At 36.5% G+C, this 144,179-nt stretch overlaps 1 protein-coding gene across 3 annotated transcripts; it reads right to left on the reverse strand.

Moving 5' to 3' along the window:
• Positions 1 to 10,261: 10,261 nt before the first annotated feature.
• On the reverse strand, positions 10,262 to 87,596 carry ofcc1 (orofacial cleft 1 candidate 1). 3 transcript variants are annotated; one of them, XM_059524090.1, is made up of 21 exons: positions 87,091 to 87,596; positions 86,598 to 86,741; positions 83,615 to 83,719; positions 82,816 to 82,905; positions 80,251 to 80,429; positions 77,791 to 77,877; positions 76,721 to 76,782; positions 75,858 to 75,984; positions 74,200 to 74,232; positions 73,993 to 74,124; positions 64,631 to 64,894; positions 63,100 to 63,241; positions 56,898 to 56,992; positions 52,805 to 52,896; positions 41,849 to 42,085; positions 38,593 to 38,845; positions 37,528 to 37,691; positions 30,544 to 30,703; positions 15,623 to 15,805; positions 10,453 to 10,567; positions 10,262 to 10,344 (listed from the first exon to the last, which is right to left on the reverse strand). In XM_059524090.1, the coding sequence occupies exons 1-21, from the start codon at positions 87,092 to 87,094 to the stop codon at positions 10,271 to 10,273; spliced, it is 2,742 nt and encodes a 913-aa protein (XP_059380073.1). In that variant the 5' UTR covers positions 87,095 to 87,596; the 3' UTR covers positions 10,262 to 10,270. The 3 variants fall into 3 exon arrangements, with proteins under 3 accessions (XP_059380073.1, XP_059380072.1, XP_059380074.1); XM_059524089.1 differs by having other exon boundaries at positions 73,993 to 74,232; XM_059524091.1 differs by lacking the exon at positions 83,615 to 83,719 and having other exon boundaries at positions 73,993 to 74,232.
• Between the last annotated feature and the right edge of the window lie 56,583 nt (positions 87,597 to 144,179).

Here is a 144,179-nt window from a genome sequence, read left to right on the forward strand (position 1 = left end):
GGAGTTTAAAAGTATGGCATAACTTCAGTTAATTTGTTGGACGTATATAATAGCTTTATAACAAATAAATAGTGTTAACAATGCCAATAAGAGCATTATTGAATTCATTAATTTATCCACTTTATTATCTAGCGTGATGCATTTTAGCAAGTGCATTGAAATTTAACTTAAACTTTTAAAATAAAAATTTTCATAAGATACACACACATTTGAGATAACATGCTTACTGTAAGTGAAAACTAAATATTATGTATTAGGACAGGACACTATTATTAACAATTAAATCAACATGTATTGTATGTATAAATAGACATTAAATCAATTTACGTGTTAAATAAACGTGTTACGTATAACTTAAATGACCCATTTGGTGCATCTATACATGTAATTTCATAATTACTTCTACTGTTTTTGAAATATGGCTAAAATGTTTTGCCGACTGCACTAACAAGCATTCATGGTAAACTAAAATATACCCTAATATAGTTCTATTAAAAATTGCTTGTCATGTATTTAGATAAATATATGTAATTACAAATTTGTATTGATTAAGTTGCAATATATTACATTTAAAATATATTAACTTAAAATGTAACACACTACAGTTAAATTAGAACAGAGTTTTTTTATTTTTTTTATTATTATTACAAAGTGCAATTTTAAATTTACTTAAGTGTGGTAAGAAACAGTCATGAAAGTGTACACTCTTTTAACATTTTATTCCATTAATTTATTATATGCATTATATATGAATATATATATATATATCCACAAAATGTGATTAGGTGTTAGTATTAGGTGTAGGTTAAGGTTATTGTGTAGGAAATTAAGGTTCGACCAGGGTTAGCTTTTTGGTGTGGGTGTTGGTTTGGGTTTGGTCTTCATATTCAAATGTAGTTTTTAGTAAAATGTTACCATATTTTAAAATACATTGCCTTGTTACGTTTTGGGGTTAAAGTGAATCTGTAAACTTAACAGATAATGGCCTGGTTAGGAAAAAAAAATACCAGTGCCTTTTCCATTTTTTTATGATTTTTGTCTTATAGTGCCAAGCCACTCGGTCACACAATGTGGAGATGTTGGCCACAGCAGAATGCTTCTTGTTCTGAAAGGATGCACTAAGGCACGTAGTTATTGAGTCCCTCTTTTCATTCTCTTTATCTAAAGCTCGGAAGTATATAAAAGGTCCTAAAAAGGTTATTTTGATGAAGGAATGGACATGTCCTTCTCATTCTGTCTATTTAGGAGCAGAGGAACAAAGTGACGCTGACATCACACACATATCTGCAGCATTAAACCACGACAGCATCCATTAAGACACAAGCTTGACTTAGTTTACACAATGTGATGAGGCCTGGCCCATTTTCATGATGCTTTTATACAGCTGCATGCTCCAACATCCACAAAGTAGATGGATTAAATGATTTTTTGTGTATTTGTGTGTCTTGTGCATCCATTGTACGCCAACACACTTCGACATATTCATTGCAATCCCAGAAGCCCCGTCTGTCCCTGTCGCCCCTTCAGTGCTCCTGCTCAATCCAATATCAGCGATGGCTCTATTTTTGGAGTGCATTGTTTTAATGCAAATTATAACCATAAAACCCAGTACCCCATTCTGTTAAATTAATAGAATTACGAAAAAATGTAATGATAGCAATTAAGTCTTGAAAATGCAAATTTTATAGTCAAGGACGATTACCTCATTTATAGGATGTGTTGGAGAGATGCCAGCGCCGAGGAATACAGATCCCGGTTGCTCTATGTTACATCATGACGGATGTTTACCGCGAGATTGTGCACCTACAGACGCAGCTAACAAGCACAACACGCAACTCTCACAATCATTCCTTACTGCATCTGCTTGAATTAATACTAATTGACAACTCAGTCATTTTATCAAAAGAAATGTATGACAAAACTATTCGTAGACTGTGATGACCCAAGGGGGCATAAAACAAAACAAAATGAGCAAAGGGAAATATTTAAACCCAGCAGAATTAAGCCATAATGCCACAGAGAAATACAAATAATGCCACAAATCCCACAACAGAAAAAAGCCAGAAATAATTACAACGATGTGCAATCTCTCTACATTTTAGTCGTTGGTGTCAAAGTCTAGTGTTAACCCTCTCTGTGTTATAAATAAAACATTTATTTCAACCTAACTGTGGAAATGACATTCAAACGCTGCAGTGACAGAGAGCCAACAACGTTTACGTGGGTGAAATACTCACAGAAGTTAATTATCGGAGAAAGGGAGAGGCATAATGAAATGAATCTTTAATGACTCTGCGTAGCTGTAACCTTTTCTGAGCTCTCTGCCTCGCTAGCAATGTTAAATCACCCAGCATGCAACACTCTGAAACAGCCACAGCTGCAGATCAGCAGAAAAATAACTTGTTTGCCTAATTTGATTTTATTTTGTTTTAGACTGTGTTCTTTGAGATTTCCAAACACTGACATTGAAAAATGTCATATTTATCAAGCTTTGATAATAATTATATTCAGCCATACAAGGGCTGCAATGACTTCACCTTCATTAGTGCCATCTTTTTCGGACTAAAAATCCCGGTTTCTCCATCACTAACCGATTAATGCATGCTATGAGTTATCATCTGAATACTGACCTCAGTGGCCTCTGGTGCTATTAACTGCAGATATAAGTCTTGTACATATCTAAAGCTCTAAATATATGGTTTAAGCTTTAGATAAAGGAAATATGTTGAAGTTGTACGTTGTCACATCATATAAATGTATTATTATTCCAGCCAAAATTCCCAGTCACGTTTGCTGTTGGAAAGGCATCTTCTTTACCAAACAATCAAGACTGGGTCTATCACCCCAGTCCCAGCACAAACACAACAATACAGACTGCCAGGAGATGATATAAGGACGCTATTACAGTGAAGTTGTAAACCTCCACACGCTTAACACACTATCATAATAGAATATTGATTATATAAGGAGCCGACCCTGCTACCCTGGACTACAAAGCATGAAAGGTCATTTGGTGGGGGAGAGTAATAGTGCAGGAGAAATATACTCCACTGGCTTTTCATTAGATTTTTGTCAGATATTGTGTTGTGTGAGCCTGCAACAAGAGAATAATTCTCAGCACGCTGTGAATCAGAAAACATCCAGACAAAACTCTCTCTATACAGTATATATTGTCTTTCTCTGCCTTTACGGTAATCGAAAGCTAATGTCATGGGAACCGGGCTGTATTTCTTAAGCTGTGATTCAATAGGTTTAGCGAGTGAGAGAGCCACAGTTTACCTAATTAATTTTGATCATCGTACTGTGTTGCACGTGGCATATGCTTTCTTCTGCTCTGTTTTTAGTCATTAATTTAGCTCTACAAATGCACATGCTGTACTATAGTGCAAATCCACATCTGTCCACATCACCATTAGTAACAGAGCGGCAATTTAGAGTATTAAAGGCTGATTGTACCATTTGGGAAATGTGCTACAGGAAAACAATGACAAATAACCGCACCACATGCAAACGGAGCTACAAATTACACTACGCGCAGGAGACAGCCCTGCTTGATTGAAGCAATTTAATTTTTTTTTTTTTAAGAAATACAGAAGAAGAACAGAAAAAGGTCCTAGGAGGACAGTTTACAAAATGACTTTTTAATCATTTGAATGGCTGAATTCATCTGATGAGTCTGGGGAAATTGGTGGCCATTAAGGATAGCTAGTCTTTAAGTTAAGGAAATCTCACACATATTCAGCATATTTTGAGTTCTGTAAAAACAGACTCATTTAATAAAGTGTAAAAAATAATATATATATATATAAATATATATATATATATATATAAATATATATATATATATATATATATATATATATATATATATATATATATATATATATATATATATATATATATATATATATATATATTGTCACCGTCACATCTGACCTTTTAATATATATATACATTTTTTTTTACACTGGCCATGAAACGTAGTGTATGTGTATGATAAAAAAAAATTTAACACATGCAATACTTGCACATTACAAAGTGACTAATCCCTATTGTGTCATTGCTGGCCACAAACTCCATGATGAATTATTTTTTTTTTCCCAAAGCCTTTGGAAATATATTCATGACATTTCAATATTCAATAGAAACAAGTCATCTTTTAAGCAGAGTGCAACGATGACATTTCATTCCTTATGTCTGTTTAAGGCAACAAATTATTTCAGCCAAATAAATAGCCATTTGTCTTATTTGCAACCCTGCTGTCTTGGAACAGCGGTTACCACAGTGGCTTTTTGTTCCACAGCAAATGAAACTGCCAGTTTAGCATCAAAAATAATCAGTTTGATGAGTATTGTATATACTGACAGCTCTATGTAATGCAGTATTGATCGCAGCTGTAACACTAGTCACAGAAAGAGAGAGAGAGAAATAGAGAAATGGAAAGAGAGACTGATTATTGGCTGTTGATGGATTCCGCTGTGCTTTGGTACTGTACGTCTTTCTGCTTGCACACAATCTCTACTCTACTAAACACATTTTTACAGTTCTAAAATTATGGAATTACAGCAAATAGGTCTGAAGACCAAGTAACAACTGAATTATCATATGTGTATATTTATTGTAATGCAAATGTTTTCTCCCAATGGACTAACGTGCACTGATGAATCATGCACAGCTCAACCAGGAACATGCATGTATTAAGATTGTATTAGGATGGTATTTATTTATTCATTAATTTTCATGAATGTAATGAACTTTGTTATTTTTCAAAACTCTAGATACAAAACTTACAACCAATGACTAAAGAGAAATAGCAATTGCTTGAATAAAATACACAGAAACTGAAGATACTCAACTTGACATGAAACATTAACATTTAAAAAAAATCAATTTAAACATCTTGGTTAACTGGACTACGTTATCTACAGATTTAAGATTTAATCATTATTCTTTATCAGACACTGTTTTTATAGTCCCATGTACTAATTTTCCAGACCATGTTTTTAAAGTTTACACCTCAACACAAAGTTGACATCTCAACCCAAAACTGTTCTATATGTACATGTGTGAATGATATTTGAGAGTTTGGAAGGAGAGGATGGTTTCCCGTGAATGACAACTTCAGTTTGGGATTATTTCCTTCAAAAAAGTCATGTGGACTACTTTAACCATATTTGTATTTTAGTTTTCTCCTCGTGTTTTACAGAGAATAAATAAAGTCGTACAGGTTTGGAGCAATGTGAGAGTGAGTAAATGATAACAAAATTTACATTTTCAGGCTGAACCCACAATTTTACTGTCATGAATCAATTTGGCATGCACAAAGAGAAGGTGCCATGATGGAAGCCATGATGATACATCACTTGACTGGATCATGACTCTCATATTGATCACTGTAATAAACACTAAAGAGCACTGGGGTTACAAAAAACACCTCTATCCACAAGTAAATCTGTGTGAAGTGAAGCGAATGTAAAGAAGCGCCCGGTGCATTCAGCATGTTTCTGAATTAAAAAGCATGTGTTCATACGTTAGGTCTCATGGACCTGTACATGTGAGATCTAAAAACCGGCTAAATATGCCGATGTGTGCATTTTGCAAGGGTCTGCGCCGACGGGTGTCTGCAAGCATAAATAAATGAGTGTGTGCTGCAGGCTGCGTTTCCTCTGTGGTGTCCACATGAAAACACCTCTCTCTCTCTCACATAGGGCTCTGCACATGGAAAAATCAATAGAATGGTGATAGAAATACGCAACACTCGTTCCCCAGGTAAAAGATTGATCGGAGCTCCACTGAGGATCTGCCCAAGCTCCAAATAATGGTTAGAGGCCACCGACCTCCAAATCTCAGAAGAAAACACACACACACACACACACACTCACCAGTGCTTCAATAATTATAGCATCACATCATTGAACAATGCTTTATTTAGACAACACAAGTGCCTTGGAAGCAATTTTCGAATTTTTTTCTTCTTCTTCTTTTCATTAGAATTTATTTAAATAATAATAAATAAATATTGCTTTTGTTCAATGTCAAAATGTCAGCTATATTTGAACATCCAATCCCAATTTGAACTGCATGCATCAAAAGTATGTGTATATATTTATAATATATTTGTTTTATTTACATGATATATATATATAATTATATATATATATATATATATATATATATATATATATATATATATATATAATTACTTTGAATATATGTATAATTAAATCAAGTCACATCAACGTTTTAATTAACGAAATGTCCAAATTAATTAGAAAATATTTGAATGTATTAATCAGGTGTCATGCCCTGGTATGTCATTCCATTTATTCTCATTTTGAACCATTCAGGCTGATTAGAGACCATCTGCAGATGTTATAAATATTTATCAGGTTAGACAATATATTGAATTTAACACAGATGAAAACAAGGCTGTAAGGTGGAGACATACAGTAAATATTTCTTAGTCTTTACAGTAAATATGGTGCTGACAAAGATATACAGGCACACTTTTTTTCATTGACTGGGGTTTTTCAGCCAATTATAGACCTATGGATGCACTTACATGATTAATTTGGTGCCACCCAAACACATTCATGCCATTCTACAGTTAGAGCACGGTGCTAGCACCACCAAGGTCAAGGGTTTGAATCCCAAGGAATACATGAACTTATTAAGTGTGCATCTTGAATGCAGTACTAGTTTTGGATAAAAATTTCTGCCAAATGCATAAGTGTACAGGACCTCAGTGAGAACAAAATTCATAAGAAGGTAAAAGAGATGTTGCCTGCCTTTGAATTTTTATGTTGCTCTTGGACAGTGTTAGTTTAGAAAAATGTGTGTGTATGTGTGTGTTTTATATGTGTATATTCAAACACCCTGTATATACTGTTATACGTTTATGCTATACTTTTCTCACCAATTTATTTCTTATTTAATTTTGAGGAAACAGAGGCCCTCTGACCCTTTATTTTAGACAGATCCTGTGGATTCTTTTGAAAGATAGCTATGTCTCTGTGGTGTCTTTTGTTTTTAATGCTGGTATTAGCGTTAATGAAAGTATGGTAATAAATGTGTGCTGCAGAGGATGCGCTAGCAGCACCTCTAGTCCATCAGTAAAGCGTGCACACTTTGAGTGATGACTTTCCTACAGGAACCAACAGCTGTATGTGCAAATCATGCATATAAATCAATTACCAGAGCCTATGTACTTTAAATGCACCCATTAATTAAGCAATGTCAGATACAATGGAGCGTGAAGTTCATTACATTTTTAGCATTCACGCACAGGATTATTTGAAGAGAAGAGGGTTTTACCTAATGATCAGTGCCACAAAGACACGTTGCTGCCAGAGAGAGAGAGCGTTTTGAAGGGACAAGTAAAACAGCAGTAGGACAAGCATTGAGTTTTTTTTTTTTAAGCCTGCGAGGGATGGATGCACCTCCATCAGGTTTATTCTGATGCACTGGTGCATTTGCTCTTACTTGAGCTCTGTTATGTGTGTGTGTTGTGGTTCTCTGGCTTCACTATTCCACACAGCAATTTTGTTTTAATGGTAGGAAAGTAGTTGTAAGAGAGTGGCCTACATTAGGCATTGACCTCTGCTTAATGAATACGACAGAACGTTCCTCATCACTACAAGTTCCATGTTGTGACAGGATTTGCATATTTTTTTTTTCTTCCTCTCCTTTGCAAATATACATATTTTCTTTCTCAGTGAACAGGACATCTGCCTCTGCCACTCCAGAAATAAATAAATAAAACAGGAAATAAATGAGCAAAATCCACATGATATATCCAGATGCTGTTTGTGCAGCAGACTTCCCTGAGAGCACGATATTCAGTATACACTTCACCACACTACCTTACTGGTCAAACATTATTATTTTCTTGATATGAGAAAAGGTTCTCTTAAGAATGGTTGTCAACTCACTTCTATAAATCCTATCACACTTGTTTTAATGCTCTTAAGCTGACATATCTTAAAGAGAAAGTGTAAAGAATTCCTGAAGTCAAATCTCTCTCTTTTTTTAAAATCCTTTGTGTAGTTTAATTCGATTGAGCAGAGCAAGCCTGCAGAATGGCCTGTCACACACACTGCACCCATCACCATCTCTCTCTATGTTCAATACCAGCAGGGCTACTTGAATGTGAAATTAAACAAAGTGTTTTCTTTTCATGTTTCTCTCTAACTAGCAGCAGGACTGTGTAGATAACTTCAAAAAGTTACAGTTCCCATATCATAGTTTGACTTTTCTTTTCACTGAAATCAGCAAATACACAGCAGAGAGAACCCGCTGGCATCTTTCACAGAAATAACTGCTGCTAGGGATCTATTTGAATTTTAAATCAATGTGAAATAGTATTTGTCATTAGCGATCAAATATTTGCAGTGCTGGTATATTTTCTATCTAGTTTCACCTTCAGTAATACAGCTGAATACGGATAAGATAAAACACAAATACAACCTACTAAACCTTTCTTTCTTTCTTTCTTTTTTTTTTTTTTGGTCAGTAATATTTTTCAAATGTAAGATTCTTATGTATTCATCATTTATTTCATGTATTTCTTTGATCAAAAATGCAGTCACAAATAACATTGCAATTCATTGATTCCTGTGATGCCAGGTTATAAGTATACTTAGAATATACTGATTTGAAAAAAAAAAAAAAATATTATTATACACAGTTGTGTATAATTGTATAATTGCTGTGCTTAATGCAGTATGCAATCCATACTACGTTTTTGCTTTTTATTAAGGCTACAATAATTAATCGAATATGTTAAATCTGATTAATTTCTATAGTCATAAAAAAATAATGAACACTTGAACAGCAAATAAAATACATGCCTTGAGAACATTTGTATATTTACTATGTATATTATATTTGTATATTTATATTTGTATATAAATAAATGTGATCCTATTCAAACAGTCTTGTAGTATGGCATTTATATATATATATATATATATATATATATATATATATATATATATATATATATAGAGAGAGAGAGAGAGAGAGAGAGAGAGAGAGAGAGAGAGAGAGAGAGACACACACACACGCACATGTGGTTCAGTATATTGTACTTATGCCATCTACTATCAGTTCTAATAAAATCCAAGAAAGCATGATGGATATGAATGCGTATGATGGGTTGGATGTGTTTTTCTGATGCTGGTCAGGGAAGAAGCTCTCTTGAACTCTACACTGAGAGAAACAGATGAAGGCTCATCTCAGCTGGGCTGTTCTGAGCTAAAAGCCCTCTGGTCACTACTCACTGATGCTCTCTCGTCGCATAAAAGACAGAAAGTTCAATGAGCACACGAGAGTCATAAGCGCTGAGGTGCAGAGAGTCCCAAACAGCTTTTCCCCAAACAGCCGCAACTTTGGGCCATAATGGCCTCCCATAAAGAAAATCATCATCAATGAAAATGACAGGTTATTAAGATCTGATATTAAGCAATGGGGTTTAATAATGATAGGTTATCCATAAAACCTTTACAACCTGGCACTGTACGAACAGATTCAATCTCACCCGGCCGCCACCGCTGACACATGTTAATAAGCCCACAACCTTTAATTAAGCAGTATATATAAGTAGGGCCCCATTAAGGCCTGATTTGTGGGCGAGTTCATTACGTCAAGCACCGGGCAGCAGACACATACTCAATACAAATCAAGGCAGACAGAATATTATCCTGCTTAATGTGGCCCCAATATTGATATTTTATCACTGTGTCTTGATAAGTGACTTTTAGAATCGTCATGTTTCATGGTGTTGAAGCAGCAGTGAAGACCAAACGACCCGCATTCATGTCTTCAAAGAACTGTTACTTTACATTGTTTCCTGAGTGATGAAAAGCTTTGCATTTATGTATTGTACTTTTCTTTGACATTCTGGTATTAGTTTCTACTTCTGTGCAAGGAGATCTGACACCAAAAACTGGAAACCATGAAAGTCAAAATCTGATTTTATGTTTCTTTTGATTAATGTAATTAAAGCTGCATTTAAACTTTCATTCAAATCCATGATAGTGCAAGTTTGACTGGAGTCCTTTATGAGTTATGCTACCATGTTTTTGTACACAAGTATACAGTTTTATCAAAAAGTATTTGGATACATGAGTCACACTTAAAAGATCTAAAATATCAAGCCTAGTAGCATCTGAAAACAAATGCTGTGAGAGCTCTTTCTCTGACTTTTGAAAATTACTTTGAATCTGCTGTTTAGTAGATTTTTAGACATTATATATATCATATATCATGGTTATGGGCTGGGCTCTTTTATTCCATTGCTTGATTCACAGGCACTTCCTCCAAGAGGCTCAACCCTGTGTGATCCTGTAACACAGATTTACATAAACAAAGACAATCTTACGAACAAATAACAGCTTGTTGCATCATGATCATTTAACAGTTCATCTTAGTATACATCCATCCGCAACTCACGCCAGGCAGGTTTTCTCCTCTTCCTCTCTCTGAGATGCATTGCATTCTTCATCCTCCCATGTTCCTCGTGCACCTCTGATCTCTGAAACTCTTTATTGTCAGAATCATGCATCACCTGTAATTAATACACCATACAAATATTCAAACTAATGCATTCATTTCATAATGTAAGAAGATGATCAAAACTATTAAAATTATTATTATTATTTTTTTCATTAATTTTTTGTATACAAGTGGGCATTAACATTGGTAACTTGAATGTGTGAGTAATGGGCCACAAATAACATAAAGATGGTCAAATAAATTATTAATTTAATGATTGCATTGACCAATTATTTAATTTAACTTTAATTTATTTATGTTATAAAAATATATTTGTTGACTGAAAAGAAAAATGTTCAGTCACGGCCAATAAGAACATTTTGCAAATAAACTGTTGTGGAATTCTGACCCATGAATTTCACAGTGGGAGAGTAGAGAATAGAAAAATGTCCTGTTTAAAATGTGTTTATCACTTTTTCAAGTCACACCTGGTTAGGACACAGTACACAGTAAGATAACTGTAAAATTCCCATCATTAAGGTTACTTTGTAAAAAAGGACATTTATATGCATGCCACAGATTTGAATGATCTAGCCCTGTTAAACAAGAAAAATAAAAAGTTAATTATAACAAATTTTTTCTTTCTTTCTGTTTTCAATTGACCTCATGGCATATGAGACATAGGCAGTCAAACATACAGAACAGTGATTACAAGCAGTCACGAGAAGAAGAACCGAGGTCGTTTGTCAATGATTCTAGCTGCAGGATTATTTTAAAGGTTAAATATTTCACATCCAGATGCTAATCTGGGTCAATGTGGCTTCAGTCAGCTGTCATGAGCTCTGACTCATAAATGTGAGCTGAACAGAAAGAATTTAATGGAGGATCTAATACACTATAATCCAAATGAAGATATGATACATAAAATGTCATGATTTTTACCTCATTGCCCACACTGACTGGGGGCAAATGATCACCGTAGGTTAGAAAAGAGGTCTTTGAAAAGGCTTTGGTTCAATTTTACATTTTGTGATTTTATATAATTCATTAATTACACTTTCTGTTGGGCAAAATTATATTTTAATATTTTGTATGATTGTGTGTTGTGTATTACTTTTTCCATTTTTGCTGTTTCATAAACCGTTATCCTGAGGAATTAAATGTTTGCTGAGCAGCTAATAATGCCAGCCAATAATTTAAATACAAAATGATCCGTAAGCAACTTCAGTTGTTTATTAATGTTGCATAACATGCTCAATGAGTGAATTTCATTTTATTGTTTTTTAAAAATGTTCAATTGATCCTCTGTAGTCAATTTAGAAGTTTACTTGAAAAGAAAAGTACCCTGAAAGTATTCACGGGAGTCCCAACTTGCCCTTGCCTCCACTATTCAAGACTTCCCTAACCGTGCAGTAGATAAAAACCTGCATCACTGTGTCACTCAAAACTAGTATCTTTGTTTTTAGGCTAAAGTCACTAGCAGTCAATCGTTAGCACCTTTCAATACCAGATGACTGTCACACAGCGTCTATTTAAAGAGTTTGCTGCATTCAAGGACAAACAAAGGACACACAGAAACACAAACAGCGCCGCATGCTCTGAAACCTCAAAAGCCACATGATAAAAACAGGATGGCGTAAGTGAGTGTGTTTAATGCGTGCTGGGTGCTCATCAGCGGTTTTGCCGAGCATTAATAATTTGTGTGGAGGTAATACTCAAGCTGTTGGAGCTGTAGTTGTGCATTTTTAATGGAAGTTTTACAGAAGTGGCGGCAGGCTTCACATATGCTGCAGACGGCATATGGGAACGAGAGATGATGCAGCACAGTTGGTCAGAGCGCTGCTTTCTTAGGCCGCAAACACTTAAACGCTAGCCCGAGAGGAAAGACGCGATCACGCACATAAACCTACTGCCGTTTTAGCACGCACCCTAATGAATTCACACACGTTTATGTCTATCGCCATCTTGTTTCCACATATGAGGCGGATGTTGGCCAAATCGGAAATGAAAAAGTTATTGGTGCTGCATTCAAATCTGAGCTATTATCTGCCCCAATTTGTAGTTACTCAGAGAGCGGTAAACATCTGCTTAAGTAATGTTTGCTTTTAAAGCATCTATAACTTTAATAGAAGCATCATGGGAGCGTCATAAAGTTTCTGCAGAATTGCAACTGATTAAACTGCAATCTTTTCTGTTGCATGCTGACAAAGCTTTCTTCAGTGAAACCTAAATCCCCTGTAGTGATGGGTTTGTGCACAGAAATATATTTCGATCTAATCAACTTAGTAAAAGCGTTTTACTCCTAAATAAATGATAAGATGACTCCAGTCATATGAGTGTTTTAGGTAAAGCTGTTTATTTCAATTCAGCAGCAGATATTTTTATACAGTAATTGTTTGACAGCTGAGTAAACACAGTTCTTTACAGACTGATTGAAAACTCACTTTCAACTTTCCAGCTCATATACTTTTCATATCCCAGTGTCCAAACAGCTTGAGATATTCTGTGCCCCAGTATATTTGCATGTGTGTATTTTTCTCTCTGTGTAAGCTGTAATTGTAAATCTTCTGGTCACTTTGTGTTCTAAACCTTTAGTTACTTCTATATGGATTTCCCAAACATTAAATTAAAATGTATTTATTTGTTAGATGTTACATTATATACAATGAGAATGAGTTGGGGTGGAGTTATAGGTTTGCAGTGCTGTCTGGGAGCTGGCATGGCTGTCGCCTGTGCCCTGGGGTGGGCGGCACTGATGTTATCAGCGTCTTTCGTGTGTCAGCCTGCCCATCGCCACACCCATCACACACTCCAGATATGGCCTGACACTTCCCTCTGCTGAGCCAGCCACAAACACAACACACAACCCCCTCCTTAAATAACCATTGTCACTCAGTGCTGAAGTACACATGATATCAAAAATTACTTTCTTATTACAGATTCATTTTGTCCATGATTTATTGGTGCATGTTATTCAAATACTACTACTACTACTACTACTATTAATAATAATAATAATAATAATAATAATAATAATAATAATAATGCGTTTATAAATGACTATAATTACATTTGTGACCCTGGTCTTAAGGATCTTTATTATTTTTTTTTTTTTATTAAGATGTATGCATCAGCTAAAAGTTGCATAAATAAGCCTTCCACTGATGCATGGCTACAGTAGGACAATATTTGAGTGACGACGTGCGATTCAGCCAAGTATGGTGAACCATACTCAGAATTCATGCTCTGCATTTAACCCATCCAAAGTGCACACACACAGCAGTGAACACACACCCGGAGCAGTGGGCAGCCAGGGAGCAGTTGGGGGTTCGATGCCTTGCTCAAGGGCACCTAAGTCGTGGTATTGCCAGCCCGAGATTTGAACCCACAACCTTAGGGTTAGGAGTCAAACTCTCTAACCACTAGGCCACAACTCCCCACGACTCCCCATCTATTTGGCTGAGATACAGCTATGTGGAAATCTGGAATCTGAGGGTGCCAAAAAACTAAATATCAAGAAAATTGCCTTTAAAGTCCAAATTAAATTCTTAGCAATGCATATTGCTAATCAAAAATTAATCGATATATTTATGGTAGGAAATTTAACAAATATCTTAATGGAACATGATCTTTACTTAATACAATAATGCTTTTTGGCATAAAATAAAAAAAACAATAATGTTGACCGATACATTGTATTGTTAGCTATTGCTTATGAGTCACTTATAATAAATAAATAAATATAGATAGATAGATAGATATATAGAAAGAAAGAAAGAAAGAAAGAAAGAAAGAAAGAAAGAAAGAAAGATATTTTGTGTGTATACACTTCATCTATTACATTGACTGCCTTCAAAAACAAAATCCAAAATGAAAATAACTCTGAATTCTGCTGATTTTGAGCCAATTTGCTAATTTATGGTAGGTCATTTAGATGTTTATAGGTAACTGAAAAAAGCACAAATGTCAGGGCATGACAAAACTTCTCCAGGCCCCAAAAATACCCTTAGACCTCAGAGGTTTAATCACAGAATCTTTGCAAAAGGGAAACGTAAAGTACTGCCATATATGGAACCTGTATCTGTGATGTGTGATTTATTGCATTTGAATGGTTGGTATACAGACTTTTGTCTTCCGAACATGGACAAAGTTCAGAAATTCTTGACAGCTTTTCAAGCCATTTGTTGTTTAGTATCATCACTGATGTGTTTGTGGCTCTTCAGGGCCGCCCCTCAGACTGATAAATATGCGCCACATTCTATGGTACTCTCATCAGTCACAAAACAACTCAGGACGCCATTAACCGACCGCACTGCCTGCGAGCGAACCGTTGACGTGCATGCAGCATAAATCTGCTGTTTTTGACACAGAAGTTCTGAAATATTAATTTTGTTAGGATGATCCAGGTTGTTCTCAGGGGGGATGGGAGTTAATTCATGTGCTTGCAGTTGTTACCAAGCAGAATCAGTGGTACATTTAATTAGACAGCAATCTGGACGGCAGTCTGCGCCCTGCTGTTCTTCTGCGTTTAATAACGTGTGAAGCCATGGGTGGAGGTTAGCGAATATATCCCACTTTAGATTCTTAGATTAACCAGAGGAAGAAAGAATTAGCACCTAGTCCAGGTGTGAGGGATACAATCATGAGCGAAATGCACTGATTGCCTGTGGTGAAGGTGACAATGCTCGCTTCTTTACACACTTTAGCTCTGTTCCAAAACCTAGGGAGCAGTTTTAGGCATCATTAGGCTTGCTGTTTCACAAGGTAAAAAGCAACATTTAAAGATCTAACATTTGACTAAAACATATGGCAGCATGTATGTATTCATACAGGTAAGGCAACACCAGAATGTATCGTGATTAAAAAGTCAAAATTATGTACACTTATATTTCTTCTTACATTACCTATATATTTTATTTATTTATAATATTTTTATTTATTTATTTATTTATTTATTTATTTATTCTGTATTGTGTTGTTAGCTTCACAACTTGCTAATGTCAGGTTCTATTGAAATAAGTTGTGAGTGGATTTTTATGTGAACTTCTCTTGAGGAGCCCCATTTTGCATATAAAGTATTCGGAGTCATTTTTTTTTAAGTTTAGGATTCTACATAGAAGATGCCCACCTCTATAATGGCTCCATCAGGTTGTCTCAGGAAGTGTCTGTGATGTTGGCGCAGGCCGCTCAAGTGCAGTGTGTAGATGGATACATGGGTGCTGGTCTCACATCCGGTATTAGGCGTGCCCGAAGGTTGTGCCAATTCTACCACAGGCTCCTCCTCCGTCCAGATGTAGTCATACACTGCCACCTATTGAGACACATACACCCCCGCCCCGTCACATATACACACCTTGTTAGAGTATTTAAACAGTATTGCAATACTAAGTACTAACAAAATATGCTACATGAGTGACTGTGTGCAGTACATGCTCTACAGAGAGTGCATATTAATCATTTGGGCCAAAAATAACACTGGACCCCATAAACTTTCACTGTAGAGCATTTTTCTAAATATCATTTTTCTTCTTTTGCCTTCCATTGAAGAAAGAAAATGATTCTAATTATTGTAATGCCATGAGAGTAAGTAAATGTTCAGTTCCACATTTTTTTTTTTTTTTTTCTGCACACTAATTACACACAGGTGGATTCCAAAACGTTTCCATTTCAGTAGTTTTCTGACAGACGTAGATCAAAAAAAGAAGGAAAAAAAGAGTAAGGAGAAAGTAACTGTTTTATTAATTTAACTGAAACTACTTCTAAAAATATATATTTTTAGACTGCTTTGCATCCTAAAGTAATAAAAAATGTGTTTTTGTAATTCATTACATTTTACTGTTATGCTAAAGCAAAGAAATTAAACTAGGCACTATGACCACACATTCATGTAGCTGCATGTGTTTATGTGTGTGTTCAGATCAAGGGTGTATCTGAGTGCAACTGCCTGCTTGCACGAATGCTTAGCCTAACGCAATTACCTGCCCTACCTGCGGCCACAGTTCAGCACTCACTGAGATGAATGCAAACCCGGATAGTTGACAGTAATGGTCTGTAATTTACAGCTGTGCTTGTGAGGTGATGAGCTCTGGCTGAGAGACGCAAGAATGCAGCGTGTCAGGTTTCTGCATGACTCATGCAGCCTCTGACCCTGACACGACACTAACACACATCAGCCTACAATAACCTGCTCCAGCCTAATCCTTAAACGACTGAAAGGAAAAACAAAGAAACTAGTGGCCCGTATCACTCATTAATACTAGTGTTAAGGGCTATGCTTGGAATAGCATGCTATTTGTTCTATTTTTGCACAGTATGTAAATTTCCTTTATGCATGGAATACTCAGAAGACCTACTACTTTACTACAGTCTGCTTAACTTGACCTTGCATTTACAGCTGGATGAATGAAACCAGAAATGTTTATCAACCTCAACATGGATTCTGCTCACTTGTTCCATGCTTCAGATCTTATTGTGCACAAAAGAAGATGAAATGATAAAAAATTATACAAATTTGTTCATATATTGTTTATCACTGCATACAACATTCTGTTTCACATACTGTCCTTTTTTTAACAAACTGCTGTCAGTAGACAATGTATATTACACACTATGCAGTAAACAGTATGCTAGTGTTTCATTCAGAACATAGGCAGAGCTTTGAACATCAAAGACTCATAGCAGATTGCAACAGAGATAAATATACAAATGCAAAAAAACAAAAACAAAAGGGAAATACAAGAAAAAAATCAGTTGTGATTAAATCATATCTTAAGTGTCTCAGCAGGTTTGATGTCATGAGGGATGGCTCTGATCCGAGTATACGGGTCCCTTGTGTGTGTTGTACCTGTAATGCACTGCCCTGCTCTATTAGAGGAACACAGGAGACAAGCAGAGCGTGTAACATGCTATATAGGTCATGGATCTCAGATGCATTGGTGTGTGAAGATCACAGCGCCTCTCACCCTACTGGGCAAGCTTCACACTAGTGTCAGCACTGCTACACATACCCCTTCTGACCTCAAACACACACATGCACCCTATACATATACTCATCATTTCTCAAACATATGTGTGAATGCGCTGTCACAGCATGTTATGTGCAAAGACTCACCATTCATTTTAGGTCTGAATGTATTACCACGATGTTGTGGACATGTACATTGGAGTATCATGAAAATACTGTGGTACATGAATATTATTTAGAACTGCATGATATATCAAAAAGCTACAATATTACATTCTAATTCTCTCTCTATATATAAAAAAGGCAGACATTACAGCATTGTTGAAAGAGTCTTGAATAACTCTAAAATGAACTATTTACATGCAATTTTATATTTTGTATATTCACATGCAAGCTGTGACTATGTGAGGAAAAATAAAGTGATATGGGAGGGATGACATATTTTTGTTGACCATGTCAACAAGATAAGCCCCCGAGACAGATCCCCTCTGAAGACCTCATAACCTAGACGATTATCGGGTCGACCACATTAACAAGATGAGTCCTCTGCACAATCTGACTTTGTTGCAACCTAGAATTAAACTGCTGTTTGTTTGTTTTTTTTTTCTGGCCAGAGGAGAACGGCACACTATTTCCCTGTTTAATACTGTAAAGCTGCTTTGACAAAATTTGCATTGTAAAAAAATTGACACTGGACCACAAAATCAGTCTTAAGTCACTGGGGTATATTTGTAGCAATTGCCAAAAATACATTGTATGTGTAAAAATTATTGATTTTTATTTTATGCCAAAACTCTTTAGGATACTAAGTAAAGATCATGTTCCATGAAAATATTTTGTAAATTTCATACTGTAAATATATTAAAACTTAATTTTTTATTAGTAATATGCATTGCTAAGAACTTAATTTGGACAACTTCTCAGCACCCTCAGATTCCAGATTTTCAAATAGTTGTATCTCCAGCAAATATTGTCATATCCTCACAAACCATACATCAATGGAAAGCAATTTTTATTCAGCTTTCATATGATATATACATCTTAATTTCAAATAATTGACCATTATGACTGGTTTTGTGGTCCATTATCACATATAAATAATGGCTTGACTTTCATATGGGTATTTTGGCATGAGTTTTTGTATTTCTAATTGAATAGGTTTGTGGTTAAATTCCTGTAATAAGGTCTGTGGATAACACAAGCTCAAGATATGTTCACATATTATTCTACGATATAAAATACATCAGTATTACCCCATTGTGATTTTTTTAAGCTTTTACTTTTCTTGAAAAATGCAGTTTCTAACAAGTGGCTAAATGAGACTATACAGAGGCTGCTGGGGACATTAAACATCATCATGTCTTTTCCCGCTTTCATAGCCTCACTGTTTAGAATTACACTTTTGCAAACTATTCTAAACTATTTAGCTATTTTTATCTTCTGGTGATTGCATGTAGGCTTCAAAATTCATAAAAGTTGTGTTCATTTGCGAAGATTAACATGATGAATAAAACATGTAGGAATCATAATCTTTTCTTGGCCGTGTGAGCTTATTTCCTGCAATAATCCAAAATGGAAAAACCCTACTGGGTTTTTGTCGAGGAAACCAGGGTCCAGCACTCTATAGTAGACTTTTTTGGGCTAATAAAGGACAATGAAAACTCAGTCCAGCAGGTCTGGATGACCAACAAAATGAATGCAGAGAAGAAAACAGGATCTCATCCTCTGAGACTGGAAACACTTTGAGGGGCGTTTGGAAGAAGTCAGCAGGCTCAGACAGGCCTGAATTCAGATTACCACATGACTCACTTTCTCTCTGTTTCCCTTTTCCCCTCTTTTAGCAGGAAGTTTTTCAGGCCACAGCCGAGTTTATAAACTCAAGGTGACCCCTTAATTGGCTCTGTAATTACGACTCCTCTGGAAAAACATAGGTCTTGTCAGGCAGGGTCAGAGCGAAGGAGAACTTTAATTTCACTGTGTACCCATGTCTTGATTTTCCAACTACTTAAGACTGTTGGCTAAACACAGGTCATGCTGGTAGGTCGGAAATTGAGAGTCATTACTGCACGTAATTAGACACTTCTTAAATACAGAGTGCCTGGAGAGAAGGTCCACACTGAGCATTGTCACAGGACACATCAAACGTCATCGGAAAAACATGAGCGAGCAAATTGCAAACACTCAAAGCCTGTTCTCTGAACGATTCATGTGTGGCCTGGACAGATACTGAAGACTCTGTTGTTTAGCGCTTCGTATGCCGTGACATTTCAAGTGTCTCCACGGCTCTTTGTCGCTTTAGCAACATCTCATCTTGGTTGTTCACACTCAGTGTGGTTAATCTGCATGTGTAATTCCACTGTCAGAAATCACAAAGTCTGTATTCTGAGTGTTTCACGCATTGCATCATGGTTATTCCTTTGAACCTTTTCTTAAACGCGAGAATACTTGGCGAACGCTTCTCTCCAGCGCCGTCTTCGTGCAGGCAGTAAGTGCTTGACTCACACTCAATGCCTGGCTGTTCTCAGGGAACCCATCTGTGGGTTAAGCAGATAGCATTCAAGTGAGCTAACCTAATTCTAACCAATCAAGCTTCGATTTATTGTGGCCGTCTGTATTTAGAAATCTGATAGAGTCCATATCAGTCTCTTTATTTGAATCTGGAGAGACAGCCATTGCTTCTTTGAGGACTATAAACATTAAACCATGTCTCCCAGTCGCAACATAAATTCAGATTTTGCAGGCGTTACGGCAAACGGACAGACAGGCGGGGGTCCAGGAAGTGAAAATACAGACTGGTGCTCCATTCCACTCCAAATGAGCCTGTGCCTGTGCCCAAGCAAATGAGATTACACATCTCCATATTTGTAAAAATGGATATCCGAAATTTGATAAGTGCATTATTTAAGTGCGGTTGCCTTCTCGCGACAACCCCAATACGCTGGCCAGCACGTACGAAAGCTGCTGTTTAATGGAGTAATAACTGCAGTGCCTAGTCACAGTCAGATGAGAGCAGCTTTTAAATACTGACATAAAAGGGCCAAATTTATTCAGTGATTTCAAATGGACCCAAATGTTCTTGTGTAAAACAAAATGCAACTGCTAATTATACAGTAAAAAGTACCTATCTTAACATATCTAAAGGGTGAATAAAATGTCTAAAAATAAAATAAAAAGCAACAGATAAAACCCACAGGTTATAAACATGTAAGTATGCAAAGGGACTGCTCTATGTTGCAGTCTTCCACATCTTTCTTTATTTTTTGAGCAATATATATATATATATATATATATATATATATATATATATATATATATATATATATATAATTATTATTATTATTTTTATTTTTTGGCTTGATAAATGCCCAAATTTGCATCTGCAGACTCTTAAGTTCAGACTGAGCATTTGATGGATATCTTGAGCATTTATTTATTTATTTAGCATGATGGAGCATATTCCTTTACCCCATTTTGACTTTACTGTATATTGTTCTTTGACAGCGTAAACCCTAGTGTGTGAAATGCATTGCAACATTTATTATAATTCATTTAATACCAAATACAATCAATAAATAGTTTTATTTTGCCAAAAACTTTAGTGTGCTGTATATCTTAGAAGTTGAATAGAATAAGCATTTGTTAGCTTAGCAATATGCTAATGTGTAACTTCATCAATTCTCTACTGTTTTCCTCTTCCCTAGTTTGCTTCCTAACCTATTTGTGTAATTAACCTGGCATTGTGTATTATACATATTGTTACCTCTTTGACAAATTGCTTTGTTCCTCCTCTTTTAAAAGTTGCTTAACATAAAAACTAAATTTAATCAATTTATAATTTAAATATTGTTTAGTGGTATTAACTTATTTTTTTTTTATTTAATTTTTTTAAGCTGACACTCCAGTTGAGAACATCACTGTTTTGGGGCTTTAAAAATACTGCTCTCATTACAAACAGTGAATTTCTTTAAATAGCTTGTAACTAGCTTGCAACTTGGCAAACTTACAGGTTCACAAATAAATTCCCCAGCACAGATTTTTAGCTTTCTCCACCAAAAGTACCTCTGCTGTTTTCTTCTTGTATTTTCAAGAAAAAACACCACTGACCTTCCTCTCGCGCTCTACCCACCCTTCTCCCTAAGAGCGGTTTATATATAGTGCCGCTCCACCGCTGGAATCTGCAGCTTCTCAGTTCTGTCCCACTTGGCTTTAATTTACAGTGGGAAAATAATTAGAATCTCACTTTTGCGAAGAGTGGAGTGAAAATGTAAACAATGCTTCCCTGCGGGCGAGTGCTTCATCAAGTTGACAGGTGCATTTGAATGAGCCTGTGCGTGCATGTGTGTGTGTGGCGGACAGCCTGGGTTATTTATGTGGCAGTTGCACATGGCAGGCCTGGTACAGTATGATGTGATGGGCAGATTACAGCAGAAGATCTTGGGAGAGAGTAAAGCGGAGCTGCAGCTGGGGTTTAAACAGTAGGGTGAATGTGGGACCAGTGAGGGCATCCAGGGGCCAAGATACTGATATACTGGGTTAAGCTTTTCTACAAAAATACACAACTATACATACAAAAAAAAAAAAAAAAAAAAATTTGAGCTGTATAGTTCTTTTACACAAACTAGTGAGCTGCCCACTTAGTCAGATTTTTTGTTATCTTAGGTACACACAGATGTGAAGCCTGGAGTTGTAGGCAACAATATGCTATGTTCTAAGATTTTATAAAAAACTAACTTTGGCCCAAATTTCACAAAGTGTGTGTATCCTTTGGAGAGAAAGCAATCCCAGCACGCATTGTAATGAGCTCAGTAAAAAATACCACAATTACTACTACTACTGATTCATGACTGAAATAGTACAACATTGCTAAAATTTTAATAAACTAGCTACATCGAATTAACAATTAACTATTTGCCCAATTGTTGTTTTCTATCCCATATTTGTTGCTAAATTATCAAATTTGTAGTTTTGCAACATGTGATAACTAATCTTACGAAATGATCCCTTGGCCACTGTGCCTATGCAGAATCAGGCATACATACATATCTATCTATCTATCTATCTATCTATCTATCTATCTATCTATCTATCTATCTATCTATCTATCTATCTATCTATCTATCTATCTATCTATCTATCTATCTATCTATCTATCTATCTATCTATGTGTGCATTTTAAATTTATATGCACAGAGTGTGTGTGTATAAAGATAGGGATACAGAGATTCAAAAACAGCATATACCATCAATTAATTATGGAAGTCAATGTATGCCACTGGATTAAAAATAATACTAATACTACTACTACTACTAATAATAATAATAATAAATTAAAATGTTTTTATCTCACTTTTTTTTTTTTTACTTTTTTTCTCACAATTGCCAGATGAAATGTCAAAATTACCATATATAAACTCAGAATTCTGCATTTTTTTTCCTCTCACAATTTGGAAGTTCTCATGTCACAACTCTCATGTCACAAGTCTGATTTTTTTTTTTTTTCTTTCAGAATTCTCTGAATTCTGATCTATCTATGTGTGCATTTTAAATTTATATGCACAGAGTGTGTGTGTATAAAGATAGGGATACAGAGATTCAAAAACAGCATATACCATCAATTAATTATGGAAGTCAATGTATGCCACTGGATTAAAAATAATACTAATAATACTACTACTACTACTACTACTACTAATAATAATAATAATAATAATAATAATAATAATAATAATAATAATAATAATAATAATAATAAATTAAAATGTTTTTATCTCACTTTTTTTTTACTTTTTTTCTCACAATTGCCAGATGAAATGTCAGAATGACCATATATAAACTCAGAATTCTGCATTTTTTTTCCCTCTCACAATTTGGAAGTTCTCATGTCACAACTCTCATGTCACAAGTCTGATTTTTTTTTTTTTTTTTTTTTTTAGAATTCTCAGTTAATGTCTCACAAATCTAAGTTATAAAGTCAGAATTGCGAGTCAAAAACATGGAATTCTTAAAAAATAAAATAAAAAAAAACTCAGATTTAGTAGGTCTATAAGTTATTAGATATGGGAATACTTCCAAACCCTGAATGCTTCTTTCTATGCAGAACTATAATATTGATTCATTGAGATTTCTCTGAATGGGTTTCTCTGGCTGCATGTTCTATGCATTATTACCGCACGCATGGTAGAGCATGCTGTTTGTGTAATTAGGGCAACATGAATCTGCAGTGCTCGAGTATTATATGGCTGTGGAATGGTTTTATATCTGCCCTACTGCTCCCACAGACTTGACAAACAACTGCTGAACATCAGAACGTACAAAATGAGTCATCTCAAGATCATTTGTATTGTTTATTTATTGCTTGTTAGCAGTGGACAGAGTGAGCGCTCTTCTGACAGCACAACTCATTTACCTCAATGAACCCATGCTAATGTAATGCCAATCTACTGTGACGTGTGCTTGACTGAAACTGCGCTGGTAGAGAGATTTATAAACTAAACAGGCATGAATATTTAACTTCAGACTCCAAGCAGAGACAGATAAAGAGGAGATAGTATCTGAGCTCAGGATAATCTGCTTCATGCATCTGCATAATTCACTGTTACTAATCTGCTTTTATAAATGCTTAAAAAGCCCATTTAATCCATAAACAACTCCGGAAAGGAAACAGCGACTTGCATGAAGCACTAATGCCTGGAAGTGAAACTTTTTTCGAGGTTTGTTTGGAGGGGAGAGAGTCAGGGATATTTAGATTCATATTAAAAATGGTTTTGCATGCACCAATCTGCTCATAGATTTACTTGAGGATCAGCAACTACACTGGCTAAAAACTAAAAACCAATCAGAGTGATTCATTTGGGTTTTAATTAAAAGATTGGATCTTCAACAGAACAAAAGATATCATGAGAAAATAACTATATTACAAGGTGGTGTAATGTTTATGTTTAGTTTAGCTGATATTTCATTCCTTTCATTCTGTTTCCTATGTAGGGTTAGAGTTAGACCCTAATCCTATGTATCATTTCAGTTTAGTTATTGATTACCCCTTGTTAGTTACTAGTTTCTAATTAGTTTCACGTGTGTCTACTTAGGTATTTACCTAAGGTATTTAGGTAAATACTAAGGTATTTACTTTTGTTTGTTTCCTGAATATAGTTTTTGGTTATTCTCCTGCATATTTTGACTCATTGATTAAACACTGTGTCTATAGTGATCCTTTGTTGTCTTTGTTGACTACCAAAAAATACCCTGACGGCTGACTCGTACAGAAAAGTGTGATTTAAAAAAAAAAAAAAATGTCAGCACTAATGCCCACCCCTAACCTCGCTTCTAACCCTAAGCATAAGTGGGGTGTAAGTAGATCATATAATAACATAGAAATGAGAATTAATGACCAATTCACTAAAACATAAAATAGATACAAATTTCAAGAGAGTGTTGAAAATTCTCCTCACAAATGAAAAAAATGTAACACCTTAACACTTTGTTAAAGCAATAAGAACTCACGACTGGGCTTTACAGTGATTTTACTATAGCTACGGGGTGTTTTTAGACAACACAAACCAGACCCTGTTAAATTGTTAAAGTTAATTAAATAATTGTGAAGTTAATTTATTATGAATACTACTTTAAATAAACAATTATCCTGTACCGTATTTAAAGAAGGGTTATCATAGCTAACTAAAACTAAAATTAAAACAATTAGATAGATAGATAGATAGATAGATAGATAGATAGATAGATAGATAGATAGATAGATAGATAGATAGATAGATAGATAGATAGATAGTAAATTAATAAAAAAATATATAAACATATATTAAATGTGTAAAACATACATTTGATATTACTGTTTCATATAAACAATAGTGAACTGATCTGAATAAGAATCAGTTCTTTTTTGGTTCTGAATCCTAGCTGCAATTGTGCTTTGTGCAATGTGTGTTTCTTCTTGCATTACTTTGCTGTAGAGGCATAAAAATAACTTCAAAAGACCATAAGTACCTAAGTGTCAGTCTAAAATAAATAAATAAATTAATTAATTAATTAATTAATAATTGTTCTTCTGTATTGATTCCAGCTTGTTTTTGAATGCCAAGAAACATAGCATCGGGTGGTTCTTGGCCTCTTGGTAATGCATTAAAATTGTTTGATGCATAACTAGCCATGCATTATCCCATATATGTGCCTAATTCTAATTGACTGTTGTTTTAGCAATACACTACATCTGTTTTCAGGCTCTGTTGCATGGTAGATACAATCAGTTGATGTTTTTGCCTAAAAACAATTTAATAAAAAAAAAAAAAAAAAATCCCTGTTGTGCTGCAACTTTAAACTATGTTCACAGACTTACTGACCATCCAAGTTATTCCTTCTTTTTTACATTATGAGAGAGAGAGAGAGAGAGAGAGAGAGAGAGATTACAGGATCTATATGAGTTTTAACATGTGGACTCAATTTCAAACTCCCAGCTGCAATTGTTTTGACAGCTGACCGTGTGCAATATGTTCGGATAAAATTAAAAGAAACGTCCATCTCTGGTACAACCAACGACCAAACTGGTATGTGGAAAACAAGCGCTGTATAAAAACAATCATAGTGCTGCCATGTTTTCAGAGCGTGTGAGTGAACTAACTCTTGCTCACTTGCTAAGATTCTGTTTTTACTGATTACCCATCCATAGTAGAATCCAGACTTAACCGTGACCATAAAAAAAGTGACTGAAGATATTGAATAAGATACGAGCTTTATAAACACACCAAAGCAATAAATTAGCCAAGAACAATCTCAGGGGCTTCCACGCAAATCCAGACTGGTGTCTCTCTCTTCCCAAACCATTGTGTGACTGCAACACTTTCACACATTGCTGCCCACCGAAAGCCGTTGACCTTTTCTGCATGGCAGGCGTGTCCCCTCTGCAGTCATGTCGTATTGAGCTCTGTTGTGTGGCTGTGCCGCTGTAGCCTGGGGCCCTGCAGCCTCTGTGCACTGTCCACTAATAGCCTCCTGTAATTGAAGAAGCGGCTTTCAGAACTAATGCAAGCAAACAGGCCGACGGAGTGGAGGGGGTAGGGCTGCAGGTGCCTTCCTGTGACCCTTCCTATATCGGGGCAGATTCTGGGCAGCTTCCCCCTTCGTTTCAGTGTTTATGTTCCTGTTTTGGGTATGTTTCCAAGGCTTTTTCAGGCCCATTGTTGCCTGACAGTGTCTCCGGAGCTTGCCGGTCATGGGCCACTAGTCAGCTTTTGTAGGTGAGAACTAAAGCTGATAATTTTGGAAAAAGCCATAAATTGTATGTGGGACTAAAAAAATAAATAGTAATAATAATAAAAAAATAAAATCCAGAATTTTGAAAGGTGACAGTGTAGCACTCAAAATAATCCTAGAAATTCTGCTTATTATAATGCAGATCAATATTTAAATATTTAGTAAATGAACTGTATTAAATTTGTGGTTATTTAGTAATGCCGTGCCTTTTAATTGTAATATTGTAATATATATTTCAAAGTGTAAAAGTTTAGGGTCAGTAAGTTATTTTTTTTGTAATAGTCTCGTACGCTTCACAAGGCTGCATTTATTTGTTTCTGCTTTATCAAAAATACAGCACAGTTTACCAGTTCAACATTTTAAATAATGAAAATGTATTTTATTCCTTTAATGCAAAGCAGCATAATTCCATTTTGGTAAAATACATAATTACAAATAAATCACTCGTACTGTCCCCAAACATTTTTACAGTATATCATAAAGGTAGGGGGATTTTAACTGTGAAAGCAATATTTGTTTTCCGACTTTTAAATATTACATATAGGTGACAGTATTTAATCATTTGAACAAAGGTAACTGTAGAGAGAGAAAGTTTGGAGTGAGTTATTTGATGTCACAGAATTGGACTAAAGCAACAGCATGAAGAGGTCCCACGTAACTCTGTCTTAATAATTACAGACGGAGAGACAGAGAAATGAGTGGTGGGGGGTGCACAGGAAGACAGCGGCAGTCTGCTCGTCATTAGATCTTCAATGTGTGTGTTCTCCTTCCTGCGACAGGTTGGGCCCCCTGTCAGTTGTTTTGCAAAGCACCTAGGGTGTTCCTTAAATTCAGCCTGTGGAAAGACATTACTGAGACATGTGGAGACAAATAGCACGACAGAGTGCAAATCTCGATGCGATTCAGTAGCGAAAACATCTCCAGGGCTATCAGCAGCCATTAGCGTAACGTTCTGGTGAATTACGGAGAAGATTACGGCGACGCCGGACTCCTTTGTCACTGTCACACAGACGGTGACAAAACAGTTTGCGTTACCTGCTTAAGCACGGCAGACATTAGCACCTCCCTTCCAGGTACAGTAATCAAGAAGGTGACGGCATACAATTAATGAGGTCCATCTGCAGCAGTGCCTATACATAATTAATGAGCTCATTATCCACACACTTTGACTTTAGGCCCCTTCGCTAGACATAGGCTACACACTATAGGAGTGCAGTTAGAACATAAAGTCTATTTGGTTGCAATCACCACCATAGAAATGTTTCTCAGCAAAAGACCCACGACCTACAGTGTGGCCATCCATACTGTGTGTGCAAGTGTTTATTTTTATTCAGTGGCCTCTGAATGCTAGTATGACAATGTGTTACTAATGTAATAATGCTGATCACATGGCCTAGAAGGAAATAAGCTGTAATAGGAAGTTACTTAAAGAGTAAAAAATCAGATTAGTGTTTTTTTTTTTCATTGAAACATACAGAATTTGATAATAATAAAGCCAGGCCACGTGCAAAATTATTTATTGTGGATTGTTGTATTGTTATAGTGCTCGGAAAAAGAAACTTACATTAATGATAAATTACCCATAACTGTTTTAGTGTCAGAACGGTTTCTTTACTCTATAAAGAAAAATAAAATGTGCTTCATATCAGGAATCAAGTTACTTAAAATTAGCAAATGATTGGCTTTAATAACCTAATATAGGCTATAGATGACAAATTACATGGAATCTCATTTATGTAAAAAATTTATTTTGAATGTTTATTTTTGGTCAGTGTCAGAGTAAATCCCAAGTATTTCTACTAGTGACATTTTTTCTGTTTCATCCATTAATATGATGACATGGTCTGAAAAAAATAAAAGAAGTATTCCATCTCAATTATTATGATCATAAAATGTTCATGTACAGTAACAATTGTACAGACATTAGAAAAATATATAGGATAGCAGTTTTAAATAAATTGTACCAGGACACTGTAGTCACTTTTGTAATGTTTTAAATCCTATTATATATGCAAAATGCATGAAACAAAGGAGAAGATAAATCTTTTTTTTTTCAAGACAAATTATATTTGTTGTAATGATGATATTTATTTGGTATTTGATGTGCTGAGGCCAAGACAAAGTATGTCAGTTACTGCAAAATTGTAATATTCATTTGAAATGATCAGCACATATACAGTATTGGCCACAGCCCAATGAGCTGCTAAAACTTTTAAAGTTTCCAAGCGTCCTGTGGCTCTGTCTGTACCTGTAAATGTTTTCTATGCTCTCTCCACCCCCATTCTCTGCTAATGAAGGCCTCGTGGCCTCTTGTTATTAAAATCATGCCTCTTTCAGCGATATTAATTGGGTCCATAATAAGGAATGTGCTGGATTCATTATTTAATTGTGAGAGAACCTTTGGAATACAGTTTCTGAAATCTATTTTTAATGAAAACTACTACATCCTGGCCTAATCATATCAAGCATGTTCTATCTAATTAAGGATGCAAAAAATCATTAGAGTTGCAAAATATTAGTTTCAGCACTGTCTGGCTGCTCCCTCCCCTCCAACATATATTTTTTCTACTGTGTTGATAAATAGTTAATGAGGGAAAAATGACAAAAATTTGCATGTAGGCAAATTAGTTTAATAGGGATATGTCTTTGCTGAGTTGGGAAAGTGACCCTTTTTGCATAGAGAAATTGCCACAATAATTATGAAATAATAGCCTAGCCCGTCTTATTTAAATGAAAAATCGTCAGCCTGAATAATGTAAAAATTGTGAAATGCAATAACCCTAAATTTTCATCATGCTGGCGAATGTGTTTAATGTGTTAGCATTTTATCAGTTCAATAACGGCAAATTAGGGCCAATATGAGAGAGGAGGTTATGACTGCAGTTCTGGGATGGAGACCGCTCTAGCTTGAAAAAGATTCTGCAAGTGTGTTGGCTAAACGATGCTGTTTCTTAATTACAATCTAAACAACTGCATCCAATTAGTAGCACCTTCATTACTAATATTTCCACAGCTGTAGCAGTACTTTTTGAATCTAAAACATAAACAGGGTCATTGCAAAGGGCTGCAAAAATAACATGATTTGCAAAAGTCTACGATTTGAGCTAGGAATTGCAGAATTCCTTTTTAATGACTTGTTTGAAAACCAATAACATTTCTTCATCAAGAGCACTAAAGAGGAGTTGCCACCCAAGTTGTGAACTCAGTGTATGTGTGTTGAGTGTGTGTCCTCATGCGTGCCACTGTTGATTGAGCAGTCTTTTTTCTTAATGAAATATTGCTGGAAATTGATTTCCGTGGATTAATCAAGCCGAATTCCTTTTTGGATAATTAGCCCAAACTAATTAGACTAGCTAAAAACCTCTGTGACAAATTTTTTGGCATTCACAAATGTAACTAAAGAAAACAGAATGATTTGAAATAATAATGTTATATCCTTTGAATCCATTTTATGTTAATTATAATGCATATTAGAAAGCTCAGTGAACAGTTCAGTGTGACAGTCCATTTCTGAAAACCATCACAAAGGCTTTCTGACTCACAAATGCTAGCGGGCATCTATGAGCCATCAAACAGACAGAAATCTTTTGCAGAGGCAATCTGATGGATTAGTATCAACTACCATTTTGCCCATCTCCTTTAAAACAGCCATTAATCCAATTAAGCACTTAAGACTTGAGCAGGGCTTTGCAACATTCAGACGTTGTATGGCAATGCAGCCCATGACAGCTGGATCGCCTTGATGCAAAAAGATATTCTCTCTCAACCAGTGTTCAGTGCTGGTTGTTACCACCGTAAACAGGTAAGAACTTCCTCAGACTTACCTTACGTCTCTCTCCATTGAAGCCTCTCCATTGCTCTGCCTTCTTTACAATGTAATTGAGCTCTTGGTTGGAAACCTCCATGTCATGTGGAACAAAGAATGCTCCCTCAGTGCTGTGGAGCCGCTGGTAGATATCTAATAGTCTCCCATCATTGTGAAGTCTGTTAAAAGAAGTAGAAGGTTAGGAAAGGTTTGGTAAAATTATGAATTTATAGCACCAAACTCCAAAAAAAAAAAAAAAATGACACTATATTTTAAATCTATATTGGTCATGTAAAACGAAGGAACCAGTGGCATTTGGTGTTGGTGATGTTAATCTTGGTCTTCTGCTCCTATGACTTATTTTTTACCAAACACAAGTACGAATTATATTTGAAAGACCCTAAAGAATATTAACACATTTTTCCATCCGTTTCTCACATATTATTAGAATTTAGCGACTATTAAAGGGTTTCAATGGCATGGACGGCATGTAAAGATGACCTGATGATCAGCAAACTATTTCTTGGTTTGACACAAAGTTGCAGGATAGAGGTTCAGAGTTAAAATGTGTTTTATGCCACCTTGTCACATCCTGGTCATTTTGCTGTCAAGGCTGTTAACGTCTGACGAACAGCTCATCTGACCTTTCCAACAGAGTGAAATTCTGATGAGCTTCAGCTCGGCAGAAAAGCAGGCCTGACCCATCAATGTCAACCGGCAAAACAGAAGTGACTCTAGTCTAGGTTTGACACCTTTGTTAAAGGGATAGTTCACCCAAAAATGAAAATTCTGTCATCATTTACTAACTCTCATGTCGTTCCAAACCTGTATGAGTTGCTTTCTTATGTTGAACATAAAATAAGATAATTTGAAGATTGCTGGTAATCAAACAGTTGGTGGTTCTCATTGATTCAATAGTATTTGTTTTCAGACTATGAAAGTCAAATGGAAACGACAACTGTTTGGCTATCAGCAATCTTCAAAATATTTTCATTTATGTTTAACATAAGAAAGCAACTCATACAGGTTTGGTGTTTGGCATTAGGGTGAGTAAATGATGACAGAATTTTCATTTTTGGGTGACCTATCCCTTTAACTAATTCTGGTATTTTCTTCTTCCCTACATTCTACTCAAGTAAAAGCCGGAATGAATAGATGTCTTGGACCTCTAGTGGGTCTTAAGCTTCTGAATAATATCAAATAAAGCCTCCTCTCTCACTCATCACAGAGAAGGTGCATTGAATGTTGGATTCTAAAGGCAGTGTAGGAGGCTTGTTTACTTGTGTTTTTGTGGGGAGGCTGTCTCTTCAGATCATATCTAGATCCTAACGTTCTTCAAAGAAGCTGAGCTTATAGAGGTATCTGAATCTATGTCTGGTGAGGAAGTTGTGATTCATATGACCACTACAGAATGGTTATTGATATTTAGTCTTAAGGTGGCACCCAGTCAGGCATCACTCTTAGTCAGTGCAGGAATCATCAGCCGTGAAAACACACAGCTTGGCTTCTCTTCAAAATGTCTTGACCCTCCACTGCGGAAAAGAGATTATTCTCGCTCAAAAGGGTAATGAGCACTCCAGAAAATGAAACATCTACCATGCAAAGTTTAAAGGATGAAAAGCAGTATGGCTTTGTGAAATGTAACGATCCATCATTCTACCAAGGGAAAAAAAGCGTGTGATGATTGCTTTTCTATGGCACGTACACATGACCTAAGTATACATGAATGATGATAACCCATTCATTTAAGATCAAAATGAAAGATATATAAATAATAATATTGCCAGAGTACACATATTCTATTATATATTTAGTAAATGTCTTAATGTGAATCAATATGTATTCAAAATCATATTTCTTACTGTATGTCAGGAATTTATAATAAACAATGCAGAATCATGATGAAATTTAGTATTTTTGAAATAAAGATATAAATCAATAATTGGCTTAAGATGACTAAGGGCTCATCCACACAAAGACCTATTTTCCTATTTTATCTTTTTTTTCCTCGTTCTTCTGTGAGCATGGCATTGTCTCAAGAAATATCTGTGTACACATGAAACCACTGAAACCGGCTCAAAACGATGTAGTGTACTTGCCAGCCCATTATGTGGTGCTGTAATTCTGCCACAGAGATACACCAAAAATGGAAAAGAAGACTTGGACCATGCACATAAACATCGTACTCTGTATACAAACTCAACACAACAACAAGAAAAGCTAGTAAATTGGGTAAAGCTAATAGGCTCAGTAGCTTCTGCAGCATGAACACGAGCATGTAGTCCGCCATTGTTGTTGTTGTTGGTGTTATGTGACATAGCGGTGTCTGACTATGGTTGAAACGTGGGGTGATGACATCATCGTTTCTCAAAATATACAGATTGGCTGTAAACACGAAAACATAAAGTTGTCGTTTTCAGATGTATCCGAGACCCGGTTTCACAAAATAGCAGTTTTATGCTCCCATAATGAAGGATCCGTCTGGGTGAAATGCTGATACGATATAAATTTCTCTGTGAAAAATCTCTGTCTGTACAGGACCTAGGACAAGAAGAAAGCAGATTATTATTATTAAAAAAAAATTCTCCTTGATTAGCTTTTCAAAGTCAGGCTATGCAGTTGGTCCATGGTAGTGGGGTCAGGTGATCATTGTGTTGATTGTGGCCCTGATATGTTTCAAGGGGACCTTGGCACCAGTGCAAGGTCACCAGGTCTTCTGAAACTAATTGGCAACTACTTTCAATGGAGCTATAGGCTGCACAAAATGTTAATAAATGTCACTAAAAGGCACCATAGACTAATTAGAACTTTCATGTGATTGTTACTTTGTATTTACATTCTGCCTACTGTCAGCACTTTATATTTGTTTGAATTTGTCAACCGAATATATTGTTCCTCTCAGCCACTCACTGAACCATCCTTGGGCTTGTGGGGCTATACCAACAAGTCTAAGAAATTAAAAAATGTTGTCCAAGAAGGTCCTGGACTTGTTTCAGTTATTTCCTCTCACATCAATAGTTAGTTAGCCATTAGCTGTAGGTTTTGCAGGGTGCTCAAGAACAACCGTTATACCTAGCCATCTGCCACAGTCAACACAGTTGGCTTCTTTGGTGGGGAAAGTCACTAAAGATGCCAGAAATTTTATAAATCTTGCATTAAACTTACAAAGTTAAAGTTGACAATACTGATGAGGAGGCAAATAGTCCAATGTATATTCACGTTTAATTTCATGTTTACACTAATTCCAGGCTAAGGAAATTTAGAACACCATATTCACTTGCTTTAGCAATGAGACTTTAGTATGTTTGTATGTTTTAGTAACATTACATTTATTGGACATTATAACTTTATATTCATTATATCACAACATCTCTTTCATGGAAGTGATGGTAACATGAAGGCTGAGAGTGATCTATCTGACTGGCTACCTCATGATTCAACATGTTCAATCAGCCAGAAATCTGATTTGAATGGAGGTCAGCTTGGTGTGTCATGCCTTAATATCCTTCGTGTAATAATAACTGGAAGTTCTTTATTTGCTAACAGTGTGAAACTGAGATGATCATAGGAGGCCCATAATGATGACCCTTCTCCTCAGTTTCAGAACCAGAGATGTCTCCAACTTGGTGATTCCCTGAAATGTTCTTCCAGTAAACTCTATCATCACTCTATAAGCATGTTCATTGCCTTGCAGAAAAAAAAGGTCAGTTTGATGGCCTCAACCGAATAGACTCCAAAGGTTATGATAGCTTGTGTGCTGTTTTGTAGTCTTTATGAGTATGGAAGGCTGTCCTAAACATTCACTGTGAATGTTCCATTGCCACTCTCAGGCCCAAATCTGGACCCTAAGTAAATTAAAGTGAGAAATGTCCATTGCTATTTATCAAACATTTCCATATGTGCTGTCTGGACATAGCTTCAGGTGCACCTCATCATATGGTTTCAGTAGAACTCTGCAGCCCTGCTCTTAGCCACCTGCTCAAAACATCAGCCTGGGCCCAAGATGACAACACTAGGTCAAACAACCCAGAACTAGGCACATCCTAAAACACATTTATTAGAATGTGTATGAGAGTGACTGTGTTTAGTCAATTTGATCCTAATAGCACTGGACCATTATCAGAAAAGCCCGCTCATGCAGCAATAACAGCTATACTGTAAGTACATTTCATGTGTACATTTCTATTATAACTTAAGACATTCAAATACATCTTAAGTAGTCCCAGAGAATGTGGGTTTTTCGGTTGTTTTGTCTAGCCAACAGTTAAAGGACTTTTTCGATGTTATATAAAGCTATGAATAAAAAACAAGACATCCCATAAACCATCAGGTTTTAGTGTTTGAAGTGTTTTAGATACCGAACTCTGAAGATGGATACAGCACTGAACAATAATGTCATTCACCATTTAAAATTGTCTGTAACAAAATATCCCTGACAAAATTTCAACACAAAGAAATTTAAGGATCAGGAAACAAACAAAGAACCAGGAAAACTAGCACATGCTAGTATCTGCCTCTCAACCAATGAGACTGTCAGCCTGAAAGCCTCTCAACTGACCAGATGTTGAAGAGGAGAATCATTCAGTCACTGTTCACTGCTTTAAAACAGACACTTTAGTTGTGCCACTAATCACCTCTTATTTCAAAATAACAAGTTCACCTGTGGTCCCACATCAAATGTCTGATTTTGTTTATATATTTTCTGACAAACGAAAAAAAAACATGCTTTTTTTCCTGCTTTGCAGAGAGTGAATCAGGGCTTGCTAAAATGTAATTAAAAACGGATAACAGTTCATTCTATCTATACGTGTAGCCTCAGGCGTTATTTTAGAAATAGGTCAGGCACTGTGTCAGTGCTTCTCTCCACACAGTGAATAGAAGCAGATAACCCATAAAAACGCGCAAGCCTACTCACAATCAGACTGCTGGCCTACATTCACACAGCACAACCACCCTTCAGCTTTTACCCATGTTAGACGCGCCAACCCTGCCATCCTAGAGCCGTGCACTGGCATGAGACATCACCCGCCTCTACAGCTGACACCTAATGTCGTCCATCCAGTGTGGGATAAAAGCCCAGCCATTGAGATGAAAAGCTAGATGAAAGCTCTTTCTCTGAGACCATTCTACACTGATTAGTGAAAAATCAGGTTGTTACAGTTTTGGGCCCTTTGTTTTAATTCCAGTCCTTAAAGCTACAGTCTGTGTGATTAAAGACCTAAATATTCAAAATAGGGATGGTACATGAAAAGAAATCCATGAACAGTCGATTTCATATCTATATCTGACACATGCATTTCTTGACTTCTTGGTCCAAATTTAGCCTTAAAATCAAAGGTTTTCCATGTTTGGTTAATATGATTTTGTGCAGTATGATCTTGCCCAGTAACAGCAATTTGAACAAAGAAAGAAAAAAAAATAATATAAAAAATATATATATACTTTATTGTACATGATCCTTAGTGGACATTATTTCTAAACACATCACAATTTGGTTCCTGGTAATATAATCATAAACCCCAATGTTCATTACGTCTGTCATGCATATTAACAAACCCTGTGGTGATTTCAGCTCATCTTCATGTCATTTCTCTGATTATTTATTCTTTAATTTCATGGGAGTATTAAATCAAACTGCATTACATCAACACTTGGCTGTCAGATGACGGTAATGAGCAGAAAGCTCTTGATAGGGCCTGTTTATGATGCTTATGTGCTGGTGGACAGGACTTCATTGGCTGGATGTCCCTCAGGGGTTCCCTGTCCAAAAATACACTGCCATAATCTCAGACTCTGAATCGTGTGGACTGCAGTGTTGTGACACTTTTGACACTTCCACCAGGAAGGTCACACACAAACTCTCAAGTTGACAGGAAAAATAACGGCAAAGTGAAAACTGCATTTTGGTTCCTATTGTGAAATTCCTTTTCTGAAGATAGACATAATTTATTACTTGGATGCTAAAAAAAAAAAAAAAAAAAAAAAAAAAGACAATTTATTACTTGGATGCTTAAAAAAAAAAAAAAAAAAAAAATATATATATATATATATATATATATTGTGTCAAAATAATTTAATCCTCTCATCTTGCATCCCTTTTTTTATATTTTCTCTCAACATCGCCACCTTTCCCTTCCATTTACAAACTCAAAACTGCTGTTACCTAAATGTCAAGTCATTTACATTTATGACACAAGGTTTGTTGCTTTCTGTTAAATATAAATGTGTGGTATATATGTTGTATGTTAATATATCCCTCTGCTGACATGCTTGGCTGCCCTGCAAGCAGCCTTCTGTTTTCTCTCTCCCTCTTGTACAATTAAAACTGGCAAATGAAGAATGCCTCGTCAAGGTCAGGTGAGTTCTCCTATAAAATAAATGCCCTGAATTAAGTCTGTTCAGAGGAAAGGATCTTCTCACGGCCACTTATTGCACTCATTTCATCAGGTGCTTTTTCTCTCCCACTTAACTTTGCTTATTTTTAAAGCACTTACACTGCATCATCAATGTATGTGTCCTGGCCTGCTTGCTGTATCTGGCTGCAGTTTGATGAAATTTGGAGCTCATCCAGGATGACCCTCCTAGAGAGAATTATATTCCTAAACCTAAATGTATCTCAAAATGATTTAGTGATTAATGAGGTGTTTAATTTTCACTACTACAAGTACTGCACAATTCTGCAGTGAATTAGAGAGCTAGTTGTGTTCAGTTCAAGACTCTGATTAAAACTTTGACTTAGTTCAAGATTTATTATTATTATTATTGTTGTTGTTTTTTTTGTTTTTTTTTAATGCATTTGGTGTAAATGATTAGGAAAAATAGTTCCAGAACCAAAGCCTGCTGCAAAAGTGGCTGCTTAAAGTTAGGCAAAATGTAAAATAATTTGCAGTGGCATAAAGGCATGCTACAAATTACAGGTGAAACATTAGCACGACTCCAAATAAATTTGACAAACTTTTGGTTTTGTGTTTGTTAGATTGTTTTTTTTTTTAAGATTCTATACCTGAGGAAGTAAACATAAAGGAAGGTGAAGGAGAGGATGCAGTGGACACCATACAAGAAGAGTGTGATGATGATGCCTGCTGTGCCCGACTGCTCAGTCCGAAAGAAATGCCAGTACAGCTTAGCAGCATCTGCTAACGGTTCCTCTGCACTGTAGGACAGACGCTGACCAAACAAAACACGTTTCACAAAATCACAACTTTCTCATCCATATAAAACATAAATACACAAACATATTGTCCCTTTATTTGTTCCGTTTAAATGTAAAAACATAAAAGCATTAGGAACATGAAAACCATTTTAAATACATATGGAGTATAAACACACGCATTTATTATTATTATTATTATTATTATTATTATTATTATTATTATTATTATTATTATTATTATTATTATTATTATTTTTATTAAATGATATGTTTTTTCTTGGTTTTACTTGTAATATGGGGAAGCATTATTTTAACCATTGTGAAAGAAGTACACTTGTGCATGCTTAAAAAAATAATAATAATAAGTTTTATAGAAGTAATTTGCTTTAAAAGAATATTCAATGTAAACTAAATGAAATGCAGACACTTTTATTACATGCTATAAAAATTAAATAATTTTATCTATTATCTTTTTTGACCCACATAGGACTTCATTAATGTAATTTCTATTGAAATATAATATAGCATATCTATCTATCTATCTATCTATCTATCTATCTATCTATCTATCTATCTATCTATCTATCTATCTATCTATCTATCTATCTATCTAGCTAGCTAGCTAAGGTCTTAGGTTTTTCAGTTCAAATAGTGACATCTGTAAAATAGCCTTTGTGATATCTGATGCTAGTTTTTTTTTTTTTTTTTTTTTGTTATTCAGCATTATGTATAGTCCAGTATTTAATATTTCCAACCAAAAATACACCTATAATCCTGAATAATCATTTTTCTCTACAGTCTGTCTATCCCATCCTTGCCCTCACATTCAGTTTTATTTGTAAAGTGACTTTGCTAAGATAATGGGAAACTTCTATTTACAGTGCAGAAGTGTCCACGTTATTTTAAGTGACTTACCCCTAGGACGGCATCCACAGCAAAGACCGCCAGAGGGTCCAGCACTGTCCACACCGCCGCAGCCATGATAAACTTTGACAGGAAGGAGGGCGGTGAGCCAAACGTTAGCTGACAGCCCCATCTGATCAGGAGCAGCAGTAGCGTAGCTGCATTCAAGGTCAGGGGGCCCAGCAGCACCAGCAGAACCTCCTCCAGGGTAGACAGCAGCGAACCCTGATAGACCAGATCCACCTTGTGCGCACCCAACCCAAATCTGCCCAGAGAGAGACACGATGAGAAGGTGATTAGTCCAAAATGTAAGATAATCAAATAAAAAATAAATGAGAAATTTGCATTTGACAATAATTGTGAATTAAAGTAATTCCAAATTACAGTATGAGCCGTTCTTAGGCAGGATGTTAAGTAAACCTGAGTTATCTGTTTATGTATTTATAACAATAATGAATAAGTTGAAAAATAAAATAATAACATTGGTAAGAGCATTTCTAGACCCTTTTTAGGGTCACCTTTCAGAGAGCATGTGAGTACCAAAAAGTTCTTCATGAATATTTGTGTGAAAATATTGGATGTGTGTCAATATAAACAAATATATGCATTAGATTTTAAAGTGACAACAACCACATACTGTATACCCTCTGTTTCCTGTGTTTAAGTCTTGTCAGTTTAAACATTCAAGTGATTTAAGCCATTAAAGTGCTAGATGACATGAAAGAGACCTCAGTGCTGTAATCTTTAACCGTGACAAATTGTTTCTGTGTGTGTGTGCAGAAAGCCACCTCTCAGACAACATATGAGTACCAAAAAGTTCTTAAAGAATATCCATGTGAAAATATGTGTGTCAACATAAACAAATATGTGCATTAGATCTTAAAGTGACAACAACCACATACAGAAAACCTTCTGTTTTCTGTGCTAATAATGTTAATCAAATAACAAAATAAAAAGAGAGGATTACTCACTGCTCTTAACTAAGCAGCTTACTGTAGCTTTAATAGGTACATGTGTATTTCCTTCATACAGTAATACAGTTTTCACAGGCACTCTACAAGTACTAAATTATTGTATTTATTTCATTTGTATCTTTGTTGCTCTGTATTTATTTGTGCTATTGCTTGTTATTTGTTATCTGATGCTTGCTTACTTGTATTCAATGTTTGAACTTTATATTAACTTGGCTAGTATTAGTATTTGCTATTAACTTAAATTGGAGTCGAGAACTGTGAAATTCCACTGGTCTCCAAACTGTCGGTAGTGTAAGGTTACATAGGTCAAAAAATAATGAAAGCAATAAATTTACTCATTTATTTAGGCAGGGCCAGTGAATGTTTTGGCAGGGCAAGTAAAATATCTGATCTCCTGGCCTGACCAGGTCAGTAGAAAAACTCCTTAATGTTGAGTCCTCAGTCAATATATAATACTTGTTAATAACAACATGATGACATTTTTTTTTTCTGATGATGTATACCAATTTGAACTTTAATGCAGACTGTTATTTGACTCTTATCATTATATAATTTATAAAATGTTTATATTGACTTGGTAGCGGTTTTAGTGGTAAGCTACTTGACTTTACAGTAGCCTAATCTAGTGGTGCTGATTTACAAAGAGACAATGGAATCATCTTGCTACACATTCTCACAGAGTGCTAAGCCCCCCTGAGGATGAAATCCTAGAACCTTCACTAAACATCTGCACAAAATACAGCAAAATGAAATGTTTAAGAATTTATGCTGATGTCTAGTGTTTTTAGTTTTTTTTTAAATAAATTTTCATGTCTTTCCTAATCTACCATCATCTCTCTGCTCATTAATCCCTCTCTACCGTTACCTGAGATTCTTTTGCACTCTTCATTTCACCTGTTCGGCCCATTTATGCTGCACATGTTCACTACTCCAGATTTTATAGCATTCTCTTAAACATTTAAAACGTGTGAAACTTTCCAACACTCACTGTATGTTATATCTCTTTTTATCAAGGTTTAATTTTTAAGAGTTTTTTGATTGATTGTCAAATTTAAATTGATTAAATTAAACTCAGATCAACTTGACTCAGTTTTGCTATATTTTATTCAGTCTGAGATTCAATTTTATATTCAGCTTGATTCCAGTGCATTTAAGATTCAATTTCATTTGATTTACTTTTATTCTGACAGAATCAGATCTCTAATTGTATTCCATTGTCAATACACACTTTTTCTTTCTTTTTTAGGATGCTGTAAATTACGTCAACAGATCTAGCCATCTAACACAACTCACTCCAACGTTTACAACGGGACCTGTGCTGGTAATGAAGAGTTTTTCCACATGCTTGTGGTGCAATAAAATCCACAGAACACATGTTGTTGTGTAGACGGGTGGGACTCATTTGGCACTGCAAGGTTGTGTGCTGATTTTGGAGTGTGTTTGTGTGTAGGAGTGAAGGGGGGTGGTATTTGTGAGAATGCTGGGGGTAATGAAATGTGCGTGGGGTAGAGTGAGAGAGAGACGCTAATGACTGCGGGGTGTGCGAGTGTGTGTGTGTGTATGTGCTGTCAGTTTGCAGCTGATCTCTGACCGCTACTGTGGTCACTAGCCCTGTAGAGAAACGCTCGCAGCGGACAAATGGACAGACATGTGGAACGTGTCATGAGCCTATGACCCCAGCTTTTTTGTTTTCCACTTGTTTCTCCCTCATCTGTCCTTCTCTGCATTCCTCTTATCTTCTGTCAGTCGTTTTCTTCGATTTAATGATCGGATTTGTTTGGCAAAAACACAACTTGGTGCGTAAGAATATTCACTGAATGACTCCTGGATGATAAAATAAATTAACACCACATGCAAAATAGAACCACGCTGCTGTATCACACAGGGTTTATGATGAAATGCTGTCCACACAATAAGAGAAGATAAATTCTTTCCAAATAATGCACACATAAAGACCCACACCCACGCATGTTAAAATCAACTGACTTTCCCCTCATAAGGTAGTTAAAGTTTAGACAAGTCTTGTAAAAGACTACCCATGTGTGTGCGTTTGCTTGCATGCATGTAAATGCACACACATGACATATACAACAACAGTGCATGAATCACCTGCATGCATATTTGTGCATATGAGTGTGTGTTTCCAGTGAATTATTGTAAGTAGACATTTGTAAAGGTCAGCATATCCTCTCCTGGAATAGTTCTGCATGCATTTGTGTGTTTGGAATAATGATGAGCTTGACACTGTGTGTTTGCGAATGATTGTTTTGTGAGGAGGGTCACGTATGTCTCACCTGTTGATGGGGATGTGTTGAGCCTGCAGGAAGAGCCACTGGCTGCAGTAATGAAGGTACAGACGGGGAAACCACATTAAGCTGAACAGGAGAATGGTCAGACTGATCTGAGACAGATGAGGACGTGGATGGCAGGACAAACCGAGCAGTGACGGGAGGAGACGCACTGCCAGACGTGTTCTCTCGCCCGTCCCACAGCACACAGCGGCAGACCTGTGCTGATTGTGGTGCTGAGACCTGGGGACAAAAAAAAAAACATGTGGGTGATTCTGTAAGCAGTGCAAAATAATATATAAATGCATAAATAGAGGTTTGTATGAGGATTTGATGTGCTCAATTTTAGATAAAATAAATTGAAAAACACAATTCTACCTTTTTAATTTAATACATCTGACTTAAAGAGTGTGATTGTTACTAATAAAATATATACTACCTATAATCACTTCATTATCATATTTGGTCACCATACAATGAATATTACACAATGGATGGAATTTAATTTAAGACTACTATTTATCACTAGTGCAATGCAATACAAAAATGTCAAATTTCCTTATATTTTAATCAACATCCCATATTGTAAGAAACATACATTTTCTGTAAAGCAGCTTTGAAACAACATGTATTGTTAAAAACGCTATACTAATAAACATTGACTGAACTGGATTATATGAGTGTTTATGGAGTTATTTCTTAAAAAAAACATGTCAAGTGTATGGTTACTAATGGTTATTAATCCTTTGCTATTTTTGTTAGCTGTGATATGGACAATATGGATGCATTTCTGAAAGGAGAAAAAAGTTTTAGATAGAAGAAGAAATTATTCCATGTATGGAACTGTGTATGTATGTTGTTATTAACTGTTATTAACTTGAAATAACTGTTGTTAATTTTGTTTCGATTTTTAAATTTCTCTCTTTGATGGAAAGTTTAAAATAATAGCATTTTATTGAAATATTTCTTCATTTATATTTCTTCATTTATTTTGTCCAGTGCAACTTACGAATAAGGAATATAACAAGCAATGCATCTTAAGGATGAAATAAATGAGAAATGTTAATAATAAAACGTTCAAGTAATAACAACTTGCCGATATATGAAATATACCATCTACATCACTAAAAGATCCACGCTACACAAAACTGTCTTTCTGTATATTCACAGCACACTAGACAGAGATAATGTGTCAGGGACGCATCCCTGTCAAGCCGCATTACGCCACCGCGGCAAATAAATCCTGACTTGCATCCCCTTTTCTAATGAACGTATCAATGATATATGAACAGATGTATTTTTAGCCGCCTGCGCAGACTGGCTTTTCTAGAGAAAATGTCTAATGCAATGTGAAATCTGTTATTGCCACAAAACTGATTTTTATTGCCATAGCTCCATCTCTTGCGGTTTGTTTTAAAGAAAGTGTGACATGAAAGCATGTACTTGAAATGTGAAACAAAAAAGAGGAAGGTAATGTGTTTCATTCATCTGTGGTGTTACTTTTAAAATTCATATTATTGTTGCCAATTAGGGTTTGTGATTAGAATTCTAATTACACTTTGGCGTGTATATCATTCCATAAAAATCTTCTTATTTGATTGCTTACAAACAGAAATTGCACATCTCAACCAGCCACATAATTTGTGATATCAGGAGAATGCACACACACACACACACGTTTGTTTCTGTGAATTGTGGAGACTTTCCATAGACTTTTATACTGACCAAACGATAATTTCTTTATGTAACCTTTGTGATATTTTGAATGCAGTGCTTTATTTTGCAAGAGACATGAGGCATTTAGCATTTTGTGTGTTTTTATTTGTATTTTTTTATTATTTTTGTATTTTATTTTATGTATATTTTTTTTTTGGGGGGGGGGGGGGGTTGAAAATGTGTTTTAGCAGTTTTAAAAAAAAGTGTAATATAAGTGTGGCATACAGAGGAGCGGGTCATTACGTGTTTTTGCAGCATGGACAGGCAGTAGGGTGGGATTGATTTATGGCCTGATGACCCTTGGAACCCTGGGAACTATCTGTGCCTTCAGTTACAGATTCAAAATCTGAAGTCATTTAAAAGCTGGACGTCTTCTTTATTTGCAGAATTAAGTTATTTGCTGCCACTTTAGTTTTTTTTGGATTTTGACTAAAGACATTGTTTTTGTAAATGTGCCAGAGCCACTCTCTACCCCCTCCATCAGTGAACAGGCAGAGTCACATAAAGTGTTAAAGAAGGAGTAAAATGAAACCAGAGGTGATTTTATATTAAAAAAAGAAAGAAAAAGAAAAAAAGGTAAAATATTCTGTATTCTAAAGCATTAGAGTGTTTGTGTCTGTATGTGTGATAGGTTAGAAATAGCTGTGTGTGATGATTGATAGCTTAATGTAAGATTTGGTGTAGTCAAAGTGTATATCTTAATAACCTTTTCTACAGGGTTGAGTTTAAAGCAACCGATGGCAACCGTATAACGTTCACTTTACAGTGAGGAGTGCAGCTTTGATGTCAGACGATCTGAAGCAAATGCAGAAAGACAGCAGGCCTTTATTCTGAATGGTTGGAGTTATCATACAGAACAGAACAGCAGTGAACACAACAATCAGCTGCTGATAAACATGGACTGCTGATAATGCATTCCATATATAATTTGGTCACATCAGCCTAGTCCTCAGTGGCATCAGTTAGATTCACTGTAACTTGATGCTTTAGTGTGTCAACAACTGGATGTGATATATCCAAATTTAAATCTTAAAATGCCCCCAGCGCATAATAAATAGACCAATAATCAATAGTCATTGTGCTGTTTAAACCAACAGTCCCCAAATGCTGTTAAAAGCAACACTCTCTTTTCCCACAAAGCCACAGATCATTTCAGCTCAATTTGGATATCATTCTCTTTGGCCACTTGCATACTGTTTTCCACAAATATTTTACAATACAATGCAGATTTATATCTTGCCTTGTTTTTCCATAATTATCTTCAAATCTCCAGCTTTTATAGGAAAGCCCATTTCCCCATTTCTGGCATGGCGAGATGCACATAAATGTGTTTCATTGAGAAAAAAGCAGCAAGATGAGATTCGGGGTGTAGTAAAAGAGAATTACTGCTGCAGAATTAGAATACGGCTCATAATTAGAATAGGAATTTTGCCACTGCCAAATTATCAGAATTATTTGCAGCTGAGAGCAGAGGGGAGATGGGCGCTGGGGTACTTTAACCTAATCGAAAGCAGGGGGGAAAAAGTGTTCCACTTAATTAGCGGATCTCGTTTGACTAATAGCTAACCGCTCCTTTTTTAATCCAGTGAAGTTCCTACATATGAGAAAAGTGCTTAAGTCTCTATAAAAACTGAAACATGAAGTATGTGAATGTTTCACACACTGATTCACCCCTCCAGTGTTCTGGCTCTTAGGTCCAAACACACTTCCACATCCCATGTACGCAAGGAAGCCGAGTTCAAGCCAGCGCAACATGTGTTTGTTTATGGGCCGGTTGCGTCTGCCGGTAGGGAATCTCACATGGTAATGCCCGGACCCACCGAGTCTAATAAACACAGTGGAAACATGAAGTCTGTGAATGCACCTGGGATCCACTGAAAGCGATTATGAGCAGGTTATTCAGAAAAAAACCTGGGCATAATGTTTCTTACTTTCATTGCATTTCAGTGCTTCCTAGTGCTGCACTGGTTGATTTTAGCGGGAAATGAGTCATCAATTAATGTTCTCTTGAACATCTGAACCACTGAAATAGGCATACAAACAAACTAAAGCCTGCCAAGAACCAGAAAATGTCAGTTCTTTAAACGTGCATTTGTCTATTTTGTTTATTCTTTGTTTATTAAATTTGATGGTCTTCTTACAAGTTTGATAATGGTACAGCTACTTTTGGAGCACGTATTGTTTGTTACAGTAAAATACTTATTTATCTGCTTGTGGTTTATGAAGGAATATAAATTACCTCATATCCCTTGCTGCTGGTAGTTATCTTGTATATGCTTTTATTTATGATGCCATCTTGAATTCACCATTCTCCAAAAATGTGCTACATGTCTTTATTATATGCAGGCACACAGTGTTTATACAATGCAAACATTCATTCATTCATTTTGATTCATTTTAAACCGTCATGCTAATCTGTTGACTAAAGCCACTCAAAGAAACCTCCACTCAACACTCAACACATAAATGGTCTCTTATTCAAACATAGAACCATGTGCCCTTGCACCCAAGAATAGTCACCCAACAGAAGCCTCAACACAGATGCATAAGACAGGACAGGAAGGACATTCATAGGGACATCAGAATGCCATCAAAAAAAAGAGCTGCAGGTTTTGACCCACTATTCACTGAATAAATCTGTACAGACTGCTGTCGCTGCAAATCCTGCTCCATACTACCAAATCCAAACCTAGTGTGGCCCACAAGAACATCAGAAAACATAAGCAATTTCAGCACCAGGATCATTTCATATAATACTGGCCACAAAATGTATTTGGAGGCTTAGATTGTGCTAAAAATTGCTGAATGTCATTGAAGTAGATAGCAAAATATCAAAACAATTGATATTTATTTTAAAGGACTATATCATACATTTCAGGCTAAATATTTCATTAAAAAGGTTGTATTAACTTCCTAAAAAAATCCTAATTATAAATAGCCTAATTCTAGATAAAAATAAAAAAAGAGAAACTTCCACATTAAATCCACATTAGTCAATCATTAGTCATTCAAGTGTAAATGTTTAAATTTACAAACCTGACTATGAGAAACTAAAGGACTGTTTCACCTAAACTGGGCTCTCACAGAACTGACAGCTCTATCACACTTTGCATCATGGGTAAATCAAACTGTGATAAAATCTTCTGTGAGTTAACTGCTTCATTGGGCCATATGTATATATTCATTTATTTACACAGGCAAGAAATACTACTTTAAAACTGTACTGCATGTTTTTACTGGCACCAAATACATATTCACTAAAATGTCCCTCTTTTTGAATGTTCTGCTGTGCAAATGTGATTCAGATACATCTGTTTATTTTTGGCTACAATTTTAAGGAAAACAATTATATATAAATCTGAGTTGTCTAGTTGTTTATTAGTGCACCGATCTCCTGAGACTTCCAGAACATGTTGTTGGAAGTTTAACACTGACTATTCAGTCCATGGCCTTCTATTCAGATGGACACCTCATTCAAGTGCACTTGAAACTAGGGCTATGGGAAAATGCATAACACAAACACACCATGATTCAGCCGCCCACCATACCACGACCGGTCAGCTGCTCTCAGGCCAACAGCTCGTCAGATTTGACAGTTCTGATTTTCGCGAAGTCAGAGGGCATCTATACAAACCTGGTCATGAAGCGTATATATATACATGTTTGTGTGTGCAGTGTTTTGATGGTTCCCAGGAGTTTCTTAGCACAGGAAAGGGCCCTTTAGCCCCTGAGGTGACTCTACACACCTCCAGACAAAACTACCCACAGTATTACATCAGAATGTATTGACCTGTGACTCGAAGACCGAGGAACGTGGGATGTGGAACTTCGGGCATGCTCTGCTTGCACATGGCTACCTCGGCACTCACAACAAACAGCGCCGTAAGATAATTACTGAGATCTAAAATTAGCATAACAAAAATGACTTTAGGTTGGTTGTTGTAGAACCATCAAAACATTGAAGTAAGTGTAAGTACACTTGTGACCATGTTTCTTTTGAAAAGTGCACTTGGTAACAATTTCAAACTAAAATGTTTACTTGAAAATACATTTTTGAAATAGTCTTTTGCTTACAAATGCTAAGTATCATTGTGATGTGTTGACTAAATGCAAAGTCCTTGATTATAATTTTGTATTGTTATGCAACATTACATTTAAAGGTAATATATTTTAAATGCACTTAATTGCAACTTCATCCCTACAAATGTGTAATTACATTAAAATGTATACAATAAAGTATATCTTAGTTTACCATAAATGGTTGTCAGTACATTCCGAAGCACACTTTTACCATTTTTCAAAGACAATATATTGTTAGTAATTGTGTATTAAAAAAGGACAGCTAACTGCATATAATAATAATTACAACTACAAAACATTTTAATTTATAAGCAATTAACCAGCAGTAAAACAATTAAGCAAATTAAGTAAAATTAAACAAATAAATTCAGTTCGCAATCAATCAAATTATTTAAAGGTTTAAAAGGTTGTTTTTTTTGTTGTTGTTTGTTTGTTTTTTCATAATGCGTACTCTAGATATCATGGGTAAGAAAATTGCTGTGGTCAAATGGTTTAAGAAATTAACAGCCGTATTCAGCTGCAGTGTGTATGTAGACAATGAGAGAAACCACACAACTTACAAACTAGGTAAAGAGATGGCAAAAAAATAAATAAATAAAAAAGGAAAAGAACAGAAAAAAAAAATGGAACACACAAGGATCCAAAGTGAAAGGGTGGAAAGGAGTTTTATGAAAGAGATGGGAATGATTGTACAGATTTTGGAAGCATTGCTCGTCCTCAGGAGGAAACACAGACCCCTCATCTTTCTCTTTTTAGGACAGGAAAAGTCACAGATGTAATTGATATGAGATTTGGGGGGTATATTTCAGTGTAATTAGAGTCTTGATAATTGGGCTAATTAGATATAATTGTTGTGTGAGACTGAGTTTGATTAAAACAGGTTTCCCCAAAACGAGATAAGAGGGAAAATATTTAGTTGACAGGATTACATTGGCACACCATAAATATGCAGAGTAATTAATGAACAAACACGTGCATACAGTGGAAATGACTGCAAAGTAAAACACACACTTGCAGATAAAAATATTCACTGTCCCGCTCAATGAGACAAAGTCTTTTACAAAATTTATCTGCAGAGAAACTGCAGAACTTTATCTCAAGGCAACATTCAAAGGAAATATTCAAAGTAAAAAATAAAAAAAAAAGACAGAAACTTCTGTCACAGGATAAATAAGTCATTAACAATAGCTGCCTCGCTGTAGGCAGATCTCTTCTAAAGCAGCATCACTATCATCATGAAACATCACAAGTGACCAATTTGATAAGACTGACACAAGTAGCAACTTTACACAATATGTATAGTGCTCATCGCAAGAGACTTGAAAAGTAATTCCAGTAGACATTGATAAGTATAAAAACAATGCAAAAAACAATAAAAAAACACCTTTAAAGACACTGAACTTTATAGTACTCAATATAAAACGTATTTATAATCAATATTTCTCTCAACTTTGTCCATCATTTTTACAAGATGCATTCTAGGATTGCTGTGTGTGTGTGTGTGTGTGTGTGTGTGTGTGTGTGTGTTGAAAAAAATTTACTATGCCTTGGATTTTAACCAGACACCATATGTTAATATTTTCTTGGTTAGCGTCCAACTAGTATGTCATTTTATTTGATCTTCTGTATCTGAAAAAAAAAGACGACAAACAAACTACCAGATCAAATAAGGTGGAAGGTCTTCAAACTCTTTTTGTCATTCTTTCTACTTTTGAAATGAGTGCACACTTATCAATATTTGTGCTTTGCTGCATTTTGTTTGTTCTTTGAAATTGTAATGTATGGTTTAAGGTTATTACTCTGGCAAAGGTGTTTGATATGTAAATCTGGGAGAGGATCAAATGAGAGAAGGATAATAGAACTCAAAGAGAAAGAACAAGAGCAGCTCTGCCCATTCAGATAAACAGCTCTCTGAGCGATACCCAGCATCCCCTGCTCCCAGTTCACTGAATACCACAAGCCTTGAGACACGCGTTTTTGTCTGAGCTGTGTTTTTGTCTGAGGCGCTTTTGACTTTTACACTGTTTCTATATCATGGGAGTGTTGTACTGTGGATCCAAAAAAAAAAAAAAAGTTCCCATTCAAATAAAACAACACTGTCTACACTGAAAGCTTATACAGAGCTGAAGAGCTTCTCTTTTTAAGTGTATTTATAAATGTCATATATGTGAAATGGCTGCTATGAATTTAAGGCACATATGAAATTCAACTTGGGATGTTTCTAAACTTGTTTATAAATTTAATCGTCTGCTTCTTCCCATTTGCAGGTGTGTGTAAGCATCCACATTTTTTAAATTAATAGTAAGATGTAAAATAGTAAAAATTTGGGGAACAAAATCAAATCCTATATTCCAGCTTCTTAAAATAAAATACCCTTTTTGTAATATCGTAGCAAACTCTAGCCATTTTATTAGATTACATTATGAGGTGCATCCTAGGATCCTTTTTACATAGTACTGAAGGAACGTCCTTTGTGGACACTTGACCTTCTTCATTCATTCTTTCTTTTTTTTTCTTTCTTTAATCACAATTGTATTTTTTCTTTTTTTTAAGAATTTAATAATACAAGCACCACTGCACAACAGACAATGCACATGCATTACCCTCCAGGGCAAGTCTCTGCCAGTGTAGCAAATACATTAACCAACAAGATAATCAAGAAATACTTTACATATATAGTAAAACTAAGGTTTCATAATGTACAGTTTACTTAGTAATAGAGCAGGCTCAGCCCTGTTTGTTTGAAATTTGTTTGGTTGGCACACATTGTACTTTCAGAGGTCATACAAGCGGATACGGATTTTCCATGCAAACAAATGGGACAGCAGTTATCAATAAACTCTTGGCTGTGAACTGTCAACACCTCTGCCTGAGCCTCACGCATTTCACAGCAGGAAAGAAAAAAAAAATCAAATGCAACATCAGAGTCTCTGCTGATTCTCTAGATGGCAGTAATATGCCTCACTCATTCACATATCAAACTGTGCATGAAGACAACATAGCATCACGTGAGAGAGGGAGGTTATGTCCGATCTGTCACATTCAAGTAAATTGAGATAATTCCTCAAGTTCAGTTTTGACTAATCATGCAAAATAAAACTTCTTCAATCTGTTTCAAGTTCAAACGTTTGTAGCATGTCCTGGGAAGAAAAGATGGGCTTGAGCAATGTTCTGGTAGATTCTTCTTCATAATGACAGCAGTATTGGGAGCAGTGATTCTTTGTTATGAAAACTCCACATAAATACCAGATACATTTTAAACAGGGTGTTTGAAGTAAAGCAAATATCCTTTTATAATACTTTACTGTAGTATGAAAGTCTGGGCAGTCTTGGACAAGGCCAAAATGGAGAAATCATAGAAAATTTAACCTTATAAAAATGAGCAAAGAAGCTGTTAGAGAGTATAAAAAGCTTAAAGCTATTTAAACCCTCAATTATAATTGCACTATTTAAAGCATGTATTGTTTAAAACCAAAAGTCATAAAATCTAATGCACATTATTTGAATAAAATTTGCAATTAATTGACAACTTGGTTATTTTAAAATCATCCTGGGGGTAGAAAAGTTCACCTCATTGAAGAATCACCCATGTACACACACACACACACACACACACACACACACACACACACACACACACACACTATTCTAATAATACACCCTAATGATGGTGTTACTGAGTTTGCATCCAGTGAAATGAATAAAAGAGTTTTCTCTAAAGTCAATATGATCTCTGCAGGATTGGTTGTGTGAGAACCATGAGAATATTATAACATGTTATTTGCATTTCAAAACAACATTAACAAACAAAGAAACAGTCAATTGAATTGAATTTCAGATGGCTTACATGAAAGACAGAGGGGCTAAACTCAGCCCGTCGATGCTTGGCTTTATGTTTTGAAGTCCTTTATCCTGCTTTAGGTTAGCAGTGCTCCAGCCCTCTCTTCTCTGATGTGTGGCCTGAGTTTCATTTGATTTCCTCTCATACGTACAGCAGCACAGCTTCTGATCTTGTTTAATACTAGTCCAGCGGCAACAAATTACCAATTTTCAGAAATGAGCAGAGGTAGGCAGCTCTAAATCCTATAAAATGAGTCGCTCTTTCTTTCTTCTCAGAGAAATATACAGCGTCGGCAATAATTCGGGCAAAATCAAAATAAAAACACACACCTCAATTTTTCCCTCTGTGGATTTAGGCGAGCAGCTTTCATCACAAGCACGTGCAGTGAAATTTAGGTAAGTGTTTTGTGAAATGCAATTTGACGAGGCCGTTTATAAGATTTGTTCGGTGCTGCTGTTTCTGTCGGTGTGTTTTCACTCCTGTTTTCTCATTAATATCAAATGCTGTAAGCCACAATAAAACGCAGAAACACTCATTCGTAGGCCTGCTTGTGCACTTCGCATTACTAGAGAAAAAGCAATTATCCACAGCGCAAGGTTTTATGTGGTGGCGATGTTAACGTTATCTTGATCCCTTCAATAAAAACACACATTGAATCTGACAATAAAGCGACATTCATATTGTGGACAGCGACATTCATATTCAGCCTCAAATAAATCATGCAAGTTGATGTGTGTTAATATATGCAGTGAGAAAAAGATGCAGTATTATAGGGTCAATAACAATTTTCAAAAAATATTGGAAAATTAGGTGGTGTGATTTATATATAATCTTAGTATAATAGATGATACATTCAAAAGACTGGGGTTTTGTGTGTGCATTTGTGGGGTGGGGGGGGGGGGTTGGTGTGTTATATGAAGGCCTTTAATGTTCATCCACAAACTTCCGTACAATATTCAGAATAACATACTTTGCTCTAGGATGTAGTCAGTATACACAAATTATGTTTATGCACACAATTCACCAGTGACCTAATACATTTCCCAGAATGTGATACTTTTCTGTCTGACAGGGTGGAAAACAACTACAATACACATTTATTTATTCATTTCTTTTTTTTTACATGGTAACTGCATGCCAGTGAATTAAACACATAACGCAATCAGGTCATGTGACAACAAAAGATATTTCTGCCAATAATGTTTATCATGGCATAATGCCTGCTGTTCTGCATGTGCAGTATGCAGTAAGTATGCTTGTATTCATTCTGAACATAAGCATATATAACTTTAGACATGAAACCAGCCTTGAGAAATTACACTTACCTCACAGAGAAGGTGAACTGGTCTAGCTGATCTTTAGGGAAAGGTTTGAGCGCCTCACTGTTTTTCTCGATTATCTTCTTCTGCCTGCCGCTCTGATCGGAGAGACACATGTGCATGTCGTTTGTAATCATAGCAGGAAACAGTTGCAATGATTTATCTTGGGAATACAATGACAGCAGCACACTTCATCCTGACATCATCTCTCAAACACACACACACACACACACACACACACAAACCAGTACAGGAAACGAATGACATCCACATTACAGACAACATCTAATCAAAGTTGTCGGAAGAACAGAGATGGGATGAAATGAAAAGAAAGGCAGTCACAAAAAAGAAAGAAAAAAAAAGGAAAGAAATATGTTTAAAACAACACAACTAGCATACTCAAACTACTGAATTCAGCTCTATAAAATCATTATGAGTCAAGAATCTATGTAAAAAAAATCATCAGAAGTGTGTTTCCAACTCAAAGATTAAAAGAGAGGCTTCCTATTAATGTTGTCTCTAGTTATACAGTATTATTTTGCCCATTTCTTGCAAAAGATGGTGATTATAAACAGTACTTAATTCAATGCTGAAATATCAGCAAAAAGAGTACAATAAAATAGTCTATATTACCCAATACTTATGTGTTTTAATTTCTTGGTGTTTTTTTTTTTTTTTAGACTATGGTATTGATAACTTAGCAACATGTTAAGAAATAAAATTATTCACTTTAGTTGAGTCTCCCATGGTTAAGTGTACACTTTTCCTAATTTATGTCATTTATGAGGTTCCTTTTGACTTAAAATGTAGATAGCTCTCTAGGTTGTTGAACAGAGCTTTTTGGGTGCTGAGTAGACTTTGGAAGACAGTTCATATAATTTATATGTCATTTATGAAGGGCTGCCCTACAGTCACAAAAATTACTGCATGCAATGAAATCAAAGCAATATAGTCAAAGAATAAATGTGAAATATGAACTGGCAGCAAACAGATTTTTTCTTCTGTAAAATGATATACTGTAATACTGTATCAACATCATATTCTGCCACAGAACCTATTTTATTATTATTATTATTATTATTTTATTATTTTTTTTTTAAATTTTTTTTACCACACATAAAAACTTTCCACTATTTGACAAATATTAGCAAAATTGGTGTCAGGTGTTTTTTGTAAATCATGGGAATTAGCCAATCAGAAACTCTCTAACTGTCAATCATTCTGCACATACTGTATGCTTTGAAGGATGTTTTGAGGAACATGTGTTTGCGATTAGAAAAATAGCAGAAGTTAGCCAAACGGCTGAAATCACTTAAAGCACAGAAGAGTCAGAAGCAATAAAAAGGAAATTCAGTGCTTTCAAATAATTGTTCTATTCTAGTCCATTCTTTTAACAATATGAGTCAGCCATGGACATTTTGGACCCGGTTATCCATTAAAATGCCAGTCGTGGTGGAAACCAATCAGAATCATAATCTGCAGAATTAGCCAGATATCCTCTTATAATGAACCACATTCGAGCCTTTTAAATCAATAATAAAATCAACACCACTCAATACATTTAAACCTAAAACTAAGTCAGCAGGTTATTAAACTCTTAACTGAAACTTCCAGCACCAGGGCCCAGAGCTGTAACCGCCACAGATGTTGAGGGGGACAATAATTAGAAATGGCCAAACTGTTTCCCAGAAGTCAAACATGAAATTGAAGCTTCAGAATTAAGATTTAAGAGAGGTGAGTAGATAAGCATTTGATGTTTAAAAGTTAAATGACAGACAATTAAATCCAGTGATGCAATGTATTCCGTCTGTTCTGTCCTATTTTGCCTTTTGAATTGATTGATTATCGTTTACATTATTCATGTAATGTATTTCATACCCAAACTCATATTCTATGTGTTTTCCTCTTTCTGGGTAGTTGCTTAACTTCACGGGACTGGACCCAATTTTTCTTGAAGACCCCCTCATCCAGACACACCAAGTACTAATAATGCAGCAGTATTTTGGCAATATAATAATTCTTCACAGTTCCTCTAAAATACTGTATTTTGGTAGACACAGAAACAAGGGGAGATAGAACTAGCCAGACATCCCCTCATAATGAACCACATTCAAATTTGACACCGAAAGAGGGGTAGATAGAACAAAACAAGGCAAAAACAGGGGTTTAATTCTGACCCCGCATAGCTCAAACATGCAGCAGTGTATTAGAGCAGTCCCGTCATAATTGGAGTCCATCAGAGTTCAGAAGTCATTTTGAGCTGGGTGCTGATATTGTTTGTTAGTCTGGCATTCAGTCTGATGCACTACGCCCTTGGGTGGGCTCAGACGCGCTGCTGCATCACAGATACTGCCTGCATCTACATGTCAATGAGTTCCCCCATATGAAAGAACACTGTCACCAATCCAGAAATGAAAAACACATTGGACCAGCAAACTACAGAGAATAATACAACAGAGAAGAACATTATAGCTAGAGAAAAAGAAAAAGAAGTAGAAGAAGGAGGAGGAGGAAAAACAGGATATATATGCCATTATGTAAAATTTTATGGCTGGCTTCCAGGTTTAGGCAGGTATGACATTGTTCACGTCATCACTAGACTACTTCTGAACTATAGCTGATTACAGGAGAAGCCAAAGACAGGCACAAATATAAATATGCCATCAAATGTTAAATATGTTTCAGAAAAAAGTATTAAAGCAACATATACTTGTTTTTTTTTTTTCAGTTGTGTATCAGAGTTTTGATTTTAAGATCATCCCCTTAAATTTTTAATTTATTTGAAGAGGTCACTTTAAAGGATGATATTGTCATTATGAGAAAGTGAGTTATATATCATAGAATAGTTATTTTAAAAGAGAGAAGCATAAAAATGGTAAAAGTATATTGAAGCATGGCCTAAAGACACAAAATATTAATACATTAATAATACTTTATGTAAAATAAATCTAAATAACATTTTAGACGTGTACAATTGACACAATGGCCCATTAGCTTTCCCTGAAAAAAAATGATGTCTGTATTACAACTTATTTTAATAAACAGAGAGATGTAATATGGATAATAATGATCATTTTTTAAGACTATGTGCACAATTCCATTCATGTGATTAATCTGCAGATGCACGTAAACTGATGCAAGTTTGCATGTTCCTGGCATCCCATGACAACAGTAACAACAAAGACAAAAGGGGCATGAGAGAACACACAATGCACAGTTGTGCAATATAAGACAGCAGCACCAGGTCGGCACAGAGAAGTCATTTTGCAATTACCACTTCAAAGTGTGGCAGGTAATGTCGCAGCTTTGATTCATTTAGCTTAAGTCCTGTGGAGCGCAGGAAAAGGCGTGTTGAGAGCGGTTAGAGAGAGAGAGAGAGAGAGAGAGAGAGAGAGAGCACTGGGCTGGTACTGCTGATTTCACAGAACCTGAGCTGTTTTGGCTTGTCGGGCACATCAAAACTAGCTTTGAAGACTGAAAAATACCTGTTAGTGTGAAATGTATTTTGACAAATCTCAGATAATAAGGGGAGTAGGGAGGAAAAAGGGAGGAGCAGCAGGGGCGTCATGCACCTTCTTTATTTTTTTATTTTTTTTTGTAAAGGGGGCACCAATGGCGGTCCTGGCTCACTTGGTGCCTTGGGCTAAATAATACATGACTAAAGAAAAAAAAACATGTCATGTAATTACCTAAAACCTGAGTGTGTGTGTGTGTGTGTGTGTGTGTGTGTGTGTGTGTGTGTGTGTGTGTGTGTGAATCCAATTAAAATTAAACAAATACTATAGTACACTTGCTAGTAGGGTTTTTTTTTTTTTAAGTCATATGAGTTTCATGAGATTCCATGCACACAGAATGATTCTGCATGCTATGCATACCATGCCAAAAATAGTACGATAGTACAGTAGAATGTGTAATAATTCAAACACTTTTTAATAACTAATTTTTACAAAATAATATTACTTTTATATTACCCACCCCCCACTGTTTTAAGTTTGCAAGCTTTTAATCTACCTACGGTTTGAATGGGCATGGTGCCTTTGAGGAAAAGTGAAAGAGAGGGCCCATGTTCAAGGTCAGAATGTTTCCTCATTCAAGTTACCTTGCTATGAATTTCAGCCTTGGTTTTCTCAGCGATGGGACAGTTTGTCTGGTTGCTGGGCAAAGAGGCCGACACAGGTCCACTGGGGCTCTTACCTGCAATGACATTACAAATGAACCTTTGTTCTGGTAAGGCAGAAAATAACTCAGAATCAGTGATTTATGGTTTAATTAAATAAATGACTATTGCATAATCTCTAACTTCACAGATGGAGCACAGAAACAGAAACTCTTGAATAGTTCACCTTCAATGTAAGGTAAAATAAAATGAAATATAATATAAGAAAATAAATTAAGCAATTTGACAATTTCAGCATCTTTTAAAATAAATTAAACAAGTGAAAATGAAATTATATAAATGATATATTATACATATAAAGCACATCTAATGAGAATGGTAAATGCCTGTAGACTTTCAACAACAATGAAATGTACAGCTAAAGCAAAAGTGATGAAACTTTCTCTTCACATTTATTCTGTTCTCTCTCTCTCTCCCTCACACACATCATCAACATCTCTGAGCCCAACCTCTCCTTTTTTTCATTGCTCTAATGCACACAATTAGACACGATGAAAAATCGGAAAAAAATTAAATTTAGTTGTAATACATTTTGCCATTCTTCCTTCCTTTGGAAAATTACTTTTGAAGTGTTTTCTCTCGCTCTCCGTCTGTAATTTAAATGGTAAGCTGCCAGATGTGTGTCTCATGCTTGAAGTGCAGGAGCTTTGCATTATTTAGCATATTAACATTCACAGAATTTAAAAAGAGGGTTCCTGCATTGCCTGGAGCTTCCAATTAAGTAAACCTTAGCTTGATACATGTAAAAATTTTACCATGAGAAACTTTTTTCATTGCGTTTTTCTCTTCGCCTCAGCCAGTCACATCTATATAATAAATATGGAAACTTCCCAGATGATATAATTTTTCTCTTGCTGCGGGATTAAATATATCAGTAATAATAACTTTTAAATATAGGCAACGTATCAGGAAGGCTTCAGAAGACTCAAATAGGTTTTAATAGCAGGGCTGGTATGTCCTCAGTGCTGGTTTTGAACTGATATTACATTTAATCTGAACGCAGATGTAAGTTTTAATTACAAGTTATACTAGTAAACATTTGATATGCCTACAGGTGAAAGCATTACATCTGCCCTATCTTAACAGAAATATGGGTGGTTATTCCATTATAATGAATGCATAATCATGTTCAATAGCATGGCTTACCTCTGATCTTTTCACTGTAGTGACAAGCCTTAAGAAATACCATAGACAATGGAAACAAATTACAGACATTTTCTACTGCTGGAGCTTGAAAAAGTCAAAAAGTGTCGGAGAGGAAATCTGTCTTCTACAGAAGATATGTCAGTCTGTTTTCTCTTGGAAGAGACACAGTTAATGACCCACGAAACCATATGGAGTTATATGTAAAAAAGGTTTATTCAAAACCTTCACGTTATGAGACCGGCCCCAATGACTCTCTATCATTCAATATTGGTGTGTTTGGTTCATAATGGTTTTGTAATCATTTCTTCACATGGTTGCTTCCAACAGTTTGTTCCAGTTTTGTACCAGGGGAGTTAATAGCCTATTTTCTTTTCAGTGTTTAAACTTCCTGCACTATATTATTATTTTGTCCAACATGTTGCTCATTAAAAAGTCTGGACGGTAGCGATGCATTAATTATCTTCAACAATGGTGTTACATCTCCAAGGTAAAAGGTAACCAATGCGAAGACTGACAAGTTTAGCACCATACAGCAATGCAATTTTCATGTTAAATATAAAAAAATCAACAATTAGCCATCAAATCGTATTTGTATTTAATTTTTTTTTCCAACAATGATACTTTCGACATGCATCATCAGAATTAAAAAAAAGATACTGACACAGTAATACAAAAAATTAGCCTTACATAAACCGAAGACCCCTGTCTTTGGCGTGTAAAGTGCATACATTTTTATCTAAGGTTTAGCCTGTTCCAATCTATGGCTTGCAGCGATGTGGAGCAAAAGCCTGCCCTCCACCTCTGTTCTGTGTCCAGAGACTGTAATTCCTGTCAGCAGAGCATTCTGCCTGCCTTTGCGCCACGAACGTGCATGTTTTAATGGGCCAGCCAACACAACTTTGCAACTTTGCCTTTAATTATCCTTCCTCCAGCCTGATGCTCAGATGGTGTCGGGTCTGAATTAGTGCAGCGTTGACAGCTGTAGGCTATGTCCATGAACTTGGAGTGCTGCAGCCACAACCCACGTTCTCCCAGGGTGAACAAGAGAGGCTTGTTATCCTCTGCTTACCATGAACACACAGAGAGTAGGAGCCGGGCCTGAAGGGTTGGGTGACCGACGGGGACCTGTGCGCTCACCTAGGTTTCTAATTGCCCTGGTGTCGGTTCCAGAGTTGCCAAAGGTCAGTGAATTATTGATTACCCATGAGCATAATCCATGACTCATTATTACCCAAAGTAATATGACTAATCAAAACAAAGAGAAATTAATTAGAGAACTTTATATATATAAATTATGAACAATACCATTTGTAATACATAGTTTTTTTTTAATTATTATTATTGCTCTAACAAGGAACAACTTTTAGTCAATTTAATATTTTTTGAGCAAATGTGTGTGTGTGTGTGTGTGTGTGTGTGTTTATATAATACCAAATTATTCATGTTAAAATAATGTACAACATAATTTAGAACTATAAATGTAATCCTCATATAATTTATCTAAATTTAAAGGTCTAATTATTATACAGCATTTTACAGCACATTATATGTACTGTATATAATATAGAGACTTACAGAGGCATTATTTTACAGTCATTTCCAGCTTCCATGACATGAATCGTGAGCGTTTTCAAAAATTTGACACTTAGCAAGTATCTGCGCATTTACAATGCTATCATGTTTAAAAATCGGCATTATGCAAGGCTTGTCACTTCAGAACAGTTTGTTTTTCTTCACAAAAGCTAATCAGCCTTTGGGAATGTCTGTCCAGCTCCATCACCCTTACCACATGAGGCTAGGTTTTCACATCAACTAAAAACTGAGTTTGATGTAAGCAAGGTTAATTCATCCATTTAAAGATGGGCAGTGGTAAATTAATTGGGGTAAAAATGCAGTGTGATTTAGAGGGTATGATCCTGTATTAGGGTAATCTGCAGTGACCGGGACTGGCCCCTCAGGGACAATGATATAAAAGAGCACGGCTTAGTTCCAGAAACACTCTAAGAGCAAATCTTGGAAACTGTCATTGCGCTGAAAGGCCGTGTGTATTACGATGCTTTTACTTAAGGGGCAGGATGCAATCAAACACAGCTTCCAAAAGCCCCACTGCATGCAGTTACAGATCCACTAAGGGTGATCAAAGCAGAAAGGTCTAATTTAATTAGTCATTTGAATTCAAACAGACCTAGTGTAACTGGATCGTTCACTTAATGTGAAAGGTCAGTTAACTCATAATGCCTGCAGCTACGTCATATGTTGCAATGAACATAGAAATGAGGGAAAATAACATTAGCTGTCAGTGTTCCTATTTGACATGTCTGAGCATTACAATAATAAATAAGATTGCCAATGAATGTACCTGTATTCTAAGATGATTTTTGAAAAGAAAAAGACTGGAATGAACTGAAACACAACTATATAGTGTGTTATTATTATTATTATTATTATTATTATTATTAATATTACAAATGTCTCAAAAAAAAAAAACACTTAAATAAAACCAGATAAAACTACAATAGTTAGCAGAAAAGACACGTGATAAAAATCTTTAGTCCATGGAGCCAAAGTTGGATGTTCTCTATTTGCAGTTTTTCCTTACTGAATTTGATTTTCATTTCAGAGTAATGTGAGGTTGTCAGTCCAATCCCGCTCTCTCGCTTGATGGGAATCCTCCATCTGAATATCATAAGAGTGTGTAGCAGTAATGCAACCTGAACTGATCCTTATGCTAACGTCATCTCTGCTCAGCGGTTTGACGCTCTGATGTCCAGTGAGGGACACCTTTTGATCACTTATTCGAGTCAGATTGAGTTTTCCTCTGTTTGTCCGATACCTGCTTCTTTTTCTTCCTATTCTTTCCTCCCTCCCTCTCTCATTTTTTTTGGCATGTATAATAAGCAGAACACAACTCTCCCAGAGTGCCATAGCATGGGGACACTTCCCATGTGGGGTGTTAGGAGCACAGTGGGAGGTCAAAGTTCACTGCAGAGAGGAAGTGACAAGCTGTGAAATGTAAAAGACCAATTTCTTCCACATGTTGCGGCACTCTGAGAACAGCGCCGAGCTGTCAGCTAGCATCACGCTTAAAATGGGACAGGTTGCTACCCAGCAGACCTGTCACAACTCATTTGTAATTAAAAAGCCTATGTGATGTTTAAAGCTGAGCACTCCAGAAACTTTTTTTTTCTGGTTCTGCTCTGTTAAATAAAGATGAGCACTGTCAAAAAAAAAAAAAAAAAGGGGGAAACAATGGTCTTTGCACTAGATCAATACCAAATGAGACTGCATTGGCGTCAAGATGTTCTGTGACCTATGTGAGGACAGAACGCTCGGAGACAGGAAGGTGTGCCTGGGAGAAGCACACTTATTCAAGTAAAAACTACTCTACACATGGACGTGAGTGAAAGGAAACTGCTTATTTCCCTCTTTCCTGTCCAAACTAATCTTTATGCAGTAGGGGTGCTGGATATTTAAGAGCATAAATTACACAACTGCTTATAAAAAACAGACTTTTTTTCCTTCTTCTTAAGAAAATAAGAAATAGAATGCTTCCCTGTAAAAAAAATTCCAGTGTAATTCTTGGGTCTGGGAGGTAGCCAGAGCATTGCAGTTTCTAAGGTGTCCTGTGTGGTTTTTAGCACATTTCTGTGTGGATAGGGTGTTGTAGGTAGCAGGTAAACTGATAGAGTTGGGTAAACTGGTACATGAGAACACAAAAAGTATCAAATCAAATAATTTAAATGCACTATAATCACTTTAGATAAAATAATCTGCCAAATGTATAAATGTAAATGTTTGCCAGGGCACTGCTTTGCAGTTGTTAATGACTTCTGAGCATTTGGTGGTTGCCAAGATTTTCCTAAATTCCATACTAACTCAGTATTCTGAGTGGTTTTACTTTGCAGTTGTTCATTTGTTGTTGGTTTTTAAGTGATCCTTGTGTGATTGCTAAGGTGTTCTGGGTGGTTGCTAGGCCCTTGAAGAGAGTTAATCTTAAAAAAGTACTCGATGACTCATATACTCAGATAGATGTGATTCAGATACCAACTTCATTGTAATGGGATATATTTGTGTCTAAATGCTTATAAAAGTAATTTCATGACTCTCCTCGTCATACAGTTTAAGGTATCATTCATAGCTACTAATATACTTTAAGTAAGTTGTTTGAAAATGTGGGAGCTTATGACCAAAGTATTGAAACACCATCAAAAGACTGAGACATATACATGCTGTCTAAATCATTTATAAACAAAATAAGCCAACAAAGATGGCATTATTATGCAGACAACAACGCATGCAAAAGGGCCCAAGTGACGTAACATGAAAAAAATGCCTGACTTGCTTCATTTGTTTCAATGTGACTATGAAGATTTTCAATACAGTGTTCAGCACTCAAACATATGCCATGTGTTTTGAACGCTTTAATCTCTATGTGTACCATTCCAAAGTCATATGCTATTTCCTAAACAACTGGCAAACAATGACCGAACTAGAAAAAAATAAAATAAAATCAATAAGCTAATGGAGGCACACACAAGCGAATGAGCCCTATTAGTGATCTCGCTATCACCCCATCCCACTTAACATTGACTGCTCACGGTTTGACACAACAATGAGAGCTGGCTTATGGCTGAGAGTTTTGATCAGAGGAAATATGTGCCATTTGATAACGGAGCCATGAATGATGACGGTGGTGATGATGATAGCATTCAGTGAGAAATTTCAATCATGTGTAAAGCTGAAAGTCTTATGTTAGTGAGCTTCAATTACAGTGCAAACAGTTTTGGCCTAAATGGCACTTACTTTGCTGCACAAATCGGACGTGCTTTGATCTGAATGAAGAAGGTTCATTTTCTCTGCATGAATGGCCTAACAGATTCTAACTGGCAGCTGTCATTCTGCCTATGTGTGGGAGTTTGTGGTGGGCCGTGACATTCGCTGGCATTTCTTCCTTTCGTGGGGGGTGAAGAAGTCCTACCTGGCAGAGAAGCAGAAGAGCGGATGGAAGTGTCCGGATGGGGATGAAGCCCCTGGCTGGAGCTCAGCTGGGGGTGAGAAGGGATCTGAAGGGTGAAGCTGCGCTCCGGCACCCCAGTGCTACCCCGCGGGAGTCTCTTCACCTGCACAGAGGGATGTCTGCTGATTGACAAAGACTGATTATGAAAGGCATTATAAAACAGTTGGCAAATAGATGCTGTACAGCAGTGGCTCTCAACTGGTTTTGCTTCAGGACCCAGATCATTCAGGCACCCAGATTTATTGTAGTTTGATTGGATACAGCCTTTGATGTAAAAAAAAAAAAAAAAAAAAAAACATGGGAAGCGTTTCTACTTCATTTTTAATTCAGATAAGCTCATTTCCTTTGCTATCACTCCTTTGCACAAATATACTTACTTGCATTTTATTTTTAATTTTTTTGTTGTTGTTCTTCTTCTTATTGTTATTGTGACGAGTGGGGCGGGGCCGAGGGATGTGGGAACGAGCGAGGCCGGTGGAGTGATTGGGAAATGAGCGACACCTGCGACCCACCACCGGTCTCGAGTCCCACAGAGGAGATGGAAGGATATAAAACTGGAGCGACGACAGTGAAGGACGAGAGAGGACCAGGCCTGGGCGTTATTTTATGTTTTGGTTGTTATTTGTGCGCATCAGTCGTCCGTGAGGGGCTAATGCGCTGTTTTGTGTTTATTTTGTTATTAAAGTCTTTGTTTGATTGTCCGCCGGTTCCCGCCTCCTTCTTCCGGATGAATATGAAGGTTTTATTATTACAGTTATTATTATTTATTTTGTTGTTGTTTCCTTTACTTTCTGGAAGTCTTCCAAAACAAACCTGTAATTCTTAGAATAAAATCACAGATGGAATATGGAATGACTTTTTTTTTTTTTTTTTTTACTTTATGCACCGATTTGGCTAGTAAATCTGCAAATGTATCTGGATTGAATTTAAACGTTAAAATTTGTCTAACTGTCAAAGTAGCCAATATAAATATTTTTTAACAATCATGGGATTGTGAATGTGTAAAATGGACGTTTGTGAGGTGCAGATTCCATAAGGATATTAACTGGTTATACTCACTACACACAATATCTTCCAATTATATGAAAGCATTAGATTGAGAAAAGCCTTTTCTCTCCTTTTATTTCCATTAAGATGTTGAGTAACAGAATCAATGCTTCTCCTCAAATGTATCTGGATCTGTTTAGTAAAGATGTGGTTTGTTTACAACCTGGCTCCAATTTCCAATTTTCTTGCTAGAGCCATTTACACTCTCTCACACACATTCACATTTACAAAACAGGCACTATTCTCCCAAAACTGTCTTTTACAGAGTTCAGTTAGGGTAACTACACTGGTTTATTAACTTAAAGCAATTACAACACAAAGTAAATAAAACTGTTATTAATTATTATTATTATTATTATTATTATTATTATTATTTATAGTATGAACCATTAGACTGTTTAGAATATTCACAAAAATAAACCTTCAGTAGATTTCAAATATGTACCTGGAAGTAGAGGTTGCATAGCCAGTTGTCCAGGTCAGTGGAAAGCAGATGCTCAATTCTGCGGAACTGGTTGAGTGAGGGGTTCGGACTGCCACGCAAGAGAGGGGTCTTGAACTTTCCATTGAAGAGTTGGAAGGAGCAGTGGCAGACGGGAAATGCACCCCAGCCCACTACAGAACTCACAGAACTGTGATCTCCGGGCAGAGATAACACCTTGAACACTAACACACTGGATGGCAACAGATCACATGATGCAGGCAAGACCTGGAAGAGACAGAGTGTGAAGAATCCCTTCAGTAAATCTAAATATATCATTTAAAACAAATCTAGAAAAAAGGGGGACAAAGAGAGTTCAGGGTTAAAGTCAAAATGATTTATTAGCACATTTAACCAACCTGTCCTCCAACCAATACGCTTGTATAGGTCGTTTGCCCAAATCCCTGAAATACGACCCATCAGAGAGTATACTACAATTGCGCCCCTATCGGCAAAAGGTCGTTTTCATATTAATGTTTTGTACTCTTTTATCTGCCCTCTGATTTGCGTTTCGTGTAGCTCAGTTGGTAGATTATTGCGCTATACATTGATAGGTAATCATGCTATCATGGGTTCGATCCCAGGGAACGAACATGCATGAAAATGTATATGCTTAATAAATCATAATTTAGCATGATTTCTGTGAGGGTTAGGTTTAGGGGTGGGGTTAGGTGTGGTCATTGGAACGAATAAGCCACCTAGTAAAATATGTAGGAAGTACTGTGAGATCGGTGTAAAACGCCCACACATTGCATTTAAATAAACATGCGTTTTGATGGTAATGACGTCATACGTCAATTGATGACGACAGACGCAATGCGATAGTGTCATTATTTTTACACCCGCTGGAGGGCGCTTACCTTTAAAACGTAAATATAGGTCGTAATAAATGGTTGCACAAACGACCTATATGGTCGTTATTTGTTGGAGGACAGGCTCCTGTAAAACATTTAAACTAGTGTTTTATCTATGTTTAATTTGTATTTGTTGTTGTTGTTGTTGTTGTTGTTGTTATTATTATTATTATTGCTAGAATTCAAGGAAGAAAACTCAATTCAGGGAATAAGTTCCTACACTGTAAAAAATAATTCTGTGGCTTAGTAAATATTACAGAAATTTTTAACTTTATTAACTTAATAAAATCTCTGAATATCGTGTACTTGAGTGTTTGAGTAAAAATCCAACAGTTCATTTTATCTAAAATTTACAGATATATTTAAGTTGTTTTCAATAAAATTATTTAGTATTTGACTAACCAATTATTTCTTTATAATATACTTAATATATTTGTGAAATTTCTATCAAAATATTTAAGAATGTTGAATTAAACTGATCTGTTTCAAGAAACAAAAATATTACTTAATTCAAATCAATATTATTAATATATTTAACACACTCTTAAAATTTGAGTAAGTTTACTCAGTTAAAACAATCCACCCCTCCCCCACCCTCGGACGTGACGACAACTCAACGGTTGGTTGAGTCAGTGAGCGCTGGCAGTTTGAACTCTCCAGTCTCCAGACAACAGCTCTCTTCTCAGCGTCGCAGATTTGGTGCATTTCCTCTGTGAAATTCAGGTTTGTGTATGTTTTATTTTATCTATAAAATCTTTACTGTGCTTTAAATCATATTTAATGCAAAACAACATACAGAGGCGTAATTCGACATTTAAACGAGAGTCGCGCCTGTCTTTTTGCATGATTGAAATGATTTGCATAAACACATGACTTCATTCCTAATGATAATAAATATAATTATTATCATTTGGATGATAAAATGTCCTCAGAACTGTCACTGTTTGTTTATTGGCAGGTTATGTCAGTCACTCGCAGTATCGATCGGCTGTGAGTGAAACGCAGGACGGCAGTATGAAGTTCAAAGTTCACGGGTCCACAGAGGCGAGTCCGTCTCCGGCACGAGGACCAGCGCTGATCCGGTGGATATTGGGTTGATTTGATTACACTTGAATTAGGCTACCTGAATTTTTAAATATTTAATTTTTACTTATAAAATGTTTGTTAAATGAGTTTAAATGTAGGCAATATTGTATACAGGGTAAAATGTGCTGTATTGCTGTACTCATTGACAATAAAGGCCAATGTCATGTATACTGGTGGTTGTGTTTAGAGAAAATAAAAAGTTAATATTACTCATTAATAAAAACAGTTAATATTACTCATAAATATTGTTTTTAAATGTTTAAATGTTCAATTATTTCTAATCAATTATATTTGTTAATGTACCAGATGCACATGTATATTTCATTGATTTCACAGCTTTAAAATTTACTCAATTTTTTTGAGTGTAAAAATGTTTCACCAATAAAATTGAGTAAACAATAGTTAAACTTTTTACAGTGTATGTAACAGGTAAAAAAAAAATCATAAAAATCATAAACTAAAATGTAAAACAAAATAATTTATTTATGTGCACGTACAACATTTGTGGAAATTGAGCACCCTTTGGTGATGCTATATATTAATGTCCATCCATCCATCCATCTTCTTCCGCTTATCCGGGGCCGGGTCGCGGGGGCAGCAGTCTAAGCAGAGAACCCCAGACTTCCCTCTCCCTAGACACTTCCTCCAGCTCTTCTGGGGGGACACCGAGGCGTTCCCAGGCCAGCCGGGAGACAAAGTCTCTCCAGCGTATCCTAGATCTTCCCCGAGGTCTCCTCCCAGTGGGACGCGCCCGGAACACCTTCCCGGGAAGGCGTCCAGGAGGCATCCGGAACATATGCCCGAGCCACCTCAGCTGACCCCTCACTCGTGAACAAGACCATCCTTCCCTCACTCGTGAACAAGACCCCAAGATACTTAAACTCATTCACTTGAGGCAGGAACTCTCAACCAATCTGAAGTGGGCAAGCCACCCTTTTCCGACTGAGGACCATGGCCTCGGATTTGGAGGTGCTGATTCTCATCCCAGCCGCTTCACACTCGGCTGCATGCTGAAGGTCCTGGCTTTATGAGGCCAACACGACAACATCATCCGCAAAGAGCAGAGACGAAATCGTGTTGTCACCAAACCTGACCCCCTCCGGTCCCTGGCTGCGCCTAGAAATTCTGTCCATAAAAATCATGAACAGACTCGGCGACAAAGGGCAGCCCTGCCGGAGTCCAACATGCACCGGGAACAAGTCTGACTTACTGCTGGCAATACGAACCAAGCTCCTGCTCCGGTCGTACAGGGACCGGATAGCCCATAGCAAAGGGCCCCGGACCCCATACTCCCGGAGCACCCTCCACAGGCCGCAGCGAGGGACACAGTCGAATGCCTTCTCCAAATCCACAAAGCACATGTGGACTGGTTGGGCAAACTCCCATGAACCCTCCAGCACCCTGTAGAGGGTATAGAGCTGGTCCAGTGTTCCACGGCCTGGACAAAAACCACACTGTTCCTCCTGAATCCGAGGTTCTACTATCGGCCGGATTCTCCTCTCCAGTACCCTGGCATAGACTTTCCCAGGGAGGCTGAGAAGTGTGATTCCCCTGTAGTTGGAACACACCCTCCGGTCCCCCTTCTTAAAAAGAGGGACCACCACCCCGGTCTGCCATCCCAGAGGCACCGTCCCCGACTGCCACGCGATGCTGCAGAGGCGTGTCAGCCAAGACAGCCCCACAACATCCAGAGACTTGAGGTACTCAGGGCGGATCTCATCCACCCCGAGTGCCTTGCTACCGAGGAGTTTCTTGACTACCTCGGTGACTTCAGCTTGGGTGATGGACGAGTCCACATCTGAGCCCTCAGCCTCTGCTTCCTCAATGGAAGACGTGACAGCGGGATTGAGGAGATCCTCGAAGTATTCCTTCCACCGTCCAACGACATCCCCAGTTGAGTCCCACAAGCCAACCAGGCCCGATAGGACTCCTTCTTCAGCTTGACGGCATCCCTTACTTCCGGTGTCCACCACCGGGTTCGGGGATTGCTGCCTCGACAGGCACCGGAGACCTTACGGCCACAGCTCCGAGCAGCGGCTTCGACAATGGAGGTGGAGAACATGGTCCACTCGGACTCAATATCTCCAACCTCCCTCGGGATCCGGTCGAAGCTCTGCCGGAGGTGGGAGTTGAAGATCTCTCTGACAGGAGAGTCGGCCAAACGTTCCCAGCAGACCCTCACAGTACATTTGGGTCTGCCGAGTCTGTCCAGCTTCCTCCCCCGCCATCGGATCCAACTCACCACCAGGTGGTGATCAGTTGACAGCTCCACCCCTCTCTTCACCCGAGTGTCCCAGACATACGGCCGGAGGTCGGATGAAACGACCACAAAGTCGATCATCGACCTACGGCCTAGAGTGTCCTGGTGCCACGTGTACTGATGGACACCCTTATGCTTGAACATGGTGTTCGTTATGGACAAGCTGTAACTAGCACAAGTCCAATAACTGAACACCACTCGGGTTCAGATCAGGGGGGCCGTTCCTCCCAATCAAGCCCCTCAAGGTGTCACTGTCATTGCCCACGTGGGCGTTGAAGTCCCCCAGTAAAACGACGGAGTCCCCAGTCGGAGCACTTTCCAGCACCCCTCCCAGAGACTCCAAGAAGGCCGGGTACTCTGCACTGCCGTTCGGCCCATAGGCACAAACGACAGTGAGAGACCTATCCCCGACCCGAAGGCGTTCACCGGGGTAAACTCCAACACATGGCAGCTGAGCTGGGGGGCTATAAGCAAACCCACACCAGCCCGCCGCCTCTCACCATGGGCAACTCCAGAGTGGTGAAGAGTCCATCCTCTCTCGAGGAGTGTGGTTCCAGAGCCCAAGCTGTGCGTAGAGGTGAGCCCGACTATCGCTAGTCGGAACCTCACGCACAATCTCGGGCTCCTTCCCCGCCAGTGAGGTGACATTCCACGTCCCTAGAGCTAGTTTCCGTGTCCAGGGATCGGGCTGTCGAGGCCCCCACCTTCGACTGCCGCCCGATTCTCTAAGCACCGGCCCCTTACGGTCCCGGGCCGGACCCCGTGGTCGGAGGCCCGGCCACCAGGCGCTCGCATACGAGCCCCAACCCCGGGCCTGGCTCCAGGGTGGGGCCCCGGCTGCGCCATACCGGGTGACGTCACGGTCCTATGATTTAATCTCTTCATAAGGGGTTTCTGAACCGCTCTTAGTCTGACCCGTCGCCTAGGACCTGTTTGCCTTGGGAGACCCTACCAGGGGCATATAGCCCCGGACAACATAGCTCCTAGGGTCATTCGGGTACTCAAACCCCTCCACCATGTTAAGGTGGCAGTTCAAGGAGGGGCATATATATTAATATTAATGTAATATATTAATGTAATAATCTAAAATAAAGCATCCTCTATTTGGAATGCTTATTTTTTTTTATTTTTATTTTTTGACACACAAAACACAGCTAACACTTCTAGAGAAAGTATAACATAGAATAATGGTGCAATGTAAAGAGAGTAAATTCAAAATGGATATTTGGTATCTAATTTCTCAGATTTCCTCTCACTAGCTAAATGTGTTTAATATGATCTAAAGTTTGAACCTAGATGATGAAACATCGGAGTGTGATTATGTCTAGTTTCAGGAAGCCATCTCAGCAGGAGCGCCAGCATGTGACGATCCCAACATGACAGCCGTGACATCACTAGAACATATGTAAACCAGGCACATTTAAAGAAAAATGTGGTATATCAGAAAAACGTGGCATGAGGAATAACAGCGTTTAACACGCAGAGATCCTTATTTACCCATCAAGCAAGAGACAGACCGTTAAAAAATGAACTGACAAAAAGAAGCGCTTGACTTCATCAGTCACTCCAGGAATATTCTATCCCTCCATTAGGAGTAATGGAAAACGGAGAAGTCTTGTTTTATCACATTCATCATGTGTCTCTCTTCTAATCGCTTTGTGCTCACACCTAAAAAAAAAAAAATGGCACAGATTCCCTGCATCAGGCCTCAGATTTAAAGGCCTCAAATAATCTCCTGCATTATACATATTGAAAAAAATATCTCAGACGGTTAATTCACTGAGAAATAAGCAAGAACACTGCTGACTGTATCAATCGGCAAAGAAAAAGAGATTAAAAAGGAAAGAGTGAAAACACAATTAAATGACTGAAATATTGTGTTTTAGGCCTGTGCGAGTTCTCAGGTAGAACTGCTACATGCTGGGAATCTATAAAAGCATCACAGAGATCAAATTTCATGCAAAACAGACCTGTGTTTACTGAGCAAACTCCGCAAGAGAAAGAGGGGAAAAGAGAAAACGTAAACATGTGAAGGCATAAATAAATTTTTCTTTTAAAAATGTGCATTTAAATGCATTTCCCTCGTGGACTGCTGGTGTCCTTCTGCTTTTTAACATTAAATGACTCTTTTTTCTTTAGATGGAAGTGCTGTGAAACAACAGAATGAAGAGATGTGAAAATGAGACTGAGACTACAGATTGGCAAAGAAGCAAAAGATCCTTCTTATCTTCTGCTTCCTTGCCTGGACCATCACATCTTTCACATCCCACTTGAAGGAAAGCCTCAAATCTGCAAGATGGATCAGAGCATCTCTACGCGCCAGCCAGAGACACTCAAGAAAAACATGATGAGCTGTAGCTTTCCTCCTACTAACGTTAATTCCTCGTTTCCTCTGCGAAAGCTGTTGAGAAAAACAGACGAGGCGAGAGAGCACGGTAATGTGGGCAACTGCAAAAAGCAAATGAGCCAATTACAGACAAATCTGATGGAAATCTTCAAAACATAAACATCAACAGCAACAGGATTGGCTATAAATAAGAGCTGGTAGAGGATAGAGGAGACTGACACTAGACAATCTCAATGGAGCGCTAAACGATTGCCTGCCAAATAAGAGCCCACGGTTTTGGACGAGAGAGGAGGAGTATTCAGTTAAAGCGGCCCACTTTTTTTCCTTTGTGTCAGACGCTTCTGTCTGCAGATATAGGCCTGACTACACAAGTGCATGCTAGATTTGGTGCTTTATTTATTGATCGTGATCGCATTTTTAGGTTATTTATTTACAGTGCTTGGAAAGCATTACTGAACAAACATTCTGGTGAAGGTTTGGTCTAAACTTCTGGAATTATTTCAGCCCAAACCATTTAACAAACCGAATCTATTCAAACTTTGTTTTAAAGATCATTTCCTTCTAAGATGTGTACAAAAAAAAAAAAAAAAAAAAACCTTTTTTGAGGATCAAGTCATAATATTACAAGAATTAAATTGCAATGTTTTGTGAATAATCTCATAATAGGCTTTTTCCAAAAAATACATTTATGAGAATAAAGTAATTTGACAAGATTAAATATTATTTTGAGAATACAGTTTTAGACCTCTTTATATTTTCAGATCTCATAATAGCAGAGCTTTATTGTTGAAACATTATCACTTCATTCTTGTAAAAAAAACCTGTTTGATTGTTCTTTTTTTTTAAGTTAAACTAAAACACATTAATCATTTATCGAAATCATTAAAAAATGTACAATAAAGTATCCCATTGACCAATTTATAGGTGTTCTTTCATTCTCATTCTTCTTTCTTTACAGCTCTTTCTCATACACAGGCAACAGAAGACGAGATGTGGGCTTAACGCTAAAACATCACTCCAACTAACTTCAAATTTGAACACTATTGCTCTGAACAGCATTGGTCGTTCTTTAAAATCATATAGTTTATTTTTTTCTTATTTTCTCAGTAGTTCTGAGTTCTGGAATTCTGGTTTCACAGCATTTGTACATCATTTTTATCCCAATAAAGCGTCAGCTCTTGTATAATGAATTATAAATTAGATTTACGTTCACACACTGAATGTCATGTTAGAAAAGCAGCTGTTTTATTCACAGTGACTGTCCCTCAAGTCAAACCTTGAGCTTTCAGCAGCAGTTTTTAATACAGTCCCTTTCCACTCCTATACACACACTCACTGTTTAATATCACATTTCATAAGCCTCATTCTGACTCTATTTTCAATAGCTGAAGTGGAACTGCAGAAGGGAAAACTATTGTGGTTCTGTTCTGGAATTTAGTCCTGTCTGATAATCAGAGCGATTTATGTCCCTCTGTTCTACACAACTTACACTTTGATGCTTAAAAAGTTTATTAAGAGATCGTAAAACTGTTTACTCAAACTACTTGATTGCTTTGTATGATGAACAGCCTATATTTAAACCTATATTTAAACCTTTATTCACATATTTATGTTTTCCATAACTGGTGTGTGTGTGTGTGTGTGTGTGTGTGTGTGTGATAGGTTTACATGTGAATCAAAGCTAAATTAAATCTGTTCATCATATAAAGCGACTGATTCATATAGATTCATATGGATTAGTAATCCATATGAACTAATATGGATTAGTTCCACAATAATTATACTTTATGAATATTTTGAAGTGTCAAAGTGGTTTTCATTTCACTGGATTTTCAAAACTGGGTGAATTATTCCTTTAAAAGTGAGTGTGAGTTAGTTTTTTTTATAAAGCTTTTCGATGTAAGCTGTAAAAATATCAATATTTCAATAAAATATGCTCTTTCAAAAGTTTGATGTCAGTAAATTTTGATTACGAAATCGAAATATTGATTGATTAAAGGATTTTTTATTTTATTTTATTTTTCTTGAAAGGACTCTATACATTGATCAAAAAAGACAGACGTTCATAAGGTTAAATAAATATATATTTCAAATAAATGCTTTTTGTGCTTTTGTACTTTTTAACATTCTATTTAATAAAGAATCTTGAAAAAAAATGGTTTCTACAATAATTTTAAGCAGCACAACTGTTCAACATTGCTAAATATGAGGAGTTTATCTGGAACACCAATCAGTGTATAAGAATGATTTCTAAAGGATCATATAACACTGAATAATGTTATGCTGAAAAATGTAGCTTTGCTATAATAAATATAAATTCTATTATATATAAGAAAAGAAAAAAATTATATATATATATATATATATATATTTCAGAATAATATCTCTTCGTGAGCTACATAAAAGTACAGAACATTTTAATAAAATAATGGGGGGATTTATTTATTTTTTTTGCTTGGCAAACCGAGAAAAAGAAAAAAAGAAAAAAAAAGTAAATATGCTTTCAAAACTCATTACTTCTGACAAAAATATGACAAATGCCCTCAATGACAGATGGCCCCTCTGAGCAGCACCCATGATTGATAGTGGTAAAATATCCCACAATTTCTAACGTAAAGGTGATGATGTTTGATTGCTGTGCTCTTTAATGTAGCATAAATCCACTCATATCAACAATCATCAAATCGGTTCTTTGAACATTAGCTATTTTGTTGTAAGGGTTAAATAAACTGCAGTGCTGTGGGCGTCTCAAGAGGGCAGTTTGCTGGGGTTTTCTTACCATGTAGAGGCTCTGGTTAATGTTGAGCTCTATGTCAAAGTATCGGCCCTGGTGTTCCACGGGTTCTGTTCTTCCAACCAACTGCTGCTCCTGCAGACGGGACCAGCGCAGCGTGCGGCCGCCCAGTTGAGTCTGAAGAGACACACTCAGTGAGTACAGACCTCTGGGCAGCTTCTCTCTCACGGCCCTCAAACACAAAACAAGCACCTCTATGGGCTCCGGGGTCCGAATCCATTCCACCTACACAGGAATATGAAATATTTCACTATGTGAAAGAGATCTGAAGAGTGTAAGAGAGAAAACTTTACAGAAAATATTATTAATTTCTATTTTTTCTTACAGCTTTGTGTTGAGTATATATATATATATATATATATATATATATATATATATATATATAAACACACACACATGCATACACACACAAAAACTTATTTTCTTTCTAAGTATAGCCTAATATTCAGAGATTAAGCTTTCTCCTTAATTATTTTCATTTTAATTAGTAAATCTTAATTAACAATGAACATTTACCCTTAAATTTTTTGGCGTGAGAATGAAGGAGGGTGTGGGGGGGGGGGAGCTAGTGAATAAATATGACAATCTTTTTGAGTCCTGAAGGCAGGATTACCGATGCAGGCAGGCTTAGTTATTAAACATGTTCTAAATTAAATGCCTCCATGAATTTTGTACAGAAATATATTTTCATAGTTTTGCATGCCAAATGTGACATTTTATATTTGAGATTCATCTGCCACTGTAATTTTGGAAATGTCATATAAACAAAGATTTTGTCATTTACCAATGAAATTACTATGCGTGGCAGGTCGGCCATTGCTTTTCTGGCTGTGCGGGTTGTTTCAAGTCAGCAAGCCATAAAATATCTTTATCTCTCTGAAACACAGCAATTTGAGAGATAATGGAACAGTGACTGGGGGGCACGGATGCCAGGCAGAGGAATTATACTACAATCTCACTGCGTTTACTGCCTCCCTCAAAGCTGATGCTCTGTCTGCAAACCAAGGCTGCTCCCGCTACTGTTGAGGCCCTATTACACAAGTCATTACAACGCAAAACCTCGCAACAACATCTCACACGCAACTGAACAAGCATTGGCTGCTGCCCTCTTCCTTTAGTTTTGGTCAGAAAAATTTAGGTGTGGCTTCCTCTACTCGTGAAACGTGTAATATGTGAGCCCGCATGACTGATTTCATTAACCTAATCGTGATATTTGATTCAGCTCTATTTAGTCTAATATGCCAAAACACATTTCTACCTTTTATTCTTTCTTTATAAAATCAGCCAATTTGCATGTTCCTATTCATCATCATTACATTTTAATGGGTTCAAACCGAATCAAATTCTACCTAAATTTGAAATGAAAATACTGGGGCTTCACTAAAATGCAGAATTTGTACCTGCAGTTCAACCTTATTATGTTGTGACATTTCTGCCTTTAAAATAATGGTTTGATCTTTCTTAAATCTGATTTACTTTAAGGGAGTGACATGTAAGTCTTTTCCGACCACATGGTTCAAACAAGTCAAGTGTCTCTTGCAGTTTGTATCATTAGTAATAGTATAAATCAGTATATATTTAATTTATCATCTTTAAGCTATGTTATAGGGAAGAGTGATACATTTTGAAAGGAAAAATAATGTTCTTGATAAACTCAGTGCAGTGCAATATTTGCTGTTACTAGTTGGCAATTGTTCCAAAATTACTATTGCCTTCAACCATCATTTACGTAATCTATTAAAATTATATGAATTATGACAGTCCACATGTGGGGTTTTCTGATTTTTGCATAAAGGCAGAGAGATCTTCACTGTAAGAAAGAGAGACAGAAAGAAGGAGAGAGAGTGTACCTGCCAGTGGAGGTCAGATTCAATGCCCAGTGGTTCTGTGTTTTCTGTCTCTTCAATAATTTCACCATATTGGTTGATGACCTCAGCCTGGTGTTGACGCAGAGAATTCAGCAAGCGATTTTCCGCCCTGAAAATATACATGGATACATATTTAATTAGCTTATCTAAGTTAGGACATGCCATGCCATATTTAAATAAATAATATCCTCTATTTGAATGAAGCCTTGTTTTAATAGATAATGTCAAAAGAAGAGTAAGCATTTAACTTTAAAATAATATCAGACATTAACACCACACCAGGTAGAATGATATCCTGCAATACTGCCACTGAAAGTTTCTATCTTGAACAAAGAAACTGTTTTGGAAATCTGCTAAAAAAATTAGACGTCACAGTATTCTTCCAGTAAATGTGGGTGGTGTTGGCCTGATCTGATACAGACGTCTCATCTGAGTAACAACCATCCAGTGTTGATATGAAAGGACATAGAGAGGGTCATCTAATAAACCTCTGCGCCAGTGTCCAACTAACAGCCCTGATTTCATTAGATCAGTCTGTGTGGTGCTGCACAATTATTAAAAACTTAAACACAGCCGAGCCTGCAGGCCTGACACTCAGAAACAGAAAGCACGAAAGAGAAAGGGCTGCAGACTGAAGTGAACAGGATGAAATTGATGCTACTTTGCGTCCAATGACACGGACAGATTTCCTCGCCTTTGGCAACTTACCCAGAATGCACTGGTAGAGACAATACAATGTGGAGTATATTACATCTTCTCACAAATGTCAGCAAAATGTAAATGGCTTTGGAAACACAGATTAATGATTATTTCACATCAGATTGGATGTAGAGAAATTCACGCACCGCTGGAACACAGCATAGAGTCTGTCCTGCAGAATGGCTTCTTCTTCATCTATGCGCCTAATCTGCAGAAGCAAATAATAAATCAAATGTTTTACATAGTAAATGTCTTATATGGCCAATACCATGTCAGCATCTAAGGCTATCTTCATGGCAAAAACTGAGTTGCAATAATGACCCCCCCCCCCCCCCCCCCCAATAAATAAATAAATAAATATATATATATATATATATATATATATATATATATATATATGGTAAAATCTTAATAAACAAGTCCCTGAGAGAGCATACTTTATTAAAAATGTTTATCCAATATTATGAAGAAACAAAAATGTTAAAATGATTTCCATATTAAACCAGAACATGCTACACAATGAAAATGTGGAGCGAAACCAAACATTTCACTTCCTATCACTGCTTGCAAAGGCATGCAAAAATAATGTGCTTTGCTGTTGTTATGACACTTATTGTGTGTCTTGCTTTCTGTCATCTGCACAAATTATTGAACGCATTTTCTGTTTGGAAATAAATACCTTATAGCTTATTAAACACTACTCTTTGTAAAGAGTGAAAAACAAACATTACACAACAGTAATTGTAGTTAAATATGAATCAAGAAAAAAAATGTAGCTTTTAATTATAATAAATTCATCAGACTTAAAGTAGAAGGTTAAATCAAGTGCATTGCATTGTGGGATAAAGTACTTCATGCAGTGTGCTTTGGACATCTGGAAATAGTAACATTAGTATGAGAGTAGGTTATTTCATAAAAACAATGCAAACACAACCAAGACCATTTGAATGATTGCCTAAGCATTTCTGGTGAAGAATGAATATATATATATATATATATATATATATATATATACACACACACACACACACACACACACACACACATAGAACTCCATAGATTGCCCATATTAGCCTGTGACTGTGTGTTTGAATGATAGTACAGTGTGATTGATAGGCAAAGACAGCAGAAGGTCTCAGCAGCAGCTCCTGTACCTCAGGAAATCTCATTTGACATACCTACTGTAATCTTTCCTTTTCTGGACACACATCAGTACCTTTGAATTTCCCCTTAAGAGCGACATTACTCTCTGCTTCCTCGCCCACACCTTTTCCTCCGTCTTCCCTCGCTCCGAATGCTCTTCCTGCCAAAAAGGAAAATCCATGTTCTTGTTTAGGTCCAACAGACTGCATTCTGCCACTGCATGTGGCTAACTTGAATTCAGAACATCTAAAGAGATGTTAATACAATCTGCAGGCAAGCCCTACAGACACACACCGCAGAATTCTGTCAGCATGTTTAAGAGGCTTTATACTCGCTGAAAGACAGTGGTACATCCTATAGTGAAACACTTGTGGAGTGTGGTATGGATAATGTTGTGTTTTCAGAACAGTTGGAGAGTTCTGCAGCCACACACAAACCAAGAGTGATTATTTAACACACACCATGACTCAAACAACCATTACATCACATCCGCTCCTTATGCATTCATTTATCACTTCAACTTCGGAATCTCTATTTAATGTGCAACTCTTCATTCACATTTCAGTCATAACAAGTTTCCAAGACTGACTACATCTTAAATATGCTGGCTAATACTTATCCTGTTCGGTGTAATTTTGTGTTTTTGACATTTACTCTGTATATAGAATTGCATAGAAAGTGAAGCATCTAGAATATGACCTGAAATATCCTATATTTTTTCAGTATTGATTGCAAAGGAGAAACAAAAAATAACATAAGACATAAATAATGTGAACTTATAGTACAGTACATTACATTACCAACAGCTTACATTCAAAGGGGTTTTCACTATAAACAATAAATCTGGGCCATGCACATGCACATATACGTTTTCTACTAAAATAATATCACACACACACACACACACACACACACACACACACACACACACACACACACACACACACACACACATATATATATATATATATATATATATATATATATATATATATATATACAATTTTTTGGCATCATTACTCCAGTCACACAATCCTTCAGAAATCCTTTTAACAATCTTATTTTCTACAAAAAGTTGTTATTATTATTATCATCATTATTATTATTATTATTATTATTTTTTTTTTTTTTTTATTATTATTAATGTTGAAAAGAGCTGAGAATATTCATTTTTTTTTAGGGGGAATGAATTGAAAGAACAGCATTGTTTTTACATTTGTTACAGTTGTCTATTTATTACATTTATATTATTTAAATCAAGCTTTTGAATGGTATAGTATTGTATATTGTTATTGAAACTTCATAATGTTTAACTTGATTAACTGTCTTAGGTCTTCTTTGTTGCATCTTCCTCTTTATGATGTGCCAAATGTTTTCTATGGGTGAAAGATCTGGACTGCAGGCTGGCCATTTCAGTACCCGAATCCTTCTTCTAAGCAGCCATGATGTTGTAATTGATGAAGTATGTGGTCTGGCATTGTCATGTTGGAAAATGAAAGGTCTTCCCTGAAAGAGACGACGTTTGGATGGGAGCATTTGTTGTTCTAGAACTTGGAAATACCTTTCAGCATTGATTCCAAAAAGAACTTAACATTTTGATTCATCTGACCACAGAACAGTTTTCTACTTTGCCACAGTCAATTTTAAATGAGCCTTGGCCCAGAGAAAACGCCTGAACTTCTGGATCATGTTTAGATATGGCTTCTTTTTTGACCTATAGAGATTTAGCCGGCAACGGCGAATGGCACGGTGGATTGTGTTCACCAACAATGTTTTCTGGAAGTATTCCTGAGCCCATGTTGTGATTTCCTTTACAGTAGCATTCCTGTATTTGATGCAGTGCCGTCTAAGGGCCCGAAGATCACAGGCATCCAGTATGGTTTTCCGACCTTACTCACAGAAATTGTTCCAGATTCTCTGAATCTTTGGATAATACTATGCACTGTAGATTATGATAACTTCAAAGTCTTTGCTATTTTTCCCTGAGAAACTCCTTTCTTAATTGCTCCACTATTTTTCGCCACAACATTGGGGGAATTGGTGATCCTCTGCCTATCTTGACTTCTGAGAGACACTGCCACTCTTGTTGCCAATTGACCTGATGAGTTTGGCAAAAATTGGTCCTCCAGCTGTTCCATATTTGTACATTTAACTTTTCCGGCCTCTTATTGCTACCTGTCCAAACTTTTTGGGAATATGCAGGTCTCATGAAATCCAAAATGAGCCAATAATTGGCATGCTATTTCAAAATGTCTCACTTTCAACATTTGATATTTTATCTTTATTCTATAGTGAATAAAATATAAGTTCATGAGATTTGTAAATTATTCCATTCCTTTTTTACTCACAATTTGTACAGTGTCCCAACTTTTTTGGAATATACATTTATCTTGCCATTTGCTGAAAGAGTTTAGACTGGATGTAGTTCAGGCCATGATATGATGACTTCAAAGCAATTATCATACTAGCCATCAGAGAGTTATGGGCTTATATATATATATATATATATATATATATATATACTGTAACTAACCTGCTCTGATGTGAGTCTGCTAACTGGGATCATGTCTCTCTGAACACACTCTTTCAGCTGCTCCACATACTGAGGAATGACCTCCACTCTCCTCTCCAACAGCTCAGCCCTCCATCGATCTCTCCATCCATTCTCAGCTGCTGGGTGAACATTCTCAGCATGCTCAGACTTCACCATACCTTCAATACACATGAACTATGATTATAAATCGAATACAAATATACACAACAAACACAAATCTGAAAACTCAGTCATAGTGATGTTAAACTCTGCTCTGAGGTGTAGACACATTCCTCATCTGAACCAAATTACACAGAAGTACGATTTAATTAAACCAGCGAGTTAATCAAACAAAGTAGTGCTAATGAAGCTCTAATGTGATTGCGCTTGTTTCACAGTGCAGCATTATACACCAATCAGGAAACACCTGGATCAAGACAGGCCAAAGTGCAAAGATACTTATCAAGTCTGTTCCAAAAACCTAGTAGGCTACCTACCTAGACAGCATTTTAAGGTACCATAGGCACTCTGATTTTTTAAAGGCCTTCTTTTGGCCCAATTCTAAAGTTGCACCTCCTCTATCATTCACACATAAAGCAATCCCATAATGCACTGTGACAGGCTCGGTGAAAGCATTCATCAAAGATGGCAGAAGAAACAAGATACTGGCTATAAATAAATTTTATTCAATACATAATATATACAATATATATATAGAGTGCAAGGAGTGTAATTCCCCTACAAAACATTGAGCTCTCAGGTATGCATTGAGCTCAACTTCCTGCGTGAGAGCTATTTTTGTGCGTGACTCCAGCGTTTGTCCCATATATATATATATATATATATATATAGAGAGAGAGAGAGAGAGAGAGAGAGAGAGAGAGATAAGAAGAGTACAAGTAAGTCTGAATATATATATATATATATATATATATATATAGAGAGAGAGAGAGAGAGAGAGAGAGAGAGAATCCATTGTTTGTCTGTTGTATATTATTATACTTAGAGTGATGCATTTCTAACTTAGCTAACAATCAACGATTGTGTTTTTTTTTTTTTTTTATCAGCTGCTCCACAAGAGATGCTCTTTTTGTATTGCATGCTATCTAGAGTGTTCCAAATCAGGTTTCATCTTAGTTAAAGTGTGGTCATATTTACTGTTGTTCTGCAAAAACCAGTCCATTCAATAGGAATTGATGCATTTAGGTATTTCGTGTGAGGATGAGATTTCCCCATGCAGGGAATTTTATGCGAGATCCCTAAGGAGGTCTTGCATTACGTTCAGTTGGTCACACAAATTTGATACACTGACCAACAGAAAGCTGCTTGGTGTAAAATGACTTCTGTATGAGCGGTGCTTTGTGCAATGCTACACTATACTGACAATAGATCATATTTTTTTTTGTTTTTTTGTGCTAATATGCAGCAGTGAATCCGCTATGGAAGGCAGCAGCCTTTGGAACATCTGAATCAACCAACTGGTTTCCTCAGAGTTTTACACACAGCATACTGGACTGTGTCCATTCTGGTAATGATGCTCCAAACCCTTTAAGTGTTAGAGGTGTGGAGATATTTAGAGAATTACCAGACTATGGCCTACACTAAGGGGTGGCGGCAAAGAAAGCTTGCAGGCAATTGTTTCATGTCTATTGTGACAGTGTTAATGCCTCATGGATGGATGCTCCCCGTGATCAACCTCCTCCTTCTACTGTGTGTGTGTTAATCCTGTATCCTCTTTCCTTCTGTTTCTTTGAAGGATTTTATGAGCATTCTAAGACAATAGCGAAGAGGCTAATCTATATACTCCAGCTAAATCCACAAAAATCCAGTTGAGTGTTAGACAGCTAACACTGTATTCGCGTGTACCGTGAGGCCTAAACCCAATGACAGTCTGGCAAACCAATTACACCTGCTGTGCGGTTCCTCAACCAATTCACAGAGAGCATTTTACACCAAGACAAAAGCAGCATAAGCCCAACACTCTACTTGGGAGAGAGTCTTAATCCGACCCTCTGCTAATGGGACAAACGGTGGAGTCACGCACAACAATAGCTCTCACACAAGAAGTTGAGCTCCATGCCTACCTGAGAGCTCAATGTTTTGTTGGGGAATTACACTCTTTGCACTGAAGCTTCAGATCGGTGGGCTAATATCTCACCTGCTTGGTAAAAACATCTCATGAAAAAAAAAAAAATCACAAACATCAGAAAATGAAGGTAAAACGCAGAGATTCATTATTTTTATTTTCCGTTATTATTTTTTTATTCATTATTATTTCCAGGCTGATGGAACATAAAAATATTTTGTTCTTGTAAGAATTTAATGAGAAAAATTTGATCTCATAGTGGACTTTGCTAAGCACAATTTGAAACATTGTTAAAATCTATGCTGAAACTCTACAAGAGAGAGTTGTGAGACTGCTTGTTTTCTTAAGATAAAAGGCTAAGCAGAAGATGTAGGCAAATACTTTGTTTGATCCTTTGATACTTTGTTCATGTCTAGGAGAAACAATTCCAATATTAAAGCACTTGTCTTTTTTCTTTCCAAAACTTCAATAACTATTACCTGGTAAATCTATGACAGTGGAGGCATCTTCTTCTTGAAACATTTCCAAAAGTTTCTCATAAAGGTTTCTCTCATCTTCATTCATAAATTCTGGGGGAAAAAATTTGACTTGATTAATATTACGGCTGACATGTGGTACATTTTATTGCTGTGCTTTCAAACACCTCTCACTGACTGATTCCACATGGATTGCAAAGTCCAAACCAAACATAAAAGAACATACGGCATGAATTTCAAACAACTGACACTAATTCTTGACCTTCATTTACATTAAATGATTATAGCTCAGAGCTAATAATAACACACAAGTAAGTCCAATGTAAGTCGTTTGACAGCAATGAAATTTATGCAAAATATCATTTGAAGGTGTCCCCACCTCTAGAGTGTCATTATCAAAGGTTTGTAGGTTTGCAAGGATTGTGGAATATTACAGGATGGTGATGTCCAACAGATATAGTCAGAATGGCTTTTCTGTTAATAGCCATGTTTCATTATAACATGCATATGACTTTGCTCCCCAGAGCACACTTTTAATAGACACACTGAGGTGCATGTAGCTGTATTGGAAGGAACCCCCTTCATTTAAAAGAAGTTAAGGGAAGCATAGGGATCGGAAATGGAACTGACCAATGATTGGTGACCTTCAGCAATGACAGTCACAGCACCACCCTATCTTGTGACCCACTGGTAAAAGTATTTACATAGACCAGCCCACCCAGCGCTCTAACTGGCTACGAGTGATCTCGCTCACCCCGCTTTAATGAACTGAGACGGCCTATTATGAGAAAAAATGGCATACTTAATTCCAGCTCATCTCTGCCTCCGACCCCAGACATCCTGCACCGCCTTGGGTCACCCTCCGCTGCCGACGAGGGGTCAAAGTAATTTTGGGCACCTTCATTTCCTGTGGAAAGTACAGGCGGGCAGAAGAGAGAAAAGAGAAAGTGAGAGGGGGTGGGGGGGGGGGGTGGGGCGGTTGATGGTTGTGGGCCGGGTGAGGTTAGAGATTATTAAAAGCACATGAAGTGAAAATGTTAATTCTGAAAGTCCACACCACTCTCACCGGCTGGCACAGGCTACCTGATAAGGCCCCGCTCGGTCACGTTTCCCTGAGCTGCACTCACGAGGGCCCAATGCTGCTCAGGGGCCTAATTAGCATGCCAGGAAAGGTCAGAGTAGGCAATCTTTTAAACACAACCTGCCATATGTTACCTGTGTTCAAAAGAACTAATAAGAAATGTGTATAAGCCAAGGAGCCCTGGATTTCAAAGACAATACCCTAACACTGCTCTGGGGTCACTGGTCAGAGAGAGAGGGAGAGAAAGCGAGAGAGGGGCAACAAAGCAAACGCTGTATCCCATTGACTCCTTATTAGCAATCGCTGACCTTTGGGCATCAAAGCGTCTTGCCAGAGTTTTATAGAAAGCCAGCAGCTAGAGGGGTTATTCCTGTTAAACAGTCACTACTTTCTGCTCTTCACTACTCAACACGTCCATGTCTCAACTGTAGGTTTTACATCTTGAAAATGGTTCAGAAAGATGCATCTGAGTAATCCTCATCTATAAAATAATTGATATGTTTAGAACTTCCTTTCTGTTACAAACTGGCCAAAATGAATGGCAGTCACTGTTTCAGTACTCAACTGTCTCCTACTGTCTCCTCAAATGGGGAAGGGCCAGAATCTCCAAACCTCTCTGTCAAGATTATGCTTTAAAACACATTTCAAATCAGCTATGACATATACTGTATCTGGCTTGAATTATGCTAAAAATGGAGAAAGAAAAAAAAAACAGAAAAAATTAAGAAACAATAGTTAGGAATATTCTGCACAATGATACTACCAAGACGGCAAGAAGGTCCTTAAGCTCTAAGCTGGGACTTTCATTCCTACAACAGCCATAATGAGAATTGCAATTTATTTTATCCATTTATCTAAGAGTATATCCTCCTACATATAGTGTCTCTGTTTCTGCCGTCATGAGCAAAAGCGACCTTTGGCGATACAACAAAGTTGAGTTGACTTCATGCAAATGAGCAGCGATGTGAGTCTGCAACTACCAGTGGGAGTGCACACAGTGATCCCCGTCTGATACAGTTGAACCTCAAGCTATTTAATTGTTGTCAATGTGAACGCCCCTTTTGACTGACATTCACCCATCAAATAAATTGAAGTGACTTGAGTTCTGAAGTGAAGCTCTTTTCCACGGTAAACACAGTTTGGCTTCCATTTCTGTTTTTGTTGGAAGGGGCTAAACATTTGCATTTGCATAACGTTGGCGGTCTTTGAAATGATGTCTTTGAATTATATCTTTGATTTAACTACACTGCCTGGCCATCTTCCAGTGTTTCTCATCCTTAATCAAACTCTCCTCTGTTCTCCATGAACGCTATCAATAATGCAGCTCTGCAATGCGGTCTGACTTCTCTAGAATAACACTGATTTGTCAGGGCAGCTGCTTATAGATTTAGGATGGTGAAATCATGCAATTTTCGTACATATAAGTAAATACATTCTCAACTACATTCTGGCAAAATTTACAAAAATACCCAAAAGACAGCTTCTCTTAGGACAAAATAATCTGTCCTTTTTTTTTTTCTTTTGCAGTGTGAAATGAAAGTTGATGTGGTATCTATCAAAGGAATTGAACGCAGCGGTTTTACTTTTGAAATTATGCATAGGCAAAAGCTAAGGTTTGATCTCAGCTTGAATTTGATAATCATTTGAATTATTTACATGCGGGAATATGCCTGCCAGCTAAAACACACTCTATGTTCGTTCCAGTGCTCTGTAAGCTTTCACAACACACACAAAGACGGAAACTGACTGAAATTTAAACTCCACTCCTTTTTTCTTTTTTGTATTTTTTGTATTTTTTATTTTTTTTTTTACTTTTGTTGCATATTTTGCATTTTCAGTTATTCTACATATATATTCTACATTTAATCTAAAGTATTGGTTAAGAAAGTCAAATAAGAAGACTCAGCTGAAGCTTTTTTACAATTATTATTAACAAAAGGTATTGCAACACTTAAACAGTCTACAAACATCCATTATATGAATACATACTTTTCTTGATGTCTATTGCTTACACAAACTTGCTACTTAACTTTTCATCCATAATGATATTTCTACCACCAAGCTGAGCATAAGATGTGCTTTTCCTGAAATGAGTACCACTTTTCTGTCACTGTTCCTGTGAAATGCAGTCATTTTAATTTATTGTGATAGATCATTGCTGATCTGGTGATTATATGCACAAATTGTCCATTTGCTCTTTATACCTTAACAATGACCAGTATTTCTGTACCATTAGTATCACCAAACAAATTGTAAATCTAATGACTTTTTTTAAACACATTTCCCAAACACTCTGTCTGTCATATATTGTAATCAGCTCACCATGCATGAAAAAAATGCACACTTTACGATCTGCTTGGACAAGACTGATGTTTTGAAAGTGCCACAGGGTGTTCTTACGAAGTCAACTGACCAATGGCTTACATATTGTTGATGATGCACAAAAACAAGGATATGAGAAAGTACTTATACACTTACAAACTACATATCGGATTCATAACCTGCTATGACAAGTGGGTGTATGTTCCAAGTGTAAGTCTACACTGGTTTCTTTTAGATGATGAGCAGCACGTTTAGCACGTTATTCTCTCCTGCAACATCTGCAGATGCACCTATGCTACAACGGGATACCTGTTGGGACAGGCTGCACTGGAATGTGAGGCTGGGCCTGTGTTACAGAGAGAGGGACAGCATGAAGCTTCACCTTGTGCCATAGCTGCGGCCTGCAGCCCTGCACACTTCTGAGCTGCAAGCGTGCTATCGTGCCCACCACTTCTCATTTCAAGCTCTTCGTCCGAGTCCTCCTGGAATGCAGGATTCTCAGCACCTTCCATCAAGACTCTGTCTGCTGAGGACAAAAAGACAAAGCTCATATGAAAATAAAACCAAGAAGGTCAAAGTGGCACATTATTCCAAAGCACATTTAATGGCAACTGAAAATTCTTCCCTACTTTAATGACACAGAAACACAATGAGGTTAAAATTAAACCCAAAGCACGAATAGGAATGGTGTGTGAAAAAGAGGGGAAGAGAGAAGACGAAGAAGATGAAGGAGACGAAGAAGAAGAAATGATTAAAATAATTACAAATTGCGCCCTGACAAGCAAGAGCAAAATTTAGCCCAGAGCCATTTGTCTGTAATTAGTTAATTAATCCTTACACAAATTATGAGCAATAACTCATCACGCGGGACTCACCCATCAGAAATTCAGCCGACTTGGATTTCTTCTGCTCAGGTTGCTCCACAGCCTTCTGCTGCAACTTCTGGAGGGAAATTGTTAAATGAATAAATTAGCTGCAGAATGAAGATCATCATTTCTGATCCGCAACTAACGCAGTATTTTAAATATGGGACGACACGGAAATGTCATTTAATTTACAATGCCGCTAAAGGGGTCAAGCACTAATTGAACAACAGAGTGGAAGAAACTGAAATCATAAATAGATAAGTTGACATGAATGCCTGATGAAGGTCACATTAAAATACTTACAATGTCCAACCCCCACCTTCCCAAATCCCACCCCAACCTCCAACCCGAAAAAAAAAAAAACCTTTTATCCTCAAAAAAAAAAAAAAAGATGCATTTTCATGAGCACTACATGAAAATGTTGGAGGTTTGCCGTGCATATGAATATGCAAATCATTATAAACACATTGCAAGCAGTATGAAGGCTCAAACATATGAGGACGAGAATAGGACGAGAGATCTCGCACCAAATTAACAACATAAAACAGAGTTCTCAAACTGGTTACTGCATACTAAAACTTTAACATTCCATGAAAGAATATGAAAAAAAAGTTGAACATTTAAAATGAAAGTTTTGACTCAAAACACTTACTGTAGGATATATTTTAAAAATACAGGTATTGTTCATTGTTTTAGGACCACAAGTTAGGTTTCCTACCATTATATACTGCATATGAGCTATAATTAAATAGATTGTTGCAATATATAGTTGTTTATACATGTACAACATTAATGTAATGTTGAATGAAGCACACAACAAAAATCTGACGTGCAATGTCCAATATTTGCATGATTCAATATATATTTTGACTACTGCAAATAAGACATTCATTATTGTTACTATTGTGAGATCAAATCTGACACATCAATAACCACACTTATTTTCATAGTATCATTTGTCTTTAATGAATAGGGGAAACTGGGGTTTACATATCTTTTACTGTTAAATTGTGCTGAAAAGCATACAAATCTTTTTAAAAAAAGGCAGAATCCATAGCAAACGTACAGTGCTTATGCCATATATTGTGGATCCACACAGTATGGATCTGCATGTGTTAAAATAATAAATATTATAAATAAATATCTTTTTGTTTTTATTTTTATTTTATTTTTTTTATTTTTTGGATGACAAAAAATGTGACTGTAGTACTTAATTCTTGCACTTGTAAATGAGTCCTGAATTGCACAGATTACAGTGATAAACACTGCTATATATATGAACATAGCATACAGATGCACAAAACATAAAACATCATCTTAAAGACAGCAGTTAAAGTGGGGAATGTTTTTCATCTTACATGACAGAGCAATTAAAGTTGAGCAGGACACACTCCAATCTGGAGCAGAGTTTAGAAATCTGCTTTAACATCCAACAAGCCCTAAAGCCACACATTCATTTGCACCGCTGAGATTAATGCTAATCTAATTGTAACTTATTTAAAAACCATTTGCTTTTCCCCCTACTGTCTTCAAATCAATTTCTCCAACAGGAAGATGGAAAGACTGACCAGAAATTTTAAATGTAACATTTAAGTTCTTCTTATTATTTTTATTTTTTTATTTTTTATTTTTTTTATGTATAGTCATTCTAGAATATCTTATATATATATATATATATATATATATATATATATATATATATATATATATATTGGTGTATTTATATATATATATATATATATATATATATATATATGTATTATATATATATATATAAATGTGTATTATATATATATATATATATATATATATATATTGGTGCATATATATATGTATTTGTACTTTGGTGCATGTCCCGCATGCAAATTTACGAGTGATAATTGGGACTCCACTTGAGAAATAAGCAAATAATGATTTAGCTAAAAGCAGAATGACAGATAATTATCTTCACCAATTCAACATTTCATATTATCCATCCAGCGCTCTCTTACACTGGTGGATTTCAATTATCTCCCAGTAACAAATCTCTTTAATTATTTTCTGAAGTTGTCACACCAGCATTGTCATACAGTATTCCTCTATTTTTCCCAAAATAATTTTTTGAGTCGAAAAAAAAAGTGGCTTTAGAAATTAATGTTAACTATTGCCTTGTTTGAACAATATTTTAAAATTAATCTGATATCACAATCATAATTTCATGCTAAGATCCAATTTATTTTTAATTTTGACAAGAAAAAATCGCATAATGAATTGTACTGTTGGCCAGTCTTGCTAAGGAACACATTTTGAAAGACCATGTGTTAGTTGTATTTTACTGTCACTAATTCTAGTGTTCTCATCTCTCTTTTGGGATGTAAACACAGAAATAGGCTCTAGGGTCAGATATCATCTGTTTAGCATCTAAATTAATTAATCAATCTTACTATGATAAAATAAGGTAATTATCATTATTCATCAGCAGGGTCCTGTGCCAAAATATTTTACCAAACGCTGAGCAACTGTCATTTGCTTTTAATATCTTAAAAACTGAACAAATATACATGGCCAGTGCGTTAGCAATTCAGTGTCAGGACTAGTGTAAGGTGCCAAGTAATCCCACTAATATCTGCTTTAAACACACTATAAAATAAGTATGAAAAAAATGGTTCAGCTGACATCCGGAGGCATCCCGTCTGCTGTTAGAAATGAAAATGCTGCCCTTTCTCTCAATGGACACTAACAAGATGCCACTATGTGCTGCACCATGGACAGAGAGAGCAAGAAAACCTCTCTAATGGATGACAAGAGAAATGTATGAGCTTTATAAAAGAATGTGATTGTTGTCGAAAAGAATTGGGAATACGGAGGCCATCTTCAGCCTGGGATCCATTCAGAGTGCAGCAGCTAGGCGTAAGGCTGGTGGGCATAGACCAGTTCCAGAGTGAATTTTGCATACTGTACGGATCATTGCCCAGTTCAGAGCAGTCACATTGAATCTGCCTTCAACCAATTGTGCTTCATGAAACCGTCAACCCTCATTTACGTCTGACTGTTTTCTTCTGCTGGCCGCGGTAAACAAGCCCTACGACAATCTCTCTCTCTCTCTCTCTCTCTCTCTCTCTCTCTCTCTCTCTCTGACCCTGTTGATGTGCTGACAGCCTCTGTCCTCTATGTTGCAGCTTTAACCTCAAGCTTAAACACACACACAAACACAAACACTTACGTGCACATAACCCAAAATCCAAGAACTATGCTGAATCCACATACATGTTCTAAAAATGTATATATATATATATATATATTTATAATACCAATGAGGAAATAATTATTAGATCAAATAAAGAATGAAGTACAAAACTATTATAGTATAATGTAATATAAACAATAGAGCTAATACCCATTATGCATTACAACAAATGACTGCAGATAGCACCAATGGCCTGATGATTCTTTACACTTGCAGTCTAATTCTTTGTTAATACTGACTTAGCATTAAATTCAAATTTACTTTTACTTTTATTTAATTTAATTCACACTTCATCTATAATATTTGGCCATTTATTTACGTCAAACATGCTACAGCCACTGTAATTTCTTGAATATGTGGACATCAAAAGGTGTAAACTCAGAGTGAGAGTTTAAACTTTTATTTTGAAATTGCGATGAACAGTTAGCATATTGAGAAAACTACTGATGTATTATCCTGTGTGTAAGTGATAACTGTTTGCGTGCATTATTTACTGTAAACGAAGCCATTCTGACAAGCACGTACATAACATACACACATGTAAATAATTAGGGTGCACATAAAACCTGCATTGCATATATTTATTTAATTGAATCATAGCGTTATATCAAGCATTTAATCAATAGCATTATTAGTTATTATGATTTTTAAATGGGTTTAATATATCATGCAGCCTTGGAAAATGGTTTAATTTTGTTTCATGGATTCTCGTCCGTGGAATGTGCAACATCCTGTATTTTGCTGGTTACTTGACACAAACAAAATGCAATCAAGGGTTTATTTATTTATTTATTTATTTATTGAACCTAGTACTAAAATTGAATCAAGGAATCATGACAGGCGTGATCTTAATAAAAAAAATCATATATGTTTATAGTGATTTTACAAGCTTTAAAGCTGCTTTATCCAAAGGTAATTCAGAATTCGGAATTCACAAACCTGCATCAATAAATGACACTCAAATGTACAGTGTGTCCGACTATTTCACAAACACTGCATGAGATCTAGATCTTTTAAATTCATATTTTGTCTGAAAATACATTCAAAGAAAAAGACTGATGAAAGCACTAGCTCGCTTTGTAAAAACCCTCACTACAGCTCTGTCTTCATGTATTTTTAGAGCATGCATTTTCACAAAATACTAATTGTTATTAAACTAATATCATTATGTTGAACAACAACCATGTCAGTTGGTGAAAACAGGAAAACATAATTAGAATTCAGACTTAATTAATCTACGCTGGCCCCTTTAAGTGAATTAGCCAATTATTTATGCATGTGTGCCCCTTTGATGCTAACTGATTACGAGGGGAAAACAGAACCTTGAAAAATTACAGAACTTTCTTTGTCGTTTAAAAATGCCACTAAAAAACTTGATCCTTTCATAAGCTAAACATATTTGATAACAGATTATTTATTCAGAATACCTAGCTTACTTCAGAATATCTGACATAGTACCTGCTTCCTTTATATAAAAACAGTACAATTCATACAATATATTTTTGTCCCATTGATTGGTGCGTTCACCCAACTGTCTGTCCAGTTCGTGGGTGGTGTCCAGTTATCCAGTTATCCAGTTTATGAAAAAATGGCAATCTAATCAAGCAATTTGTTTAAGTCAAGTTGAGGAAAGTGCATTGGACAGTGTATATATGTTTATTCCATGCAGGAAATCTGCACGCTGTGAACAATATACAGTACATACTACATACTGAAGAAGAAGTTAGAGTGGTAAGCTACTTTGCACCTTTACTTTACATTCAAGCAATACAATAATGCTGAACAAGGCAAGGTATAATAAACATGTCAATATGTACTGTTTTGTGTGCAAAACCAAGTGGCAGTCTAACCCAGCTGAATGAGGGGCCAGGTTGGGATCATGGGAGCTCTTTGGGATTTTAAATAGGTTTTTTGTTCAGCTACTTGAGAATTCCTCAGTTTTCTGTTATGCCGTTTCCTTCTCTCAATTCCCAGCTGACCTCTCACAGGCCACTGCAGCAAATGTTAAATGTGAATGGTAAGTCTGCCTTTGACTTAATAGAAAATTGTAAGCTGAAGTCTCTGACCCTGTATTGAAAGCATACTCACATCCATCACCACAGAGAGTACATTTTACTACTCCTTGTGTGATGATCTTCGACCTTTAACTGCACATACAGACTTACAGGTTATTAGTGACATTTGGCTACCTGTGTTTAACTAAGTTTGTACAAGGATGTGTCTGTGTTTCAAATTATTTATTAAAGAAATTAGACAAAAAAAAAAAAAAAAAAAAAAACCTTGGCATTGACTTTGGAAAAAGACTTTCATGGAGTTAAAGGAACTACTGTATATTGCATAGCTGAATTTTCAGCAGCTACAGTATTACTTCAGTCCTAAGTGTCACATTGAAAATATTCAGTTATCAACAAATATTAGTGGCGTTTAATTATTAATAATGGTTCTCATTATTAAAATTCAACAGTTTTTGCTGATTATTAACTTTGGGAAACCATTTTTTCAGTATTATTTGATGAATACAAAGTTCAAAAGAACAACATTTATTTCAAATTATAATATTTTAGTAAATAGCAAATTCAGTAATTTAGTATGTGATGAATTAAAGTGATGAAGTTAAAGAAGTGATGAATTAAAAAAAATAGTGCATAATTGCTTAGTAAAAATAATATTTATTGATTTATATTTAAATCTATATTAATGTTTAGGTTTATGTTTTATAAATATGTTAATCTATATTTCTTTAACCTCAAACTTTGAATGGTAGTAATGGTAGTATCATGTTTTTAACAAAAATATAATGCTGCAAAAATGGTTTTCTACATAACAATGGAGTAAACGTTTCTTAAACACTAAATCAGCAAATTCAGATTCTTTTTGAGGATCATGTGACACTGAAGACTGGAGTAATGCTGCTGAAAATGTACCTTTGCATCACAGTGAATAAACAACATATATAACAATATATATATATATATATTGAATTGTAACAAATATTTCGCAATATTAAAGTTTTTACTGTATTTTTATCAAATACTGTGCTGCCTTGGTCATCATGAGCTGTTTAAAAACATTATTTTGTCATTATGTTGTTTTGATTAAGTAATAATAACTGTGGGGTGGTGATGGTGCAGTGGATAGACAAATGCACTTGCTGTGGGAGACCCGGGTTCGACCTGGGTTCGAATCCACTGTGAGACACCAATGTGTCACTGAGCAAGACATTTAACCCCTAGTTGCTCCAGAGGCATGTGACCTCTGACATATGTATATATATATACATATATAGCAATTGTAAGTCGCTTTGGATAAAAGCGTCAGATAAATGTAAATAACTTGAATACAGGTACGTTTCCAAAATTAAAGTTATTTGGATGTATTTTATTTAATTATTATTTTTATTATTGTTATTATTATGTTTTTATTTTTATTTTTATTTTTTTACATATAAAAGGGGTCATATTATGTGATTAAAAATTTTCCTTTCTCTTTGGAGTGTTACAAGCTCTTGGTGCATAAAGAAGATATGTAAAGTTGCAAAGACTAAAGTCTTAAACCCAAAGAGATATCCTTTATAAAACTTAAGTCAACCACACCGAAGTCTCTTTAAGACAGTTCATGTCACTTGGCAGCCATCAATTGAAACACCTCTCGTGCACCCAAGTGCAGCTCCTATCTCTTTGAATGGAGAAACATCAAATTCTCCAAAACTGTTCACAAAGCTTATGATTACATTTCATATTTAAAATCACCATAGAAACCAGAAACAACTGTGTCATAAATGTTGTTACCTTTGCTCAAATAGCATTATAAAAACTTTACAAAAACATTCTAGCGCTTCTGACTCACAGCCTGTAAGTAACATGAAGTCTTTTATATTTAAATATTTTGCCAATAATGAATCAAATGTGAGTTCTAATTCTCTGATCACATTTGCAGAAATGGTTTTACGTTTACGCAGTGTGAAAAGACAGTATAAAAAAAAGTCATTATAATCAGTAATTATGTCCTCACTGAATGTAACAAATGCCTTGTTTTTAATGGGTTTTATTGGTTTTGTCTCGTCTAGTGATTTCCGGATCACCCTTGATTAACACTGCACACATTTTTGGCACATTACGGCTCCAACGCAGATACCGGAACTGACCTTGTTGAACGTGCCAAGGCACGTTTCAAAAGCTCCACTAAAGATAGGAACCTAGTCTATTTTTGACGAATGCAGCATCCAAACCGCACAGCAAATACAAAATAAAAGTCAAACAAATCGTGTCCATTTCAAAATAAACACCTTGTGCAGAATCCTGATTGTATTTCACCGTCACATCTTTGACACTATAATTTTATTTTTTTAATAATACTGTTTTGTGTCACAGAATGTAGTTTCAAGAGTTTTTTGTTTGTTTGTTTGTTTGTTTAGGTGAGAATGTACTTGTTTGGACTTCAAATATGTGGTTTGTTAATTAAGATAATGTCTATTTGAAAATTGTATTCAACGTTTACAGAGCTGTGAGCTCCAGGGCGCCAGCTCCTCATTAACCCATCGAGAGTAGCCTCACCTCGGCCAAATCTTCTAGAATTTGCCACTGGCTCTGATGTCTCTATAGTGGTTAAGCATGAGATATATTTAGTTTTGGGGAAATCTAACGGGCAGACTTTGGTCTCATTAAACTGTATTCCAGAGCAAATAGTTTTGGCTGAGGGCAAAGTCTTCATCACATTATATTTCATGTAACTCCAATGCTGTATATTAGTGTGCTGCCTTTGTACTTTTGACTGAATTGCTTAGGAAATATCGTTATTATTCAATAAATAATATTTAGATACATAATAGTATTTAGTATTCGGAAAGTGTGTGTTCATGATGGTGGTGTTAGTGATATTCTGCCATTAGATGTCAAGAAGATACTGCAAGAGAAAGAGAAAAAAAGCACTGTTTAAAACAAGGAAGTTATTTTTACTTTCAGCAACAGCATGTAAACCATAGATCAGGGCTGCCTCCGAAAGCCTAGGCTGCTGACTTGCTGCCTCGCTGCCTTATGAGGCAATGACTTTGCATGAAGGCACCTCTTGAAACTTATTTCGGACAGACTTCTGAGGCAGCGTAATGGTTTAATGATCTACAACAAAATAGAACATGTTTTGGTGATAACTAATCGAATAGTTAAATATACTATAATACTGATTTCTCGCTAGAAATAACATCAAAAGTGCAAAATGTTAGTCAGAAATATACATTTACACACAAACTAATCACCAATCGCAACTTTCAGACGCCATCTTTATTTTTGTTTTTGCCCTACAATCATGACTAAACTAAACACATCTGAACAAGCTAATCAAGATCTGAAGGGTTATTAAAAATCTATAGGCAGGTGAGTTTTAATTAGGGTTGGAGATAAACTATCCAGGACTGGAGGACTATGACAGAAACTCTGTGATCAGCTTTGAAGAAGCAACCAATCTAAGAACAAGTAAAATCGTCAACTATCAAATCCTGCTCACTAAATTAGTGACGTACGAAGAACGGATCCCTGGAGTGTGATATTACAGCAAATCATCTTAAATCATCCTTAACAGATAAAAGTTTAGACAAAGAGAGCATCGCTTTCTTCAGCATACATTCAAACTATGTATTATTGTGAAAATATGTGTGTGGGGAGGGGGGGGGGGCGTGGTTTAGCGAAGTCTGCAGCAGGAGAGAGCAATGGCCCTCCGCAACATTTCCACTAAGAGTGTTGCGGATGCCCTGTTTTGTCTTATATCCCGGATGGGGGTTCCGAAAGAGATCCTCGCCGATCAGGGCACAGCATTTATGTCATGTACGCTACGTGAACTGTACGAATTATTGGGCATTAAACCGACGGCCTGGTTGAACGATTTAATCGCACACTTAAATCCATCATCCGTAAATTCATTCAAGAAGACGCCAAGAATTGGGATAAGTGGCTAGATCCCTTGTTATTCGCTGTGCGAGAGGTCCCACAAGCCTCCACGGGGTTTTCCCCCTTGGAGCATCTCTATGGACACCAGCCCCAAGGGGTGCTGGATGTACTGAGAGAAACTTGGGAGGAGGGGCCATCTCAGGGCAAAAACGAAATTCAGTATGTGCTGGACTTGAGAACAAAGCTCCACACTTTGGGGCGGCTATCAATGGAGAATTTGTTACAAGCCCAGGACCGCCAGAGCCAGCTGTATAACAGGGGAACTAGATTACGCAAATTTGCACCGGGAGAGAAAGTACTTGTATTACTCCCAACGTCGAGCTCAAAGTTAATGGCTAAGTGGCAGGGAATATTTGAGGTCGCACGACAAGTCGGAGATCTCGATTATGAGGTAATACGGTCCGATAGGGATGGGGCACGTCAGATCTATCACCTCAACGCTCTAAAATATGAGGCGGAATCAGAGATGTTGGCAACGGTGATTGGCGGGGAGGATGATCTCGGACCAGAGGCGAATGTCAAACCACAATCCCTTGCCCTGGCCCCAGGGGGAGATCACTTCTCGCTTGACATGGGGGTAATAGAAGAATCCAATAGTAACTGGGCAAGCCCGATAGTTTTAGTTCCGAAAACGGATGGCTCAGTCCGGTTCTGTGTGGATTACTGCAAGGTAAATGCTTTGTCGAAATTCAACGAGTATCCAAGGCCACGGGTTGACAAGTTGCTTGATCGGCTAGGCTTGGCTCATTTTATTCGACATTGGACTTAACAAAGGGTTATTGGCAGATCCCCTTGTCTCCATTATCCAAAGAAAAGATTTCACAACGTCGTTTGGATTACACCAGTTTGTTACCCTTCCATTTGGGTTGTTCGGGGCACCGGCTACCTTTCAGCACCTCATGGAAAAGATTCTGCGGCCCCATGCTGCATATGCGGCTGCCTACCTGGATGATATCATTATATTAAGTAATGATTGGCAGCGGCATGTGCAGCATCTGAGGGCTGTCCTGAGATCGCTGAGGGGGGCGGGACACACGACGGAGCCGTGTCAGCAGGCCTTTACCCAGGTAAAGGCTGCCCTGTGTGGCGGACCGTTGTTACATTCTCCAGATTTTTCTCTCCCTTTTCTGTTGCAGATGGATGCGTTGGACAGGTGGCTGGGTGCATCCTGTCACAGGAGATAGAGGAGGAGGAACGGCCGGTGCTGTACATTAGCCGAAGGCTCTCGAAAAGAGAGAGGCTAAGTACAGCACCATAGAGAAAGAGTGCCTTGCCATCAGATGGGCCGTCCTCACCCACCGCTATTATCTCCTGGGACGGGAGTTCACCCTCTGTTCGGACCACGCTCCGCTGCAGTGGCTCCACCTCATGAAGGATACCAACGCGCGGATCACTCGTTGGTATCTGGCTCTACAGCCTTTTAAGTTCAAGGTGATCCACAGACCGGCCTGAGTCGGGCGGTGGGGGTATGTGGCGGGGGAGTGTGGTTTAGCGAAAGCCTGCAGCAGGAGAGAGAATCAGGAGACGAGTGGTAAGTGAGTGGTTTGGGCAAAAATTATCAACACCTGTCTCTTGTTTCAGTAATTGGCGCGGAGAGAGTAGAAAATGCCAGGAGAGACAGAAGCCGTGGAGAGAGAGATGGACTGCTGACGCGAACCGGAAACGGAACCGGAACGAGTAACCCGGAAGTGTTGGGCGATCGTGTCTGTGTTGAAGTCAGAGTAAAAGTCACCATTGATGTTTATAAAGAGTTTCAGTTAATAAATTTGTCAGCAGTCCAGCCGACCCCTTTGTCCTCTTCCTTTCCTCTCACAAACTTACTACAATATGGTTGAGCTAAAAAATTAACGCTGTGTCAGATTTAGGTAATCACTCGCTGAGTCCATATCTCTCTCATAATACGTTACTTTTAATGCCGTAATATAAGCTTTCAGTGAAGCAACTCAACATTCCTTCATTACTAGTTCTAAAGTGATGTTTTGGAATTAGTAAAAGAGGCTTCGACTCAGTTGATAAACTGTCAGCTTGAGATTTGAATTCATTGCGGAAGGAAGTAGGGCTTTTATAGAGTATATATTAAGACACACATACACACAGCCATGGCCAAAATTATTAGAACAGTATAGTGGGGGTCAAAATGATTAGAACACTACACTGTAAAAAAAAATGATTTGTTGAGACAAATTGACTTGGTCAAGCCATCATGTTGCATTGACTCAGTTAAGTTAAGCCAACATTAGGACTTAAGTTCACTCAACTTATGTATTTTTTTAAATAACTTGCAGTTGGTTGAACTTAATTTTTCATGTTTTCACAACCATTAACCAAGTCCAATTGACATAAAATAGTAATTTTTCCTCAACATCACAACTTAACTTTTTGAGTTTACTAGACTCGAATGCTTGCTTTGACAATAAGTTCTAGATATCTACCTGGAACCAGATGTTTTTATGAAATCAACACAAATGCAAAATTGAAACTCTCAGCATTTATTTTTTTTAAACAGATGCAATGCACCCAAAAACACAGACAAAAAGAATTAGCTTGCAAAGATATAAAAACATCACAAGAAAAACCCTCACATATATTCAGCTCACACAAGCACGTGAAAACTTAGCACAGACCCATCTTAGAGCCATTCTTCGAGAGTAGTACAAATAACTCTATTTGTCACTATCAGATATTTTCATTGTAGGAACAGGTGTACATGAAGAATTCACAATAAGCTGTTTTTAACAACTATAAAACAGTGTCTTCAATTCCCAATTCCCAGTAAGTAGATCCTTCCTCAGAGGAATTGGCCAAGGAGGGGCTGTCACGAGGAGCACTAGTTCAGGGAACCAGGCCAACACAGTGCCACTAGCAAGACTTGCTCCAGTGGGTCCATGCCGAGAGTTCCTTCGGTCAGGGAGTAGAACAACTGGCAGTGAGAGGTCTCCAGAGAAGCAAACAGGTCTACCTGAGCAGCTCCAAATCGTCTCCAAATCAGCTGGAACGTCAGGGGATGGAGTCGCCATTCTCCCGGGAGCATTGCTCGAGACAGCTCGTCGGCTGTACGGTTGAGCAGGCCCGGAATGTGAACGTCATGATGTGACCTCAGAACCTTAAGACACCAAAGGAGGAGGTGGCGGGCAATTTGTGACATGCGACAGGAGTGCAGACCACCTTGTCGGTTGATGTACGCAACGACCGCTGTGTTGTCCGTTCGGACCAGTACATGCTTGCTTCGTAAGAGACTTTTGAGACAGTTCAAGGCAAGGTGCACTGCTAACAACTCTAGAAAATTGATGTGACACTGCAGCTGCGGGCCCGTCCAAACCCCTAAGACTGCATGCCCATCGTACGTGGCCCCCCAGCCGGTGGTGGAGGCATCCGTGTAAACCACAGCATGCCTGCACCCGACGTTCCTCTGTGAGGCGTGCTGTCTGTTTGACCGAATCCAACTCCATACCGAGAAAAGAGATCCTCTGCCTCGGCAAGAGTTTGCTCTTTTCCCAGTTGACCCAAAGGCCCAACAGGCTCAGATGCCAGAGCACCAAATCCCTGGGCTCGCACAAGTGATCCCAAGATTGTGCTAGTATCAGCCAATAATCTAGATAGTTGAGAATGCGAACACCCTGCTCTCCGAGGGGGACAAGAGCTGCCTCTGCGACTTTCGTGAAGACACGGGTAGACAGGGACAGCCCGAAGGGCAGGACCTTGTACTGATATGCCCGTCCTTTGAATGCAAACCGCAGAAAAGGTCTGTGGCGCGGAAGGATGGATACATGAAAGTACGCGTCATTCAGGTCGATCGCTGCAAACCAATCTTGGGGATGGATGCACTCAAAAATGCGTTTCTCTGTCAACATCTTGAAGGGTAGCCGGTGAAGGGCCCGAAACTCGCAGATCCAAGATCATTCGTAACCCACCACCTTTCTTGGGTATAATGAAGTAAGGGCTGTAAAACCTTGACCTCATATCAGCTGGAGGGACAGTGGGGTGCAGGGCTCACCTGGTTCCACGGGATGGCAGAGGGTGCATGAGTAGGGCCTTTGTTGACACCCTCGAACCGCCCGCTGCTGCCATCTGGCGAAGGAGGAGGATGAGTGAGGTCCGGAGCTTGGCTGTCCGCAACTCTCCGTGCCCTCCTGGGACCCATAGATAAGTGAAATTACTCTTTTGTCGAGTATTGCGGGAAAAATTAAACAACAGATTCTCCATCCAGCCCTCCTACTGCCGGAAGTGGTTCTCGTCTGTCAGCCGCCAGAACGAGCCCGAGATCATGGCAGCAGCAACTGGACTCTGCCCCCTGAAAGTAGCAGAGCCTGGTTCGCAGCTCCAAGATGGTCATCTTTCCGCAGTGAGAACATGACTCATCCATGAAGGCCACCTCAGCCTGCTCACCCAGACATGTGAGGCAGCGATCGTGACCATCACACGTTGCCAGGTAATGACCGCACCCAGAAACGCACAGGTGAAACGGCATCCTTATAAGGACAATCCGTCGTCTTTACAAAGACACCCCCTTTTAGAGAAATTTGCTCTTTAGGAAATGCTCTTTTAGTGCTGAGGCAGACAGGGGAATTGGCCGCTTGCAACATGACAGGGGTAGTGCAGCCTGAAGTGTACAATCCACTCGACACAGGAACGACTGCTGCTGAAGCACCGTCTCGCCAACACACGAAGCTTCCAAGAGCGTGCTGAACTCGTAGTTCACAGCAGACACAGTTGAGCAGAGCGATACTAACGCTCAGCTCCAAAGCGAAAAGCTGGTATGCATTGCACCTGCTATCTTCTTATACTCACACTGTGATCAGCTGCAGCTGGATGTAATAATTGCATGCCAATGTGCATTGGCTCGTTTAGTTTACACTCGAAGTAGCTTGGTCTATTGAAGCGAAATCCCATTTTTGCGTTGGTCACCGACATGGCGTCGAGAGTGACCGACTGAAAGGGAGGTATGTCATTTGAAAAAAATAACAACTGGGCATTTAAAAAAACAAGTAAATCAAGCATTTTTATTCGTAATGGTAAACACAAATATGGACTGCAGGCAGTGCTTCATATATTAAAGTTACTGGTCATTCTGTGTTTCTAACGATAATGAGATCATGCTAAAAAGTTACTTATATGTACACTTTTTTTATCAATTTACCAACATAACTTATCTTTCTGCTCACGTCTTGACAGCAGCTCGGTGTCTAACACACTGTATAGCTAGCAAAAATGTGCCTGGCAGTGTGTGTGGCTCCTGATTACGGACCCACTTTATATTAAGTGGCCTTAACTACTATGTACTTACATTTTAATTAATAATTTAGTACAATGTACTTATTGTGTACATACATGTTTTTACATTGTACTTATATTTAAAAAAACTACATGTAATTACATCTGTATTTAATTTCTGTAATTACATTTATAATTACACTGTTGACCCATACTTTACTCCATAACCCACCCTTAAACTTACCCATACCTCCAACGCTCTCCCTAACCTTACCCCTATCCCACCTCAATAGCAGCAAAAGTGTTTTACAATACAATATGAACACAATAAGTACATTGTACTTATTTTTTTATGTAAGTACATAGTAGTTAAGGCCACCTAATATAAAGTGGGACCCTAATTTTTACATAAAATAAAGAAAGCACAAATTTTGGTACACTTATTCATTATTTGTGGTCCATAAAAATCCACCTATAGTCATTCAAATAAGAGCTTTTTTGTCTTTTTTCTCGCATCAGCAACTCGTGTTGTGATCTCGGGCAGAAAATATCAATGGCGCTTCTGGCTCAAATTCGTTAAAATAGTACGTCATCATGGCGTAGAGTTTCTGGCACAAACGCATTATGCAGAACATTAATAGAATCTATGTTTTGTAGTTAGATAAACAGATTATTTTAAGTTGTGCATTTCCCTTCAAGTTGAGGTTTTTATAATTCATCCTATTGTGTAGACACTGCAAGTTGACAGGACATGATTTCACTTGTCTGACTAAAAACTGACTAAAACTCAGAATCACTTTTTACAGTGTAGTACTGCAACCAATATGCATAATCTACTCCACAAATTCAGACCTTGGTTCAAGTGTATTATCCTGGCTGTGCTGGGGTATATTTATGCTGTTAATTATTTATAATTCATCTAGCTGAATGACAATATAAGAAAAAATATTTATTATAAAAGGTTACAACTTATTTTCCCTTATTGTTTAAGTCCTGTTTATTCATTTCTATCAGATACAGCTTGTTTAGTATTTCTATTGGTTCTCTCCATTGTAATTCACATGGCCTGCACAAGTTTCTGCAGAAATAGCAAAACAAACCCCAGGCAAAATGTGAAAGATTATCCCATACTATGCGCGTTACAGTGAAACACTATACTTTTTCACACTAAACGCTACTCCACCGGGTGCAATTGTAAAACATGTTAAGCTATTGAATCTGCACTTTGTATATATGGGGAGAACAGTGTGTAGTAACAAGTGAGCCAGTGTTTTGGTAATTGTTTCAAATTACATTGTGTGCAATAACAGAGGAAAAGCTATCCGCCACCTTTCCTGCAAAAGTGAATGTAAAGAGCACAGGATATCCCTCTGTCTTATTCCTCAGACATGCCAGCTCACTCAGATAAATAGTTAGAAACAGAAAAAGGCCTTTCTTTCACTCACTCACTCTTGCCGAATCACTGTCTTTGTGCTTTAATTCATTCTGTAAGTCAGCTCGGTGCTCAGAGCACCCATAATTCTCTCTGATAAAGTACTCTGTGGTTTTCCCACATGTGCATCTCATTGGATTACTGATGGTTTTCAGACCAATGTTTCTCATTTGCTGATTTGTTTTTTTCAGTAACTAATAAGTTACGGAGGATGAATATTTTATAGGGGCCATAAAATGCAATACAGCAAAAGTCCATACAATTGGTAGTAAAAGCTGTTAGTTTCTATATGCCAAATATTGTTCTGAAAATGATGTGCATGTCAGCAGCTATATAACTGCACAAAAGGCTGCTGACTTCTGCTATGCTCTAAAACAGTCCTTAAAGCTATAAAGTCACAGACTGCAACACATCAAATGGTCATCAGCGAGTGGATTTCAGCAATCAGGTATTAGATGCTACAGTTATTATACAGTGTGTAGCATGGCATACAGTGGCATAATGCTTTCATAAAATGAAACACATACCAGTCGGTGACGATTCTACATACTCAGCAATGCAGACGTTACAATGTCAATTTCAAGTCAAGCTAACACAAAAAAAAAAGAAAAGAAAAGAAAAAAATAGACCTGGTATAATATTGATTTTCTTTTATGAAAAGATATCAGTAAATGTCCTAAATCTCTAATTAGGCCTATAGCTGTATCTAGTTGTAGTGACACATTCCTTTCATAAGCTTTGCTTTAAATATTGTTTTGCCCATCTAGCATACTTTTTATTTATTCGGTTCTTTGGAATAGTCATCTCTGGTTGGTGAAACAGACACAACTTCCAGTCCAATATTTATTACGGAATTCAAATGCATTTATCAGAAAAATTGAGAAAATAATACATTAATATAAGACAATAGTTTACAAATATTTTTTTTTTGATAAACTAAATAAATTAATCTTACTGTGTAATTTACATGGTATGCTACTCCAAAGTGTATTTTTTCTTGTTGTAAGTGATTCATGCATGCATACTTTATTATTATTATTAGAATTAGAATTAGAATTATATTTTGACCTTGAAATCTCTAATCAAAATGTAATAACTACGTACAGTAAGTCTTCTTCCAACTCATTTCTCTTTGTTTGGCAAGCCTTGCTGCAGTTATGTCAATCACATTCCATGATGCAGTTCAGTTGCCACGCACTAAAATAAATAAATTCACATATACACACTTTGTACATATTTTGCAACTCCTTACTCCTTTCAAAAGTAATAATATTATTTTAATTATTACTCCCTGCCAACATTCTACAAAAAAGCATTGACCCTTTGCAGGAGCTTGATTGACATGCGATCTCACCAATCATAACGCTGAATCTGCCATTTTTGTCTGACAGCTCTACTACAAACAAACCAGACAGGCGACTAGTTTAATGATGACTTTAACTTGAAAAAAAAAATGGTGTTTATTGATGTCTTCCACATCTCCAAGGAAGTTAAGAGGAAGAGATTATCTTGATCAGTTGAACAGAGGCACAACAGCAATCTGTCACGACACATTAAAAAGTCACAAAATGTTATTTATTGTTTTTATTTCTTTTTAAAAAAAATTGTAAAGGTGAGACTTTTTTTCCATAAGATAACCTGCTCTGTCTTGTCTGTCTGTGCATTGTCCGTTTCCTCTTGCTCCTCAATGCATTTTTAACTGAGAACATGTGTGGCAAGAGAATAACATGGCTTGTCGGTCATAGTAACAATGACGAAGGAGCGGGTCTTTGTGAAGGGTCAGTTGTGTTTTTTCCACAAAATTATCCGTTTTAATGTGCTCCTTTTTGTGAATGTTAGGGTGTATTTACACATTTTACTTACAATTTTTTTAGACAGAAGCATCGTTTCCATTCATTTTATGAATATTATATCTTTGTCTTCACCAGGGAGCAGGGTTGCTAGATCTGCAAAACAAAGTCAGCCCAGCTGACCTTTTGCAAAGAGCTTGATTGACAGACGATCCGGACAATCATAACTTCAAATCCTCCATTTTGTCCGTGAGCTATGGCCGGAAATATTTGTTGTACAGGGTGACAAAAAAATACATTGTATTGCACATGCCCAGGAGTCACAGCTGTATCCCAACCACAAATCAGACAGGAGAATAGATTAACTTGAGTGGACTTAAACTTGATAAGTGGTGTGCTCTGCGGTTAAAATAAAATATGATTTCGTGCTTTAAGTAAATATGAAAAGATCACGTGCCACTTTAACTGAAGCAATACAGTGATATGTAATTAAAGGGCCACACAACTATAGTTATTGTTTGAATTTCTTAATAAAAAAAGACAAAATTTGAAAGGTGAGAGTCCTGGGACTGTTTTTCATACCAGAAGTAACCTGCTCTGTCTTGTCTGTCGGTGTGTTGTGAGTTTCCTCTTTGCTCTGCAATGTACTTTTCACTTGCGTGAGAACATGATGTGTATCGTGTGAGCGGCATTGTTTCTCAGAGATAGCAGCATGAATTTAAGGAGGGCAGGTCTTTGCAAATGGTCAGCTGACCATTTGTCATGGAGCATTCTTTAGAACTTCCGCAAAAAAAGGTAAGCCAACGGCGTAAGCTTAAGGTGAAGCTCATTTCATATGATATGATACCATATACAGGTTAAAGACTTCTGAGACCCTCACAGAAACTTCCGCTGCTCATAGAAACTGAGAAAAAAATAATAATAATTGCAACACAAATAATGAATTAAGCAGAATTAACATACAGCTTCATGTTATTTAACAATATATAATTTTAAATGCTGAGCCTGGTGATCCCAGGTGAGTATCTAGACACGTACTTGTACATTTAATCTCTGAAAATTAAACAACATCATAACTGTTTAGAGCAATGATTGCTATTTGTTTTTTTTTTGTTTAATTTTATTATTATTTATTTTATTTATTTTTTGCCATATCAAAATTGGTATCCAGTGCTGGTGATGCAGTTTTGCCAGATATCAATTTAAAAACTAATAAAAAAAAAACGAAAAATACCAAAAATAAACCAAATTATTTCAAATATTTAGCTAATAAGATAAGATAAGATAAGATAAGATAAGATAAGATAAGATAAGATAAGATAAGATAAGATACGTTATACCTGGCTACGATTTTTCTCGCTAAATTATCAATACGTGTCTCTCCCTCAAGTGGCAATCTTTCCTCTTGCTCGTTCTCTCTCTTGCCTGCACGATTTCCATGGTATTGTATATAATTTGCGGGGGTCAGGAAGCAACTATAAATATGCGGGAGACTCCTGGAATTTTTTTATCACTTACCTCTTCTTCTCTTGTGTGATTGCTTACAGAAGACCAGACCTTCAACATTTACCAACCGGGAATGGATCCTCAACGCTCTGATCCAGCGGACACTCTTGAGGAGCTGGTCAATACCATCTGGGTCTCTCTCACTCCCGTCACCACCCCACTGTCTCTACCTCTGCCAGTCCCATGGCCAATCCATCTCCATACTCGGCTGAGTCGGTCAAATTTCTGCTCCAAGTCTCTCCGTTCATAGAGATGCAGCCCCAGAGGTTCATCAAGAAATCAATGGTGATGTTTCTGATTTTCCTCCTGATGGGATGCACCTTGTTGTGGGCACGAGCCATCTGGAACTCACAGAGTATTATAATCAACTCCTTTGATGCTTTCACGACCCACTTCAGTGATGTATTCGGATTATCCACCAGCTCATTGTCTATCCCTGATCAACTACTGATCAAGCACCAGGGCTCTTTTTCGATGAACGACTACACCCTCCATTTCCACACTCTAGCAGCAACTTGAGGATGGAACAAGGCAGCGCTGCTCTGCGGAAAGCCCACGTCTCTGTCCTGGAACCCTGAAGCCCTGTGCTCCTTCCAGAAACTCAAGGAATCCTTCTTCACTGCCCCCATCCTCAAAGTTTCTACCTCAGAATCCGAGCTGATCCTCCCTCCAACCGTCATTGTCTGTCACATCCCGTGGGACCTTGATGAAATGATCTGCATTGCCACTTGAACTGAGGCTGCTTTGCTGGGAGGCTCAGAAGGGAAGATTATGACAAACCCTTCTGGGCTTGCTAAATGATTGTCTGGGGTCTGGCCTTCCAGGGAGCCAGCGTACTCTCTTGCTTTTCCAAGCTTGGTTCTGGTGGCCCAATATGACCCAATACATCATCCGGTACGTCCACAGCTGCTCAGTCTGTGCCATCTCTAAAACCTCTTGAAAGCTCTCTACAGGAAAATTGGTCCCTTTGCCTGTCCCATGGAGGCTCTGGTCACATACAGGGGTCGACTTCATCACCGATTTCCCTAATTCAGAGGGCATCACATGCATCCTCGTAGCAGCAGATCAGTTTTCCAAAGCATGCAAACTGACTCACCTGAAGGGCCTCCTGACAGCCATGGAGACTGCTGACTGCCTGTTCAACCAAGTCTTCTGGAATTTCGGTGTCCCGGAAGATATTGTCTCAGACTGGGGATGCTAGTAAATTTCTCATGTCTGGAAGGCATTCTTCAAGCTCTTAGGAGACACCGTCACCTTGTGCTTGGGGTACCATTCCCAAACCAATGGCCAAACTGAGCATAAGATCTCGGATTGTACCTCCGGTCACACTGCCATGACAACCAGCACTGCTGGAACCGCAAAAAAAAAAAAAAAAAAACCACAAGCAACACCTAACATGCTCTATCAAAGGAAACCCTGCCTTCTGAATAAAAGAGCAAATTGCTAATATATAAAGTCATTGCTTCACTGCAGCTGCAATTGCTATAGAAACAGTCAACAGTCAGCAACAACACGCAGCAGACCTGCGTTTAAGACCCAATCCCAATTCTATTTTATACCCCAACCCCTTTCCCATTCCCCTACCCCTCCGCCTCCCACTTCCCCTTGTCTCTTGAAACAGAGTGTCAAGGGGTAGGGGTGAAAATATTACCCTAAGTATTGGGACACCACTACTATGCCTACACACATCATCATATGTCATCTAGCTCCTACAATACACACATATACTGGTGTACTGGTATGCATTAGAGCCTTTGATTAATGTTCTGTATTAATGTGCTGCTTACTGACATACACACGCACATATCGGAAATCGCCCAGATCACACATCTAGGAGAAAAGAAACTTGAAACTCAACACTGTCCCATGACTTTTATTAAATACAGTATAAGTATAAGTTTAAATACTGAATTGCTACATTATATTTTCCAGAAACGAGAGGATAAAATCACTGTTTTTAAGTAAACTTGTTCTAAAAAGAGAAACGCACAGATGTGCATACACTTAGCTTACATCTGTCTCTCTCTTCCTGTCGAATTGACAATATTTAAGAAAAGGGTTTAGCGATTTCTAATTATTGGGGGGACTAGCCCCCCTCAGTGTCTACGGTGGTTATCGCCCTGATCAGACATGAAAATATGTTGTGGTACTATCGTGCAGTCTATAATGATATGACGTTAGCAAATATTAGTGATTTTCTGCAAACAGCTCTTTGAGTAACAATACCATTAATATGAACTCATGATTGAATGTAACATAAAACAAATGATTATTTTCGTAGCTTACATTTACAGGTGCCTCTCAATAAGTTAGAATGTCGAGGAAAAGTTCATTTGTTTCAGTAATTCAACTCAAATTCTGAAACTCATGTATTAAATAAATTCAATGCATGCAGACTGAAGAAGTTTAAGTCTTATTTTGGCTCACATTTTTAAAAAAAAAACACCAAATCTCAACAAATTTGAATACTTCATAAAACCAATAAATAAAAAAAAGTTTAGTGAATACTAAATATTAGTATACATTAAAAAAAAAAAATATATATATATATATATATATATATATATATATATATATATATATATATATATATATATATATATATATATATATATGAACATTTTAGTGAATTGTTGGCCTTCTGAAAGGTATGTTCATTTACTGTACATGTAATCAATATGAGGTAGGGGCTCCTTTTGCTTTAATTACTGCCTCAATTTGGCATGACATTGAGGTGATCAGTTTGTGGCACTGCTGAGGTGGTATGGAAGCCCAGGTTTCTTTGAAAGTGGCCTTCGGCTGGTCAGCAGAAGGAAGCATGAAGTGCTCCAAAATTTCTTGGTAAATTGGTGCAGTGACTTTGGTTTTCAAAAAAACACAATGGACCAACACCAGCACCCCAAATCATCACAGACTGTGGAAACTTAACACTTTACTTGAAGCAACTTGGGCTTTGAGCTTCTCCACCCTTCCTCAAGACTCTAGGACCTTGGTTTCCAAATGAAATACAAAACTTGTTCCCATCTGAAAAGAGGACTGGACCACTTGGCATCAGTCCAGTTCTTCTTCTAGCACAGGTAAGATTCATCTGATGTTGTCTGTGGTTCAGGAGTGGCTTAGCAAGAGGGATACGACAACTGTAGCCAAATTCCTTGACACATCTGTATGCCTTGACCCCAGCCTCAGTCCATTCCTTGTGAAGTTCAAATTATTGAATAGATTTAGCTTGACAATCCTCATAAGGCTTTGGTTCTCTCGGTTGGTTGTGAATCTTTTACTTCCACACTTTTTCCTTCCACTCAACTTTCTGTTAACATGCTTGGATACAACACTCTGTGAACAGCCAGCTTCTTTGGCAATGGATGTTTGTGGCTTACCCTCCTTGTGAAGGGTGTCAATGATTGTCTTCTGGACAATCTTACTCATGATTGTGTAGTCTAGTGAATCCAACTATGAGACCATTTTGAAGGCTCAGGAAACCTATGCATGTGTTTTGAGTTGATTAGCTGATTGGCATGTCACTATATTCTAATTTGTTGAGATGTTGGGTTTTTGTTAAATGTGTGCCAAAATCATCACAATTAAAAGAACGAAGGACTTAAACTATTTCAGTCTGTATGCATTGAATTTATTTAATACATGTGTTTCACAATTTGAGTTGAATTATTAAAATAAATGACCTTTCCACGACATTCTAATTTATTGAGATGCACCTGTATGTGGCTTTTTGTTCGCTCAGGCAGCCATGTTGCCAAGATAATTCATACCCCTTTCATTTAAAATGTGGTCCCGAGAAATCTTTGTTTGAAGGGCTGTCTGGCAATTCCCCTACCCCTACCCCTCCAACCAAAAGAGAATCGAGACACCCCTACCCCTTCACGTGCATGCGTGAAACGGAGTGGTAGGGGAAAGGGGAAGGGCTAAAGGGTAGAATTGGGATTGGGCCTAAGACTGTGCATACACAGTGGCTAGTCTAATTTGAATAATATGCTTTTTCTACACTATTTGAGCAAAAGGAACAACATTTATGAGACATTTATTTGGTGATTTTAAATTTCAATTTAATTGTAAGATTGGCAAACAGTTTTGGAGAATTTTATGTTTCCCAATTCAAAGAGATAGGAGCTGCACTGAGAGGCTTTTCAAAGATGGCCCCCAAGTGAAATAACTTGCCTTAAAATCGCTACGCTTCTGTACAAAGCAAAGCTAATTGTGGATAGATGGGCTACAGCTGTCCTGAAAGCAGTGGTGGACGAAGTACACAAATCAAGTACTTGAGTAAAAGTACAGATACATATAATAAAATATTACTCCAGTAAAAGTAAAAGTACTCCTTTTTCAATTTTACTCAAGTGAAAGTACAAAAGTACTCGATTTTTTATGTACTTAAGTAAAAAAGTACTGAGATTTTATATATAAGCTACTTAATAAAATTTTATATTCGCACATATTTTTAATAATCCTACTCCTCAAAATACCTGGGATTTTTTCCAAAATAACCACTATATGGAGTCAAGATATATTTTTGTTGTTGATATGGACTACGATGATGAGAGTGATGTTCACTGTGAAAGCTTACACTGTGATGTACATGAGAGAAAACAGAGATGACCATCTGATTTTCACCAGGAAGAATAAAGTATTTTAAAGTTTATTGTTTTACAGAACATCACAGTTAGGACTATATATGACATGATAATAAGGCCTGAAGTTAGGAAGAACATTTTAAAGGAAAATATAATTATATTTTCATATTTTCTCGTGCAGAAAGTCATATCAGGAAATTCCTAATATGGGCAAAAGCGTCCAGCTATCGCTGTATGAAAGCAGTTTTTACACAGAAAAAAAAGGCCAGACACTTTTGGAAACATGAAGACATTAAACATACAATTGCAACAATATATGGTTTTTCAAGTCATCTTCAGCAGGTGATAAATAAAGTATGAACAATGCAGTGCTAATTGACAAAAACATTTTGTAGTATATAAACAAATCATTATTATTTGTTATTGTCCAGCAGTTATAGATTTTTTAAGCCAATTAAAAGTTAAAAATTTGAGAAAAATGTAATTTGCCTTTTGTATCCACTACCAGTCAACAGTTTTTGAACAGTAAGCTTGTTAATATTTTTTAAAGAAGTCTCTTCTGTTCACCAAGTCTGCATTTATTTGATCCAAAGTACAGCAAAACAGAAAAATTGTGAAATATTTTTACTAACCTATTTATATTAACTGTTTTTTATTTGGATATATTTCAAAATGTAATTTGTTGAAATTTCAAAGCTGAATTTTAAGTATCAATACTCCAGTCAGACAATCCTTCAGAAATAATTAAACAAATAAGGTTTCTTTGATGAATAGAAAGTTCAGAAGAACAGCATTTATTTTGAAATAGAAATCTGGAATAATCTGAAATAGAAAATTATGTCTTTATCATCACTTTTGATCAATTTAAAGTGAAGTGACGTGACATACAGCCAAGTATGGTGACCCATACTCAGAATTCGTGCTCTGTATTTAACCCATCAAAAGTGCACCCACACACCCGGAGCAGTGGGCATCATTTATGCTGCGGCGCCTGGGGAGCAGTTGGGGGTTCGGTGTCTTGCTCAAGAGAACCTTAGTCATGGTGTTGCCGGCCTGAGACTCGAACCCACAAAAGAGTCCTTGCTAAGTAGAAGTGTTCATTTCTATAATTTATTTTCCAAAAAACAACAATTATATTGACTGTAAGCTTTTGAATGATATATAGTGTACAATGTTGCAAAAGCTTTTTATTTCACATAAATGCTAATTTTTGGATCCTTATATTCATCAAAGAATACTGAAAAAAATGTTTTAAATATTGATAATCAGCAAATCAGCATATTAGAATGATTTCTGAAGGATGTGACATTAAAGACTGGAGTAATGATGCTGAAAGTACAGCTTTGATCACAGGAATAAATTACAATTTAAAATACATTCAAATAGGGAAAAAAGTTATTTTAAATATAAAAATATTTCACAATATTACTGTTTTATGCTGTACTTTGGATCAAATAAATGCAGGCTTGGTGAGCAGAAGATACTTCTTTAAAAACATAAAAAATATTACTGTTCAAAAACTTCAAAAACTAAGCTATATAGATTAAAGAAATGTTATATAGCCTACATATATAGCCTATATATATAGCCTATATATATATATATATATATATATATATATATATATATATATATATATATATATAATTTCTGTCCCCCTCACTTCTGAAAAGATGGCTACGCCCCTGGATGTTTTCCTTCTCAAACCTTGTCTGTGGTGTAAAAACACCCCTAGCCAAACAGGGTGCATCTCTTCCCACTTTGATAATTACTGTAGTTACCATGTTCTGGACATCACATCCTTTCTTTTCTACCCATATGTAATCTATATTATATATATATATATATATATATATATATATATATATATAATATATATATATATATATATATATATATATATATATATATAGGTGGTTGAATAAAAATATTTGGACATTATTTATAAAAATTACCTCAACTTAGCACCAGCAAGCTTGTTAGCTAGACAGTTAGCATCAGCTAACAATATTTACTTATTTTCAGTACGGTTATGAATAAATATTCATGTCTGTCTACTCGTCTAGTTAATCCAAACGTTACTGTTAATAAACAATATAAAAACAGACGTCACAGGGATGGTAGCATTTTAATAAAACTGTTAACATTACGGCAGCGGGGAATTTTAACGTGCATGAGTTATTGTATTTAATCTGTGTAATTTTAATGTTTGTTTTTTTATTTATTTTGTTGTTTTTCTTCCTAAAATTGATGTGTCTGCATCGTCTGCACTGGAGCATTTCAGTGGGCTTAAATAGATCACTCTTTACAGCGGATTTAGTTCCCAAACAACTGACAATTTTGACCTAAATATGATTTTCAGTTACAATAATTAATCCAAAATTTCGACATTAGTAACTTACTTTTAGCAACATCAGACGCACGCGCGCTCACAAGATCTCCCGGTTCTTACTTCTGTAGACTCGCACTAAACGGTTCATTTGAATCAGTGAGTGGTCGACTCCAGAACAGCTGCAATCCATAGACAGTAGGCTGCAATCGGATCATTCTAATTCGTAAACGAATCATTTGGTGCAATTTGCGATCCGATTTAAGTTTATTTTGAAAAGACTCAGTTCGTTCATGATGAATCAGACACCGCTTCTGCGTGTCGGAGCACGTGATATATTATAGGGAGTAACGATATGTTTTATGAAATGTAGTGAAGTTAAAAGTACGATTTTATGCTTTGGAATGTAGTGAAGTAAAAGTAAAAGTTACTCAAAATAAAACTACTCCAGTAAAGTACAGATACTTGAAAAATTTACTTAAGTACAGTAACGAAGTAAAGCTACTTCGTTACTGTCCACCACTGCCTGAAAGTAACAATAAATTACATTTGCTAAATATTACATTGTGTTTTCTTAATGTCTACACATACCCCAATATATACTATAGTAATATATAGTAATAGTATAATATATATATATAGTATAATAGTATAGTATAATATATAGCATAGTAATTATTGTATTTTAGTGGGACAAAATTGACAAATTTATTTATGTGCACATGCCCGGTAAGCCCTGGTAGCTGTAGCTATACCCCTTCCTTAACCAGCAAACCAAGAGAAACAATTATAAATTAAACAGGTGTAGAGATTAGTTTATTTCAAAATGCTTTAAATAATATATTTCTGCTTCAAAATAACCAGAATCTACATTAGAAGCACTCAAGCCCTCGCAATCACTTGGGCTATTGAATGAAGAGAGATCATGAAAAAATTATGATCATATGGTTCAAAACTAGATTATTAACACCAATCTACATTTAATGTAACACGATTAAATTATGGTGCAATACATGTATTACAGTAGTATTTATGTAGACATGCACAGTCATCAACATCCAGTATTCACAACAATGATTACAACAAAATAATGTTTTCATAATAAGATAAAACCTTAAAAATTACAAAACATATTGCTAATATTGGCATCAACAACAACAATAGCAGCAAATAAACCAAAGAATAAAACAAAGGAAATGTTTTATTTAGTCACATAGCAGTGCACTCTCTGTATCAGTATAGTATTTGTGGCTTAGAATATGTAAGGAGTACTCACAATAAAATACATTAAGTAAAAAAATACTCAGAGTGTTTTGGGTTTATGAGACTCCTTTTTAACTTGATTTAATTTAGTGAGACTTAACTGGATTGAGGGTAAATTCATTTTGCCAATTTTTTAAGTAAACAAATTAGTTTTTACAGATGTCAAAAACACTAATATTTTAGTAGTTTCATGGAGAAAGTGTACTCTCCTCTCTATAATGCTGCACAATTATACCTAAAATCTTCTGCTCTTTCAATACCAAACAGAGCACAATACAGATAAAAGTAGCATTTTTCTATCATTTCACTGCAAACAAAACAGCATTTCAATAGGACATATATGTTAAGGCATTATGACACTGGGGTCAATGACACACAAACACACTTCTTACATCACTTACCTCAGTTAGGTATGAAACACTGGAATGTCATTATGGGATGTTATTGTGCTGTTATGACAGTAAAACAAGCGCATTCTTTCAGTTAATACTCCATTTAAACCTAAAATAATTTAAGAAAAGTTATTTTTTGTTTGCAGTGGTTCAAAACTAAAACAACAGACACACAGACATTACTGACGTTATTAGAGTTGTCATGTGAGGTGTCCATTACTATGGTGACAGTGACGTATCTTGGAGTTCACTGAACTACGGTGAAGGCTTACCTCATGCATATTAATTGATGCTGCCGTTGCTTGGTAACTTTGTTGGAGTGTCCAGTCACGTAATGTAATTAATATTCATGAGCCAAACCTTCACCACAGTAGTGCTGCTTAATTTATAACAATTCTGTTTCATGTGTGTTAATTTTCCCTCATAACATACATTTATAATGTGTCTGTACACAATGATCTTTGAGGGAAAATGTTATGTTTGTCGGTTCGGCTGATGAGTTGAGATGTGCGTGTAGCAGATGTCCTATCCGGTCTATTCTAAATGATCTTTCATTATTGATGGAGATCAGAAAGTGACTTTATGTGCAAAAGAGCCCTTTGTTACCTCTCTGCATCAATTATTGTAATGAGTTGCCATCTAAGGTGAGCTTTCATGCAGCTTTGTAAACATATATTATGTAGTATGACAATTTACACAAAAGTTCCTCATACATAATTTACAAACGTACTTCACACAAAGCCAATGAGAGGAGCCAAACATCTGCTGTGATGGATGATAGGTGCTACACAACACAGCACACTGCTCTCCTGTACATGGCACACCACAGCATGGTGAATGTTTAGCCTAAGAACACACCCGTTATGCACATGATTTTTTTTTCTGATTTCTGAAAAAAAAAAAAAATTATGTGTGTAATTCTAATTATTGGATGTCACTTCAGTTGCACTTCTGACTACTACTTGAAAAATGAAATTATATTTCATCTATTTTAAAATGTGTTTGCATGTCCTTGAATAAATATCTGATTATGCCTGATCGGGTGGGTTTCGGCTATAATGTGTCTTAATCTATTATTTCATTAAATAGTCCTGGGGGACGTAGTTCCAATAATTGAAGTATCACCCGTATATGGCATAAATCATTACAGTGTTAATAATATCAATATACAAATCAATAACAATAATTGAAGTGCCTTCATATCTTAACTCAAATCATGGATTGATTGATGTTTTCCTCAAAGACATTTTCATTGGCATGATTTTATTAAACCACACTTCATCATGTCTTCATGCTTTGACTAATTACTTAATATTATGATAAGCACATCAAACTGCCCATGATGTCTTTTTTTACAGATGCTGCAACTGCCACGCTGCTATTGTTCTACTTTACCGATTCATTACTGTAAAGTATGCCATTAGTGTCCATGTGCTTATTAGGCAGGTTGTTAGAGAATCTAAATAAGACATCTTGTGACGTGGCCAGCGTCTCTTCTCCATTACTCCTGTTGATTGTTCACATGATTATATATAGACCTGAATCCAGCTTCAGCTTATCCAATTAATTCCATGTGTAGGCATGAAAGAGGTTGATGATGTTATCTTACCTAATTAACCTGCGTAAAGCTCTGACTGGAGGACAGGCCTGATCATCCCTCATCTAAGTATTCATTACTATCATTAGCGTAAGGGGACTAAACCTTGGGCTGCTAGGGCACCATTAATTTATATTGAGTCCCTTTTTACCTCACTTTGCAGTCGTTTGTCAAAAGGGAGACCATATAGTATATGTCTGGAGCTAAACCTGGCTGAAGAGTCTACTGTTTATTTAATAGTTCTGTAATGAGAGGAGAACATACAGATCCAGTAGATGTAGAGGCTTGTAATTTAAAGAAAATAATAAAAAACACATTTCTGTGACTCTTAAAATGTTATATTTATATTCATGTTGCTTTTTGTAAACCCTTCCAACGATTTTCAAGAAAAAAATTAATTCACTGACAAAATAGTGATTAAGTAAAAAGTCATAAAATATTTCCCATACCTTGAATATATCTGAGTGTACATCTAATATTAATCATTAATTAATAATATAATTTATAATATATATATATATATATATATATATATATATATATATATATATATACAGCCCCCCCCACACACAAACAAAAAATATTGTATTTTACTGTAAATCTAAATATGCTAACAATAGAAATTTTATTCAAGCCATTTCTGCAATGAATATGAATTGCAATATTAATGTAAATAAAACGTATTGTAATTAGTAGATCCAAAAAAAAAGAAAAAAAGAACTTGCATCACTGACACTGAGTTAATGAGCTTTAGTTGGTTGTTTTGTCTGAACTTGTAAAGTAAGCAAGTTTCTCTCTGATATTAGACAGGCCTTTCTGTCAAAGCGGATCAACAAGCTGTTGGAGAGAAATGACTTTCCTCTGTTTTGTCAGCTTTTCAGTTTGTTAGGAGGCTTCAGCTTATTAATGCTGTGAAATGCAGACAGATCAATAGCATTCATAGGGCAATGTGTCATTTGTTAATCGGGTATTGATGAGAATATCGACAGGAGGCTAATTAATCGTAGACCTCGAGTAGCCTTCCATGTGTTTTCTTAATTATGTTCTTCATCTTAGTCTATACTCACACCAGATGAAGTTAGTAAGCAAAGTTCACTGTCTGCTGCTCTCAGTGCTTACAATGCCTCACGAGCTGCTGTTACTGATGTGAATTTCCTGAGGTGGTACATTTACAGCTTCATTAATTGCCACACTTTCTATTTATTTATTTTTTATTTATTTTTTGCTGTGAGACAAGAGTATAATCTGAGCTGATAGTGGATGTATTTAACTTTATTGTGAATCATTTATGATCGAATTTAATGAGAACTAAGCGATTATTATTATTATTATTATTATTATTATTATTATTATTATTATTATTTTATATTGATGAAAATAGTTTTTGGTTTAATTAAGTGTGTTTTTGTGAGTATATTATGTATAATGAAGAGTTTATCTAAGAGTTTTAGGTCGGTGCAGGTTGTCACATGTTATTATTATTAATTAAAATTTTTGTTCGTCAGAACAATGGCTTTGTCTATTATGATTGTTTAACGGTTAAAATTAATATAAACCATATAGTTACAGGCTGTATAATGTTGTACTTTGCGTGTGTGTTTGTAGGTGTGGGTGTTTTCTTATATTTAAATTGACTTCAGAAATCTCTCTACACCAAGGAATATTCACTATAGACTAAAAAGTCCAACAGCTAGCCCCTTTCACCCCTATACACATGTGGGCATTGTTTTCTGATACACTTTGATTTGTTTTAATTTACTTTGTTGGTTCTTAATTGACTCGTGTAACAAATGTGATCCTGGACCACAAAACCAGTTATGAGGGTCCATTTTATTTATTTATTTATTTATTTTTTTAATTAAGATATATCTGAAAGCTGAACAAATAAGATTTCCATTGATGTATGGTTTGTTAGTATAGGACAATATGGTCGAGATACAGCTATTTGAAAATCTGGAATCTGAGGGTGCAAATAAATCTAAATATAGATAAAATCTTATTTAAAGTTGCCAAAATGAAGTTCTTAGAAATGTATATTACTAATTAAAAAATAAGTTTTTATATATTTATGGTAGGAAATTTACAAAATACCTTCCTGGAGCATGATCTTTACTTAATAGCCTATTGATTTTTAGCATAAAATAAAAATCTATCATTTTTACCCATTGAATGTTTTGTTGGCTATTGCTACAAAATAGTCTTCCAGTGCAACTTATGACTGGTTTTGTGGTCCAGGGTCACGAATAAAAAACTGAGATAGGTGCTAACTGCTAATCCATGTGCCACAATTAGCCGAACCCATACACTTACTGAGACTGCAATAGGTTCAAAGCTGAATCTGCTAAACAATTAAAACAGAGCTGCGTGAGGTCTGTGTTCATCTTCCTCATTATTAAATCTCAGATTGCACCAGTGAAAGAGCAATCTTCAATCCGCTGCATGTCTCTCACTGTATTAGGCCACAGGAGCGGTTCGCGTCCCACCCTGCTCTCGGGCTAAATAAGCGTGCATGCACACAGGCCGTTTGAAGTGAAAGTGTAGGGATCGATAGGCCGATGCATTAACTCCCCATGCTGCCAGCACCATGCTCCTGAAGGTCAGAGCCGCCAAGGGCAACACCAGGGGGCCACACCGATGTTTTTCCCCAAACTGCAGCACGGCAACAAACAAAAGCCCCTCAACTTTCGCCTGGTGGTTTGATTATTGTTTATAGATACAGTGAGGAAGCAAAGCATGGCCTGGAGGCAGCATAATTATTTACAGCTGAAAACTCATATCATTATCAGCATGACTCTAATTGCCAGAAGTAATATCAATGTTAGTTGATTAAATGAGAGCTATTCGCTCTCTCTTCCTCTCTTAGATGCACAGAAATAGTTTTTTTGTTTTTTTACTTGAGCATATGGAGTAGCATTTCATCAGGCTGCAGCTGTTCAATTAGCCCTTTTTTTTCTTTGTTTCAGCTATAAACTGTGTTTAATTGATTTTTTTTTTTTTTCTTTTTTTTTTTACTTCAGTGCCTTTGGCCCGTGCGTTCAAGGTCACTCAAACAAAACAATGCAGCAAAATAAAACCACCCCTCTCTGCAATAATCCACCATTAAACAGTGATGCAAATGAATTCAAAGATACTCGAACCATGTTTCAGAGTCTGGCAGGACGAGTCTGGTGTGGGTTTGGGTGCGCGTGCAGTGGCGCTGCAGGAGGTATTGCCTAATGCTAAATTTCAGTGATTGATTAAGTAAATGTTTGTTTGGCCTGCACCAGCCCCTTCCACCATCAAAATGTCATAATATTTTGTCATATATTTAAGCTTGTAATAAAGATGAAGCTATAAATAACACAGCTCATATCAGGGAAAAAATACATAAACCTGAAGGCTAATTTATTATTCATGTCTAGATTACTCAAAAGTGAAAGCCGCAGCACTACACTATGTTGAAATATTTCAAATCTCGTATTTGTATGCATTTCAACTATGTCAGTTCAACTTCTGATGTAAACAGGGTATCATAGGGAATAAATGCATTGGTCATGACACAAAACAACGGATTTGCAGGCCTCAGATATCATTTGAGAAGGTTTTTTTTTTTTCTTAGCATCTGATTACACATAATTCATTTCTTGTCACATAGTGAAAAACATCATTCATATTTTAGAAATATTTAATATTTTAGAATATGAAATATATACTGGGCTTAATGTCATTGCTGTATTTTGAACTTGATATGAAAACAATTTAAATAAAAATTCAAACTAACAAAAGTGAAACTATACTAATGTACTTTTTATTTGTAAATGATGGAGACACAGATTAGAATAAAAAGTCTTTAATTAATACACACAAGGGGTAATCCAAACCAGGAACTGGAGAAAACACTCCTACACCTCAATGTAGATCCGACAAAGACAGAACGCACAGACTGGGACTTAAATACATGGAGTAATGATGACAGTTAACATGACAAACCTGAATTATATGACAACAAAATCATACAAGGGAGAAACTGGGTCACGGAGCACATGGGGAGGGAAAACACAACAAAACATGTCCATAATCCTGACAATTTCAACAAATTCACTTTGACTTTACTTTGTTAAATATGTATGTATAAACTAAAGCTAACAATGATAGCATGATAACAAACTGCTGTATAAGTACTGTATAGTACGTACATGTTAAGAAATTGTGTATCTGTACTGTTACTACTTTAAGGTACCTCATCAACAGCTGTATCAGGGTTTAATGAGCATTTTGTATGTCACGTCTTTTAATGTGTTTCACATGAGAAATGCTATTTATTATGAACACAGAATTGCTGTCAAGGGAGTGGTCCAAAAGAATCACATCTGAAGCTTCATTTCACTTAGGATGCTTAGAAGTAGACAGTAGAGAGTAAGTGGGATTTAGAGCACAGCTGATATCTGAGTGAAAACTACAGCTGTGATGTGTGTGATATTTACAGAGTGTTTTACAAACTGGATTGCTCAGAGGCTGTGTCTGCCGTGATATATTTAATATGCATGGTAAAGTGAGGAATAAGACTATTAGAGAATTTTCTGCTTTCTTTGAATGCGGCATGCCTGCTCACTGTGATAAAGAAAAGAGGAAAGATAGTGTGAACGAGCCTGGCATGGAAAAGCATCTCTAGTTTAGTGGTCGTATTGTGCATGAGACTGACATGATTGTCAAAAGGGCACCACAAATAATTGGAGAAACGGGCCTAAGGTCATCATTAGGAGTTGATCTTTAGAACATCAGGACCTGCAGGGAGCATTTAGAGAACATCTTGAGGTGCTGTTGGCATCACTTCCTGACAGGGGTTGGTTGTATTCTGATGATGGACCATGAATCTCTCTTTCATCACTGTGGACTAAAAAAATTATATCATCACTCACCCATGTTGTTCCAAACCTGTATGGCTTGCTTTCTTCTGCAGAGCATTTAGGAAGGATATATATATATATATATATATATATATTGGTTGTTTGTTTGTTTGGTCCAGTCAATGAGGTCCAACTTTTCATGTTCCAAAAATGATTCAATGATATCATCTAGTATAATTTACATTGTACTTCCAGGTTGAGTTGCATTCATACTAATCATGAAATGTACCCCACAGCACTTTCCAAGAAGTCTTGTGTGAGGTTTGGTGGTGCACGCATAAGTTAGAATCCTACTTTCACACTAACCAGGAAACTAGTCTGACATCACAAAGACTCATGTTCACATGAAAAGCTGCAAAAGTGTGTTGGGATGTCGTAATGGTAAACTCACTTTTTACTTTTTCAGAAGCCAAATGCTGCTAATCATATTTCTTCAGATGGAGTGATGCACTTGCATGCTAATATTTGTTTAGCACAAAATGTAGCTGCTTGTGAAATCTTCTACAGTACTCAGAATTATTGACACACTTTCATTTTGGTGCCAGGCCTCATTATGTTTATGGCTTTATGCTAAGTGTTCTGAGAAACTCTTGAAATAATTGCTGTAGCAAGTTTGTAAAATAAAGCACATGAAAAAAAGGTCAGACAAGTATTTCTCCTACGCTTCCTGAATGAAGAGCAAATGTTAAAGCACCTCTTTCCACACAGAATGACCTAATGAAAAGGTTTCCAACCCTGGTTCTGGAGTAGCCCCAGTACTCAATGCATTTTGGATGTCTCCTGTATCTGATACACTGATTTGAGATCTTGGAGCTGATGAATTGATACAAGTGTGTTTAATTAGGGAGATGTCCAAAATGTGCAGTGTTGGGGGTTCTGCAGGACCTGAGTTGAGAACCACTAATGGACACCTGATTCCCTGTTAGATAATAATCTGACATGAGGAAAATATTAACCATGGACAGAAAACTTGTACGGAGGGTAACAGTTTCTCACAAATGAGATGATGTATGTATGCATAATTGTGTGTCTTGGGTAAATGGGAAACCAGCATGTCTAAAATAGCCCTTGATCATCTGAGCGCTGCACCTGTACACACTGAGAGAGTGAGCCGTTAACCAGTAGCACATTCAGCTCATGTGCATTAACTCCAGATTCTTTTGAACTTGTAATCATCAGACCGAACTAGTTAATCATTCAATACTGAGCTAAGCAAGGTCATATTATCCTTACAGTGTTGTGTTTGTGTAAAAAATGAAAAGACGTCAGGAGTATTTCTCTTTTCCCCTATACATAGAATGATGTTAGAATTATGCACGCACAGTATCTGATCTGTCAGTAAACTAAGCTTGGATGAGTTATTGCCCATCATTTGTTTAAGTGAGGAAGAAGGCCAGAAACATACATTACACAAGTATGCAGGTGGAGACCTGTTTCAGCTAAATTAGCACCACTGACTAGAAATAAACTACCAAAAAAACAAACTTTTCATACTCTGACTCTTATGCATACGTGCATAAGGGAAGAATTATTATTATAATTATTATTATTGTTGTTGTTGTTGTTGTTTTTGTTATTATTCTGTAATCTGTAATTTTTGTGCGGCTACCACATATCAAATTAAGTATTTAGTTTTGTATTTTATGGAATTGGAAATGACAGTGGAGATTTTGAAAAGTAAATGATGGCAATATGGTAAAATGTTTCTAGAACAGTTTTAATGTGATGCCATATAACAACAACAATGAAATTCTCTTTTTGTTGCAATAAAAATTGGCCTGTGGTAAACAGCCACATATTTAAAAAAACCTCTGTACTCAAGGGCACAATAAAGCAACTGATAATCGTAATTGTATAATTGTTGAGTATATGTTTCAGGCCAAGCAGTCCACAGATTCATGAGTACTATGCAGAAATGTGATCATAAGCCCTTTTCAGAATATACAGCTCTCTCTCTCTCTCTCCGACAGCATGCACAAATGTTCAGCCCTGTGCACAGATTAAACGTTTGGCATCTGTCATGATTTTTTCCTGCAGTACTTTGAACTGTGCGGTTGCTCCTAGAATGCACAGCGCATTAAAGTAGTGGCAGTTCACTTTATTAAAGTCTCTCATTTGACACTGAATGCCTGAGAGCAGTACGCCACCACAAACACGCTTGATGTCTGCGAGTGTTTCGTGTGTGTGGGTATGTGACAGGAACACTGTTGTTAGTGTTAGCAGAAACACACAGGGCATTTGTATCATATTGTGTGTTTTTTTAAACAATGTTTTATTGTATTCAAGCATGAAAATATTGTCAGCGTTTTTAAAAGAACAAGCTTTGTCATCAAGGCAGCATTCTGGAGAATATATGTTAGATGGTGGGACTTTGAGTGTAAAGCATGAGGAACCCATCTGAAAATGGGAATTTGGCAATTAGCAAATTAGTCATTAGTAGATGTTGAGTGTTTCCAGTGTCCCAAACAAGCACGACAGCTTGTCAGTGTGTGTGTCACCATCCTGAGCCTGATTTATTTGACCACTAATCAGCAAGATGCTTGAACAAGCAGGTAAAGCCGCAGAGGAAATGAGAGCCACTCGAAATACACCAAGTGCACTTGACATACAAAACACACAAGCTGTAAATGCCATGAGCAGAAAGAAAGACTCTCAGAATCATTCAGCGACAAGGGTCAAGAGAGTGTTAGAAAGCTTTTTGATAAATGGCTAATATGACAGACTGATGCAACAAACTTGTGACATTTTAGTTGATTGCTTTTTAAAAGAACAATGCAGTTTGTTTGCTACTTTATTCCAGTTCCTGGACATTTATCTTCCTACAGAGTTCGGTTATTGAAAATTTAGATCATTCAAAGCTAAGCAATGCTGTGTCCCCAGTCAAACAGTTCTGTTGAATCACCAGTTGTTTGGCATTTTGTCTCAGGATGTTGTTTTTTGCATTAAAAGGGTACTGCAGAAGTTTTGGATCCACATAGGAGCTGTCTTAAATTATATACCCAAAGTAAAAATGCACAAAGTGGCCAAATGTACTGTAAATACTGCCATATCTGCATAAAGGTTCATGTCATTTTTAAATGAAAGAAGTCTGAGTAACACTTTAGAATACTTTTCCGTCAATAGTTAATAACTACAAAGGAACACATGAGTAACACAAGAATAGTACTCTAGTAACTAGGCATACAATTAACCAACAAGAAACTGATTAATGAATTAGTAAGTAATAGTAAGAAATAAGTATTTGGATCAGTTATTATAATATATATATATATATATATATATATATATATATAAGGTTTATTTGTCAACTTGTGGAACTGCAACACCCGCTGACCTGCAATGATAGAGCTTAGAATAGCCAGGACAATTTCTTTAACATGACTCCGACTGGATTCTTCTTAAAGAAGAAAGTCATATTTACATAGGATCCTTTGAGGGTAAGTAAAACATAGTCTAATTTTCATTTTTGGGTGAACTAACCTTTTAAAAGTAGTTACTAAAGTGTTAATTGTGCTTTAGTCATTTGTTCCTCTCTAGTTAATCATTAATGACAGAGCAGTATTCCAAATGTGTTACCCAAATCTGTTTTAATGCATGCCTCTATTCATGAGGTGATTTTCCTGTATTGCTACTTTGCTGTATTGAATTATGTCCCACCATCAGCATGACCTCCCTAGAGAAAAAGACAAAAAAACTTACAAAATTAATTTACAGTTGCCCACCTTACAGGTAGCAGAGTTGAATGTAATTACCATGCAGAACTTAAATGAGTATAATTGAGAAAAGGCCTACAGCATACTTGATAACGAATAGCAAGCTAATGAGAGAGCTAAACGGGCACTGGTGGGGCAGTGAGTATGGTGCGTTTCTGCTATAGCATCTCTTAACTTAAACCTTCACTTCTTGCCACATACACAGTTTTGGTTGAAATGCATATTAGTTTTGTTTATTCAGCATTGGCCGCTCAGAATTACTGGAGATCAGCATGGGGTGGAAAGGTCAGTCCATCGCATGATGATGTTGAGAGGGCTCTGAACTCTTGACATGTGCAGTTCAATTTTATCTTCATGGTTTTGGCCTGTCGTTCCAAATTCAGTTTACATGTCAGAGTTCTCTCAAAACTGACAAACAATTTTTTTTTTTTTACGTTTTCAGCATATGATGTTGAAAACATTAAATATTTACAAGTGATAGTTCACCCATAAATGAAAGTTGCCATCATTTACTCTTCCTCATATTGTTACAAACTCATCTGTCCCAACCAAATCTCAAGACAAATCAATACTGTTTTACAAACTGAAGATTTTGTATGAATTTGTACAATGTGATTCATACAGAAAACATACTTATTTGAAAAAAAACCTTAAGCATGGAGGTCCACCAACTATTAAACCTAACTGTCAGTGGGGCATAAGCAGATCATACGAAAACTAACGGAAAGGATTGTGTGAATTCATGAGAATTAGCCAGCAATACACCAAGACATAAAATACTTACAAATTGCTGTGAGATTATGATGTACATTATTTATTTTGTGGAGCACAAAATGAGATGTTTAAATGTTGATACTGCTATTTTTTTATTAATTCAGAATGGTGGAATACATTGAGAGAGGAGTGATCCACAAAATATATGATTAAAACACTTATATATACAATATACAATATATATAATAATAATAAATGTTCACTACTTAGATGATTCTCCATAAAAACACAATACATTTATTAATGTGTAAAATTTATGAACATATATCTATCAAGCCTTAGTGTTCAGAAAACATTATCAAAAGAATACAAGTAGAAAAAATAAAAACTCAGATTCTATCAAATACAGTGGCCTATTGCACATAAACATGTTAAACATTCAGCTCAGATAAAACAGTCAAACAAACAAACAAATATATACATACATACATACATTTCTGAATAACTTTTTTCCTTTAAGGGGCCAATCCCAAAAATTATTTCAGATATACTGTAGTCTAATATTGTTCCTAAATTATATTAAATTGTTATTATATTATGTTTAGTGCTGTCGAATGATTAATCGCTATTAATCGCATCCAAAATAAACGTTTTTATTTACATAATATATATGTGTGTACTATGTATATCTATTATGCATATATAAATTAAATACTTGAATTAAATGAAAATATTTACATGTATGTACATGTATATATTTATATTCATATAATTTATATTATATATAAATATATTTAATGTATATATGTAACTTATTTTTTCTTAAATATATACATGCATGTGTTTGTACACATGATAAATATACATAGTACACACACATTTACTATGTAAACAAAATGTTTATTTTGGATGTGATTAATCGCAATTAATCGTTTGACAGCACTAATTATTTTGTATTTACCTTTTGGGGTACACATTTACCTTCCGTGGACAAATTTAGTCTATGAACTATTGCGATGTATATACAAACAGAGAGATTCTAATCAGTTCCTTCCAAATGATTGCATTCTCTGCATTGACAGACAAACATATGGGTGAAACTCCACACTCTTTAAGCAGGAGGTGGGGGTAAGAAGAAATCTTGTCTGTCTGACTTTCTCTCAAATCATCATTCTCCACTCTGTCAAATGCATCCATTGTCTGTCTATTTTAGGATGGAAAAGAGAAAAGCAGCAACGGAATGATTCGAAGCACTGGAGAGATAGTGGCTGCATATTAGTTTTTTTCTGACTGGAGAAAAAAATCAATACAGCTTTACAGGCCAGGGCAGAGTGACCCACATCCCAAGAACGGCCAGGCTTTTACCCACACCGTGGCCAGTGTGTGTGTGTGTGTGTGTGTGTGTGTGAATGCAGTGAGGGAGGGAGGGTGTTCACATACGCCCTGCCCTGCCCTCCTCTTACCGCTTGATTTCACAATGACTGATTCCAAGTGACGCAAAGATCATAAAAGAGCAAAGCTAACTGTCAGCCTCTATTAGAATGGACACATAGACATAGACAAAGAGGAACAGCCTCTAACATTACCTCTGATTATCATGCAGGCCCAGGCCTGGACTTACCTGAACACTGCATCTTTAGAAGTGAGTGAACCCTCGTATTTAGCAAGCAAGCTCAAGCTTGTTTGACGTATCTTCAGTATTACCCATCTAAAAGCCGCTTAGGCTAATGGAGGTGGAATCAGTGTGTTGGAAATGTAACAGTGGTTCTCATTGCAGCAGCTGTGAGGGTTCTCACGTTAAGGGTTTGTGTGAAAGGCTACTGAGGGTCACAGAGGAACTCCCGGCCTGGGGATAGGAGGTGTTTTGGGGGCTTGTAACCCTCCATAGGGGTCAGAGAGGGTTTTGCTCAGCCTTGATGAACAGTAAACTGAGAAATCTTAATGAGAGTCATATGTGTTATTTGTTAGATTCCCACACCACAGCGCATTTTTATGGTAACGCAAAGATCAACAAAACAGCGACTTGAAAGAAACCTCATTACACTCTTTTGTATGGAAACAGTATTTGGTTTGTCACATTTTAGTTGTTGTGAATGGTTATAATAATAAAAGAGTAGAGTCTTGTTGTGTTCCATCTGTCTCACACACACACTCACACCAGCCAAGGACCTCAGTGTGGTCAGTCAATATAGTAGTCTGTCACCACATACACTTTTTTGATGAGAGGAAACAAACCATTCAGATCAATACATTTCTCATCAGACTCACTACTGTATCACTCCATGTCAGCTCTAACAGCAGAGCTGTAAAAACAAACCAAAAAAATAAAAAATTATATATATATATATATATATATATATATATATATATATATATATATATGTGATCTGATTTTTTTTTAAGTAGTTGTTTGTTGGTGAGTGTGTGTGTGTGTGGCTGTGGTTGTGGTTGTTAGGGTTTGCTGGATGGTTTTCAGTGGTGTTGTGAATTGCTACTGCATTTCAAGGGTATTTTGGCTGCTTACTGGCCCAAGTCTACTCGATTTTAAAAATGCCATTATGATTTCACTTGTTGTGTACATTATTCTGGCTTCTGTGTGGTTTTTAATTTTATTTATTTATTTATATATATATATATGATGATGTTTTTTTTTTTTTTTTTGTCATGCTTCAGAAAGTACATTTATTTTGATGTGTTGACTAACATACTAAAGCACATATTAAAATACAACTCACATCCTTACAAATATATAACTACTAATTTATTTAAATAAAGTACATAGTAGTTTCAGTGTTATTCTACACGTTATTCTAGTTTTCCAATGAATGCCATAGTTTAATATAATCCATATTTTAAAGACAATAGAAATAATCATGAAAGTATGTACTCTACTTGAAAAAAAAAAATCTTAAGTACTTTTAGCTAATTCCATAAGTAGGCATTCAAATTATAATTAATTTTCATTTATTTACAAATGACTTGCAATTAAGTTCACACGTTCAGTTCACACTTATGTACTTATATATAGTATATTATTATATTACTTGAGTAATAGGCTAAGTAAAAGTACCTTGTTTATTGTGTCATTAGTTTAGCAACATTCTAACATAACACTCTTTTGGTTGTGCCTCTTGTGCACTTTCCAGTAGGGATGACATTTGTCTGGCTCAAAGAGTTTTTACCCATGAAGATGAGTCACTTCCATCCAACCATTATTCAAACCACTTGTTCTATATAGGGTTGTGGGAAAACTGGCTCCTAACGCAGCATCTAGGGCCATAGTCAGGGAAACACTCTGAATGGATGGCCTATAGATCAGTCATATGTGAGCTTCCATGTCCATTAGGATCCCTCAGAAGTTAGAGACAGGCATGTGAGTGAGAAGTGTGCTAAATCGGACAAAATTTCATCAGTCAGTATTTATAATTAGCTGTATATAAAACAAACTTTGGTATGCACCTATTTAAATATCTAAGTAAATGTGTTTCTTCTTCATAACTTAATTTGCACATGACCTTATAAATAAGCATATGAAACTCAAGTTCATTTTCAAAGGAATGACCTGACTTGAATAGAAATGTCCTCTGAAATGAACTACAAAACTGTGTTAAAATGACTGACAAAACAGCATTGATTAAAGGGGTCATATGACTGATAAATAAGAACATAATTTGTGTAATTGGTGTAATGCAATGTGTTTTTGCGGTTTAAGTTTCAAAAAACAAATTATTTTCCACATAATGTACATTATTGTTTCTCCTTTATGCCCTGCCTTTTTGAAACGCATCAATTTTTACAAAGCTCATTGGTTTGAAATCGACTGGCCAGCTATCCAGTGTGACAGAAATGTTACACCCTTTACCATACTGTGATGGCGTCTTCCGGCACGACGAGACAAAACCAATAAACACCATTACAAATGAGGCATTTGTTGCATCCATTTGAGATATAATTACTAATCATAATGACTTATACTGTCTTTTTACGTGTTGCGTTGCATATCGCGCTGTGTAAACATAATACCATGTCTGTATTTATGATCAGAGAAATAAAAACAAAAAGCGCTACTCTACACTCCTCAAAACTCCCGTTTGAATCATCAGTGGCAAATTCTTTAAATATGTAAACGTACTTACAGGCTGTGAGTCAGAAGCACCAGACTGTCCTGGCTCTGTATGCCACCAGAACAGAATTAAAAATAAAGCAATCAAGATTAAATTGAAATGTGTACTTCAAGGTTTTAATTCAAGGGGTTGAACAAAAATATAAAATGCTTAGAAATTACTATTTTTATATGCAGTCCCCCCATTTTCAGGGGCTCAAATGTAATTGGACAAATAGATATGATCATGAGAAAATGCTAATTCGTTTATATTTTGTTGAGAATCCTTTACAAGCAATGGCTGCCTTAAGTCTGGAATTCATGGACATCACCGGAGACCAGGTTTCCTCCTTTGTGATGCTTTGCCAGGCCTTTATTTCAGCTGACTTCAGTTGTTGTTTGTTTGTGGGTCTTTCTGCCTTTAGTTTTTTCTTCAGCAAGTAAAATACATTCTCAATCAGATTGAGAACATGAGATTGACTTTGCCATTGCAGAAGATTCCACTTCCTTCAAAAACTGGGTTGATTTTGGTGTATGTTTTGGGTCATCGTTCATTTGTACTGTGAAGTGCCGCCCTATCAACTTTGCTATATTTGACTGAAGCTGTTACAAACATGCCAGGTTCCACCTCCACGCAATCACTACGCACGCCCTCACCGGAATACTAAGCACATCCACCTGATCCTCATCACCACCCAATCACCTCAGCACCATAAAAACCACACACACGCACTCAATCGATGTCCGGTCTCGTTCGCGACAAGATCTTACCTGTATGCTAACTCTAAGGACTAACTCTTCTTCTACTTACCTCTCTCCAGCGATTCTCCGAAGATCCAGATCCCCAGTGTGCGTGTGTGTGGTTCACCTTCCTCCTCTGACGTCTTCACCCAGCCTGCACGGATCCATCCCTCACTCCACCCTACACTACCTGCTCCTCTGCTTGTGTCTGTTCAATAAACCATTCTGTCTGTTACTCCTCAGCCTCTCGAGTGATCCGTAACAGAAGCTGGGTAGAGAGTACAACTCTATAACACTTCAGAATTCATCCAGTCTTTCTTCTGTCACATCATCACTAAACACCAGTGACCCAGTTCCACTGGAAGCCATTTATGATCATTTCATCACTTTGCTCCACAATGTTTCACAGATGATGTTTTGGATCATGAGCTGTTCCAAGCCTTCTCCATACTTTTTTTCTCTTTGTTATTCTGGTATAGCTTTATCTTAATTTCAGTCTTCCAAACAATGCTTTTCCAGAAGTGGTCTGGCTTTTTTAAAGGTTTTTTTTGGCAAAGTCTAATCTGGCCTTGATTGTACCTTGTGGTGAACCCTCTGTATTTGCACTTGTGAAGTCTTCTCTTGATTGTAGACTTTCACGTGACAGTGTAAAGAGTGTTTTTCACTAGTGCATTATTTTTCTAAGAATGTTCCAAACTGTTGATTTGGCTACTCCAAATGTCCTTGCTATCTCTCTGATGGATTTATTTGTTTTTGAAGCCTAAGAATTGTCTGTTTCACTTGTATGGTGAGATCATTGACTGCCTGATGTGGGTTCAGAGCAACAGCTTCCAAATGCAAATGGACACTTAGAATCAACTCCAGACCTTTTACCTGCTTAATTGATGTAGAGATAACAAAGTAATAGCCCACATCTGTCCATGAAATGGCTTTTTAGTATGTCTGTCCAATAACTTATGGTCCCTTTAAAAGGGAGCGAGATACATATTAAAGAGCTGTAATTCCTTAACATTTCCTCCAATTTTGATGAGAATACCCTTAAACTAAAGCTCAGAGTTTGCACTTCAACCCCATATTCATTATATAACTGTAACTTGAATATGTTTTGGCCATCAGCTATAATAATAAACATTGTGCCCGTGTATACAAATATATGTACCTGACTGTATATTTTCTTTAAGAGCTACTGTATAGCGAAAGGAATGATTTTCATTAAATACATTTTGGTCTGATCCTCAAACAGACATATTGTATGATTTCAGAACATCTGACATGTACAGTAGTTTCCAGTGTTGATTAGACACCAGAGGATGGCACATATAGTGTATAATGATTGCAAACTGAGTGGGTCAGTCATACTTATAAATTATAATGTTTTGTACTGTGGTGGTAAGATGTGTTTTAGATTTAGACATAGAAGTGCATGGAGTTTAAAGGTGCATGGGGGTGGGGGGGATCAGAGGCTAATAATGGCAGCTATATCTTTAAAATAGTCATGCAAGCTGAGACTAGTGCTGTTTGACAGCTTCCACACTGGGTTATGGGGATGCTTCATGATACTCAACCACACACACACACACATACATACCTGCCTGCCTGCACACCCTACGACGTTTACTTAGTTTTCTAAATGGAAGCGTACCATGTATGTATGTAGATGTAAATATAGATAAATTCTAACACCTTGTGGGTACACACAAGTACACTTCCTACATGTATAGCATGCTAAGGAGTAGGGGTACTCATTATGTAAGTAATAAACTCATGAGCAAACTGAATGTAATGATTTCAATCTTTTGATTGCACGTTATTTACAACTAAACAAAAATGTGTTATAGTTTACATGGTATTTAGTAAAGGACCAATTCACACTATTAACTAGTTGCTTATTACCATACCTATTATTAAAATGTTGGCTATTTATTAGTACATATAAAGAACATTTTGCATGACCATATTCTACATCCGCAATTCTACCTAATACATAAACTTACAAGCACCTTACTAACTGTTAATAAGCAGCATATTATGAGATTTTTTTTTTAAGTGACCGTTTACATTATATTAAATGCAAGCTGAATTAGCTGAAGAGTGTTTAAATGTACTATTGAGTAATAAACGTGTTGTAGTGCTTATCAAAATAAGAGTACTCATTTAAAGCTCAACAAAAGATTATTAAAATAAGCTTTAAAAAATTAAGTAAAACTCAATTTGACATTACAAATTGTGTTTGTGTTAAGAAATAGTTATGAAAGCGTATTCTGTAAGTATAATTTAAAGGCACAATATGTAAGGTTTTTTTAATTCAAATATCCAAAAACCACTAGAACAGTGTTACATAATTTGCTGACTTGTGTACTTAATTTATCCCAAATGTTTCGAAGAATGTTTAAATCCAGAGAAATAAGCAATTTTAACTAATTACGCAGACCGTGTCCATGGTATCATTGTGTAGCCTGCCAATTACAGTTTTGTTTTGTAGAAAACATGGAAACACCAAAGATGCCTTAATGTGTTGTTTGTTATAATAGACAAATTATGACTTAAATTTAGCTAACTTATGGACAAATTTGTCCCTAAACGATAGCCAAGTAATCCCATATACATATATGAAGAAAGATGAGCCTGAAAAATGCAAGGCTTTCCTAAAAGCTCTAGCTCAAACCACCCTAGTGTATGTGTGTTTGCAGTTATCCTTCAGGGTGTCATAGTTGCATCCAGTTTTTCTGTAGGAACACCTAACACAAACACACACACACACACACACACACACACACACACACACACACACACACACACACACACACACACACACACACACACACACACACACACACACACACACCCTAGGGAGAGAGGCTGTGCCTGTGTCCTCAGGCTGCTGTGTGTTAGGTCTGTTTCAAAGAGAGAAAGAGACAAACACTGCATTACACACAACACATGTGTGCCACAACCACACACTTGCTGGCAAAAACAACACCCACTGGTTTTATTGCCCATTTTATTATTACTCTGAGTTGTTGCACAAAGCTCTTCTGCCCTGACACGTCTGTCATGATGCAAATCTTTTCAATTTGTGGTAGCTGGGAGCTAAAGAAAGATTTCATCTGATTGGCTATGAGGTAACCTTCTATTCCATCAACCAACCAATCAGCTTTGGGTGAGGACATGACATGAGCTGCTTACTGCTCTTAAGTAGTCACTTATTTTATATCATCATGTTATTTTGTTCATTTATAATACAACTGTGCTATAACATATATGTTTGTTTTTTTGGATCAGTACCATGATATTATTGTATAATAACACAGTACATATACAGTACAAAAATGGCTGAAAGAAAGAAATATTCTTTGAGATTCTTGGTTGTTTTTTGTTTGTTTTTCTTAGTGGTTGTAGTGGTTGAGTTATTCTGAGATTACTGTTTCTCAGAATTCTTGACTTTAACCACAAATTTATTCAAAAGTATAGTATAAAGTTTGCTAATTAGTTAGTTAGTCAGTTAGTTAGTTTTGTTTGGGTTAGGGTAGGTCTACAAAGTATACAGTTTTATATAGAAACAATAAAATGCTTGGTGTAAATTGTACAATAAAGACTTGACAGCAACTCCAAGAATCCATAGTATATTTCTGTAAAAATCCTACAGTTTGTTAAAATGTAGGTACTGTATACATATACTATACTACAATGTAAAAAATGATTCATACATTAAGCAAATTAAGTAATTATTTTACAAACGCAAAAAGTATTATTTTGGGTGTGTGTGTGTGTGTGTTTGGGTGGGGGGGGGGGGGGGGGGGTTGTGTTTAAGCTTTGAGAACTGAATTATTGAATGTTTAAAATGTGAATGAGGGTTGAACAGTGTGACATGGCTACATGATGGAGTGGTCTGCCATTTACACATCATACAGTGATTAATATGCCTTCTCAAATAGTTTGTGTGTGTGTGTGTGTGTGTGTGTGTGCCATAGATGAAGTTATTGTTTACTGTTTCTGTGTTTAAGGCAGTCATGATCACTGACTGGATGCAGGTTCTTCCACAGGAAGTGCCACCACACGTGACGTTATCTGTTGTGTTATTGTCCAATGTATGTGTTTGTTTGTGTACAGTGACTCAAGGTGAAAGCAGAGCAGATGTGTTAGCAGATGTGTCTCTGCACAAAGTTAAGCCTGACCCCGTTCTGTTTGTGTGTGTTAACATGCCTTTATTACATTCACACACCGTTTCTGGAATAAATCCAGATTCCTCTTCAAATGTAGAGTATTACGCACATTTTGAATGCACTGATATCCCATTCACTGATATCCTATAGCATATTGAAAGTGACACCACAGGTCTGTGTTAACCAAGTGCGTCGTGAGAACGGATATAACAAACTTCATAGACATATAAAGATCATATCTGTGGCCAAGTCATGATATTCAACCTGTAGATTGAACATTGCAGTGTGCAGGAGCACAGGAAAGGGTGTGGAGAAGATTTGACTGCCTGTCAGCGCCTGTCAGGTGTGTGTGTGTGTGTGTGTGTGTGTGTGTGTGTGTGTGTGAGTGTGTGTGTGTGTGTGTGTGTGTGTGTGTGTGTGTGTGTGTGTGTGTGTGTGTGTGTGTGTGTGGAATCCCGAGTTTTAATCAAACTGGGCATCTAAGGAATCTTCCCACAGAGTGTGTAACACCCACAGACACACCCAACACACACACACACACACACACACACATTCTCTCTCTCTCTCTCACAAACACACAGACACACACACTTATCTAAATGAGGACATAGCCATAGAATTTACTTATTTCTAATGACAGTAGAGTAACCCCTACCCCTAAGATAAAACATTTTTAGAGCAATAAAATGTAATTTTTATTAATGAAATTAATGTCCCTAAATATCTCTAAAGTATGTTGTCGTTTTTTCCTCAGATATCAAATTGTGTACTCGAAGTATAGCTTAGCAAACCCACACATATTTTTTTTTTCACTTTCTCTCTGACCCTAAACATTCCAAAGTTTGATTTCCAATTGAATTTCTGTTCCTTTTTTCTTTTGATTGCTCCATATTTTTATCTGTGCTGTCGACCTGTGGATCTTGTCGAATGTGGCGTGATGTCAATCATTCTTGTGATCCGTCATCATTACAGTATCACAGCTATTTGCTGCGGGGCTTGAACCTTAAACACTCCCCCCACTCCCACCCCTCTCCTATCACACAAGAAATGATTGAAAGCCATGTGAAATTAGACAAAATCAAGACGCAATAAAGGACATATGAGTGTCCAAACGCTCCTTCTCGGCAAGACAGCAGTGTTAGAGCAAGCACACTGTCCTGAGTAATCCAATTCGATGAGGCCAGTCCCTTAATCTCTGTCTAGGGAATGTGATTGGTCTAATGTATTTAGTGAAACTCAGGCAAGGTTTTATTTAATCGTGTAGGCTAGAACTGTGGAGGGGAAATGAGAAAAGTACACAATCTTTCATCATACAATCATCCAGTACTATTGCATTTACTGTTGTTCTGTTGTTCTTACACATGTGTATCTCTGTGTGATGTATAGGCGATGCAGGGTTTGTTGTTCCTGTTTTCTTGTTTGTTGTTTTTTATTTATTTTTTATTTTAATGAATCAGTTATTGAGTTACGTATGTTTTTCAGAGCTATACTGTTTTAAAAAAAATATGATTTGAAGCATTAATAATTTTATTGCGCTTGAATTACTGTGTATTACATTTTGAGATGGTAACCATTTATCATCATATGATATTAGGTTAATATACAAACACATTTCGCTTAACATAAATCTGCTTCACTCTTAAAAATAAAGGTGCTTTCCCACATGGAAAAAACCTATATAAACATATATGTTTCAATATAGGTTTTGATATAGGTCTTTAATATATGTGACATATATAAAATTGGCCATTTTCCTATATTATATGTACATATATGCACACACATATATATGTACATATATGCACACATATATTTACACATATGTGTACATATATGTACACATATATATGTGCATACATATACCTATATAGGTACATATATGCACGTATATATGCACCTATATGTTCACCTATAACAGTAAAATTAAAATCCATAGCTGCTAGGCAACATAAATAAAAGTCCAAAATGTAGAAATGTACATTATTTATTTACTCAAGATCAATCAAATAGTACAAAACTACAAAATGACCAGATCCTTCCATTAGCTATATAGAAGACATATCTTGTATGTATAGGGCTTATATGTGGATATGAAGAAGCAATACAGGAGACCTATATTTCCTATATATGCCTTACATATGCACCTCAATTTTGCCTATATGTGGCATATATACGCATATATGCAGCATATATATTATCATATATGTGCATATATGCAGCATATATGTGCATATACACTGCATATAGGTTTCATATATGTGCATATATCCACATATAGGTTCTTTCCATGTGGGTTATGATGCCATAGAAGAATCTTTTTCCTCTACATGATTCCATAAAGTCCCTTTCTATTTTACAGGGTTATTTGTGGTGAAAGAAGGTTCTTTAGATTATAAAAATGTAAGAAAAACATGGTTCTTTAAAGAACCTTTGACTGAATGGTTCTTTGTGGGACCAAAAATGTTTTTGCTATGGCATAGCTATGTTTTATCACAACAGAAACCACAGTATTATCATAGGAAGATTAATTCGTATGTTTCAAAAACTGTCAAAAAATTATTGTGGCCAGTAAACATGACCTTAAAATGCTATGCTAACTATATATGACCTATGACAGCACAATAACACAGTAAATATGAACTAAATAGCATTAAACACATCTTGATACATAACTACCAACAAAAAACTATTTACATGAAAAATGAAAAATGTCAAGGAAGGGTCATGCAGGGAATTCTAGAAATCATTTTACATCATAAATATGAAATTGTTCAACATCCATACACACACACACACACACACACACAAACACACAGAACATGAACTTACCATACATATCGTATCAAAACAAAGTGTTTTTCACAATTTATTATTATTATTCTCTGCGAGTGACACAATAACCAACACATGTTGTTAAAAATATGTGTTAACCAGAGTGTGCGTGATTTAGTGTCTAGCCATGTTCGGGAAGCTGTTGAGATTGAAGGGAAAGCAATTGCTGCCTCATGTGTTTAGGAAGCATTGAGTGACACATTAAGGTTTTATGGGGGGAAATCTGTGACATCTGTGAAATCTGTGGCTTCAGCTTTACCACCTGAAGAGCAGTGTGTGTGCGTATGTGTGACTATCTGCACATTATTTCAGGCATGTTTTTTCACTAATATATACTGTAAATTACACTATATATACAACCACAATTTCAACTCAAAAGCAGGGTAATTTATATAGATATTGAAACTTTTTATCTGAATAAAAATAATTCATAATATATAAAAGGGTTTTATTCCTTGCTAAGGTGATGTTTCCAGCGTGTGCTTGTTGTGTAAATGAGTGACTGGTTTATGTTGATGTGTACTGTAAATTGCTAATTATGTTATGAATTGTTTGTGGACAGACATAGTGGTGTTGTTTAACATCTACAGGCACTGTCCATTAATGTCCCATCAGAATTGAGTGAATTATGTCGATCGGAGACTAAATGGTGCACTGCTGACCTACGCTTTTATGAACACTAAATATAAATGTTTGGTCAGATAACCTAATCAAAAAGATCAATCTTACAAATATTTGTCTTATAAATATACTATATAACAAATGTATCGCCAAAAATCAGAATCTGCAGATAAAAGCAATTCTGTGCAGAAATGTTCAGGGCTGATTATATCATGAAAATTTATCTTGTGTAGATTTTAGTGTTGATGAAGTTAAGGCGATATAACGCATCATTGCAATCTCACATAGAAAGCACAGCTAATTGTTCTATTTGACCAGTAACACTTTAGAATAGTGTACCAAATGACTACACCACATTTAACATTTTTAGTAACTATGACCTAAGATAAACTCTGATTAATGAATTAGTAAGTTATAGTACTCAGTGGAAGTGAAAGTGGAATTTCACTATTAGCTAATCAGTAGCTTCTGTTTTTCATACCTCCTGGAGAACTGCTGTGTACTACTATATAAAGGTCCATAGTTAATATGAATAATGCAAAATATATATAATTAAAGAAAAATAAATTAAAATGAAGATTATGGTAATCTACTAGCAATGGCTCAATTATTACTAAATATTTCAGAAGGGATTACTAATTATTTGGATAAGTATTCTAAACTGTAAAGCATGATAACTCCCTAATGTTGTCTGAAGTCACTGTAAGCTTTTAAGGTATTTGTAAGGTTTCGTAATGACTAAATTGTTACTACATCTTTCTAAAGAAATTAGCAATTATTTGGAACAATTCTAAAGTGAAGATCATGGTAACCCACTAGTAATCACTCAAGTGTTACCAAATCCATTGAAAAGATTTACTTTTCAGAACCTTCCAAAAACCTAAAGAGTTTACAAAGACCTCCGTCATTACTATTGAGTTATCTTGATCTTCACTTAGAATCTTGATCCAAATAATTAGTAATTTCCTTAGATTAGTAAAGTTTCTTTAGATGGATGTAGTATCACTTGAGTCAATACTATCCAGTACTTTACAAAACCTTCAAAAGCTTACAATGATTTCAATCATTACTAGAGAGCTAACAAGTTATTCACTTTAGAGTACTGATCTAAATAATTAGTATTTTTTATTTATTTATTATTAATTACTAATTCATTAATCAGAGTTTATTGTTAGTTAATAGTAGGTACTAGAACACTTATACTGGATTGCTCATGTGTTCTTGTGTAGTTATTCATAATGATGGAACAGTATTGTTAACTAATATGAAGTTATTTTATTTTATTATTATTTTTATTATTATTATTATTATTATTATTATTATTATTATTATTATTATTATTATTATATTTATTTTTTACCCTTTTTTACCAAATTTAGATGTTACCACATGAAGTGCTTTTAGGTTACATTACAAAATATTTCTACAATGAACCTAACATTTTTTAATATGGGATTGTTATCACTTTTTTTCCAAATATGTGACATTTACATGCTCTGTCTTTACATCTTTATGCTTCACAAGTCAGAATTTGCTGACATTTGAATAAAGTGAATGAAACACAAAGAATAATGTAGCCTTTGCTATTCTTTGACAACTCTTCATTAAAGAATTCACTGTGGCGAAAATGAAAAGAAAAAAAATCTGAAAACTGGGCATTCGCTGTTGATGTTCGTAAAAGGTATGTATGCAGGAAGCACAACATATATACAAGCCCCGCCCCTGCAGTTCCACCCCAAACATATTGACATTTGAAGGTGTTTGACACTGCTGCCTCTTTGTTTTGGCATCCGTGAAGCGAGAAAAGGAGGAGGTCGTTTGGATGATTAACAGGAAAAGCGAGCAAGAGAGAGCGTCTGGGGTTAGTGGTAGGTGTTCCTGGGCCCCTCTGGCAGGAGCAGCTGGAGTCTCTAAATTAGTGCTGGGCTTGATTATGCGCCGTTCACCCTCTCCGGCCCCTCCTCTGAGTTTAGCTGCAGGTGAAACTCGCTGCCAGTCGGCCTTCTGCCGCCCCTCTCTCAGGCTTTTGTCCTCCTGCACGTAATTGTAACGTGCATGGTGCCGCACAGCAAATGTGCTCAGGGTGATAGTGTGTTTCTGGGTGTGTGTGTGTGTGTGTGTGATGCTTTTCATCTGTTGACTGTAGAACCAGCCCATATCTCAAACACACATACACAAACACACTTCCCTCTAGTGGAACTATTAGCCAGCATGGAGTTGTTCAGTGATTCCCAAACATGGATATGCATCCCCTAAGGTGTACTTAAACAGGTTTTAGGAAAAATCTTGGTTATATATAAAATGTTATTTGGCCATCAGGTCTTTGCAATTAACAAATTGCTTATACAATTTTTTTGGAAAACATTGCTCTGTTTGTTTTAGCACCTGACCAGCCCCACGCAGCATCTAGCAGTGGAATGTGTCTAAAATAGTAGTGTGTGTTTGGACCAATGTCATATGGCATTTCTTGGCGGGGGGAACCTGTTCGAAAACAGTCCTTATTTTTGTAATTGCATTTGGTTATGCTGTTGGCACACTTATTAATGATGATAATTGCATGTCAACATACAAAACGAATTTTGTTAAGCATCTCTTGTTGAGCACCATTTTGTCTAAATTTAGCTTTTGATATTGGCGTCGCTGAAGGGGTGATAGAGCATGCTGGCCTTGTGGTAATACAGGAGACAAAAATGCTGGGAAACTGTGGAGTTGATGTTTCCAGAGAGGGTACCTGTCTTTCTCTCTCTCTTTGTGCATGGAATCCTTGGGCAATTTGGGATTTCTCCTGGTTGCAGGCCTGGGGGAGGACCGGTAACTGAGCCACCAGCCGAGGGAGCTGGACCAATTACACTGTTAGGATAAATGTAGCGCCATACATGGATTGTGGTACTTAACAGGCTGTATGAAGGCACGCTTCACCAGGGTATTTTAAATGGAAAGGAATTTAAAAACAGATTTATGGGGCAGTTAAAAATAGTAAGCGACTGATATTCCTCCCCCATACATTTGCCTCTTTTCTTTTTCATGAAATGATAGATCTGCAGAAAGAGGGAAAGCTGTCCCCAGCGGAGCAGCCCAACACAAATTGACAATTTCAGTCCTGTAGCATAATATCCTCATTGTCTTTCCTCACTTCATTTCTTCTGTCCTCCTGACCAACAGTGACATATTAAATTAAGCCTTAACTAAATCTGAGTTAATGAATTATTCCAGTACCTATGATGTGATTATTTTAATTAATGGGACAACATACCTGCCGTCACTCTTGTCTGCTAATGAACAGTGCGCTCAGCTCTAAAGTCTTTTTCTGACACCGCCCACTACCCCCCTAAATAATGGGAAATTAGTGTTTCTGTGTCTGATGGCCAATTCCCTCCTGTGAAATAAAGCTTTGTGAATCAGTGCTAGCCTTTTTGAGAAACACACACTGTTGAAAAAAAAAAGTAGGTTCTATTGTTTTTTAGCTGCATACAATTGGTTTTCATATCATATCTTCTCCTGCTTCTCTTGTAGTAAAATACTAATGTCCATAGCTGCACCAATTATTCAAACTTCATCAAAAATTTGACAAATCTGAATTCTGCTGTAAGCAGCTGTAACAAGACAATAGTATAATTATTCAGCTCAAATAAATTTAGTGTTTTTCATCAATTATAAAACAAATAGAATTCTACAGAAGACAACAGAGTCATTATTCAGCTTTGGGTCAGCACAATGTTGATTCAAGTTCAAAAACAGAGCTGATGTTGCAAAATTTGTCAATTATGAAACCCATTTAATACAGCTATAAAGCATCTCTACAGAAGACAATAGTGCCTTCATTCAGCTCAAATCATTTCAAGTTTTGTTCTAATCAGATAGTGTCAGCACGTTCAATTTGATAAACGTATTAGTTTGTTGTCTTTTAAACCCTAAAGATATATTAAATATATGAAGTATAACAAATAACTAAAGTATAAATGTATATGAATATTATTTATATTAATGCATATTAATCATGTATAATAAATAAATATAGAATAAAGTCATTGGGGCACAGAGAATCACAATTTAGCCACACTTTTATTTGAAAACTTTTTATAAAGAATTCTCTGTGGAGAAAATGGAAAGTACAATTCTAGTTTGAAAGCAGTAAAACACCAGGTGTTCACTGTTACTGTTTATATAAGGTATGCAAGCAGGAAGTACAATCTTAAACAAACCCTCCCCTGCAGTGCCACATATTGATATTTAAGGGTGTTTGACACTATGTGGAAAATGGCAAATGTGCAGTTTAAATTCATTTGCTTCTGTTGTGTCTTACAGTGTGTCTGTAACTGACCGGGATCTGTTGAAACATGAACATAAAACTGTCACTCTGCTAAAGAAATTCTTTAACACAGAGACACAATTAAACAAAGTATACAGCTTAAACACAACCAAAGCCAAAAACATCCACCCAGTGCTGATGTTGTCATAACACACCTCTCTAGAACTGCCTTGATCTCTTCTTCACCTCCATGACCACACATGTGAAAATGGTTGCATCAAGCAAAATTTTACTCAAATTTTGGCCTCAAGACACTTCTTAATAGCAAATTTTCTGATTTCTAATGATTATTAAGATGCAGTCTGTTTTTTCACTCTTTACTTATAGATAGACATACAGTGGCAGACTGAAAAAAAAACCTACTTTCAATGTGTCCTACTTTTATATATACATTTAATTTGTAAATTTTTCTCTCTTAATAAGATAACAGATTTTTTCAGTTAAAAATGTTATTAGCTAGTTGAATAGCTAAATGTGATACAATTGATTATTCTTGTACATTGTCCAGTAAGAAATAAATGGCCATTAATTTTACACAGTCTGCTTTGGCAAATCTCATTTGTGTCATATAGTACAATCTGACAATTAACAATTGTGTAGAACAGAAACACACTGTATGGCCAGCTCTACACTATTTTTCTATAGTAGCTATTTTCTGAAGTAATATCAAAATAATCTTGTATGTTTGTTTATAATTTTATTTTCATAATTCATGTGTTCAGACTGAGCCCTGTAGATCTGTACTTGGGTCTGTGGTCTTTGTCAGACAGTAACTGACACTGAAGGCCAGACTAGAGGACTGATGTGTTATTATTTTCTCTGCCGTCTCTTTCAATGTGAGACAGAAACATTTCACTGTACTGTATAAGACACTGCAAAAAAACCAAATTATTTTTCTATAGGACTCTAGCTTCATCTGCCGCACCTCGTAGTTTGTAAAAAAATAAAAATGTTCACGACACAATGACATCCATGTACAGTAATATAACTCATTACTATTAAAAAGATACTTTCACATATACAGACATAAAATACACTGGCAGGGTTCAAAAAAGATTTTGTGTTTCTGTGTTCTGTTGCCAGCATTTATGTCCTGTATATGCAAAAGATTTTAATGATAATATAGGACACCTGCTCTTTCAACTTTCAACTGAAGCTACTTTTCAGATTACCTTTTTAGGATTTGCCCCCAGGAGGTGATTGGTCCAAACAAGAATTTATTGTGGCAAGGTTTATTGATTTGGACCATACTCAAGCGTAGGGTTCTTCTCAGAGTTGTAAATTACCATCAAAAGGCTAGAATGGTCCTGGCTGTAAGGTCTGGTTCTACTGCATTTCTATATGAAGCAGTATAGCGAGTTTAGACACTGCAAGAAGAGTGGGTGTGTTACTAAAACATTGTTTTTCCCTAACTAAGCTAATGAAGGACTATGATACAGAATAGTCACCTTCTGTGTTAAAGCAAACACGTCCTGGGATTGACTCCGGGATTGATCCCGGGTCAGGGACCTAGTAACATTGCCGGGTTCAGTCCCAGAACGAGCGATGTGTGAACAAAAGCCAGAACTTATGTCATGAAGGGTGTGTCGTAGTGATGATGTGCGTTACCGCGCGACTCTTTTACAGACTGTTTTGAAGGCAGATCAACGTTTGTGATGAAACAAATATGTGCAATCTGTAATGAAGCAGAGATCAGTTAGTTCCTCACTTTCCGCGCTGAATCTGAGTTCGTTCACGAGCTTCAGT

This window comes from Carassius carassius, chromosome 35 (genome assembly GCF_963082965.1).
Source record: "Carassius carassius chromosome 35, fCarCar2.1, whole genome shotgun sequence".
NCBI lineage: Eukaryota > Metazoa > Chordata > Actinopteri > Cypriniformes > Cyprinidae > Carassius > Carassius carassius.

Excerpts from the sequence above, each read along its gene's own strand:
- ofcc1 (XM_059524089.1), bottom strand. Across the intron at positions 83,720-86,597 it reads GGCCGCAGCTATGGCACAAG|GAAATGAAGGTGCCCAAAAT; the intron begins GTGAAGCTTCAT and ends TACTTTCCACAG. Across the intron at positions 10,568-15,622 it reads CTGATGGAGCCATTATAGAG|GTGATGCATGATTCTGACAA; the intron begins GTGGGCATCTTC and ends TATTAATTACAG.